This window comes from Pongo abelii, chromosome X (assembly GCF_028885655.2).
Source record: "Pongo abelii isolate AG06213 chromosome X, NHGRI_mPonAbe1-v2.0_pri, whole genome shotgun sequence".
NCBI classification, from domain to species: Eukaryota; Metazoa; Chordata; class Mammalia; order Primates; family Hominidae; genus Pongo; species Pongo abelii.
Window position 1 is genome coordinate 108,021,679 of NC_072008.2, and position 125,337 is coordinate 108,147,015.

The window sequence follows — 125,337 nt, forward strand, 5'->3', positions numbered from 1 at the left end:
TCCTGCCCTCAGCCCTACTGCATAACTGCTGCTGATCTTTGCAAACATGGATTCCATTCATCCTAGTTGTCTGCTCATGAGGCCTTAATGGCATCATTCCATTAATCATCTCAGAATTCCCCTCCATGCAGCACTCCTTATGACCCCACCCTCCTGTTACCCCTGTGCTGGAGAAAGCCAGTGGTTGGATATGAACCCTTCTCCCCTTCAATGGCCACGTCCAAGAGCACGAACCTAGATATTTGGTCCAACATTATTCCAAATACCTTCCATTATGCTAAAAATACCTTCTGTGAAGGTATTTTTAGATGAGATTGCCATTTAGATCTGTAGACTTTGAGTAAAGCAGATTACCCTGCACAATGTGGGTTGGCCTTATCCAATCAGTTGAAGGCCTTCAGGAGTAAAAAGATTTACCTCCCTTGAGGAAGAGGGAATTCTGCCAGCAAAATGCCTTCAGACTTGAACTGCAGCTCTTCATTGGGTGTCCAGCCTGCCAGCCTTCCCTGCATGCTATCCAGGCTCCAGGTTCACGGGAGCCAATTTCTAAAAAAGTGCACACACACACACACACACACACACACACACACACACACACGAGACACACACACACACACACACACACCTTGTTGGTTCTGTTTCTTGGTAGATCCCTAATATACCAGGTAATGCTGAAGCTACTATTTCATGGATCACACTTTGAGTAGCAAGAAACTAGAGAATATCTGGCATGTCCGTACATGGCCTCATCTGTAATCGTGGTACCTTCAGCATTGTCTGTGAGAGCAAAGCTGTAGGAAAAACAAAAATGTTCACTACCATTAGTCCAAAAAAATACATTGTGGCTCATTCTTATATTGGAATATTCTATAACCATGAAAATAAATACCCTAGACCTACAAGAATCAGACCATATATTCATATGAAAAACGTAATTTCAGATCATGATTATAAGGAGAATAAAGACACCTACAGTATGAAAATATATGCATACAACATATATGTAATACTTTAAGAATGCTTTTATTCACGATAAAATTATGAAACAATTTATGGAGAATATGAACACCACATTCTGGTTATGAGTTACATCTGAGGAGTAAAAGAAGGACAAGTGAAATGAGGGGATGGGCTCAAACATTCATCAAGTTTGTTGCTTAAGCTGGTTAGTGGATACACAAGTGTTCATTTTATAGCTCTCTATAACATTTTGCATATTTGATATGTTGGATTAGTAACAAAAATTTTAGAAGCTGAAGGTTTATTCTACCATAAACGTATACTCATTTTACCAAATGATTAAAATACAGTTAATTATAGAGATGAAAATATCAATAACCAACAATCCCATCATCGCTGGAAAAAGAACTGTTAACATTTTCCTGAACTTCATTCCCTTGTTTTTTGTTTGCTTGCCCATGTGCAAATGTATTGCATTGACATTTCATAGAACCGTGATATAGACGCAGTTTTATGCTGTATTGTTTTGTTGATGTTTTAATTAATATTAAATAATTTGCTATGGGGAAAGTATTGAACTTCGATTTCTATCAAACCGTATATAGATGCGCCTGTCTCATTTCTAGAACCATGCATCTGAATGTACGGATTGGAAATGCCAAATCTGTCTTATACTAAATAATGTTACATATCTGAGACTGCTCCTGAGCTTTTTATAGTCTTCCTTTAAACTGTATGTCAACCAGTTTGTTCCCAACAAAGATGAAGTTGCAGCACCACAGAACAATTACATTGCCTAGCAATGCAAACCCCATTCACACGACTCTCCTTTTGGATGGTTGGGAGGAGTAACAATAAATACGATGAATGATGCAAACGTGTATTCATCACTAGAAGATGCTGGTCATTTGATATGGTTTGTCTCTGTGTCCCCCCACACAAATCTCATGTTAAATTATAATCCCCAAGTTTCAGGGGAGGGGCCTGGTGGGAGGTGATTGAATCAAGGTAGCAGATTTCCCCCTTGCTGTTCTCATGATAGTGGGTTCTCATAAGATCTGATGGTTTAAAAGTGTGGCACTTTCCTCCCTCTCTCTCTCTCTCTCTCTCTCTCTCTCTCTCCCTCCTGCCACTATGTAAGTTGTGCCTTACTTCCCCTTTGCCTTCTGCTATAATTGTAAGTTTTCTGAGGCCTCCTCAGCCATGCATCCCGTACAGCCTACAGAACTGTGAGTCGATTAAACCTCTTTTCTTTATAAATTGCCCAGTCTCGCGTAGTTCTTTATAGCAATGTGAAAATGGACCAATATATCATTGCTCTGCTTGCTTTCAATGCAGTGATCCATTTAATCTTCATGTCAACTCTAAGGGGCAAGTATCATCCCAATTCCCATATAGCCCAAGAAGAAAGGTGAAATCCGGAGAAAGAAATTGCTTCCTCGAGATTAAGTGCCTCTCAACTAAAGGACAAATCCACATGTATCTCACTCTACAAACTCCACACCCACAACCACTGTTTCTGTATTGTGTCTTCTTCTCTGTTAGAGCTGAGGCCAGCACAGGACGAGGGACTCACCCAAGGTCCTCTGGTTCACCATGGGTGCCAATATTGCTTTATTCTCATTTATGCTCTTTTTTAAAGACTTGGTGGGAAATGCTCCTCTGGTATCAAACTAGAAAGGAAATAAGAAGATTGGAAATCACCTGAAATAAAAGCAAATTATTTTCTTCTCCTTCTTAAAATTCCTTGCTTTTCCCAAGACACGGAAATGACACCCAAAACTCATACATTAGGTAAATATCTGTGTATTTCTCTTTTCTGGCTATTATTTCCAGGTGTTCTCTAAGATAGATAACGCTCTATAGCTTATTTGAAAGACATCTCTCTTATGGGAGGAAGTGAAATGGACAGTATTTATGTTTTTCCAAGTCTTACAATGTGCCAGGCATTTCTATAGGGTTTCTCCTTTTTTCCCCACCAGAGCTCTCTGAGGAAGGTAACATTCCCATTTTACAGATGATCAAGGATAGACCCACAGAACACTGTACTTTTTCAGGGTCACACATCAAGTCATGAGCAGGAATGGGCTTCTCTCTCTTGCCTGCCTCACAATACGCCCATTAGCCTCCCTTTCAGATGATGGGCTTCCAAAGCTTAAGGAGTGATTATTTTAAGCTGTCCTAGAATTGTATCCACATGGGCACTCCCTCAACATGATATTCAGTATAGGAATAAAAACCTTGTGCCAGAAACCTGGGTGTAGGAGCCACATGGTTGAGCTGGTCCCTGAGGTGTTAAGCAAGGCTCACATGAAAACAGAGTTGTTGCTCTCTCTGGAAGGTGGCCTGAAAAAGATTACTCACGTTTGCACAAGGATTTTAATCCACAGGTAATTTATCTAATTTAGTTCTTACAGCTATTCAAGTTACTGTTCATTGTTGATATTATTCAGATCAGGGTACAGGGGTTATGGGAAGTTAAGCAACTTTACCTAGAGAAATAAACTTGTAAATTAATGTCCAGGAACTCAAAACCTATAATTACACAGAGTACCATTATTTTTCTGCTCCGTTATCTGGGAAGACAATCAATGAACCTAAGTGTGTTGTTTAGGGTTTCTCGTTAACAATGAGCATTACTGCTTCTCTCTCTCTCTCTCTCTCTCTCTCTCTCTCTCTCTCTCTCTCCCCACAATGTTTCAGTTAACGATGGACCACATATATGACAGTGGTTCTATCAGATTATCATAGAGCTGCCCTATACAGGTGACTATTTTGTATCTTTTATACCATATTTTTATTGAACCTCTTCTATGTTTAGATACACAAATACTTAGCATTGTGTTACCATTGCTTAAAGTATTCAGTACAGTAACATGCTGTACAGGTTTGTAGCCTAGGAGGAATAGGCTATAGCATATAGCCTAGGTGTGTAGTAGGCTATACCATCTAGTTTTGTGCAAGTACACTCTATGATGTTCATACTTTTACGGGATCTTTGGGGTGTCACTTTTCTGGCCGGAAACCTCTGTGGTCTGTGGCACCTTTGCTTGAGTTTTTCTTGGGCCCACTGGGCTCATTCCACCCACTCGACCTGGCAGACTGCGCTCAGCTCATGCTACCGGCCTGGATCACACGCCTGCCACGGGAGACTGCACAGAGCAGCGAGGGGTGTGTGAGCAAGTGTGTTGTCCAACCACTGCACAGTCAGAAATGTCGGCTGCTGCAGCGGGTGGGGAGCTCCAGGTGCCAGCCCGGGTGCCAGCTCTCCACTGGGCTGCCGCTTGACCAGGTGCGCCATGGCTTCCACAGTTGGCACGAGGGAACGCTGTGGTGCCTGGAAGCTTGGAGACGCCAGGAACTGCAGTGCCTCAAAGACAGAGTCACAGCCCTGGCTCAGTGAGCTCCTCAGTCTGGGCTCCCAAACGGCCGCAGGTCTTCTTTCCTTCTCTTCGCCTGCAACATGATGAGCAAGGGGCATGTCTCAGCCCTGTTTGTGTTACAGATCCTTTAGCCTCATTCAGTGGGTCCTGAGTTCTTATCCTGTGCCCAGGAAGAATAAGGTATGCAGACAAGTGGAGGGTGGGCAAGACGAAGAGGAGCGTTATTGAGCAATAGAACAGCTCAGAGGATACCCGAAGGGGGCAGCTCCTTTCTGCACCCAGGGTGTCTCAATGACTGTTCAGCTGCTAGCATAGAGGGTAGCTTCTCTCTGCTAGGCAAGTCAACCCGACAAGTGTTCAGCTATCAGCAGAGAGGGTAGCTCCTCTCTGCAGCTGGTCATCCCATCATCTGCACAGCTCTCAGCAGAGAGGAGGCCCTAGAGAGTGGGTGGCTCCTCTCTGCAGGCAGGTCATCCCATCATCTCCCCATTGTCTCTTCATCGTCTCTGCAGCTCTCAGCAGAGAGGAGGCCCTAGAGTGGGTTGCTCCTCTCCGCAGCTGTTCGACCCAACGTCTGCTCAGCTCTGGCTTATCCCAGGGCTTTTATGGGCCTCGGAGGGGAGGAAGTGCATGCCAATTGCTCCATGGGTGGCCATGGGCGGGCCCAGAAAGGGCACCACAAGTTCCCACTCCAGTCCGAAGGACTGGCAGCCCAACCCCAGCCCAAGTCTGGTCCCGCTCTGGTCCATGGGACTGGCAGCCCAGACTTTGGGCACCGATGAGCATAGGAGGGAAGCCAAGGGGTGGCTGAGGGCAGATCAGTGCTGGCCTGCAGGGTGCCCCTTGGCACCTACAGCCTGGGCAACATGAACGGCAGCAGGAGGCAGACAGGTTCCTGGGCAGAAAGGGGTGGGTCCCCGGTCAGGGACTACAGATTTATCCGAGTTTTAGCCACTCCGCATGTAACCAGGCAAAAAGCCATAAAAGCAGGCGCCCAGAAACATTTCCTCTTCCAAATGTCAACTTCTCTCCAACCTCTGCTGCTTTCAATCTTTCTCCAGTGCTTTAAAATAATGAACAATAGATGTTCATTATTCTGTGACACAGTTACAGCAAGTAAGCACCACTAAATCTTAGCATGAAGCAACAAGAACGCAGAAATGTCATTATTAAGGTATCAAAATGTATACATCATACAGTACTCTAAGCAAACCATGATATAAAAATATGTACTATGATAATCTCATAAATATTCTAAGGAGACAAATAGGTACTAATGGGAAATTGTTTTTAAAAAAAGCTTTATTGACACATAATGATTACACACATTTATGGGGTACATGTGATATTTTGGTGCATAGGTATAATGTGTAATGATCTAATTAGGGTATTTAAAATATCCATTGCCTTGAACATTTATAATTTCTGTGTGTTGGGAGTATTTCAAATCTTCTAGCTATTTTGAAATATACAATAAATTGTTAACTATAGTCAGCCTACTGTGCTATCAAAACAGCATGGAGGTTTCTCAAACAACGAAACATAGAACTACCGTATGATCCAGCAATCACACTACTGGGCATTTATCCAAAGGAAAGGAAATTGGTATATCAAAGGGATACCTGCACCCCTGTGTTTATTGCAGCACTATTCACAATAGCCAAGATAGGGAATCAACTTAAGTGCCCATCAACTGACGAATGGATAAACAAAATATGGCATATATGCACAATGGAATACCATTGGTTAAAGGGTACAAACACACAGTTAGATACAGGGAATAAGTTCTAGTGTCCTCAAGTGCTTTTAGGTAGTTATTTAAGTTGTTTCCCAGGGTTTATCATTGCTAGCTATGGGAGGTTTGGTTCAATGTGACTTACTTTGCCATTACTGGAAGTAAAACATGTACTCTGCGTTTAATTATGAAAAGAATGAGCCATTGACTTTCTTGCCTGAAGAGGTTGAATGCAATTTGATTGTGAAAGTGAGGGATGTCTACCTCAGTTGAAATGGAGAATGCAAATAGGGATGAATTCCTTAGTTACCATAGGCAAAAAAGTTTTCATATGTAGATCTATATATTTAGAAAAGTGAAACATTAATTTAAATAAATCATGTTCTTACCAGAATGCCTTAATTCGAAATATGTGAGCTCTTATAACAAATTATTGGAATTGACTTTCCTCCATAGCATACAGTGTCTTAAACCATAGCATGTTCCCTTCAGCTACACTCTCAGCTGAAATAACTTTGCATTTGTGTGTATACACACGTACGTATGTGTCAGGTATGAACATATAATAAATATATAGAGATATATTTTCAAAGGAAAATGTAATCTTATCATAACATCTCTTGGCAACATGCCTTTTTCACGTAACAGCATATTTTCCAAGTAATGGAACACATTTCTAACATGTTATTTTTTTGGTTTGCTTCACAAACAGGCTTATCCTGTGTTTTCAAAAATATTATTTTGTTTACTTTACCTGATTATAAAATTAATGTAAATTTTCTGCCCAAAACAAGTAATTGTTTTGTATTTTCCTCTTCCTCTATCTATGTTATGGTATTCATTCAGTTATGTAAATTATAAATCAACATATACATTGTGTGTGTGTGTGTGTGTGTGTGTGTATATATACATATATGTATATATATGTATACATACACACACAAGGAAAGAAAATGTTTCTAAATTTTAACTTTGTTTATCAGTAGGTGTCATCAACCCTAAACAACAGCTAATGTCCTTTCTGTCTCTATGGCTATGCTTATTGTGGACGTGTCATACAAATGGAATCATACAGTATGTGACCTTTTGCGTCTGACTTATTTTAGTTAGCATAATGTTTTTAAGGTATGTGCCAGTAATTTTTTAATGGCTAAATAATATTCCATTGTGTAGATGTACCACATTTCACTTGTACATTTATCAGTTGATGGGCACTGGATTGTTTCCATCTTTTGACTACTATTTATAATGTTGCTGTAAATATTCATGTACAAGTTTTTGCTTGAACACCTGTTTTCAGTTCTCTTATGTAAAGACCTAGGAGTGGAATTGCAGGCCGTGTGTTCATTTTTAAACAAAGCTGATTTTACCTGTGCAAAATTGATTAAAACAAATAGACAAATAAATAAACAAACCTGTTTTTATGGTATTACCAAATGGCTGCCTGGGAGCAAAGAGACCATCAGGGAATATGGACAAATAAAATACTTGAAACTTTGAGAGAGGGTATTTACCAGGTAATGGTTTTCTACGGTTACACATAAATATTAAAAATGCAGAAGGCAGCAGGAGTTGCTTCTGTTACTGGAAACCCAAATCCATTAAATTCACTCTCTAGGCTTTTAGGCACTTAGGGTTATGTTGAGTATTTGTGACACAATTCTTACAAAGGCATAAAGCATACCATTCCGTAAACAGGCAAAGACTGTTCAGACAAATATCTATGTCTAATGTGAGCCGATTCAATTGAAATGCTGTCCCCACATCACCCATTGGGTCAGAGGAAAATATCATGGCCAGAGATAACCTGGCACAGAACTGAATTTATCCAAGATGTATTATCTTTGAATACCCCATTGTGACCTGCCAGCTGGAGGTCACACAAGAAAATATGACAGCACTAAATATGGCAAACAAAAGTTCATTCTATCCCATCAAACATTTTTCTAATGTGGTATTTAAAAGTTTTTTCAAATATGAATTTCCTTTATTTGTTTAAAAATGGAAAAATGTGCTTATTTATCATATTCACCTCAGAAAGTCTATGTGGCACATCAGTGATGTGACGTAGAAAACTTTTAACTCCAGGAAAGCCAAACTCAAAGGCCTATGGGGTCAAGTTGATAATGTAGATAATATAAGCAGGGCTATACAAAAATAACAAGAACTTTTGCTACCACAAGTTAGTACCCTCTCTCCAGTTTTACGGAAATGAACAGTAGTCTTCGTCTTTTTTTCACCCACTTTTCACAAATTTTATTTTTTAGCCGGGCATGAGGGCATGTGCCTATAGTCCCACCTTACTTCAGGAGGCTGAAGTGGGAGAATTCCTTGATCCCAGGAGTTTGAGACTACCCTAGGCAACATAGTGAGACCCCCGTCTCTAAAACAATAAATAAATAAAATGTTATTTTGAACAGAGAAGTAATAATTGTATTATTTATTAGGTACAATGTGATGCTTTGAGATACATAGATAGATAGGTAGCTAGATAGATAGATACACACAGACTGTGGAATGATGAAATCAAATGAATTAACATAGCCATCACCTCACCTATTTATCATTTATTTTTAGTCAGAATGTTTAAAATCTACTCTTTTAACAACAAATATTTTACTTTTTACTGTAAGAAAAACAACAGCAATAATAGTACAATAAAAACTAATATTCTGTGCATGTGTGGGGATAGGAAGTGACAGGAACCACAGTGACTGGGGATAAAGAAGCTGCTACTCAGCTCCAGCCAGTTGTTTCCTTAAGGGCATGCAGGAATGTAGGCCCTGTGTGGCAAAACCGTCTCATTTTTCAAGATAAGCCAAGAAGCCTTATTTACGTATGAAATCTTCCAATTTTTAGATGTTGGCAACTGTTTAAAATGAAATGTTATGTGGACAAAATTGTGTTCCCCAAATCATCAATTTTTACCCTCTGTTGTAAATTAATATTAATTGAAGGAATATGACATCTAAAACCAGATAAGCTAAAATCAAAAGATTAAAGACAGACATGATTAATATTTTACAATTATTTTTATATAAACAAAAAAAGTCCAATTAAAGAATTAGGAAAAGAAAGGGAATGAAATTAGGAGCAGACACACAAAGAAGCTTACATTAAGTGCTTTGTCCAGACATAAGGAGTTGAGAAGAGTTTTCTTTTTATTGCCGGGGTTATTACGGAGGTTAATGAAAATGTTTACCCAAAAGTTGGAACTATCAAGGATGAACATAATATTCATAAGAAAAATGAGGACAATATGATCAGTTCCCAAGAGCTTTTCTAAAATAAGGACGGCTCTCGTTTTTGGCCTGCCATGCTAATATCACTGCCTTGTGTTTTACAAGGATTTTCGGTTTATATGGACTCTTGTTTGGATGGCCACACTCCCCCTTTTAGCAGAGTGATGATCTGCATTTCATAGATCAGGAAATCAAGGGCATAAAACATGTTGCTGAGAAAAGACTAGGAATAAATAACCTTTTATTCGTGCAAATCTCAGTTGCAAGTTCACATAGTGGAGGCGGAAATGTCAACCAGATGTCTAGAATACAGAAAGAACTAGTCTTTGCTGAGCCTTGAATACTATTTTTAAAGTCTTATTAATGTGAAAGACTGAGGACTCCTTGTAACCTCATTTAAAAGTTTTATCTGCTAATACATGGACAGTGTTTACAGACAGAAACATATTTGTCATTTGACTTTAAAAAATATCCATCTACGCAAAAATCTCATTGTCAAAAGTAGGCAGAGAGCATAAAGACAACATAATTTTCCACTGAATGATTTTTCTTGAAATTAAACATTTTTATTTGAATGCAATCATCAACATAAGACTGAATGACAATATATTTGCTTATGAGTAATATAAATTGAAGCCACACAAATTGAGAACAAAATTAAGTTGCCTTGATAACTATTCAAACAGTGCTTGACCGAAACAAACTCCTGTCCCAGTATAAATACTCTCTATTAAATTCTCAAAATAAATATCGCTGAATACAAAGAAATCCTTATTATGCTGTCGAGATGACCCATTTTCATGCTCTGGAAAAGAAACGATTTGGCAGAAGACATGAGGATGGTGTGTTATTTTAAAGTGAAGACGTGAATGTCTATATGGAAAGGCAAGATTAATTAAATATTAAACAATAAACTGAGAATTCCAATTGGGTTCCCTTTTAGCACAGTGCTGCCAAAGCACTGCCAAGTGCATCATGCGCTTGGATGTGCAAATGTATCTCTGCATAACGGGTCTGATCATCCTCATGGCTCCATCTACACCTGCACTTTCTGTGTGTCCTTTTGAGAATACTCACAATCTCTCAGGTTGGCCTTGCCCTATGCCCAGCCATTTTTCCTCATGAGGTTTTGGGCACATGGGTGGTTGTGGGATGGGGAGGCAAGGGACAGTGGTAGCTTGCTTGTCCCTGTGGCACCAAGTTGTTCTCGGCACTGGGGACAGTTAACGTGTGATGAACCTTGGCCATGACCTTTTTGCTTTGTTCTCAGCCCTTTCATTAGCAGCGTGTTTTTATAGATAGTCAATAAATTAATCTTTATCATCATATATGCATGTATGTTATCATACATACAAATAAACGGAAAATAATATAGAAAGAATTAGATTATTGCAAAGTAGCAAAATTCCTGCCAAACAGGATTTTTAAAAGGAGAATATCAGGTAAACTGTAGACAGTGTCTGGTGATATGACTGTATACCTGGAAAACCCCATAGTCTCTGCCCAAAAGCTCCTTTATCTGATAAACAACTTCAGCAAAGTTTCAGGATACCAAATCAATGCCCACAAATCAGTAGCATTCAGTAGCATTTCTATGTACTAATAACATCCAAACTGAGAGCCAAATCAAGAACACAATCCCATTCAGAATAGCCAAAAAAAGAGCAAAATACCTAGAATAATACCTGAATAATATTCCATTGTATGGATGTACCACATTTCACTTGTACATTTATAAATTGATGGCCAACCAGCGTGGGGTCCACCCACTGTGCAGTCTGATATGCCGGCTGCTGCAGCGCAGCCGGCAACTCCAGGTTCCAGCATGGGTGTCGGCTCTCTGCAAGGCTGCAGCTGGACCAGGCACATTGCAAGCAGCTTCCACAGCTGGCACTTGGGAACACGGTGGCATCCAGAAGCTTGTAGATACCAGGAACTACAGGGCCCAAAGAGGGAGTCATAGCCCTGCCTTGGGGAACTCCCAGGTCTGGGCTCCCTGAAGAGCCACAGGTGTTCTTTCCTTCTTTTGGGCCACAACGTGGTGAGCAAGGGATATAATATATTTTGTCTGTGTCCCCACCCAAATCTCATCTTCAATCCCTACGTGTTGTGGGAGGGACCCGGTGGGAGGTAATTGAGTCACGAGGACAGGTCTATCCCATGCTGTTCTCACAATAGTGAATAAGTCTCATGAGATCAAATGGTTTTAAAAATGGGAGTTTCCCTACATAAGCTCTCTCTTTGCCTGCCACCATCCATGTAAGACATGACTTGCTCCTCCTTGCCTTCCACCATGATTGTGAGGCCTCTCCAGCCGTGGGGAACTGTAAAACCTCTTTTTCTTCCCAGTCTCAGGCATGTCTTTATCACCAGCATGAAACGGACTGATACAGAGCATGTCTGAGCCCTGTTTGTGTTACAGCTCTTTTAGTCTCATTTGGCAGGTCCTGAGTTCTTATCTTGTGCCGAGGAAGAATGAGATATGCAGGCAAGTGGAGGGTGAGCAAGATGAAGAGGAGCTTTATTGAGCAATAGAACAGCTCAGAGGAAATCCACAGGGGACAGCTCCTTTCCACAGGCAGGATGTCCCAATGAGTGTTCATCTCCTAGCAGAGAGGATAGCTCCTCTCTGCTAGGCAAGTTGTCCTGACAAGTGTTCAGCTATCAACAGAGAGTGTAGCTCCTCTCTGTACCTGATTGTCCTGTTGTCTGTGCAGCTATCAGCAGACAGGAGGCCCTAGAGTGGGTGGCTCATCTCTGCAGGCAGGTCATCCTGTCCTCTCTGCAGCTCTCAGCAGAGAGGAGGCCTTAGAATGGGTTTTTCCTCTCTGCAGCTGGTCAGCCTGATGACTGCTCAGCTCTAGCTGAGCCCAAGCCTTTTATGGGACTCAGAGGGGAGGAATTGTGAGCTGATTGGTCCATGGGCAGCCATGGGCAGGCCCAGAAAAGGCACCACAAGTTCTCACTCTGGTCCATGGGACTGGCAGCTCAACCCTCAGCCTTCTGGCCTTCCCTGGCCTGAAGGTGGGGCCTCACCAGGGACCCATCCCCTTCTGCCTAGAAACCTGTCTGCCTCCTGCTGCCAATCATAGCACCCAGACTGTAGGTGCTAAGAGGAGCCTGCAGGCCAGCCTCAGCTGCCCTCAGCCTCCCCTCGGCTTCCTGTCAGTGCCCAAAGAACGGAAAGGGCCAGGGCGGCAAGGGGCTTTCATGTCAGCACTGCACCGAGCCTGTGCAAACCCGGCCGGGCTGCAACAGTGCCTGGGCCTGGCTCCAACTTTGCTCTGAGATTAGAGTGGGCACAAACAGCAGGGAGAAACCAGGCAGCTGGAGCAGGCACTGCGATGGCATGGAGGGCCTTCCTGGGCCCCCGAGTGCAGAGATGCCTGCGTCCACAGCTGTGTGGGGTGGGGGGTGGGGCTCTTGCCTGCTCCCTGGAGTGGGAGGCCCAGGTCTGCAGCTGTGGTTTGGGTGGCTGCAGCTGTGCTCTGGAGGGCGGGGCTCCCGCCTGCTCCCACGCCCAAGAGCACAGGGATGTCTAGGTTTACAGCCATGGCTTGGGTGGCTGCAGGGGCACACAGGGAGTTCCCACCCGAACTTTGAAGGGGCCGGGCTCCCACTTGTCCCCGCTTCCACTGGCTCCATGGAGGGTGCAGCCCTGGCCACACCTCGCTGCTGCAGCCAGCATGATGGCAGCGGCCACTCCAGACAACCTGCCGCTGCCATCAATACAACAACAAAAATCACCTAACTAACCATGCCTTTCTCAGAAGGTATCACCATTGTTAAGTGACACATGATTGTATATATTTAAATACAATCTGTATTGCAAAATTTAAGAGCACAATCTATATAAAAAGCTGGAAGAAAATAGTTGCAACCTGTATTGCAGATATATGGTTAATATCCTTGATACCTTAACCAACAGAGAAATGAGCCAAAGATTACAACAGAGAAATTACATGAAAGTAGCGTAAATACCCAGTGAACATTTGAAAATATGCCCAACGATATAAGTGACGAAAAGTGAAACAAGCTCTCATACTACATGAAACAGATAAATATAAACACAGTATATAGAGAACAATCACAAGTTTATAAAAGAGTATACTTTTATATTTGGATAAATATCTGTGCATTTTATTAAGACATATACATAAATCACAGAATATACATCAAATTATTAATAATGAATATCTTCTGGTTGGGGAGTGAGTGCAGACTGGACAGTTAATATACTGATATATTAATTTGGGAAAATGAATAAACCTCAAAATGCTACTTTCCATGCTGGTTATGAAACCTCCCTTTTGATAAATAATAATTATCCTTACCTTGAAATAGCCGTTTACTTCTTTCTTTCTTATTTTAGAATATATAATTCATACTAAGAGTTATTCTATTTAAGTGGCTATGACTCTGTGCTGAGAGAGCTGATGGACAAAACTGCCTAGGGTCAGAGTAAAGAGGTCACAATGTGCACAGATGTAATGCTCCTAGGGCAGTGACCAGGACTTCACAAATAAACAATGGGTGCCAGTACTGTCACCTCCCTGAAGGTAGAAGAGACCATTCAGCTGGGCAATGATAAATCCAGCATGGATGCCACACCACCCCTTCCCAGGAGAGCATCCATAAAGTGTCTGCTCATATTAGGACACCAGAGGGAGGGCTCTGCATTGGACACAACATATTTGTACTATAATTTATAGACATAATTAATATACCTGACATATAATGAAATCTAACTAGCTAAAACAGTTGTGTACATGTCTACCAACAGGTAATTTAAAGAAAAAAATGAATGGCAATGGCAATCAACATATTTAAAATTTCTTAACCCCACCAAAAATTAAATCTAATAAAAAGCACTGAGATATATAAACATATAAGCAAGATACAGAACATAATATGCAACATGATCTGATTTTTGAAGAATATATATTTCCATAAGGATATACACATGACGTATTTTAAAATATAAATGAGCCCACAGAAACAAATCTGGATAATATTCACAAATTGATTAAGTGATTATCTTGAGAAAGGACATAGTAACAGGGGAAACACAAGATAATGCCTCTTATAATTGTATATTTCTCCAGTGTTTTCAAGAGCTGGGAAACACATACAGCACACTGATTTTTAATTAGCAGAATAACCAAGATACAATTATGACAGCATAGAATAAACCCAGTTGTGGTTTGATTTACAAAACTAATGTTGAAAAATATATTTCTGGACATTAAAAGATGTTAAATATCCTGTAACATAAAAAGGAGGTCACATACCACATTATATTTATAACCACACACATACAAATTCAATCAACTGGGTTTAATTTGAGAGAGGGATCAAAGGAAACATCCTGTCACATGAATTAATACCCACGGGCTCTGTCTCCATCTCTGCTTAGTGCTTTCTCTGCCGTATAACTTCCAGAAAGTTTATTCTGGTGGGCTTACACAGCCCTCCTTTCCTTCCTTCCTTCTTTCCTTCCTAGATCTCTTGCTAAAGTGATATCCAAGCTGCAGTTCTGGATTGGGTCAACAGATGGCATTGACTGATCTTCAATTTCAATTTTATTTTTCAATAAAAAAATAACTCATTTCACAAAATGAACAAATTGTACTTTGAATGGAGATTTTGAAAAAGTATGGAAATAAAATCAAGATTCGTTCCTTAACTCAGCAATTAACACTTTTCATTTACTACTTTAAATTTTGTAGAATATGGTTCTCAAACTTCAGCTTGTATCAGAATAACTTGGGGAGCTTGTGACAGACTGGGGAGTACATGTACCCCATAAATTTGTACAAACAACAAAGAAAGAAAATATTGCTAGAACCAACCCCAAGAGTTTCTGATTCAGTAGGTCTAGGGTGGAGCCTATGAATTAGCACGTTCTAGCAAGTTCCCAGGTGATACTGACACTGCTAACAAACACAAACAAATCAAAACAGCGCCTTATCCTTTATAGAATACCTGGAGAATCACACTGTGCTGAGAATGCTGGTAGAGGTATATAATTTGGGATCAAGGAAATGAGGTTATAGTGTGCAGTGGGACCACAGACTCAAGCAGTGGACGCCACAACGTTGCTCTCTAAAGCATGAAGGGACCAGTCACTAATCAATACAACAGCATAGAGCCCGTATGTGGACAACGTGGTGATTTCATCACATCTCCCACCCCGGGGAGCCCTGTGGGTGAAGAATTAAGCTCCGGGCTCCCTGAGGCTCAGGGATCTGAAGTAACTGCCCAGATCTCACCTGGCCAAGCCCTGTTCCTTCCACTGCATCTCCAGACCTAGTGCTCTTTATTAGTTAAAAATAAAGTACATTTTTAAGGCCCTGCTTATTCTTATAAAGGTAATCCGCAGTCATTTTGGACCATGTGGAAAATACTGTCAAATACAGACAAGAAAATATATCCAGCACTCCTGCCCCTTCATGGTAAACACAATTAATGTTTTGGTGTATTTTGTTATAGTATTTTTTCTCTACTTTGATATATGCCCACAAAGATAGATACTAGCATTTCTGGAGAAGAGGCTTCTGTTTTGGGGGAAGTGACAGGATTGCTATCAGGACACAGTTCCTTTGACTGCAGCCTTCTGTACAGCAGTTCTGTTATAAGGATTGGTTCCTCTGCACTGTCTCTTCATTCCAAGACTCAAAGGAAATCTCTTATCTTGCACCTCTTAGAGTCTTTCTTCCCTTACAGCATAAAAGACAAAGTACTAAGGATAGGAAAGCATGTATGGTGGTAGGAAATGGCATGAGGATTTTTTTGTTCCCTTCCAAAGTCCCTCAGGTAACTCATCCTACAATACTGGACAGTCACCATGGCTAATATATCAAGAAAGTCTGCACACATTTCCCTCCATACACTTAGGATCCCAACTGTTCTCTCTTAGGGTTACGAATTTAGTTTCTATCACAGACATCTCTTCTGCAGAGAAGGCAAGGTGAGGCTAAGACAGTAACCACTAAAGCCTCCCATGGATTTCTCATTTCCTTAAAACCTCATTATTTTCATTTTACTGATGATCAGCTCCAGGCTTGCCAAGGATAAACCACATATCCTGATAAGTGGCAACAATGAAAATCAGCCATTGGACCTGCCCAGAGTATACCCAGCAGCTTCTATTGTAGATGTGGGCTTCCAGGGGTAAGAATTGGTAGTTGTAAACTTTTTTGGTATTGTGCCTGAGCTTTGTCATGCCCATATTGTAACATACTAGACAACTCCCCTTAGTGATGATGTTTGTGGAGAGGAAATCCTGTCCTAGGATAGGAGGCATGTTGATTGGCAGTTCCTGAAGTGGCGAATAATTCAGATGAAAGTACAGGTTTTAGACCTTGGGAATGTGACATGGAGGAAGGATATTCTTGTTTATCAAAGCTTGAGTTATGACTAAGGAATTTTATATTGTATCTTTTCTAAATATGATAATAAATTCAAAGTAGGTAATAAGGATCTCTTATGAGAAATGAGAAAAGCCAAGACTTAAGAGGCTAAGCAAGTTACCCTTAGTGCCAACTCTGTAAAACACAGGCCAGGGACTTTAAAACTCAAGCCTTTCCCTCTGTGATGTCTTCCTGAGCTTTGAAAGGCTTCTATCTAAAATCTTGTCATAAAGTGGCAATCTCTGCACTCCTGTGATTCTTCAAAACTTTTATAATGACTGTATTGATTTCTTCATCATTAAAATCAATGAGATTTTAACATTTAAAATTGCATTAAAAATTGGAGGGGATATTATCCACATATACCTCAGAAACCACTTTATATGCCAGGAACTCTCTTTAACCAGAGAGAAACAAATGAAAATTTAAAATCTCATAGAAAATTAGAGGAATGCAATTAAACTTATGAGAAGATATCCAATAGCAATGAACACACAACTAAAAGCTCAGGTACCCTTATTCTCAGTTAAGGAAGGTAAATTGCATGACAAAGTTTGCAGTCATCCCATTTTCATGAAGAATATGTGTATATACATGCTGTCTGTTCAGGCTGCTATAACAAAATGCCACAGACTGGATGACTTAAATGACAGACATATATTTCTGATAGTTCTGGAGGCTGGGAAGTCCAAGACCAAGTGTCAGTAGATTCAGTATCTGGTGATGGCTCTCTTCATGGCTGGTAGACAGCCACTTTCTTGCTGTTTGCTCACATTACCCTTGGTGCATACTTGTGAAGAAAGAGATCTGTCTCTCTATTCCTCTGCTTATAAGGGCATCAATCCCATTATGAGGGTCCCACTCTCGTGGTCTAATCTAAACTTAATTAAACCCCAAAGGCCCCACCTCCAAATACTATCACCTTGGAAGCTAGGGCTTCAATGCGTAAATTTGGGAGGATAGAAACATTCATCTCATAACACATGTTCATACACATTGTACACCTTTATGTATTTTGTACATATATATTTCCATATATATTCTCATGAACATTTTCTTTCTATGGAGAAAAAAAATCATCTGTTGAATATGCTCCACACCATTAACAAAGGATACCTCAGCAGAGTGAAGGAGGTAGATATGGGATCATTTCATTTTCCACATAAGCATGTCTTTTGCTCAGTTCCTATCAATTACAAACATACATTAGTTTTGTGATTTAAGAAAGTAATTGTGATAAATTTGTGAAAAAAATAAAAACGTTATAATAATCTAATCTCAGTAATTTATTTTGTGTAAGTCTACTGGACTGGAAAGCAATTTGCACTAAGTAATATAAATAATGTAGTATAAAAAACAAGGAGATCCTGCCATTTGCCACAACATGGATGGATCTGGAGATCATTATACTAAATGAAATAAGCCAGAAACAGAAAGACAAATATTGCACAGTCCCACTTATGTGTCAAATATTTTTAAAAGGTCAAATATATAAAGAGAGACAAGACAATAGTGATTATAAGGGTTAGGGTGGGAGAAGGAAATGGGGAGATGTACAGATCAAAGATACAAAGCACAAACATGTAGGATGAACAAAACAAAAGATCTAACACAATATGAGGACTATAGTAAATAATAGTGTATTGTATTCGAAATTTTTGCTAAATGAGTTGATTACAGCTGTTCTTGCCACAAGGAGGAAAACAGGAAACTCTGTGAGATGATGGATGTGTTAATCTGTTCCACTATAGTAACCATTTTACTATATATATGTATGTATCTTATAACATCATGTTGTACATCTTACAATTTACAATATAATTAATTTTTCAAAAGGAATTCATAGTTAATTGTGAGATTTCTTTTAAAGAGGAAATTTCACATTGTATTTACAATATGATTGGTCCCCCTTATTGTTGATAATACTCCCGTGTGAATAAGTACATGTTATAAATCAAATGTGTTTAAAAGGATATAACCCAAAATACAAAATATCGACACACGCACACACATGCGCTGATATACCGTTTCTCAGAGACACACTGATGGCTTTCTCTTCATTTGAGACAGGGGTGGAACTTCCTGCCAGGAGCTCAGAGAGCCAGGCAGCAATAGATTAAGCAGGAAGGGCTGCCTGTGCCATTCAAGCCTCCAGCATACCCTGTTTGGTGGGTCAGGCCAGAGGCCCCTTCCTCTCCAAATCCTTAGAGAGCCTCCTCCCTGACATTCGGAGATGTAGTTCTGGCTTTGACCAGCAGGTGGCAATTATCTCAATATTCCACCTCTGCTGCGATGGAAAAGTAACAATTTTTGCAAAGAGAGACAAAGACAATATGAAATGAATAGTACTAAATATATTCGAAAAATTCATGTGGAGAGAAAAAAATTGAATGTGTATTGCTGTTTTATTTTTTGATAATGACTTCCAAAGCTGGGTCTCTCGCAATTATTCTTTCATTCTGTACATATTTTTGTGGGGGGTGTGGGCACTGCCAACTCAAGTCCATTTGTCCATCCCACTCTTTTCTCTGAAGCCCAGACTCTCATTTTCAACTCACTGCAGGACATATTCATTTGGAGAAAGACGACTGCAATTTGTTTCTACATGTGTGGAGTGAGTGTGTTTCTTTAATGTTAAACTGAAGAGTAAATAGGCAGGATAACTCATTAAATAATAAAAAGAAATGGCACAAATATCTTTTCCTCTTCCAAACTCCAAAGGAAAGCATATGCTAAAAAAACACCAAAGCTCACAAGTTACATAAATATGTTACATTGCATGTTTTGTGTGTATATTTTCAAATAATCCTTAATTTATTCATGCCATTCATTTTACATCAAAATCCCCCCATTGATGGAATGAAGAACTCTGGAACTAACATTTCCAATATCAATTAAGGGAGTGGCATGCTCCAGACCCTTTCTTTTTATTGTTTTTAACGTTTATTTTTGGTTCGGGGTACATGTATAGGTTTCTTATATAGGTAAATTGCATGTCACTGTGGTTTGGTGTACAGATTATTTCATCATCCAGATAATAAGCATAGTACCCTGTATTAGTCCATTTTCACACTGCTATAAAGAACTTCTCTGAGACTGTGTAATTTATAAAGGAAAGAGGTTTAATTGACTCACAGTTACACATGGCTGGTGAGGAGGGCCTCAGGAAACTGAAAATCATGGTGGAAAGTGAAGGAGAAGCAAGTACCTTCATCACAAGGTGGCAGGAAAAGAGAGAACATGAAAGAGAAATTTCCAAACACTTATAAAACCATCAGATCTCGTGAGAACTCACTCACTATGATGAGAACAGCATGGGGGAAACCACCCCCATGATCCAATCACCTTCCACCAGGTTCCTCCCTCAACACATGGGGATTACAATTCAAGATGAGATTTGGGTGGGGACACAGAGCCAAACCATATCATACCCGATAGGTAGTATTTTGATCCTCACCCTCTCCACACCCTGTGACCTCAAGTAGACCCTGGTGTCTGTTGTTCCTTTCTTTCTATCCATATGTACTCGATGTATAGCTCCCATTTATAAGTGAGAACATGTGGTATTTGGTTTTCTGTTCCTACATTAGTTTGCTTAGGATAATGAACTCCGGCCCCATCCATGTTGCTGCAAAAGACATGATCTCATTCTTTATGGTTGTGTAGTATTCCATGGTGTATATGTACCACATTTTCTTTATCCAATCTACCATTGATGGGCATTTAAGTTGATTGCATGTCTTTGTTACTTTGAATAGTGCTTTGCAATTGTGCATATGTCTTTATGGTAAAACGATTTATAGTCCTTTGGGTATATACCCAATAATGGAATTGCTGGGTCAAATGCTCATTCCATTTTAAGTTCTTTGAGAAATCGCCAAGATTTCTACAGTGGTTGAATTAATTTACATTTCCACTAGCAGTGTTCGAGCTCATTTTTCTCTACAACCCTGCCAGCACTTGTTATTTTTTGACTTTTTAATAATAGTCATTCTGACTGGTGTGTTATGGTATGTCATTGTGGTTTTGACTTGCATTTCTCTAATGATCAATGATGTTGAGCTTTTTTTCATATGCTTGTTGGCTGTGGGTATGTCTTCTTTGGAAAAGTGCTTGTTCATTTTACTATATGTCCTTTGCCAATTTTTGAATGGGGTTATTTGGTTTTTGCTTGTTGATTTAAGTTCTTTATAGATTCTGCATATTAGTTCTTTATGAGATGCATAGTTTGCAAATATTTTCTCTCATTCTGTGAGTTGTCTGTTTACTCTGTTGATAGTTTATTTTGCTGCGCAGAAGCTCTTTAATCAGGTCCCATTTGTCAGTGTTTGTTTTTGTTGAAATTGCTTTTGGCATCTTCATCATGAAATATTTTCCAGGACCTATGTCCACATTGGTATTTCCTAGGCCGTCTTCCAGGGCTTTTATAGTTTTAGGTTTTACATTTAAGCCTTTAATCTATTTTGAGTTGATTTTTCTATATGGGGTAAAAGGGGGGTCCAGTTTCAGTCTTCTGTGTATGGCTAGCCAGTTATCTCAGCATCATTTATTTAATAGGGAGTTCTTTCCCTGTTATCTGTTTTTGTCAATTTTGTTGAAGATCAGATGGTTGTTGGTGTGTGGCATTATTTCTGGGCTCTCGATTCTGTTCCCTTGGTCTATGTGTCTGTTTTTGTACTAGCACCATGCTGTTTCGGTTACTGTAGTTTTGTAGTATAGTTTGAAGTCAGGTAATGTGATGTTTCCAGCTTTGTTCTTTTTCCTTAGGATTGCCTTGGCTATTCAGGCTCTTTTATGGTTCCATTTGAATTTTAAAATAGTTTTTGTTTCTAATTCTGTGACGAATGGCATCCATAGCTTGATAGGAATAGCATTGAACCTGTAAATTGCTTAGGGCAGTATGGACATTTTAACAATATTGATTCTTCCTCTCCATGAGCATGGAATGTTTTTCCATTTATTTGTGTCATCTCTGAATTATTTGAGGAGCATTTTGTAATTCTCATTATAAAGATCTTTCATCTACCTGGTTAGCTGTATTCTAGGTATTTTGCTCTTTTTTTGGCTATTCTGAATGGGATTGTGTTCTTGATTTGGCTCTCAGTTTGGATGTTATTAGTACATAGAAATGCTACTGAATGCTACTGATTTGTGGGCATTGATTTGGTATCCTGAAACTTTGCTGAAGTTGTTTATCAGATAAAGGAGCTTTTGGGCAGAGACTATGGGGTTTTCCAGGTATACAGTCATATCACCAGACACTGTCTACAGTTTACCTGATATTCTCCTTTTAAAAATCCTGTTTGGCAGGAATTTTGCTACTTTGCAATAATCTAATTCTTTCTATATTATTTTCCGTTTATTTGTATGTATGATAACATACATGCATATATGATGATAAAGATTAATTTATTGACTATCTATAAAAACACGCTGCTAATGAAAGGGCTGAGAACAAAGCAAAAAGGTCATGGCCAAGGTTCATCACACGTTAACTGTCCCCAGTGCCGAGAACAACTTGGTGCCACAGGGACAAGCAAGCTACCACTGTCCCTTGCCTCCCCATCCCACAACCACCCATGTGCCCAAAACCTCATGAGGAAAAATGGCTGGGCATAGGGCAAGGCCAACCTGAGAGATTGTGAGTATTCTCAAAAGGACACACAGAAAGTGCAGGTGTAGATGGAGCCATGAGGATGATCAGACCCGTTATGCAGAGATACATTTGCACATCCAAGCGCATGATGCACTTGGCAGTGCTTTGGCAGCACTGTGCTAAAAGGGAACCCAATTGGAATTCTCAGTTTATTGTTTAATATTTAATTAATCTTGCCTTTCCATATAGACATTCACGTCTTCACTTTAAAATAACACACCATCCTCATGTCTTCTGCCAAATCGTTTCTTTTCCAGAGCATGAAAATGGGTCATCTCGACAGCATAATAAGGATTTCTTTGTATTCAGCGATATTTATTTTGAGAATTTAATAGAGAGTATTTATACTGGGACAGGAGTTTGTTTCGGTCAAGCACTGTTTGAATAGTTATCAAGGCAACTTAATTTTGTTCTCAATTTGTGTGGCTTCAATTTATATTACTCATAAGCAAATATATTGTCATTCAGTCTTATGTTGATGATTGCATTCAAATAAAAATGTTTAATTTCAAGAAAAATCATTCAGTGGAAAATTATGTTGTCTTTATGCTCTCTGCCTACTTTTGACAATGAGATTTTTGCGTAGATGGATATTTTTTAAAGTCAAATGACAAATATGTTTCTGTCTGTAAACACTGTCCATGTATTAGCAGATAAAACTTTTAAATGAGGTTACAAGGAGTCCTCAGTCTTTCACATTAATAAGACTTTAAAAATAGTATTCAAGGCTCAGCAAAGACTAGTTCTTTCTGTATTCTAGACATCTGGTTGACATTTCCGCCTCCACTATGTGAACTTGCAACTGAGATTTGCACGAATAAAAGGTTATTTATTCCTAGTCTTTTCTCAGCAACATGTTTTATGCCCTTGATTTCCTGATCTATGAAATGCAGATCATCACTCTGCTAAAAGGGGGAGTGTGGCCATCCAAACAAGAGTCCATATAAACCGAAAATCCTTGTAAAACACAAGGCAGTGATATTAGCATGGCAGGCCAAAAACGAGAGCCGTCCTTATTTTAGAAAAGCTCTTGGGAACTGATCATATTGTCCTCATTTTTCTTATGAATATTATGTTCATCCTTGATAGTTCCAACTTTTGGGTAAACATTTTCATTAACCTCCGTAATAACCCCGGCAATAAAAAGAAAACTCTTCTCAACTCCTTATGTCTGGACAAAGCACTTAATGTAAGCTTCTTTGTGTGTCTGCTCCTAATTTCATTCCCTTTCTTTTCCTAATTCTTTAATTGGACTTTTTTTGTTTATATAAAAATAATTGTAAAATATTAATCATGTCTGTCTTTAATCTTTTGATTTTAGCTTATCTGGTTTTAGATGTCATATTCCTTCAATTAATATTAATTTACAACAGAGGGTAAAAATTGATGATTTGGGGAACACAATTTTGTCCACATAACATTTCATTTTAAACAGTTGCCAACATCTAAAAATTGGAAGATTTCATACGTAAATAAGGCTTCTTGGCTTATCTTGAAAAATGAGACGGTTTTGCCACACAGGGCCTACATTCCTGCATGCCCTTAAGGAAACAACTGGCTGGAGCTGAGTAGCAGCTTCTTTATCCCCAGTCACTGTGGTTCCTGTCACTTCCTATCCCCACACATGCACAGAATATTAGTTTTTATTGTACTATTATTGCTGTTGTTTTTCTTACAGTAAAAAGTAAAATATTTGTTGTTAAAAGAGTAGATTTTAAACATTCTGACTAAAAATAAATGATAAATAGGTGAGGTGATGGCTATGTTAATTCATTTGATTTCATCATTCCACAGTCTGTGTGTATCTATCTATCTAGCTACCTATCTATCTATGTATCTCAAAGCATCACATTGTACCTAATAAATAATACAATTATTACTTCTCTGTTCAAAATAACATTTTATTTATTTATTGTTTTAGAGACGGGGGTCTCACTATGTTGCCTAGGGTAGTCTCAAACTCCTGGGATCAAGGAATTCTCCCACTTCAGCCTCCTGAAGTAAGGTGGGACTATAGGCACATGCCCTCATGCCCGGCTAAAAAATAAAATTTGTGAAAAGTGGGTGAAAAAAAGACGAAGACTACTGTTCATTTCCGTAAAACTGGAGAGAGGGTACTAACTTGTGGTAGCAAAAGTTCTTGTTATTTTTGTATAGCCCTGCTTATATTATCTACATTATCAACTTGACCCCATAGGCCTTTGAGTTTGGCTTTCCTGGAGTTAAAAGTTTTCTACGTCACATCACTGATGTGCCACATAGACTTTCTGAGGTGAATATGATAAATAAGCACATTTTTCCATTTTTAAACAAATAAAGGAAATTCATATTTGAAAAAACTTTTAAATACCACATTAGAAAAATGTTTGATGGGATAGAATGAACTTTTGTTTGCCATATTTAGTGCTGTCATATTTTCTTGTGTGACCTCCAGCTGGCAGGTCACAATGGGGTATTCAAAGATAATACATCTTGGATAAATTCAGTTCTGTGCCAGGTTATCTCTGGCCATGATATTTTCCTCTGACCCAATGGGTGATGTGGGGACAGCATTTCAATTGAATCGGCTCACATTAGACATAGATATTTGTCTGAACAGTCTTTGCCTGTTTACGGAATGGTATGCTTTATGCCTTTGTAAGAATTGTGTCACAAATACTCAACATAACCCTAAGTGCCTAAAAGCCTAGAGAGTGAATTTAATGGATTTGGGTTTCCAGTAACAGAAGCAACTCCTGCTGCCTTCTGCATTTTTAATATTTATGTGTAACCGTAGAAAACCATTACCTGGTAAATACCCTCTCTCAAAGTTTCAAGTATTTTATTTGTCCATATTCCCTGATGGTCTCTTTGCTCCCAGGCAGCCATTTGGTAATACCATAAAAACAGGTTTGTTTATTTATTTGTCTATTTGTTTTAATCAATTTTGCACAGGTAAAATCAGCTTTGTTTAAAAATGAACACACGGCCTGCAATTCCACTCCTAGGTCTTTACATAAGAGAACTGAAAACAGGTGTTCAAGCAAAAACTTGTACATGAATATTTACAGCAACATTATAAATAGTAGTCAAAAGATGGAAACAATCCAGTGCCCATCAACTGATAAATGTACAAGTGAAATGTGGTACATCTACACAATGGAATATTATTTAGCCATTAAAAAATTACTGGCACATACCTTAAAAACATTATGCTAACTAAAATAAGTCAGACGCAAAAGGTCACATACTGTATGATTCCATTTGTATGACACGTCCACAATAAGCATAGCCATAGAGACAGAAAGGACATTAGCTGTTGTTTAGGGTTGATGACACCTACTGATAAACAAAGTTAAAATTTAGAAACATTTTCTTTCCTTGTGTGTGTATGTATACATATATATACATATATGTATATATACACACACACACACACACACACACAATGTATATGTTGATTTATAATTTACATAACTGAATGAATACCATAACATAGATAGAGGAAGAGGAAAATACAAAACAATTACTTGTTTTGGGCAGAAAATTTACATTAATTTTATAATCAGGTAAAGTAAACAAAATAATATTTTTGAAAACACAGGATAAGCCTGTTTGTGAAGCAAACCAAAAAAATAACATGTTAGAAATGTGTTCCATTACTTGGAAAATATGCTGTTACGTGAAAAAGGCATGTTGCCAAGAGATGTTATGATAAGATTACATTTTCCTTTGAAAATATATCTCTATATATTTATTATATGTTCATACCTGACACATACGTACGTGTGTATACACACAAATGCAAAGTTATTTCAGCTGAGAGTGTAGCTGAAGGGAACATGCTATGGTTTAAGACACTGTATGCTATGGAGGAAAGTCAATTCCAATAATTTGTTATAAGAGCTCACATATTTCGAATTAAGGCATTCTGGTAAGAACATGATTTATTTAAATTAATGTTTCACTTTTCTAAATATATAGATCTACATATGAAAACTTTTTTGCCTATGGTAACTAAGGAATTCATCCCTATTTGCATTCTCCATTTCAACTGAGGTAGACATCCCTCACTTTCACAATCAAATTGCATTCAACCTCTTCAGGCAAGAAAGTCAATGGCTCATTCTTTTCATAATTAAACGCAGAGTACATGTTTTACTTCCAGTAATGGCAAAGTAAGTCACATTGAACCAAACCTCCCATAGCTAGCAATGATAAACCCTGGGAAACAACTTAAATAACTACCTAAAAGCACTTGAGGACACTAGAACTTATTCCCTGTATCTAACTGTGTGTTTGTACCCTTTAACCAATGGTATTCCATTGTGCATATATGCCACATTTTGTTTATCCATTCGTCAGTTGATGGGCACTTAAGTTGATTCCCTATCTTGGCTATTGTGAATAGTGCTGCAATAAACACAGGGGTGCAGGTATCCCTTTGATATACCAATTTCCTTTCCTTTGGATAAATGCCCAGTAGTGTGATTGCTGGATCATACGGTAGTTCTATGTTTCGTTGTTTGAGAAACCTCCATGCTGTTTTGATAGCACAGTAGGCTGACTATAGTTAACAATTTATTGTATATTTCAAAATAGCTAGAAGATTTGAAATACTCCCAACACACAGAAATTATAAATGTTCAAGGCAATGGATATTTTAAATACCCTAATTAGATCATTACACATTATACCTATGCACCAAAATATCACATGTACCCCATAAATGTGTGTAATCATTATGTGTCAATAAAGCTTTTTTTAAAAACAATTTCCCATTAGTACCTATTTGTCTCCTTAGAATATTTATGAGATTATCATAGTACATATTTTTATATCATGGTTTGCTTAGAGTACTGTATGATGTATACATTTTGATACCTTAATAATGACATTTCTGCGTTCTTGTTGCTTCATGCTAAGATTTAGTGGTGCTTACTTGCTGTAACTGTGTCACAGAATAATGAACATCTATTGTTCATTATTTTAAAGCACTGGAGAAAGATTGAAAGCAGCAGAGGTTGGAGAGAAGTTGACATTTGGAAGAGGAAATGTTTCTGGGCGCCTGCTTTTATGGCTTTTTGCCTGGTTACATGCGGAGTGGCTAAAACTCGGATAAATCTGTAGTCCCTGACCGGGGACCCACCCCTTTCTGCCCAGGAACCTGTCTGCCTCCTGCTGCCGTTCATGTTGCCCAGGCTGTAGGTGCCAAGGGGCACCCTGCAGGCCAGCACTGATCTGCCCTCAGCCACCCCTTGGCTTCCCTCCTATGCTCATCGGTGCCCAAAGTCTGGGCTGCCAGTCCCATGGACCAGAGCGGGACCAGACTTGGGCTGGGGTTGGGCTGCCAGTCCTTCGGACTGGAGTGGGAACTTGTGGTGCCCTTTCTGGGCCCGCCCATGGCCACCCATGGAGCAATTGGCATGCACTTCCTCCCCTCCGAGGCCCATAAAAGCCCTGGGATAAGCCAGAGCTGAGCAGACGTTGGGTCGAACAGCTGCGGAGAGGAGCAACCCACTCTAGGGCCTCCTCTCTGCTGAGAGCTGCAGAGACGATGAAGAGACAATGGGGAGATGATGGGATGACCTGCCTGCAGAGAGGAGCCACCCACTCTCTAGGGCCTCCTCTCTGCTGAGAGCTGTGCAGATGATGGGATGACCAGCTGCAGAGAGGAGCTACCCTCTCTGCTGATAGCTGAACACTTGTCGGGTTGACTTGCCTAGCAGAGAGAAGCTACCCTCTATGCTAGCAGCTGAACAGTCATTGAGACACCCTGGGTGCAGAAAGGAGCTGCCCCCTTCGGGTATCCTCTGAGCTGTTCTATTGCTCAATAACGCTCCTCTTCGTCTTGCCCACCCTCCACTTGTCTGCATACCTTATTCTTCCTGGGCACAGGATAAGAACTCAGGACCCACTGAATGAGGCTAAAGGATCTGTAACACAAACAGGGCTGAGACATGCCCCTTGCTCATCATGTTGCAGGCGAAGAGAAGGAAAGAAGACCTGCGGCCGTTTGGGAGCCCAGACTGAGGAGCTCACTGAGCCAGGGCTGTGACTCTGTCTTTGAGGCACTGCAGTTCCTGGCGTCTCCAAGCTTCCAGGCACCACAGCGTTCCCTCGTGCCAACTGTGGAAGCCATGGCGCACCTGGTCAAGCGGCAGCCCAGTGGAGAGCTGGCACCCGGGCTGGCACCTGGAGCTCCCCACCCGCTGCAGCAGCCGACATTTCTGACTGTGCAGTGGTTGGACAACACACTTGCTCACACACCCCTCGCTGCTCTGTGCAGTCTCCCGTGGCAGGCGTGTGATCCAGGCCGGTAGCATGAGCTGAGCGCAGTCTGCCAGGTCGAGTGGGTGGAATGAGCCCAGTGGGCCCAAGAAAAACTCAAGCAAAGGTGCCACAGACCACAGAGGTTTCCGGCCAGAAAAGTGACACCCCAAAGATCCCGTAAAAGTATGAACATCATAGAGTGTACTTGCACAAAACTAGATGGTATAGCCTACTACACACCTAGGCTATATGCTATAGCCTATTCCTCCTAGGCTACAAACCTGTACAGCATGTTACTGTACTGAATACTTTAAGCAATGGTAACACAATGCTAAGTATTTGTGTATCTAAACATAGAAGAGGTTCAATAAAAATATGGTATAAAAGATACAAAATAGTCACCTGTATAGGGCAGCTCTATGATAATCTGATAGAACCACTGTCATATATGTGGTCCATCGTTAACTGAAACATTGTGGGGAGAGAGAGAGAGAGAGAGAGAGAGAGAGAGAGAGAGAGAGAGAGAGAGAGAGAAGCAGTAATGCTCATTGTTAACGAGAAACCCTAAACAACACACTTAGGTTCATTGATTGTCTTCCCAGATAACGGAGCAGAAAAATAATGGTACTCTGTGTAATTATAGGTTTTGAGTTCCTGGACATTAATTTACAAGTTTATTTCTCTAGGTAAAGTTGCTTAACTTCCCATAACCCCTGTACCCTGATCTGAATAATATCAACAATGAACAGTAACTTGAATAGCTGTAAGAACTAAATTAGATAAATTACCTGTGGATTAAAATCCTTGTGCAAACGTGAGTAATCTTTTTCAGGCCACCTTCCAGAGAGAGCAACAACTCTGTTTTCATGTGAGCCTTGCTTAACACCTCAGGGACCAGCTCAACCATGTGGCTCCTACACCCAGGTTTCTGGCACAAGGTTTTTATTCCTATACTGAATATCATGTTGAGGGAGTGCCCATGTGGATACAATTCTAGGACAGCTTAAAATAATCACTCCTTAAGCTTTGGAAGCCCATCATCTGAAAGGGAGGCTAATGGGCGTATTGTGAGGCAGGCAAGAGAGAGAAGCCCATTCCTGCTCATGACTTGATGTGTGACCCTGAAAAAGTACAGTGTTCTGTGGGTCTATCCTTGATCATCTGTAAAATGGGAATGTTACCTTCCTCAGAGAGCTCTGGTGGGGAAAAAAGGAGAAACCCTATAGAAATGCCTGGCACATTGTAAGACTTGGAAAAACATAAATACTGTCCATTTCACTTCCTCCCATAAGAGAGATGTCTTTCAAATAAGCTATAGAGCGTTATCTATCTTAGAGAACACCTGGAAATAATAGCCAGAAAAGAGAAATACACAGATATTTACCTAATGTATGAGTTTTGGGTGTCATTTCCGTGTCTTGGGAAAAGCAAGGAATTTTAAGAAGGAGAAGAAAATAATTTGCTTTTATTTCAGGTGATTTCCAATCTTCTTATTTCCTTTCTAGTTTGATACCAGAGGAGCATTTCCCACCAAGTCTTTAAAAAAGAGCATAAATGAGAATAAAGCAATATTGGCACCCATGGTGAACCAGAGGACCTTGGGTGAGTCCCTCGTCCTGTGCTGGCCTCAGCTCTAACAGAGAAGAAGACACAATACAGAAACAGTGGTTGTGGGTGTGGAGTTTGTAGAGTGAGATACATGTGGATTTGTCCTTTAGTTGAGAGGCACTTAATCTCGAGGAAGCAATTTCTTTCTCCGGATTTCACCTTTCTTCTTGGGCTATATGGGAATTGGGATGATACTTGCCCCTTAGAGTTGACATGAAGATTAAATGGATCACTGCATTGAAAGCAAGCAGAGCAATGATATATTGGTCCATTTTCACATTGCTATAAAGAACTACGCGAGACTGGGCAATTTATAAAGAAAAGAGGTTTAATCGACTCACAGTTCTGTAGGCTGTACGGGATGCATGGCTGAGGAGGCCTCAGAAAACTTACAATTATAGCAGAAGGCAAAGGGGAAGTAAGGCACAACTTACATAGTGGCAGGAGGGAGAGAGAGAGAGAGAGAGAGAGAGAGAGAGAGAGAGGGAGGAAAGTGCCACACTTTTAAACCATCAGATCTTATGAGAACCCACTATCATGAGAACAGCAAGGGGGAAATCTGCTACCTTGATTCAATCACCTCCCACCAGGCCCCTCCCCTGAAACTTGGGGATTATAATTTAACATGAGATTTGTGTGGGGGGACACAGAGACAAACCATATCAAATGACCAGCATCTTCTAGTGATGAATACACGTTTGCATCATTCATCGTATTTATTGTTACTCCTCCCAACCATCCAAAAGGAGAGTCGTGTGAATGGGGTTTGCATTGCTAGGCAATGTAATTGTTCTGTGGTGCTGCAACTTCATCTTTGTTGGGAACAAACTGGTTGACATACAGTTTAAAGGAAGACTATAAAAAGCTCAGGAGCAGTCTCAGATATGTAACATTATTTAGTATAAGACAGATTTGGCATTTCCAATCCGTACATTCAGATGCATGGTTCTAGAAATGAGACAGGCGCATCTATATACGGTTTGATAGAAATCGAAGTTCAATACTTTCCCCATAGCAAATTATTTAATATTAATTAAAACATCAACAAAACAATACAGCATAAAACTGCGTCTATATCACGGTTCTATGAAATGTCAATGCAATACATTTGCACATGGGCAAGCAAACAAAAAACAAGGGAATGAAGTTCAGGAAAATGTTAACAGTTCTTTTTCCAGCGATGATGGGATTGTTGGTTATTGATATTTTCATCTCTATAATTAACTGTATTTTAATCATTTGGTAAAATGAGTATACGTTTATGGTAGAATAAACCTTCAGCTTCTAAAATTTTTGTTACTAATCCAACATATCAAATATGCAAAATGTTATAGAGAGCTATAAAATGAACACTTGTGTATCCACTAACCAGCTTAAGCAACAAACTTGATGAATGTTTGAGCCCATCCCCTCATTTCACTTGTCCTTCTTTTACTCCTCAGATGTAACTCATAACCAGAATGTGGTGTTCATATTCTCCATAAATTGTTTCATAATTTTATCGTGAATAAAAGCATTCTTAAAGTATTACATATATGTTGTATGCATATATTTTCATACTGTAGGTGTCTTTATTCTCCTTATAATCATGATCTGAAATTACGTTTTTCATATGAATATATGGTCTGATTCTTGTAGGTCTAGGGTATTTATTTTCATGGTTATAGAATATTCCAATATAAGAATGAGCCACAATGTATTTTTTTGGACTAATGGTAGTGAACATTTTTGTTTTTCCTACAGCTTTGCTCTCACAGACAATGCTGAAGGTACCACGATTACAGATGAGGCCATGTACGGACATGCCAGATATTCTCTAGTTTCTTGCTACTCAAAGTGTGATCCATGAAATAGTAGCTTCAGCATTACCTGGTATATTAGGGATCTACCAAGAAACAGAACCAACAAGGTGTGTGTGTGTGTGTGTGTGTGTCTCGTGTGTGTGTGTGTGTGTGTGTGTGTGTGTGTGTGTGTGTGTGCACTTTTTTAGAAATTGGCTCCCGTGAACCTGGAGCCTGGATAGCATGCAGGGAAGGCTGGCAGGCTGGACACCCAATGAAGAGCTGCAGTTCAAGTCTGAAGGCATTTTGCTGGCAGAATTCCCTCTTCCTCAAGGGAGGTAAATCTTTTTACTCCTGAAGGCCTTCAACTGATTGGATAAGGCCAACCCACATTGTGCAGGGTAATCTGCTTTACTCAAAGTCTACAGATCTAAATGGCAATCTCATCTAAAAATACCTTCACAGAAGGTATTTTTAGCATAATGGAAGGTATTTGGAATAATGTTGGACCAAATATCTAGGTTCGTGCTCTTGGACGTGGCCATTGAAGGGGAGAAGGGTTCATATCCAACCACTGGCTTTCTCCAGCACAGGGGTAACAGGAGGGTGGGGTCATAAGGAGTGCTGCATGGAGGGGAATTCTGAGATGATTAATGGAATGATGCCATTAAGGCCTCATGAGCAGACAACTAGGATGAATGGAATCCATGTTTGCAAAGATCAGCAGCAGTTATGCAGTAGGGCTGAGGGCAGGAGCTATAGGCAGGAACCCCGGGGCAAGGGAATCAGTTGGAGGCAAGTTCTGGGACAAACTGTTAGGAGTGCAGACTAATACACAGGAGCCAGAGGTATTCTCAGGGAAGGCACAAAATTTACTTGGAGATGAGGGATAGAAAAGGGCATCATCGAGGCCACTCACCCTGGTGTTCGTGCAGTTGCTTCTGGACTCCTTCCACACGGAGGTTCCTGTGCTCTGATGAAGACAGGGAGGGGTCCACCACCCGCCCACACCAGCAACCTTTGTAAGAAGTGCAACTTTGCCGGGTGACTGTAATCCCAGCTACTCTTGAGGCTGAGGCTGAAGGACTGCTTGAGCCCAAGAGTTTGCACCCAGGAGTTAGAGTCCAGCCTGGGCAACATAATGAGACCCCAACTCTAAAAAAAAGTACACCCTGTTGGAGGTGTCTATAAACTTGATGCCATCATATGCAATGGGCAGGAAAACATGTGACATACGGGAAATAATGCCTCTTCTCAGGGATGAGCCCTTATGAATTCCACAGCCCCGGCCTCCCTGCCACCCTATCCCTAAGGAGAGTGTGCCAAGGCCCAAGGAAAAGAACAGAGCAGCTGTGGATGGACTCTCCCGGCTGTGGCTGCCATATGCTCCTTTCTGTCCTAATCAAAGTTTCCCTTCCACACTCCGCACAATTAGCACATAAATGGAAAATGTCAAGAACAAAAGAAAGTCATCGCTGCAGATCTACATAAAATTATAGCATGATGACATGAATAGCTTTATGTTAATGACTTTGTTAACTAAAATGAAATGGATATTAAACTGTATCTGCATTATGATTTTTATATAAAAAGTGTGCATATATATTTATGTGCATATATATATTAATTCAATTATTTATGACTGAATTGTTCTCAATGATTCTAAAAAATGGCTATGTCAATTTACATGCTCGGAAGCAATGTATGTGAGTACCCTTATCTCCTCCCTCCAACTTCAGAAATAATCTTGGGAAGCATACACTTTGCCTCACCATTTAAACTTCCAAGATTGTGTCCTAATGGACCATTTGCAGAGAGATGTGCGTGTGTGTGTGTGTGTGTGTGTGTGTGTGTGTGTGTGTGTGTGTATAGAGGTAGAGCGCAGGAGAGATGAGAGAGTGAGTTCAGGTGTCAGAGTTAGCATGTGCTGGGAGGATAGGACCACAGGAAATCGTGGGAATTGGCAGGAGGATGAGTGACTGGAAGACCAGGATGTCAGAGCTGGCTAGGGAAGGAGGTCCAAGCTGTGGAAGCCTGATGATGTAGAGAGAGGAAGCAGAGGGGCCATGTGATGGGTTCCATGGTTCCTGTCCACAAAGGAGCCCTGGCAGCTCTGAGAGCCTGAGCTGAACAGACACTGTGGTTGATGGGTAACATGTGAGGCCATCTCTAGTCCCCACGATGAGACTGAGAAGCACACATTGTAGTCTCTGCTCCCTGGGTGAGAGGACCAAGGCTTAGAGAGGTATAGGAGCTTGTCTTTGACTATTGAGGCACTACAGGGAAGAACAAGGTTGGCATTATTCTTTTTGTAATGGCAACTATCCCCTTAGTTCCTAGTTTTATGAAATCCACACTCCAACATATGGATCCCTAATGTACATGTACATAAAGAACTGAAAAGTGGCAAGTGGTAGGAAGGTGGCAAGTGGTAGGAAATAACGTATGCCAAACACGAAAGTGGAGGCATAATTTGTAAACTGGTGGTACTTCTCCTGTGTCACCATTTGTAGGACTGTGACTTGAAAACGTCACACTGCTATTATTTTAATTCCGAAAAGTATGCCAGCTGATTGTCTAACGTGCAAGCATCACAGGAGTGTGCACAATAAATTGTGCAAATGTTCCGTTCAACTCTTGCCTGCAATTCGCAACTGCTAAATGCCAGTTGTTGAGAACTGACCATAAGGTGAGATTCTGTGCTACCGCTGTTTGTTTAGAAGTGAAAATAAATGGCTGAACCCCTTCAAGAACACAGACATGGAGCACCCGGTGTCAGCTCTCTGAGGAGTGCGCCGGGTAGATGGGCTGAGTCTCCCCCCTCCCCAACCCCCGCCGCAGGTGCTACCCTGAGACTCCTCTCAAAAAGTGCACCTTTGGGAAAGGGAGGGGTCGGGACGGTGGATGGAAGCCCCTGGTGTGCCAAGGTAACATGCCTGCTTCTGTGGGCCTCCAGGTCGAGCATCTGACAGAGTCCCACTGTCTCTCAAGGCCAGTCTCTGGAAGGAGCGTGTGTCCTTTCTCATGAGGATTTACTGACAAAATTACCTACGACGGCAAGCCAGATTCATGTATCTACTAAGGCCAGCCAGGGATGAACAGGGATGCAGTGCTTTCAGTCCTGGCCCCGCTGGCTCACGGTTGGGGCAGGGGAAGAGCAATCCAGGGCACACAATGTACAACGTGTAACGTCACTCTTTATTATGAAAATAAAATGGTGATCATGAGTGGGGCGAATACACAGAGCAACTGGCTCTTTGGGTGGTTATGTCATGTGGCCTGCAAGTTAACGTTGGCTTCCTGGTCAGCCAGGCCTTAGGCTGGTGAAAAGAGGAAACAAAAAGGATGTGAACGAAGACAAAGAAGACATCGAAGGGCTCCTTTTAGGAGATTTGCTTGAAGGCCTCCGCGGGGATCTTGCCCTCGGTCTAGAGAAAGTAAAGAAAAGGAGTTGGGATGTTAGTAGAGCCAGGTGCCCTGGGTTCCATCCCCACACTACCTGACCTCCATCTTCTTGGCCCTCCTGACGACCCAGAGACAGGTGTCTTTTACCCACTTGATTCCCAGACCTCACCTGGAGCATAGTGAAGGCCTGGCCAGCTCTAGCATAGTTCCACTCATTGTCCTGAAGGCACCTGGGGTGGGAGAAGAACAGGTGCTCTGCATTACTACCCCAGGACAGACACGCTGACTATGCGATGCCACCCTTAATCTATGTTACCTTTTTGCTGGGTCACATGTACCAATATGAGCACTATTGTAACAATGAAAAAAGGCCTAGGGAAAACCAAAACGCCTATCTCTGACATTAATGCCCACTAGAATTCAAATCAGAAACACAGGGGTATTCAAATGAACAAGGGCGCTTAATACATATTAATAAAGAAAGATGTTCAAGAAATAACAAGTGGAAATTCAATAATACGTTTCTTTTTTATTGATATATAATGTACATACTGTAGCAGTCACCATTTTAAGGTGTACAATTCAGTGCTTTTAAGTCTATTCACAAGATTGTGCAACCATCACAACTATCTAATTCCAAACTATTTTTATCACCTCAAGAAGAAACTCCTTAACTGTTAGAGATCACTCCCTGTTCTCCCTCTTCCCCAGATCTTGGCAACCACTACTCTGCTTTCGGTCTCTACGGATCTGGCTATTCTGAACACTTCGTATGAATGGAATCATATAATTATGTGGCTTTTTGTGACTGGGTGCTCTCACTTAGCACATAATGTTTTCAGGGTTCATCCACGTCATAGCATATATCACAACTACATCCTTTTTGGTGGATGAATAATATTCTAATAATATTCCACCGTATGGGTGTACCACATTATCCATTCATCAGCTGAAGGTCAATCCGTGTGTTTCCATTTTTTTGGCTATTTGGAATAATGCCACTACGGAAATTCATGTGCAAGTTGTTGAATGGGCATATATTTTCATTTCTTTTGGTATACACTTAGGAGTGGGATTACTGGATCATGTGGTAACTCCATGTTTGAGATTTTGAGGAACTGCCAAAATCTTTTCCCCAGCAACTGCTCCACTTCATGTTCCCAGTAGTAACATGAGATTTCCAATTTCTCTGCATTCTCACCGACATTTGTAATGTTTCCTTTTATGGACTAAAGCCATCGTAGTGGGTATGAAGTGGTAACTCACTGTGGTTTCGATATGCCTTTCCCTAATGACTAATGATGTCGAGAAGATTTTCACGCGCTTCTTGGTCATTTGTATATCTTCTTCGGAGAAACATCTATTCAAATCATTTCCCCATTTTTTAATTGGGTGGCTTGTCTGTTTGTTGTTGAGTTGTAAGGGTTCTTCTTGTCAGCGATGTGATTTGCAAATATTTTCCCTTGTTCCCATCAGTCAGTTTTCCGCTTTCTTGTTAGTGTCTGCTGATGCACAAAAGCTTTTAATTTAGATGAAGTCCAATTTACCTATTTTTTCTTTGGTTGCTTGTGCTTTTGGTTTCATATGTAAGAAATGGTTGCCTAATTCAAGGTAATGAAGCTGTACACTTACAGTGTTTTACAGTTCTAGCTCTTATTTTAGGTCACTGATCCATTTTCTGCCAGTGTTTGCACATGATGTGAGTTAGGGGTCAAAATTAATTGTTTTCCAAGTGGATATCCACTTCTCCCAGCACCATTTGTTAAGAAGACTATTTTTTTTCTCCACTGGATTTTTTCAGCACCCTGAAAGATAATCAACTGGACGCAAATACGTGAGATTATCTGTGGACTCTCAATTATATTCCATTGATTCCCACGTCTGTTCCTATGTCGGTACCATACAGTCTTGATTAATGTAGTTTTGTAGCAAGTTCTGAAATCGGGAAGTGTGAGTCTTCTAACGTTGTTCTTCTCTTTCAAGATGGTTTTGGCTGTTTGGGGTCCACTGCATTTCCACATGAATTTTGGGATTACCTTGTCAATTTCTGCAAAGAAGTCAGTTGGGATTCTGTCGGGGACTGCAATGAATCTGCAGATTGTTCTGGGTGGTACTGCCATCGTAATGATATTAAGTCTTCCAATCTATGAACGTGGGATGCCTTTCCACGTATTTAGGTCTTCTTTAATTTTTTTCAGCAATGTTTTGCAGATTTCAGAGTATAAGATTTGCGCTTCTTCTCTTAAATTTGTTCCTACATACTTTATTCTTTTCAGTGCTACTGCAGATGGACTTATTTTCTTAATTTCATTTTTTTGGATTGTCCATTGCAACTACATAGAAGTACAAATGATTTTTGTATATTGTGTCTTTCAACCTTGCTGACCTGGTTTATCAGTAGTTTGTTGTGGTTGATTCTTTCAGATTTTACAAATGGAAGGTAATGTCATTTGGGCATTATGCCATTTAAAAAAATATTTACATATACCAGTATAAAAGCATGATACCTTTTTCATAGGCCCACGTTTTTTGGAAGCAAAATACCCAGATAGTTATTTTTCCAAATTGCATGTGAGTTTCCATTACTCATTCCTCTGATGTCCCAACGCCCCCCATCCCCATGTACTCCCAGCACTCACTTCTGAGACCACTCCAGTTTCATCCCAGACTGGGCAGAGAAAGCCTGCACCATTTCCTGCTGCTCCTGGGAGAGGGAGGGCTCAGAGCTGGAGGAGAGTGTGGACACTGGGATGGAGAAGGCACTCTGAGTCTCTTGGGGGCTGGCATCCCTCACAAACAGCTCGTCATTCACGATGCACAGACTGGAGGAAAGAAAAATGCTCCCTCAAACTGGACAAGTAGATAACTCCACACCCCCAACAACAGGATCCTTCTTAACCACCGCCACTCAACAACCAAATTCCTTCCATATCCCTAACTGTGCCTGCCTCCCAGATTTTTTGGCTGGTACCCTCTAACCCTCCCACAGAGTCCACCTTTGGAGAGACTGCCTACCAGCTTCACTAGATTTTTAGATCCAACCCCAACGCATTTACCCTATACAACAGCCCAAGGAAGTGGATAGTCTTATTCCGATTTTCAGAAAAAGGCACTGAATCACAGAGTGGTCGAATAAGTTGATCAAGGTCACACAGTTTGTGAGTATTGGGGTGAGGAACAGAATCTGTATTCTGACTCCAGGGCCCACACTCTTAAACACTAGGCTAGACTGCTCCTTGGATCTTCCTGTCGGCCTTCCACAATATTGAGAACACCCGGAGGACTGCACCCACTACATTTCCACAACACTGGCCCCAAGCTTGGATGGGTGCTCCCACCCACAACACAGCACTAACCTGGAACTGCTGCCAGGGGTAGCAATGAAGGTCCGGGTGAAGGCGAGAACAGAACCCTGAGACTGTCCTTCCACTTCAAAGACAACAAACACCACCACCTTAGAGTTGCACAGGCTTTAACATGCTCACACGGTGATCCCCAGTCAGAGTCTTGCTTGACACTCACACAGAAGGCGGGGGGGCGGGGGGGGGCGGGGGGCGGGCAGACCAGGACAATTGTTCACTTGGAGCCAGGCGGATGTGGCAGGAATGGGGAGGGCAGCAACAGGAACAATCCGCTCCCAGTGACAGGGCCCCTATCATGTGTGGGGCCCTGTGAAAACCACAAGTTCACTTAATTCCTATTTCACAGTAGCCCAAGAGATAGATTATTAGCCCCATTTTGCAAATGAGGAAACTGAAGGGTTAAGTAACCAGCACAAGTTCACAGAGTAAGGACCTGGGATGAGAGCTGTCAAACTCCACAGTCTGTGTCCTTAACGCACGCCTGAGCTGTGCAGGGCAGACAGGCATGGGCCTAGGTCAGATCAGGGTGGTTTGAGGGCAGAGTGGGTGTGGGAAAACACGGAAGAAAGAAGAGGAAGGAAGGGAAAGGAACGAAAGCAGGGAAGCTGGGGGAGTTCTGAGAGGGAGCCCAGCCAGGGGGAGGGAGCAGTGGGGGATCTGGGGAGGGGACTATACAGACACTCACCTTCCTTGAAAACCCCATTGACAGAAAAGCAGAGCATCCTTTCCTGAAAAGGAAGCGCTCAGGTGCTCAGGATCCTCCTTAACCTCCTACCCACCTCTGGCTCTCTGGGCCTGCCCAAGGGAGGAAGCAGGTGCTCACCGTCTGGCACCACATGTCCACCAGGATGGAGCTGAGGTCATGCTGAGTTTTGGGCAACGCACTGAGGGAGTCCACAATGTCACGTTTTGTGCGCCTCAGCAGTTCCCCCTTCAGGTCTGTAGAGGAGAAGAGAAGCAAGGAATGGCAGGGTGGGCGGGGCAGGGCGGGGGGCTACCACATCCTGGTCCTTGGCCCCTGTGATTGTTCCCATCACACCCCCTCACTTTGCCCACTCTTCCCCATCACACACTTACAGGGGTCCTTGAGTGTTTTCATATTCCTGCTATCCTCAAAGTACTTGCACAAGCTGTTCCTAGGAGAAAAAGAGGAGCAGGAGTGGGTGGTCCGGCCAGTGCGGGCATTTCCAGGAGTTGGCCTGTGTCTGCTGGGGAGACACACAGCCCCAGAGCAGGGTCTGAGCCGTGATACTCACGGGGCTGAGTCCTTGGGGTCGAAGGGAATAGCCAAGGAGAAGCAGGCCTCATCGTGGTAAGCACCAAGGAGACCCTGTCGATCTCCAGAGTCATAGATCGAGTAATACCTGTGGGGAAGCAGTGAGGATAGGCTATCTCTGTGGCCTGGGCCCCAGATGAGACTTGAAAACTCCCATGAGCTGACCTGTGCACGGGTGGCCCAGCCTGTCTCAGCCCTCCCCTTCCTCATGGTCCCAGGGATACTCACTGCTGCAGGAATTGCAGGACTAAATGCTTTAGGGTCTCAGATCCAGTAAAGTTTTCCTGAAATCAAAAGACAATTTGGATCTATGCGGTGGACAAAGCCTCCCTTACAGCAACCCCAATCTTGCTTGGTCCTTCTTCCTCACCTTGCAGGGTTTCATTGTCTCAGAGCTGTCAATGTCAACAATCATTGGTGCGGATAACTCTTGGCCGTCCTGGAGAAGGAAAGAGGAAGTCAGCAGTGGAGACCAAGGAGGTGGAGCTGGATGACCGATAAGATGAACATGCCCAGGGAGACAAGCATCAGAGGCCAGGTGGGAAATGGCCCTGGAAATTCCAGTGGGTGGCTTTCTCATGGGGTGCTGGACATCTCTACTATTACATGCAAATGTGTGTGGGGGGGGGGCGGTGGCGGCGGGGGGACACATTTTCCAGGGAGAATATTCTTGTCTTTTTCAGGAATCCACGCCTATAAAATGGATGAGGGTCTGATACAAGCATGTAATCTAGGCAAGACCCAAAGGACTTGAGGGCAGGCGTGGAGGTCATTTTCTTGAGTAAGAGGAGACAATGATGACAGTATTATACATACTTACCAGGCGTAACAACTTGGGGAAACAATCCCGGATGGCACTGTCCAAAACCAAAAATTGAATGAAGTGACTGACAGTTCAGGGTTGCACAGTCTCTCTCCCACTCCCTCTCACACTCCTCCCTCTCCTTCCTCCTGGTTAGCTTCCATCTAGACTGTCCTGACTCCCTTTTCTCCAGTGCCACAAGAAGCAGCATTGGGAGCCCAGGCTCCAGGGCTTTCTTCCCCTCCCTCCTTCCCTCCCTCCCCTTTGCCCAAGTCACCATGGAAGGCTCCGCAGGGAGCAGGAAATGGGGTGGGAGCCCAGGGCTCTGCTACCTCACTGGCTGTCCATCAACCTGCCTGACCAGGCCCTGGCCAAGATCAGGTCAGCCCTTAGGGATGGCCCAGGATGCTGGGACACGGAGGTGAGTGAGGCCGGACTCAGGAGGCAGGAAGGGGAAGGCAGAGGGGACGACAACAGAAACGGGGTGAAGGTAGGGGAGGGACGGATGGGTGAGACATAGGAGAGGAGAGACGAGGGAGAAACAGGATGCAGTGCAAAGGGAAGGGAAAGACTCTCTACTGCGGAGGTGGAGTTCAGGGAGGAATAGAGGAGAAAAGGGCTCCCCTGCTGCAGCCCTTTCCCTCACTGCTCCCTGGCTGGCCCTGGGGACCGAGGCAGGAAAGGAAAACATGCGCCTGTTGGGCTGGGGCCCACTGGATGCAGCTAGAGCCTTCCTTACCTGTGTGAGCTCAGTCTGAGCTGGGCATGGGAAACAGAGCAGCCACGGGGACAGGAGACCTTCTCCCGGGAGGAGTGAAGAGTCAAGCCCCAGCTCAGCATGGGGTTCAGAGTCTGGGGACCCCCTCTCCAGACCACTGCATTCTCTTCTGATGGTCCCTGACTCCTGTGCCCCTCCGTGCTGATGCCTTGACCGAGGAATGCTACCCATCTCGGGCTACCCAGGGCTCCTCTGAGGGCCCAGGCAGGACGATGTGAGGTGTGGAGGGAAGGTGGGGAAGTGCCCTGAGAGGCCTGTCCTTCTGTCTTCTCAACCTCCTCTGCCCTCTGCCTTCCACTCCTGCCTCAGGAACGTGGCCCGCTTCTGGCCCCTTGACTCAGGAAACCCAGGTTTCTCCCCAAGGAGGGCCCAGCTCCTGGCATTGGGCCAGAGGAAGAGATGGCATGACAGCAGCCACCCAGGGCCCCAGCCCTCAGTATGGGGCAGGGAAGCCCCCATGCCAGCCCAGGACAGGTGGGGGGACCTTTTTGGAGCAAGAGAAGGAGAACCCCTCTCGGGACAGGGGAGGGAAGCCCCACATCAGCATGGAGGCAGGAAGGCCTGTCTCAGCATGAGGCCCCGGACTAAAGGACTCTTCTCGGTCCAGGGCACCAGCATCTGAATACTGCTGGTCCTGGGGAGGTGGGGGAGCCACACTTCCTGGAGCACACTCACAGAGGGCACACTGGAGGAGGCTTGGTGGAGACAGGCGGGAAACACACCCCAGAGCAGGTGAAAAGGGGGCCATGTCAGAGGAAGGAAAGGAGACCTCTAAGCACAGATGAGTGAGTGACACAGAGAGAGGAGTGTGTGTGTGTGTGTGTGTGTGTGTGTGTGTATGTGTAAGAGGAGAGGTTTGTGGTCCTCCCAGAGGACCAAAGCTGCTTCTTCCTGCAGAAGGGCACCTTCAGACACAGCTCAGTCACCCAGGGAGCAAAGGTGCCCAGGAAGGGTGACAGGGGTTGCCACTGACCTTACATAGGCGGACTGGTCCGAGAAGGTGCTGCACAACGGGTTCCCTTCTAGCCATAGCTCTTCGAGCTTCAGCCCTTTCACCTTGCCCAACTCCCACACCGACTCCAGCTAAGAAAGATGGGGAGGAAACTGGAGAAGGAGGGCCAGGGAAAGAGAGACACCTGGAACCCTGGGTCCCGAATTCCCCCAGTCCTCACAGTCACCCACAGGTGCCACTGCCTGCCTGTTGCCATTATCCTGCTGTGTCCTGCCCTCCACCCAAAGCTGATCTGGTTCCCCCTTCTCACCTTATTTTTGGAGAGGTTCAGGGTCTTGACTTTGGGAGCCTTCTCTATAATGTCAGAAAGGCCATCCAGCTGGTACAGTTTGTTGTTGCACAAGTTCAAAGACAACAGCTTTGGGTCAAGAAGAGTTAGAGTGGCGGCCACTATCTTGGGCCTCAGAGACAAATCTGCCCTCCACCTTATCCCTTCCACCCCTCTAACTAAATACCAGCACTGAGCCTAAGGCTTCACCTCAGGGAAATTTCTTTCAATGATCTTCAGGGTGGCAGCCATGCAGTTTCTTCGATTCAGGATTATATCAATGTCACGGCCCACCAAGTCTTGAAGAAGCCAAGAGAAGGGAATTGGAAGGCTGGGAGGGCCCTGGCTGGACCAGAGCCAGCACCAACCCCTCTCTTAATTGCCATTCCTAAGTCTCCCTCCCAGGCAGACCTCTCTGCCCCCGCTTGTCTTAGAATTGCTGCTGTCAGCCTTACCTGGGTCAAAGCGGAGATTCTGGAGATCAAGAGCTTGCTGGGAGACACTGTACCGTTTGTTCATGGTCAGCTGCAGAGATAGAGATGAAGACAGAGGCTCTGGGGCTCTGGGGCTCTGGGGCTCTGGTGGTGGTGGTGGTGGTGACAGGGAAAGAGGGGGCCAGGGGAAGAAGAGATGGGTCCAGGAAGTGGACATACAATGATCCTTGAGTCTGTATTACCTTTAGCATCTCCATTTGGCCTGGCTTCAACTTATTCTTCACAGAGTAGGGCGCAGTAGAATGATTGACAAATATACATATCTGCAGGGAGGCAGGGTGGTAAGTACCAGGACCTCTAATCCCAAAGAGGATGACCAGCCCCCTGGCCTGTCCTCCTGCCCAGAGACTAAGTACAGGGCATGCCCTCAGCACACACCTTTTGGTTCTCGTCATCGCAAATCTTATAACTGACATCCTTCAACGCGGAGGCAGCACTAGCATCCTCGACAAAGAAGCATGCCCGATTTCGGACGTAGTGGAACTACAGGGAGTGAAGGCAAGAGCAACAGCGTCAGAGGCCAATGGCCCCTGCTGAGCCAGGCCTCTCCCTGTCCCCCATGCCCACTCATCTGGCTTCACCATCCTCTCTTACATCAACCGGAGTGAAGGGGTCACTGCAATGGCTCTGGATTGAATTCATTAGCCACGCCTTGTCATACTTTATCCCATAAGGAATCTAAGGGTAAAAAGAAGAAATAGGAGGGAAGGGAGAGACAACATGGAACTAAGGATGGAGAACAGAACCAACCAGCTGGGTTTTTTTTTTTTTCTTTTTTTCCAACCTTCTACTTAGCTTAGACTTCTAAAGAAAGGACCGCTGACATGATTTCTTATTTTTGTGCCAAATATAGATGCCCTAAACCCCCTTTCCCCCATTCCGAAGCTCTCCTCCAAATAATCAACTTAGGGTGTTTTAAGTGGTCTTCCTTCTATCAGGTTCCAGAATAGTCTACCTAATGCAGACCCCACCAAGATACTCACCGTGACCTTAAACCAGTTCCTTGTGTAGCCATCCTGTGTGTTCTGACTCATTTTTCTCTCTGGAGGTTTTCTATTTCTCCACGTGGTAACACAGATTTCGTCTTCACCATGCCATTTCACTCTTCTTTCGCATCGGATGCTATAAGGAGTGCTGTGGGGAAGAGGAGAGAAGGCGGGTATCCATTAAATCTAAGAAAGTCTTCTATACATGTTCCACTCACTGACGCCAGGGCTACAATTAGGATTGCTCAGCCACTATTCCACTTCCAGCGTTCTTCAGTTCTCTAATGACAGAAGAAAAGGAAGACCACAGAGAATGAAAGGGTTGCACAGTCCCGGGGGCTGCTACGTGCAAACCAGGCTGCCTGGTCACTTACTGTCTTAGTTGTTGGTCCTTGTGGACATCCCTCATCTCCACGCTTCCATCATTCTCCTGGCAGTGAGAAGGCGGGCGCTCATACCCACCATGTTCATAATGACAGTTCCTCTTGTCAAAATTATCCCGGAAAGAACTCCCACCTTTCTTTCTTCCTTGAAAAGTGCTACCATGGTCATGGCATTCTGCAACTGAGAACAAAAAGACAAGTTTGAGACACATCAATGGTCCACTTACCATGTACCACGTCGTGAGCTAACTCCATGGTAGGGCTGGCAAAGTGCCAACCCGCCACATAAGCCCCAGAAAACAAACTCCTCTGCCTGTCCAGATACAAGAGCCTTATCTCACAAGGTGGCACAATCAGGGCAGGAATCTTGGGAGAGGAAGCAACTGTGTTGAACCTCCTAAGAAATGGAGCAGGAATTATAAAGAACAGAGGTGCGTGTGTCCATGGGTTAGACTAGACACCAGCCACACACCTGGAAGGGGTCCTAATCTTGCCTTCTCTCAGGCTTCTCTAATCTAACAACCACACCAACACCTGGGAGACAAGCTCTCTCGCACCTCCCACATCCAATCCCCAAATGCATTCTGTGAACAATCAGCAAGCTATACTTCTTTGCCGGTGCAGTACAAGCTTTAATGACAGGTGGGTCTGATGTAACAGCTTCCCAAGCTGCCCTCCTGCCTCCAGCCTTGCCCTCAACAATACTCAGTTTGAAATATCCAGAGCAAGCTTTCTTTTTGCCCAGCCCGAAATGCTTTCAGCCCAAGAGACAACTCTTCCTAAGCAAGTGACAGAATTACTGGAAAGAAAATCAGCAGATACTGAAAACCACTACAGTAACAGGATGTAAATGACATAAATAAAACACCGTACCCAACACACTGTACCCAACAACAAAAACAAGAGCATGTATGTTTTTTCCCCCTCTACTGTCTTGTAGCATTCACGAAGGTAGACCATCTCCCAGACCATCAAACAGACCTCAACCAATTTCAAAATGTACACCTTGTCTCAGGGCACTCTTACGAATAAAATTTCGGTCACTGCTGACCTCTGTGCAATGTACCGATTATGGCCAGGCCTCAGATGAACTTCTGTAGGGGGCGTCATTGCTTTCACTGTGTGTGACCCACTGTCAGGACAGTCCTGCTCCTCTTGACTGCTGGGACTTTCCCTGTGTGCCATTAGAAGTGAAATTAAATGTGGGCAGAGCATCAGACCTAGACATTCCTGATGCTTGGTCCCTACAACTTGGAAGTAGGGCTGGAGTGCTCTCTTTCTCTCACACTCTACATCCAACCGATCAGGATGGATGTATCTTCTCTTGGCTCTACCTTTAAATATATATCCAGAGTCTGGCCACTTCTCACCCCCTCCATTGCTACCTACCCTGGCCAGGTCACCAACATCTGTCTCCTGGATTATGCTGCCTTCCAAGTTGTCCTTCTGCTTTTGCCCTTGACTCCCCTACCATCTATTTTCAACACAGGAGGCAGAGTGATTTTTTAAGGCATAAGTCAAATCTTGTCATTCCTTTACTCAAAATCCTTTAACCAGGGTTTGGAGCCCATCAGTATGTTAAAAAGTTATGAGTCCATAACAATATTCAACAACAACAACAACAACAACAAAGACCCCTATTGGTGACATTTGGAGGATGTCCAGAAACCAACTCATTTTCATGGAAGTCCATAAATGAAAGGGAAAACAATCAAAGATTAAAGTGAGGGTTAAGGGCACACGGTCAATATATGGAGCACAGGAAGAGTCAGAGTCATTTTTGAGAACACACATTACTTCAGAAATAACGTCACTGAGGGGAAGAAGGTGTAAAAGTGTAAGCTAGCCAACAGCTACAGCTACAGCCTCAGGCAAGGCCTTGTGTTGGAAGAGAGCACATGTGATAAAAAGCCACAGAGGGAACGGACAGAGAGAGATGCCGAAGACAAAACACACACAGGCGCACATCCACTTGCTGAACTCTGGCATCTCAGCACAATCCCTGTCTCGCAGTTGTGCTGCCAGAATTACGGGCGATCTCAAGAGTGTTATAAAGCAGCTAGTACTTCTCACCCAGACCGCCTGGGTTTCCCCTCAAGCCCCACCATGTACTGGCTGATCCCCCCACACAGACATAGTAGTGAGTAACCTTTATGACATCACGTGCGTTCCTACTCATACTTCCTGTGTTAGTTTGGAATTCTGCCTACATCACTGCCATGCCACTGAGTACATGGCATCAGCATCCCTGCTACGGCAGGGAAAGAACGGGATAAGAAGAAAACCAACCCTTGCCCAGTGGCAACCAACATCTCCTCAGTGTTGGGCAGACTCACTAGGTTTCTCTTGACCTCCTCACAGAAATCCCATGAGAATTCCATCCACAGTCCCTTTTCAGATCATGAATATTGGGTTCACAGATGTTGAGTACATTTCCCAGCCAGGTAAGTGGCAGAACAGGAATTATGTCCTCACGTATATTGGTCTGCCTCTATACCCTGAGTGCTCCTCCAGAGACTGCACTGGTTCTCCCTTAAATGGCAAGCTTTCAGGTCTCATCGACAGATTTTTTGTGAGCAGGCCAGGGATGATGTTTTGTGCTAGTCACTCCTGTTGGGGTGGGAACCAGGTGTCTTGGATAAGGTAGAGATCTCTGTCTTGGACCAGATGGGTGTAGTCTGTTTGGGTCACGGGTTTTCAGATTACGAGTCACTTTGGGCTGGTAGTGTCTGGCATAGAATAAGGGCCTAATTAATATTTGTTAAATGAATGCATTTGATGTAGGTTTGGGATCATCGACACAACCACTTTTGAGAATACATCCATCTGAACCATTTCTACCGACCTCTATTTATATTTATTCCAGAGCTATTCGGGCTGCAGAACTATTTCATAACCCGACTGCAAAACTAGAACAAATTAATTTTTTCTTCTGCAACATTAATATTTTTTCATTAATGTATCCTTAGAAATAGAACTGAGTACCTCCCTGCAGACTGTGGCTAGAACTGCAGCTTTGAAGATCTCAGAGAAGGAGGCTTTTGCAAATAGTGCTGACAGAAATGAGGAGAGGCGTTCCCTGAATCCAGCAGACAGAGCTTTCTGGACACCTGGTCTCTGTAGGAAGAATGTTCTGGACCTACAGGCATGTTGTGTTCACTCAGCCTTGTGACAGACAGGAAGCATCATCCCTGTCTCAGAGAAAGGGAAGAATGTGTGGTCTGTGTGTCCGTGTTGCCCACGCGAGCAAGTATTAGTGTTTTGTATTACGTGCTTCTACAATTAGGTTACAGATACATGTACTCCAAATCATGTTGGTAAACACATTGCCACACAACACTGGATCCCACTGCACATTTCTTTTCCTGTGTTATGTATTATATATGGCCAAATTTTGTTTCTTGTTCAGAATATGCCTTTTAGTGCTTTTTTTCTTTTTTACCTCTCGGTGTTTTAATATTTCAACTGATAGTTTTAAAATAAGAAAGTAAGAGAGTTCCCTGTACACAAAAGTAATGGAACAATATCCACAGGTTGACCAGGGTTACAGAGCACCCCCAGCAGGGGTGGCCAAAAAACCCAGTGGTACACAGCCAGGGCTTCAAAGTGGGTTTAAGATTTTGAGTCCCTGCTCTACAGTTTCCCAGGAGAAGCACACCAGTACTTTTAAGCATAAAGTGATATTTTCGTAAGGATTTTCAATGATATTTACACCAATACCTACTTCCACTAACCGTGTGTGAGTCTAATTTTCTGCAATATGCCTAACCATTCAGAAGTCATTCTTACACTTTGATCCAGACATTTCACTTTTCGAATTTATTACATAAATCACTCTGTCTAAATATATACATATAATTATACGGCTGAGGTTCTTTGGGACAGAAGGATGACGGGACCAGAGAGTGGCTGATATTGTCAAAGGGAGAAGTAGAAATGACTGCCCTTGCAATGAAGTAGACATGGCAAGGAAAGGGCATGAGTACCTGACATACAGGGTGAAAAGGCCAAGGGATGGCTGTGTGGGTCAGAAAGAAGAGGGTGAGTACACAGAAGACAAAGAAACACACATTGAAAACACCTCCAGGGAACTGAATTCATCCTGGTGATATGCTCCCCTCTGAAAACCCTCCTTCCTTCCTGTCCATGTACATCTTGTCTGTCCCTGTTACTTCACTTCAAGTTGAACACCAGAGAAACGGTTCCTACACAGTCCGAGAAAAGGAGAGATGGTATAGGGCAACAGTGTGCAATGATGAGTCTCTTGGACAGAAGGCTGGAGTCGGGACACTGGTTCCAGAAACCACACCCATCATTGCCCAGCAGACTTCGAGTGGGCCCTGTCGTACTGCTCATTTCAGCCTTGACACAGAGTCGCACATTATTGGTTATGGGCCTAGGATTTGAGGTCAGATCCATCAGGATTTCAATCCTGGTGCTAAATTCTATGATCCAAGGCAACTAACTGACCTCGCTGCGACTCAAGTTCTTTTTGCTTGTTTTCCCCCTAACTCAAAGATAGTAACAGTTTCTACCTCATGGGCTACTGTAAAAATTAAGTGAGTTAACACATGGAAACACGTGAAAAGCACCTGGAGAAATGCCCGTGACCTAACAAGCACTATAAATAAGTTGTCTATTACTATGTCGAGAACGTAGTACAACATCTGGCGTTTACTGAGGGAGAAATACGTGTTAGTTGCATTCGTTGTTATTGGTCCTCCTGGAAATGACAAGGAAAAGAGATGAGTGAGTGGCATCCGGTTGCCATGTCAGCTATTAATGTATTTTACAAAGCGGCAGTAGTAAAACAGGGCAGCCCCGGCTCCAGTGGGGAATCATCTGACATATGGGTTAAGGGAACCAAAATAGAAAGCTCAGAGCATGAAACAGGTTATGTGGAAGGATTCAGTAGGGAGCTTAAGTTCCCGTTTCCGATCTTTCAGGAAAAAAAAATGTATTATTATGCAAGAAATGTTTCAGGTTTAAGTGGCAGACTATAAGCAACAAGGGAGAATACTCGTCACACCACATGATACAAAGGGAAAGAAAAACAAAGTCAGGTTATAAAACTGTATATTACAGTATGATTCCTCAGGAGAAAATATTAATGAGAAGTTGTTTTCATTTGTAAATATAAACACAAACAAGTCAGGGTAAAGGGACACGTGAGAATGTCAACCACGTGTAGAAGTAGGTGGCTGGAATGCAGAATGGTTATACTTTCACACCTACGCTTTATACTTGTATAAGAGGATGTTTATGGCTGGGTCAGGGTTTTGTCAAGTGCTTGGGGAGAAACACTTTTCCTATCGACCCATATACAGCATAATGGAAACCGTTTATTACTGATAATCAGGTGTGAATATCTTCTCTCTGATTAATAAGCTAACCTCACTTTTGACGACTCATTCAACTTCTCCTGATCCCAGGTTCCTTATATGTAAAAATCAGAGATTAGGGCTAGCTACCACCTCAGTCAAGATATAGAACATATAACACAACCCAAAAGGTTTCCAGTCGATCTCCTCTTCATCCCTTGGCTCCGTGCAAACATTGATATACTTTCAGTTACTATATATTCGTCTTCCTGTTCTAGGATTTCACACAAATGGACTCGTACATGCTGCACCCCTTTGGGTCTGGCTTCTTTAACTCAGCGTAATGCTTCTGAGACCCATCCGTGTTCTTGACCTTTCCTTGCTGAGTAAAAGCCCCTTGATGGATATACCATAATTCGTTCACCTTTGATGTTGTTTTAATGAAGTTTCAGGAGGAAGTGAAAGGAGATCCTTGCCTTCAAAAAGCCATCTTTCTTGGGCAGTCTTCTGTTCTTTTATAATAGACACAATTTCATCCTTTATCACTCCTTTGTCTCTCTGGGGAAATATTATCTTAATGTCTGTTTCAGCCTCTTCCATTTTTTCTGTTCCCTCAGTGCCAATTATTGGATTTGTTGAGTTTGTGCCATCCCTTCCTTGCTCATCCTGGGTTGTGGCTGTCTTCTGCAGAGGAAGCTCCACTGCTGAATCAGCCCTGGGCTCACAGACACTTAGCTTTGATCCATACCTTGCTCTGGCCTTGCCGGCAGTTTAGCTTCAAGCCGGACACAACCTGTGGTGGCCCCGGCTTTACCACTGTGTTTTCCCATTTCCTTTCTCTTTGAAAAAGACAATCTTCTCTATGTCTTACATGGGAATCTTTATTTCATATTTTCCAGTGTAACTATGTATTTATTATTACTGTAATATTATCATTCTGAAACCACAATTATAAAATTTTAAAATTAAATATTGTAAAAGGTTTGCATTCTTATCATTTAAATTGTTCAAGCAGTTCTCAACCACGATTACACATTAGAGCCACTTGGGGACACTGAGACAATTCACTAGCACCAGGACACACCCAGAACAATCAAAGCAGAACCGTGGTTAGATCCAGGCAACCACATTTTTAAACTCTCCATGTGAATTGCAGTGTGCAACCAAGGTTGAAAACAACTGTGTTAAAGCCTCAGTTTCTGGCTTATGCTTGCCAGAGGATCCTACCAATAGCTGCCTCCTCATTTTGCTGACTTCCCACTCAGCACCATTTTGGGGACCTAGTGAGTCTATTAGCTTAGAGGTCAGCAACTTATTAGCTTAGAGGTCAGCAACTATGCCCTGTGGGCCAAATCTATCCCAGATCCCCATTTCCTTCAAGGTCTTTTGCTTGCAACCAATTTTGCTGCCAAGTACTCTGTTAATCAAGGTCCCAACTTGCCTATGCCAGAATTCACTCTAGTTCTTTTATACAAACAAGATATCTCTAATAAAATATATTACATAGCTTACAAAAACTCTGTGAGGGCCAGAAAAGCAGGCCTGGATGCTGCACAGCCAGGAGAAGTCCACCCACGTGATGGAACTGCTACAGCTGAAATACCACTGCTGCCTGCCCGTTAATTGACATGCATGACAGAGACTGAATTCTAGAAACTCTGCAATGGCTGCCGCATGAAAACTGGAGACCTCCCTCATCACAGGTATTCCACCCCACATATGGCTCCCATGTTATTCAGTTCCACCTCTGAGTCTCATGTTGGCACATACGCTTGATGCGACAGATATCCCATTTGGGACCCTAACTGCAAGGGACTCTGGTAACTTGTATGTGTGTGAGAGTGTATTTGTGTGTGTGTGTGTGTGTGTGTGTGTGTGAGAGAGAGAGAGAGAGTGTGCGCACATGCGTGTGGTCATGTGCACGTGTGTTTCCTTTCATGTTCCAACTTTCTAGTCTCCACAGTACAGGAAAGTATATAAGAATGTTTAAGAGTGTTAGAATAGTTGCCAAGTAAGCAGATTCATCGTATATTTCTCGAGACATGTTTTCTGTTGTAAATGGTATATTTACAATAATGATGGTATTTTCTTTGTTACAATGGTTTGTGTATATTCGTCTTATATCCAACAAACTTGTTAATCTCCATTATTAATTTTAATTTTCTGTAGCTTCTCTTGAGTTTCATATGAAGGTAGTCACGTTGACAGCTTTATTTTCACTTTTATACACGTATTAATTTATGTATGTAGGCATGCATGTATCACAGCTTACCGCACTGCCTAGTATGACATATGGCTTACTGCACTAGACTCAGTACGACATTGAACAGAATTCGTCATACCAGTCATCTTTATCCCTTTTCTGATTGTAGGGAGAATACTTCTAATGTTTTACTATTAGGGGTGGTGTCTGATGGGGTCTATTGTTTTGATACCCATTGTCAGTTTAAAGAGATAGCTTTCTATATTACCGATCTGCTGAGAATTATTGGTATTGTTGTTGTTCAATCCCGGTTGGTTAATTTATTGCACACTTTTTTTTTTTTAACTGTATCTTTTGTGGTATTTGTCCTGTCCTCCTCCCTTTATTCAGCTAATGTGTTAGATTACATTATGGATCTCTTAAAATGTTAAACTCAGCTTGCATGCTTGGGATTAAACACAACCTTGTCATGCTGTATTATCTGCTTTACCCATTGTTGGGTTTAGTTTGCTATTAATTGATTTATATTATTTGTGTTCATGTAACTAATTCGGCTTGGCTAGTAATTTTGCCTTTGCAAGTATTCCTTGTCAAGAATACATTGAATAAACCAAGGTTTTCTATTCCTTCAGTTTGGAAAGTTACATATATTTTTTCCCCTGGAATTCACCTATTTAATCTAAATTTTCAAATTTTCACATCCTTTTCATAATGTGATCTTTTTCAATCTTTTCTGTCACTGTAAGTGTGACACTATCTTCATTCCAAAAGTGGCTGACCCGCACCATCTCGCTAATTTTCTCTGCCCATGTGGCCAGAGATTTTATCATTATCCTGCGCTTCTGAAACACTGACATCTAGCAATTTTGTTCGACTCTCTCACATCTGTTTTCACTTTCGTCAAGGTAGGCTCTATTTTTTTTTATCATTTTTCCTTAACATAGCGGAAAGACATGGGGATTATTCCATATTAAGTAAATGATCAATGAAAAGTCCTTTCATCTACCACCTGGTTTTATTTTTATAATTGAATACAATGGATATTCAAATATCCAATACATTCCCTCATTTGGAAAAGACCTCTGGCTTATCAATGCTGGTCTTTTTAACCAGTGCCATCGTGTCTATTCAATTAAACTATCAGATGATTAAGGAAGAGGGCATTGCATCATTGATGTAAAAGAATTTTTACTATAAGCTTCCTTTAAGAGAAGAGCAGGCAGCGTAGAAAGAAGCAGAAAGGACATCGACTTTGAAATCACGCCTGGATGGATTCAAATCCTGATTCTGTCACTTACGGCCGATGTGATGTTAGGCAAGTACTTAATCCCTCCCAGCTTTGATTCCTTCATGCAGTAGTCAGTGCTGCCATTTACCAAGTGTTTACATTCTCCCCTGTACCAGGCACCTGGTAGGACTGCCCAACCCGACTGCCTTCCTTGGGGCAGGGCCGTGCATGTGACTAGCTCTGGCCAATGGGTTGTGAGTGACAAGTGACATGGGTTATTTCTGGGTCAGAACCTTTGGTTGTTGGTTTGAGACCCTCTACGGCTCTCTCCCACTCTGACGCAGTGAGTAACCCTTTTCTAGATGGTGGCTGCTCCGTTAGTTTGGGTCTCTGAGTCATTCCAGTAAGAATCGCTCAAACCCAACATCCACCATCCCGTGAAGGATATGCACCTGGCATAAACATGCAGCAGGAGTGAGAAATAAGTCACTGAGGTTTGGGGGTTGCCTATAAGCACAGCGTTACACACTGAGCCTCTCCTGACTCATATATCTCATCTGTCAATTAAAATAGCACCCCCTCAGGATTTTCCTGAGGGTTAAATGCAGTAACTTGCATGACAGCCGAGGTTATCACAGTGCTTGACATATGACAGGGGCTCAAACTACGGCAGCTGTAATTATTAAGTAATAATAAAATGGTTCTGAAGAAGTGTGGTTTTTTGTTGTGTAAAATGAGCGGTACTGCATCTGCTTGTCCTGACAGGTAAGTTGTATCTTGTTTTCAAGAGTGGGACACTTTATTTGCTGCCACAGGTAACGCTTCCTAATGACTTGCATTTATGCACATATTGTTTGCCACCACCATGGTATCAGACTCATGCTTGGCAGTATCTCTGAAGAGTAAAAAGGTAGCAAGATTCCAGCAGGAGAGACCGACTGACGACATAAGATAAAATGAATTAAAGAACAATAATCAATGTCTTAATGAGCAGAACAGATTACAACGATTATAAACCCACATTCCATTGTTCTGAGTAAACAAAGGCACAAGGTTTTAAAGTGTTAGAAGATGTAGTCTGAACAGGGTTTCCCCAAATATTTTCTGAAGAACACTGGTACCTCAAATGCTCTGTGGAAAAAAATGTTCCATTCCCATACAAGTTGGGGAAAGTAGCCCTCCCTTTGAGACTCGTGTTGTTTATTAGCATATCATCTAAAAAATTCCTACAGTATTCGTTTACCTTCAGTTCTGTATGTCCCACACTTCTTTAGAGTAGAGCACATTTTGTTGTTGCTTTGTCCTGACGCTAGAGTCTCATAGAACGAACTCGGAAATGCTGAAATGAGAGAAAAATAGATTATTCAAGCTACATGTAATATCAAATATCACAAGTGACAATATTCTCTAACCATCTGCCAAGCAATATTTGAAACCCCGTAAGTTTAAGCACAATCTTGCTATTTGCTCAACTTCATTCACCCAGTACCGCTTTCATGATGTACCAAACGTTATCACCCACGATTGTACCTTAAATCCATTCACTATACTTTTCCACAGGAAGAAAAGGAGAGAGTTTTCAGGAAGGAATCTAAGAAGCAATCATTAGAAAATCAGGGGTTGATGGGGGGAGAATCAGAAACAAAAGAGTGTGAAGCTATACTACTGTAAGCTACTGAGAGATCCTAAGTGCGCGCGCACACACACAAAAATTGTCACCCACTCCCAAATGTATTTTTTAAAGCCAATGAAGTTCAAATAAAGTATAACAAGTAAATTCTGAATCTTCACATCATGACGACTTGGACACTTTTATTGAAATATCAAATTCTCTTTTAAAAAAAATTCCCGATTCCCCTCTCTCCCTTTCGCTCACCCCCCTGAGCCCATGTTTAGAAGGTTTAGTAGAAAAATAAATCATGGAAACAAAGAGAATCTTTACATAATCAAATAAGAGACAGAAATTAAGATTGGGTCTGGAATCGTCTATACAAACTGGGATCTAGGCAGTCTCGAGTGTCCTTAATAACAACGTGGTCTGAGGAGCGGCAGAGGACAGAATCACCTGGCACAGACGGTGAATCGGGCAGAGTGACAGGCAAGGGTAGGGCTTTTAGTGTGGGGGCGGGAAGGGGGGCGGATCCCACCAGGCTTCCACAGCCCTGCCCCTGAGAAACGACTTACAAGTTTATGAATCCCTGCCGCCCCACTACCAACCCTACCCCTATCCCCCTAGCCCCACATTCTGCCCCAGTGTTTTCTCCTCCTTCACTTCACTCTCTACCAACAACAGCTCCTGTGAGTCCAGGATCAAGGCGGATGGCAGACATAGATGCATGGGTGCGCACACACACACACGCACGCACACACAGTTTCTCTGCCAGGTGTTCACAAGTTCGGCCACATTAGGAAAGTCCTCCGCTACCTCCACCCAAACCCCCCATACCCCCCGACCCTCTCGCACCCCCCGCCCTCCCCCACCCCCCCACCCTCCCCCACCCCCCCACCCTCCCCCACCCCCCACCCTCCCCCACCCCCCCACCCCACATCCCCACCCCTCCACCCCCCTCACCCCCCCACCCCACCCCCTCAGAGCCTCTGCTATTTGGAGATTGCTCAGCCACGCCTTAAAGCCCAATTCTCAGTAAACTTCTAGTACCGGCTGCTTCCACTCGTACCAGACTTCCTTCCAGCGCGGCAGGATATGAAAGTTGCCGAAAGGCTGGAGATCTGAGCGGGAGTCCAGTAAAACTTCCGCCTGAGTCAGGGTGTGGAGCCGGAAGCACCTCTCTGACAGGATTCGGAGCACTCAATCTTCACGTGAATGGGAGGGTGCGGAATCTCACGTGACCATAAGAGCCACATGTACAACAGCCATTGGTTGGCTGCGGTGCTCACAGGACCGCAAAGGCTTTGCCTGCCACGAGATGACAGGAGCCACTTGGCTGCCCACACACGCATCTGCAGAGTTTGGCAGCTCACAGTCTTCACGTGACAGAGAGGAATGAGCCTGACGCTGTGGCCGTGGGGAGGGGTGAGTGGGAGCAGTCCACATGACCCTAAACAGTAGGTCATCTATATGACTTTGAGGGCTGAGACTTCCACATGCTGGTAGCCAGTAATGGCCAGGTGAGGGAAGAATCCATGTGAGCAACAGGGTTCAGGAGTCCACCATACTGTAGTGACTGGAAGATCTGGGCCCATCACATGACCATAGGAGCAACATGACAAGAGAGGCCACATGACCTCAAAGTTTTAGAGCCCTTGGTGCTGATATGACCAGTAGGGCCCTATCAGTAGGGCTCATAATTGTAGTGTTCACATGATGGTGGCATCCACGTGGCTTGCAGCCTTAGGATCCTGCAAGACTCAAGTACCCAGGATAGGTGGGTGAGCTTGGGTCAACTTCCTGACAGTAGAATCCACCCACTGTAGAGTTCTCCTGATCTGCATGTTTCAGGAGACCGTTCTGTTCATGAGGCCTGGAGCTCTGAGACTGCCCATATTACTGAGATGGTGGTCCTCCAGATAACCTTCCACAGCACACAAACTTGAGCTTTTGCTACTCTCATCTCACTTTTTTTTTTTTTTTTTTTTTGAGACGGAGTTTTGCTCTTGTTGCCCAGGCTGGAGTGCAACGGCATGATGTCGGCTCACACTGCAACCTCCGCCTCCTGGTTCAAGCGATTCTCCTGCCTCAGCCTCCCAAGTAGCTGGGATTGCAGGCGCCCACCACCACGCCCAGCTAATTTTTGTATTTTTTTAGTAGAGAAGGGGTTTCACCACGTTGGCCAGGCTGATCTCGAACTCCCGACCTCAGGTGATCTGCCCGCCTTGGCCCCCCAAAGGGCTGGGATTACAGCATGAGCCACCGCTCCCGGCCCCCCATCCCTCTTTAATATATTTTATGTGTTTCATTTCTAACAACACGTGAAATTTAATACTTCACAATGAAAAAGGTCCTCACTAAAACCATAATCGTAGACACTACTGCAAGAGCCTAAGCAGTCCGCACAGGTAAGCACTGTTTACTTAATTTCATACAGGGCCAAAGGAAATTAGGGCAAACCTAATAAATTTTAGCTGTTCATTTGAAAAAGAAAATGTGTATAGTGATTAGTATGTGCCACACACTCCAAAAGGTTAACGCATTTAAGAGTGCTAACTCTATGGAGTAGGTAGGATAACAGAATTTTACAGACGAGGAAATTGAAGCACAGAGGCGTTAAAGCACTTGCCTAAGAGGTCACAGACATTGCAGGTGGCAAACCAGCTGTCTCCCCCAGGCAGTATGGTGCTAGACTGTTCTGAGCACCCCCGGGTTTTCCAAAGGAAATTAATTTTAGTTCAGCCTTATTAATTCACACAAACTGGAAGCCAGACCCAGTTACTGAAGAGTTGAGGTCTTGGATGTTCTCTTTGAAATACCAACTAAGAAATTTCAAGTACTATCAGTAATTAGCATCAGTCAATGCTGAATCTAATTAAGGACCTCAGGAGATTCATTTAAATGTATACATATAAACCTACCATTAATATATAAAATATGCATATATGAAAGTCAGTATAAAATGTTTGAGGTTAGCTGAAAACATTTCCTTCTTTAAAAAAATTACTGAAAAGAGAAAGATTAGCACTTTTAAAACATCATACCTGGCTCTGGCCTGAACTGCAACAATTTTGTATGAATGGAATCTGAATTATAATTAGATTTTACTGTATTTTTATTCTGCCTGTGTCTCCCCAGAAAGGATAGAGAAAAGAGAAGGAGCGTACACATTGCAGTTGTTGTTAATCGCAATTTCACGACCACCTGTTTTGCTGGTTTGTGTGGGAAACTGCAGCTTCATCTGCATGTCCAAAATAAATTTGGTGGAGTGGAGTCTTTCTGGTTTGCTTGCAGAGGCAAACAATGCTATACAAGCGTTGGGATTACTTTGCTAGGTTCCCGCACTGTGGCCTGGCTACATAAATAAGCAGAAGAAAACTCAACAGACCAAATTTTCCACCACAGTTAAAGTTGAATGTACTAGTGAGGACAACAGGCTGTGTTTGTGGCTCTAAGGTTATCAAAGGAAGTCATGATATTTGGACGATATCGGGCGCGTTCAGGGTGGTATGGCCATAGACTGAAGTCATGATATTTGGAATGGAAGACTAGGAAGTGCCAATCGGTGGGTCTCGGATAATTCTGGAGAATTATTTATGGGACACATGTAAATAGAGGATATAAAATGGGGCTACATATTTATGAAACGGCCTATTATGAAATTTCAAGTTGGATTTAGGAAGTATCTACACAAAGTCACAGGATGGAAGCCTACTTCAAGACCTGGTACCTGCCCTGGCCCCAGTTTCTATCATTACATACAGATGAACAGATCACCAGTAAAAGGCACAGCAGAATTTTATCTAGCCCACCTATGCTCAACTGGAACTTACACGGTATTGATGATGGTCAAATTCTTTCACCAAAAGACAAATCCTAATTATAACTCTTACTTTAAGTCATAGTTTGCTCCTGTCAGACCTGATACTCATAGCATTCACTCTTTCTCTGAGATGATTATCAGGACTTTGTTAGGATTTTTTTTTTTTTTAAGTTACACCAATGGAAGTCTGTCGGTGCTCTAATATACACAAACAGTGGGGGGAGGTAACTCTGTGGACAAAGATTCATATGTCCGGGGTCCAGTTTAGGCACTGAATTTATTAGGCGCTGTGTTCACTGGGGTGAGGCAGGTTGATAAGCCATTTCTCTTGCATGTGATATGGTAGGATTTAACGGGAACAACTTCTCCTTCTTTTACCTTTTCGTTCTGTGGTGGACATTTTGGGGATCCATGCTAGTGGCTTTAGGAGGAGTGGCTTTACCTAACACAGAAAAGAGAGAAAGGGGAGTACTGGAACTCGCCTTTCTAGAACTTACTTACTCAGAACTCCCCTAAGTATCAGAACGGTTGCGACGTTGTTAAATTAAACATAAATACTCTAATGCTTTTGGTTTGAACAGATACATACACCTGAACTAGGTGTCCTATGTAAATTAACTTTCAGAAAGTAAAAATGACTGACCTAGCAACAGCATACAAGGGAAAGCATAAGATGGGACTCTATCATTACGGGCATTACATCCAAGACCTATTTTTCTGTGTTCCTTTGTGAAATTCATTAACGTAGCTAGAAGTAACTTTATGTCAGTGCCAAGCAATAGGAAAAAAAGAGAAGCAGTTGCAGATAGTGCTCCTTGGCAAATTGCTCAATATGCCAACCCCTCAATGCGAGGTAAAATTCAACAGCTCTAGGTAATAGGCTCACTCTTTGAGGACTACCACAACATACAAATACAAAATTACATCTACAATGAAAACTTCCTTCAGGCAAAGGATGGAGAGGAGTGAAAAGGTAGGGATTCCATAGAGGGTGTTTACTCAAGAGCAGTGCCATTTGTGAAGATGCAGCTCTCTGGTCCAAACCCCCTCCACTGTGAAGACCATTTAAAACAATGAGCAATTACGATTCAAAGATTTCTAATGTATTAAAAGTAGAGAATTTTAAATTTCCCAGATTGCTTCTTGTTATCTGCTCAAGGCAACTGTATTTTGCAATTCAAGAAATAGTTCTAGATACTCTGTTGGAAAATACTGTCAGATAATTTTTAAAACATAGTCAGCCACATTGTTTTTTTTTTAGTGTTTGAAGCATTTATACCTTGTTTTTTGTGATCAGCTTATCACTGATAAATTATTATCAGTGATTAGAACCTGTGAAAAAATGCAAGATACATAATGTTTGGGTTTTCTTTTAATCCTTGGATTTAAAACATCACGTAGTTTATCAACAGTTATAGAATGACTCACTGGCTGGACTGCTCAATTGGCTAAGTCAATCAAGGAGTTAGCAAATAATGAACCAGTGAACACGATTAAGCTCATTTGACAGTGTAGATGCAGACTAAGGCAAAACATGAGCAACAACACATTACATATCTTGTCTATGTGATACTACAACGTCTTTATTAAGAGCTTCCATTTATATATTGATAATTAATTTTCAAATCTGCATATTCGCAGATTGGGTGATTATCTTATTTTTAATTTTCTTTTCATATGCATATTTGGTATCGTTATGGAAACATATTCTTTTCAAAGCGTGAATAAATGTGTGCATTAGAGGAAAAGGTTGTTCTTTAATTTTGGTACATTATAGGAGTCTGACTCTCTTCTTTTTTCTTTGAGATGGAGTCTCGCTCTGTTGCCCAGGCTGGAGTGCAGTGGTGCGATCTCGGCTCACTGCAACCTCCGCCTCCCGGGTTCAAGTGATTCTCCTGCCTCAGCCTCCTGAGCAGCTGGGACTACAAGCGTGTGCCACCAAGCCCTAATTTTTTTGTATTTTTAGTAGAGATAGGGTTTCACTGTGTTAGCCAGGATGGTCTCGATCTCCTGACCTCGTGATCACCCCGCCTTGGCCTCCCAAAGTGTTGGGATTACAGGCGTGAGCCACCGCGCCCGGCTGAGTCTGACTTTCTTCTAAAGACCCAGGGCTTTTAAGGTTGTTCCATACTGAAATCTGAGGATCTTTGTTATCTTTGTGCAATCTGTGTCGCGTGTTTACAGAAAGACAAAACTTAACAGTAAATATGAAGAATTCATTTACCTCTGGTCAAATAATCCTGACACAACATCACCTCAGGACAAGAGCGAATAGAAAACTTTGCCGACGAATTGAAAAAGAATGAAAATGGGATTTAAGCATCCCACAGTGGATGCCTGTTGAGGTTCTTCCAAAACATATACTGCACAGGGGAGAGCTCTCATGCTTTGTAACTGCCTATTCATGAATTCAATATAGGTAGCTCCTGAATAAAATATCCGTCTTTGTTACCCGAAGAGTCACTCTATTAGGAAACAAGAAGGACTTGAATATTGTGGTTACTATGCTCGTAGCAGTATATATAATTTGAGTCTGTACCTGCAGGTGACATTTTTGTTTACCTACACAATATACATTCCTCACCTTCCTGGCTGGGCTCAGGCCTCCATCAGTGTATCTCCTCCCAATAGAGTCATGTGCTTGAGGATATATGGCCACTTTCTTAGCTCCAAGAGTGGGCCCAGAATTAGTCTAATCTAATCCAATAATCCAATGCCCAATCCAGCAGTGGTTGGGTCAAGATTTAGCCTGGATCTTTAAATCTTTCAGTTACCGGCTCAGTTAACCATGAAACTCACTCTGCCTCTGAACTCTCAGTTATATAAGCAAGTGTCTTTACTTATTGGATAAGCCAGCGAGACTTGCACTTTCTGTTAGTTGTAGTTTAAATATCCCTGACCAATACACATTCAATTTTATGGCCATCCTGGGCATCTTACAAAGATGGCTTTCTAAAATAAAGCCAACGTGTTGGTCTTTTGGTCAAAGATTTTTATGTCTCATTCAGAGTTTCTACACCTAATCTTGTCACGGTCCTGGGTGATTTCAATGTCCATGTAGAAAACCAGTCTGATTCCAAGCCTCATGGTCGCAAGACCTCTTATTTGACTGCCATGCTCATGGGCACTCCCTGGATCTTGCTACTTCTTGGAACTGCCCCAACTCTAAAATAGTGCACTTTTATATTTTATTGTGGCAACCTTCTTGTAACTCTGAACATCGTGCTTTATATATTTCTTGGCCATGTTTTTGAGTGCATGTAAGTTCAGACTTTTTAGCTCTTTGATAAATGTTCTATCATGACTACATGGTGGCCTTCTTTATTCCAAATAATTATTGTTGTCTTAACGTCTATTTTGTCTGTTACTAATACAAAAGTAACAGTTTTAAATGGTTTGACTTGTGACTGGTATTGTGGGTTTTTTATTTTTTAATTTTTTTTTTTTCCATCACTTTATTTGCTTCATTTCTGTGACAGGCCGGAAGAGTTATGTTCATGATGCCCGATACTGAGATGACATTGCTATGAGAGACAAGAGAGCCAAGGTGAGAGAAGGGTCAATGAGCAGGCAAGTGTATGACATGCTGGGCTTTCATAATCCTGCAGCTTCTCAAGTTCAGAAGACTCTCTACAGGCAAAGAGGTTCTGGTGGATGGCAGGAAAGATCTGGGACAACTAAGCCCCAGGTAAGACTACACTAAGACTACTTTATTAATCAAGAGTGGTTTCACTGAGGAGAGACAGGGGCATTTACTGCTGAGGATTTGGGACTGGCGCACAGTTAGACAGGAGGAATATGTTTTGGTGATCAATTGCACAGCATAGTGAGCAGAGTTAATAATAACGTATCATATATTTCGATATTGCTTTAAAAGTAGATTTTAGATATTCTTACCACAAAATGTGATAGTAGGTGAGATGATGGATATATTAATTAGCTTGAGTTAGTCTTTCTAAATGTATACACTTATCAAAATATCACATTGTACCCCGTAAATATATACAATTTTGTCGAATTAAAAAATAAATAAAATTTAAAAACAAATGAAAGCAACACAGTGCTTGAAGTCTAACTTTTTGCTATTACTAATAGAACCTCTCTTTTACTTCATGATACTTGACCTTTCTTAGTTTCAGCTTTCTATTTAGCTATAGACAAAATTTTTCATCATGACCCCCAATTTGGCGTGAGAATTAAATGAAACTTAGATATAGCTCTGCATAGAATAAGGGCTAAGTGGTTTAGCACTGTGGGAGCAGCTGAGTGCCAAACGCTCCTCCTCCACCACGCTCTTTATTTAATCATCGGTTCCTGGGACACCGGCTGCCATGGCTAAGCACATGAATACGCTTGAGGGTAAGGAGAATGCATGCTACGGCAGCAACTGTGGTACCCATGCCTGAAAAACAATGACTGTTAGGCAACTTGATGCCATGCTTAAGTCTCCCTGGGGTGCTGGGGTCCTTCCTTTTTTTTTTTTTTTTGCATAACTCACAAGGGCTCATCCCCAGGCCCATCTCAGGGATGCACAATCACAAATAATGTCCATATGGCTGCCCCAAGCAGCCACTGATGTTCACCGGGCTAGACACAGTGACCAAAGAGCTGTAGCTTGATCCTTGCTAAACAGGACTCAAGTGCTGTGTTCGTTTCTTCAGGCTGCTATAACAAATTTCCGTAAACAGGTGGCTTGAAACAACAGAATTTTAAACTCTCACATTTCTATTGGCCAAATGTTTGCAATCAAGGTGTCAGCAAGATTGGTACCTTGTGGTGAGGGTGGTAGTTAAAGGGAGAAACTGTACCACACATCTCTCTTAGCTTCTGGTGGTTGCTGGCAATCCTTGGCATTCCTTGGCTTGTGGCAGCTTAACCCTAATCTCTGCCTCGGTTGTCACATGGCATTCTCCCTGTGTGTCTGTCTCTTTGTCCCAGTTTTCCTCTTCTGATAAAGATACCAGTCATTGGATTAGGGCACACCCTAATCCAGTGTGACTTTATCGTCACTTGATTACATCTACAGAGACCTTACTTCCAATTAAAATCACCTTCACAGATTCCAGGTAGACATAAATTTGGGGAGGGGGATGCACGCACTATTCAACCCAATAGAGTCTGCCCTCTGGCTCCCCAATATTTACAATCTTACCGTGAGTAAACTATATTCACCCCATCTCCAAATCCTCCAGATCTTCACCTATTCCAGCATTAACCCTAAATCCAAAATCTCATCTAAAATTGTCAGGACCTTACCGAGTAGACTTTGGGTAAGGCCCACCCTGGGGCAATGTTCCTCTCTGTCTGCAGACCTATGAAGCTAGAAAACAAGTTATCTACTTCCAGAATACTACAGTGGGAGGGACGTAGGTTAGACGTCCCCTTCACAAAAGGGAGAAGGTGGAAAGATTAAAGGGGTTGTCGCTCTGGGGCAAGTTCACAACCCAGCAGGAAAAAAGTCCATTAAGTTTCCGGCCGAGAGTAAACTTCCATGGCTCAATCTTCTGTCTCACGGGCCCTTCAGGGAGGCAGCCCCAAACTTTAGGACCCTCCAGGGAGGCAGCCCCATCTTCCTGGCTTTCTGGGTCAGGGACTCAGTCCATCCAGCCCTCCAGGGTAATGACAATGCCATTTCTGGTCTGGTCTTCCATGTTTCTGCCTTCAGAGACATTCTGCTTTCATTTTTGTCCCATCTCTGGCCATTTCAGTCCAGGCTGGCAGCATTTCTGCTAGTATAAAACTCTCAAAATCCTTGCCATGTTTTTGCGGATGCCAAGGGGATCCACATAACTAGATATGTAGGCTCTGTGTGGATCCTTCCTGGATTAACCTATCTGGTTTCCTGGCTTAGGGCCAAGGTGGTGGGTTGGGTCCACATGCCTAGCTAGTCTCATTAGCAAATGGCTGTTCAGCCACACCTTTGGCCCTGTTTCCATAGTGCACTATCTGGGTAGACTGTGAATTTTCTAAATCATCAAGCGTGCTTCCTTTTGGCTTAACAGTTCCTTCCTCAACTTATCTCTTTACTCTCACATTTTACTGTAAAGAGACAAGGCCACGCCTTCCAGAGTTTGCATGGAAATCTCCTAGCTAAATATCCAAGTTCATCGCTTACAAGACCTGCTTTCTACACAATTCATTCAAGTTTTCTGACACTCTATCACAAGGGTCACCTTTCCTCCAGTGCTCATTAACATGTGTCTAATTTCCATCTCAGATCGCGTCATAAGCAGCTAGAATATTCATATTTCTAGCATCATTCTGTTCATAATGATACACGTGTTCTCTAAGATGATAAGCACTTCCTCTACAACTCTTCTCACTTCCTTCTGGAGCTCTCACAAGAATCACCTTTAGCATTCATATTTTTACCAACGGTCTCTTCAAGGCAATCTAGGGTTTTCATATCATGTGCCTCAAGTCTTCCAGCCTCTAGTCATTACCCAATTACAAAGCCACTTCCATATTTTTAGGCATTTGTGACAGGAACAACCCACGTCTTAGCACTAAAATCTGCATTAGTTTCTTAGGGCTGCCATAACAAAATACCCAAACTGGGTGGCTAAAAGCAAGATAAATTTATTCTCACACAGTTCTGGGGGCTAGAAGTACAAAATCAAGATGTCAGCAGGGCCATGCTCCATCTGACGGAAGAAGCCTTTCTTAGCTCTCCTAGTTCCTGGTAGATGCTGGTACTCCTTGGCACTCCTTGGTTTGTAATGCCTTACTCCAGTCTCCGTCTCTGTCTCCACGCGACTCCCCTATGTGTCTGTGTCTCCTTGTCCAAATTTACCTCTATTTATAAGGACAGCAGTCGTATTGGAGTTAGGGCCTACCCTGGTTCAATATGATCTCATCTTAATGTGACTGCGTCTGAAAAAACACTGTTTCCAAATACAGCCACATTTACAGGTTCAGGGTGGACAGGAATTTGGCGGGGGCCACTATATGACTCAGTATATGCCTCAATTTTTAAAAACCGTAGAAGAGTATCCTACTTTCCATTCATTTCAGTGCATTTCATTAACTAATTTTTTCAGGTTCTAGATCCATTATATTTCAGACATAATAAGACATTTGTCAGTAAAGTCAATGAGATTATTTTTAAAGTCTCTATCGTGAGGCTGGTAAAATTAGACACTAAAAGTTCAAAAAGGACAATATGAGCAGTAAAAATTGTAGCATATATAATTACAGATGCAAAACTTCTAAATTAATTATTACTAAACTTAACTAGTGTATGTCTATTAAAAAAGGGTTCGTTCCAGGAATGAAAGGGTAGTGGAACATTAGAGAATCTATCAATTTACTTCTGATTACTTCGGGAATACTGAGTGCAAATGCTTTTTATGCTCCCACCAGAAAACCCCTAATAACGAAGTGGGGGGACGGGGGGTGCAAAGCGGGACAAAAAATCAGAAGGTATCAGACAACGACACCACACCAAGAAAAATATGTTAGCAAAATTTTATAAGCTAGAAAACAGACGAATAAGTCATAAGTCCTTAGAAGACCACAGAAACTAATCCAGCAAGAAACAAACTCCAGAACTCTGGTATTAGAGGTGATAAATATGGTCGAAGTCAGAGACTAGAAGATGTGGATACTTACCGGAGGATTCAAGGAAGGCATCATAGGAACGGCAATCAGCCCTACACTTTCCACCACCCTGAACAGCCAGGATTTCCACCCCAGGCTCAATGTGAACCCCAGTTTTCTTCACATCCTCATTCTTCTCTAGTAGACCCTGTAAGAACCACTGTACCACATCCTACAACAGTTTATTTTTACATTCTGTGGGTGTCGAGGTGGGAGTATATTGGTGAATGTTCCTTTTCACAATTAAACTGCCAAATAAGAACATAATGATCTAGACCTCCTCTCATATTCCCTTCTCTATGACTGAGAAGTGATCCACGTTGGGAGAATCTCAGGACTGGTGGGCAGCTGATCAAAGAAGCAGGACAGAGGTGCATAAACAGGGTAAGAGTGGAAAACACTAGGCACGTGCCAGAACCCACCCAATGTTTTTAAACAGCTAAACGACTCTAAAGAGGACTGGAGAACCTGCTGCATGTGCCTGTGGCGAGTTTGGATCTTCTCTCTTTTCTTCTTTTTCAGAATTGTTCCATTTCTCTGAAGGTAAAGCCCATGTTTAACCACTCAACTTCTGCTGACATAATTTGCAATGACCACAGCTAACGTATTGAAGCAGAGTACTATTAGGGCGCCAAGAGCTACCTTTGCTCTTGCCCCGCTTTGACAGTAGATGCTGAAATTCACCCCCGACCCCCAAACCAATGATAAATCTGATTACCAAAACATTCAATGCGCATTTGTAGACGACTTCATGGGGACAAACGGGGGAGATTCAATGGCACGTGTCCCAGTGAAATGTCACCAGTCTGCGTTAGACAATCTTGCCTCTCTTCCTCATACCCTCATGAGATGAATGGGCATCAGCTCCTGTTCTTCCTGAACAGTATCATTCCCTTCAAATCTCTTTTCTCTGTGGAGCCATTTATCTCTGTGAGATTCTGATGACTGAATCTTCAGACTCATCACCCTGATCAGCACATCAAGGATCTTTACTCTTAAACCCCTTCTTTAGAATATAAAAGAGTTGTACATAACAATTGTTTTTCACTGTCACATTGATTTTTCTCACATCCTACTCAGAGCTTCCTACCGCAGGTCTTTGAGCCCAAGGTCCATAGTGTATCTTTTCAACAGACTTCTTTTTTTTTTTTATACTTTAAGTTTTAGGGTACATGTGCACAACGTGCAGGTTTGTTACATATGTATACATGTGCCATGTTGGTGTGCTGCACCCATTAACTCGTCATTTAACATTAGGTATATCTCCTAATGCTACCTCTCCCCCGCCCCCCGACCCCACAACAGGGAGGTACTTTTCTCTGCACTGTCTTTAAAGGCCACTCCTGGGTGCGGCTGTGTAGAGTCATATCCATGCTTGAAAGAAGAGCAAAAGAAAAGCAGAAAAATAAAAAGAAAAAATAATATGAGGAGAGAAAGCAATGAGGTATAAAAGAAAAGTACAATAGAGGCCGGGCATGGTAATCTCAGCACTTTGGGAGGCTGAGGCGGGCGGATCACGGGGTGAGGAGTTCGAGACCAGCCTGACCAACATGGTGAAACTCCGTCTCTAATAAAATACAAAAATTAGCCAGGCGCGGTGTCACGCGCAGGTAATCCCAGGTACTCAGGAAGCTGAGGCAGGAGAATCGCTTGAACCAGGGAGGCGGAGGTTGTAGTGAGCCAAGATGGCGCCACTGCACTCCAGCCTGGGCGACAGAGTGAGTCTCTGTCTCTCAAAAAAAAAAAAAACAAACAAACAAAACTAAATATATATATTCCCTATATATATATTCCCTATATATATATTCCCTATATATATATTCCCTATATATACATATTCCCTATATATACATATTCCCTCTATAAATATTCCCTCTCTATACATATTCCCTATATATATATATTCCCTCTCTATATATATTCCCTCTCTATATATATTCCCTCTCTCTATATATTCCCTCTCTCTATATATTCCCTCTCTCTATATATTCCCTCTCTCTATATATTCCCTCTCTATATATATTCCCTCTCTATATATATTCCCTCTCTCTATATATTCCCTCTCTATATATATTCCCTATATATATATATATTCCCTATATATATATTCCCTATATATATATATTCCCTATATATATATATTCCCTATATATATATTCCCTATATATATATTCCCTATATATATATTGCCTATATATATATATTCCCTATATATATATTCCCTATATACATATTCCCTATATATATATATTCCCTATATATATATATTCCCTATATATATATTCCCTATATATGTATATTCCATATACATACATATTCCATATATATACATATTCCATATATATATATATATATGTGGAAAGAAAGAGAGAAAGAAAAGTACAATAGAGAGAATCAACAAAATCAACCAAACCAAAAGTTGGTTTCTGAAAAGACTGACGAAACAGCCAACGTTGGCAATATTGGTGAAGGGAGAAAGATGGAGAGCAGTGGACAGGAGGAGAGAGAGAGAGAACACAAAGGAACAATATTAAAAATTAAAAAGCAGAACATGATTAGACATAAACAATAAACAAGATAATACCAAAAACAATTTCATACTGATATAAATGAATGCCTAGACAATGTAGAAATTTTGAAAGAGAAACATATCCTGCCTAAACTAACTATAGAAGAAATAGAAAACTTGACTAGACTTAACAATGATTAAAGAAATTACTGTGGACTACTTGAGGGGGCAGGGAGGGGATATGGGTTGAAAACCTCCTTATTGGATACTATGCTCACAACCTGGGTGATGGGATCCACACCCCAAACCTCAGCATCACACAATATTCCCATGTAACAAACCTGTATGTGTAACCATTCTATCTAAAAATAAAAGTTGACATTAAAAAAAAAATAGATCTTTAGTTCAAAAAACAAAACAAAACAACGTCAAGAAAACTACCAGGAACACGGGGAAAATTCCACTAAACGTTCAAGGAGCAGATAATTCCAAGTTCATACAAACTTCACCAAAGACCAAGATAAAAGCATATGCTCCCAAGCATATTTTATGAGGATAATCTTGACTCTAAAATGAGTATAATAGGAGAAAGGAAATTTATAATTCAAGCTAAATGCTAAATTAAATACTGCAGACTTAAGTAACGCACAGAAATGATAATAAACCAGAACAAGTTTGGTTTATCACAGCAGTGTAAAAATGCCTTAACATTAGAAAGGAATGTTAATGTAAATCATCCCATTAATGGAAAGAAACAAGATTGGGCTATCATTTTAATAGACGGGGTAAAATCATTTAATAAAATCCAGTGCCTGTTCATGGAACACACAAAAACAAACCAAAACACAATTCTTGCCAAACTGGGAAACAATGGATGGAAAACACATATCTACAAAATAGTCTGCACCAACAGCTGTGCACACTGGTGAAGATTTACATGGATTGTCCTTAAAAATCAAGAACAGGACAAGATTGCTCAATATTGTCATTTCTGCTCAACAGTGGCGATTCTAGCCAGTGCAATAAATAAAAGATATAATGATTGGAATTAAAAACACCCAAACGATCATATCTATATAGACAATATATTATTTACCTGTATGGAAAAACCTGAGATAATCTACAAACTCTCAGCACTAATTACAGCTAAGAAGAAAATCAATTGTATTCCTACAAACCAGCAACAACCACTTAGAGGAAAAACAACTCTTCAATGAACACCAATTATAACTGCCACAAAATAGTAAGGTACATAGAAATAAGTCTAACAAAGATGCTTCAGACTTTAAATGAGAAAATTATCAAATGTTATCGAGAGCTATTAGTTCCAAATTAGGCAGATACAAAGCATGCTCATGGAAGAATCCCTGTGATAAAGATGACGGTTTTCTCCACTTAACCTGTATATTTGATGTGATTCCAATAAAAAATCCAACACAGCTTTCTATGGAACAATAGACTCTATGACTCTAGAATGCATACTGAAGGACCAAGGGCACATAATATCCAAGAATATTAAAAGAAAGTAGAGGGGATCAGAAGGGACATGGCTTACAAGATACCAAGTTTTAATAATTAAGATAGTTAAGATAGTTCACTTACATGACATCTAGGCCAATACAATTGATAGGATAGAGAGCCCATTAAATATAGGAAAACTTGGCATGAGAGGTTTGCCATTGAAGGTTAGCTGAAGAAAAGACAGGCTATTCAATATATAGTGCTGGATCCATTGGTTATACCCATTTTTTAGAGAGGAGATTGCTATCTCACTCCATACACAAATATAAATTCCAGAAATTAAAAAAAAAAAAGAAACCTTAGTGGAAAAAGAAGGAGGTGAAAGATCTCTAAATGAAAAACAACAAAACACTGCTGAAAGAAATCATCGATGACAAAAACAAATGGAAACACATCCCATGCTCATGGATGGGTGGAATCAATATGGTGAAAATGACCATACTGCCCAAAGCGATCTACAAATTCAATGCAATTCCAATCAAAGTACCATGATCATTCTTCACAGAACTAGAAAAAAAATATATCCTCAAATTCACGTGGAACCAAAAGAGAGCCCGCATAACCAACACAATACTAAGCAAAAAGAACAAATCAGGAGGCATCCCATTACCCGGCTTCAAATTATACCACAAGGCTATAGTTACCAAAGCAGCATGGTACTGGCATAAAAATAGGTATGTAGACCAATGGAGCAGAATAAAGAACTCAGAAATGAAGCCAAATACTTACAGCCAGCCGATCTTTGACAAAGCATACAAAAACATAAAGTGAGGAAAGGACACCCTATTCAATAAATGGTGCTGGTAAAACGGGCAAGCCACATGTAGAAGAATGAAACTGGATCCTCATCTCTCACCTTATTACAAAAATCAACTCTCAAGATAGATCAAAGACTTAAATCTAAGACCTGAAACCACAAAAGTTCTAGAAGATACCATGGAAAAACTCTTGCAGACATTGGCTTCGGTAATGAATTCATTCCTTTTTTTTTTTATATACTTTAAGTTTTAGGGTACATGTGCACAACGTGCAGGATTGTTACATATGTATACATGTGCCATGTTAGTGTGCTGCACCCATTAACTCGTCATTTAACATTAGGTATATCTCCTAATGCTATCCCTCCCCCGTCCCCCCACCACACAACAGGCCCCAGTGTGTGATGTTCCCCTTCCTGTGTCCATGTGTTCTCATTGTTGAGTTCCCACCTATGAGTGAGAACATGCGGTGTTTGGTTTTTTGTCCTTGTGATAGTTGGCTGAGAATGATGGTTTCCAGCTTCATCCATGTCCCTACAAAGAACATGAACTCATCCTTTTTTATGGCTGCATAGTATTCCATGGTGTATATGTGCCACATTTTCTTAATCCAGTCTATCATTGCTGGACGTTTGGGTTGGTTCCAAGTCTTTGCTATTGTGAATAGTGCCGCAATAAACATACATGTGCATGTGTCTTTATAGCAGCATGATTTATGATCCTTTGGGTATATACCCAGTAATGGGATGGCTGGGTCAAATGGTATTTCTAGTTCTAGATCCCTGAGGAATCGCCACACTGATTTCCACAATGGTTGAACTAGTTTACAGTCCCACCAACAGTGTAAAAGTGTTCCTATGTCTCCACATCCTCTCCAGCACCTGTTATTCCTGACTTTTTAATGATCGCCATTCTAACTGGTGTGAGATGGTATCTCATTGTGGTTTTGATTTGCATTTCTCTGATGGCCAGCGATGATGAGCATTTTTTCATGTGTCTTTTGGCTGCATATATGTCTTCTTTTGAGAAGTGTCTGTTCATATCCTTCGCCCACTTGTTGATGAGGTTGTTTTGGCCATACTGCCCAAGGTAATTTATAGATTCAATGCCATCCCCATCAAGCTACCAATGGCTTTCTTCACAGAATTGGAAAAAACTTCTGTAAAGTTCATGTGGAACCAAAAGAGCCCGCATTGCCAAGTCAATCCTAAGCCAAAAGAACAAAGCTGGAGGCATCACGCTACCTGGCTTCAAACTATACTACAAGGCTACAGTAACCAAAACAGCATGGTACTGGTACCAAAACAGAGATATAGACCAACGGAACACAACAGAGCCGTCAGAAATAATGCCACATATCTACAACTATCTGATCTTTGACAAACCTGAGAAAAACAAGAAATGGGGAAAGGATTCCGTATTTTGGAAATGGTGCTGGGAAAACTGGCTAGCCATATGTAGAAAGCTGAAACTGGGTCCCTTCCTTACACCTTATACAAAAATTAATCCAAGATGGATTGAAGACTTAAATGTTGGACCTAAAACCATAAAAACCCTAGAAGAAAACCTAGGCAATACCATTCAGGACATAGGCATGGGCAAGGACTTCATGTCTAAAACACCAAAAGCAATGGCAACAAAAGCCAAAATTGACAAATGGGATCTAATTAAACTAAAGAGCTTCTGCACAGCAAAAGAAACTACCATCAGAGTGAACAGGCAGCCTACAGAATGGGAGAAAATTTTTGCAATCTACTCATCTGACAAAGGGCTAATATCCAGAATCTACAATGAACTCAAACAAATTTACAAGAATTCCTTCCTAAGAACCCAAAAGCAAATGCACCAAAAACAAAAGTAAGCAAGTGGGACCTAATTAAACTAAAAAGCTTCTGCACGGCAAAAGAAATACTCAGAAGAGTAAACAGACAACCCACAGAGTCGGAGAAAACATTCACAAACCCTGCATCCAACAAAGGACTAATATCCAGAATCTACAAGAAACTCAACAAAAATCGGCAAGAAAAAAGAAAAATCCCATCCAAAAGTGGGCAAAGGACATGAATAGACAATTCTCAAAAAAAAAAAAAAAAAGATATACAACCAGCCAACAAACATATGAAAAAAAATGCTCACCATCACTAATTATCAGGGAAATGCTCACTAAAACCACAATGAGATACCACCTTACTCCTGCAAGAATGGCCGTAATTAAAAAGTCAAAAAATAATAGATGTTGGAGTGGATGTGGTGAAAAGGGAACACTTTTACACTGCTGGTGGGAATGCAAACTAGTACAACCATTCTGGAAAACGGTATGGAGATTCCTTAGAGAACTAAAAGTAAAACTACCATTCGATCCAGCAATCCCCCTACCGGGTATCTACCCAAAAGAAAAGAAGTCATTATATCAAAAAGACTCAAGCACATGCATGTTTATAGCAGCATATTTCACAACTGCAAAAATATGGAAGCAACCTTATTGCCCATCAATCAACGAGTGGATAAAGAAGATGTGGCATATATACACCACAGAATACTACTCAGCCATAAAGTGGAACGAAATAATGGCCTCTGCAGCAACTTGGATGGAGCTGAAAGCCATTATTGTAAGTGAAGTAACTCAGGAATGGAAATCCTAATATCGTATGCTCTCACTTATAAGTGGGAGCTAACCTATGAGGGTGCAAAGGCATAGGAATGACATGATGGACTTAGGCGACTCGGAGGGAAAGGTGGAAAGAGGGTGAGGGGTAAAAGAAGACTATCTATTGGGTACAGTGTACACTGCTCAGGTTACGGGTGCACCAAAATCTCAGGAATCACCACGAAAGAACTTATCCACGTAATCAAAATCCACCTGTATGCCCCCAAACTATTGAAGTTTAAAAAAATGTTAGAACAATTACGAGAGTGACTAAGTTTATGTCCTCAGAGCAGGAAAGACTTTTTCGCAAAAGTAACCACAACCCATGAACACAGGACATCTTTCCACTTATTTATGTCTTCTTTAATTTCTTCAAGCAAAGTGTTGTAGTTCTCAGGGTAAGTGTCTTGATTACGTCTACTCCTGAGTATTCTTTTCTTTTCGTGCTATTGTAAATGTAATTATTTTCTTAATTATTCTTGGACTGTTGATTGTCAGTGCACACAAATGCAACTGGTTATGGTGTGTTGATTTTCTATCTTGCAACTTTGACAAATTCATTTATTAGCCCTAACAGCTTTTTTTGTGGAATCTCTAGGGTTTTCTACATAGAAGATCATGTCAGCTGTGACAGGGGATAACTTCTTCTTTTCCATCTTAGATGCCTTTTATTTCTTACCCTTGCCTAATTACTCTTGTCTAGAGCTTTCAATAGTATGTTGAGTTAGAAGTGACAAAAGCAGGCATCCTTGTCCTGCTCCCGATCTTAGGGAAAAAGCTTTCAGTCTTTTCCATTGAGTATGACGTTAGCTATGCGTATTTCCATACATGGTTTATGTCACGCTAAGGAAGTATCCTTCTCTTCCTAATCTGTTGAGGGTTTTTTATTATAAAACCATGTTGGATTTTGTTAGGTGCTTTTTCTGCATCAGTTGACATGGTGATGCGGTCTTTTATCATCAGTCTGTTAATATAGTGCATGGATTTATTTTCATGTGTTGAATCATCTTTGCATTTCAGCAATTATTCCCATTCAGTCATGGTGTGTAATCCTTTCAATATACTGCAGGGTTGTGCCTGCTAGCATTTCATCTACGATTCTGAACATTGGTATTCATAAGGGATATTGTTTTGTAGCTTTCTTGTTGTGGCTTTGGCAGACTTTGGTATCATGGTAACATTGGCCTTATGGAATGAGTTAGGAAGTGTTCCCTCTTCTTCAATTTTTTGGAAGAGAGTTAGAAGGAATGGTGGTAATTCTTCTTTAAATGTTTGGTAGAATTCACCAATGAAGCCATCTGGCCCAAGACTTGACTTTGTTGGAACGTTTTGATTACTGATAATTCCTATTACTGATAACTCCTTACTATAACTAGTAAGGAGACTGTATGTCATAAGAGATATGTAGTCCTCAAGCAGTAGACGATATATTCAAAGTTCTAAAAAAGGAGAAACCTGTCAATCAGGAATTACATATCCAGCAAAACCATCCTTCAAAAATGAAGGGGAAAATTAACACATTCTCAGATTTAAAAATTACTGAAGGCTTTGGGGCAAAGATGGCTGACCAGATGCAGACAGGAAGAGCTCCTCCCAATAAGAGACCTGATCATCAAGAAGACCAGCACATTCCAAACAGATCTTTGGAAAGAAGGCATTGAAAATGGATGGAGGAAGGACACAGACCCTGAGCTGAAAGGGGAGGAAGCTGGGAACCCTGCATCAGGTTGCTGAAGACCAGGACTCATTTTGGGGCCTGAGTGACTCCTGGGGAAGGGGCGAGTAAAACAAGCATAGAGTGGCTCATTCTTACCCTGGACCTCTGGAATCCAAGCTGCAGGAGACCCCATGACCCCCACAGACATTGGAGATTGCAGGGAGAATTGCCGGGAGAGCTGGCAGAGATAGAATTCTTGCCTGCATGGAGTCCAGAGGGTTTAGCATGGGAAAAGCTGCACTGAAGCACGGCCATGGGCACCCAACCCCAAGCCTCACCATACTCCTCTCTGTGGCTTTAGTGTTTGCTGGCTGCTGGACCTGGACGCAGCAGGGCAATCTTGGCCATGGGATAGGGCCAGTCTGATCTGAGTGTCCCGCTGTCTGCTGGCCTATCCCAGCGTCCCTCCCTGCCCACACCTGCTTGCAGCGCAGCCTCAGCTTCCCAGATGAGGCATTTGCCAGCAGCCACCACCATAGCTCTTTCACTGGCAGACATTGCCTAGCAGTTGGGGATCTTCTGCAGGCGGTCCCCTGCAGACAAGTGCGCCCTCCGGCAGCCGTCCTCCACCGATGCACTCTCACCCGTAGCCTTCCTGCACTGCTTCACTGGTGAGCCCATGCATTTGGGGGCCCTTGCTGCCCTACCGCTGCCCCACGGAAGTACTTTGGCTGGCACATCCCATCAGAGTGCTGTTGCCAGCGGAATGGGAACACCTCAGCCCCTCCAGAAGAGCAGGTAGTAAACCTTGAGAGTCCAGGAAAAAAAAAAAAACGTGGACACGTCCCAGCCCCCAGGGGTAGAGCATGCAGCCCAGGAGCGCTGAGCTGTGTCTTGGCTCCCCAAAATCATCCAGAAATGAAGCCAATTGACTAAATTGACTTATACCACATCAAAACCTCAAGTTCATCAAAGAATATAAAAGCAAAAAGGCCCATCCACAGGACAGCAACTTCAAACATTAAAGGAACGTCAGCCCACACAGATGAGGAAGAACCAGCCCAAGAACTCTGTTAATGCTAAAAGCCAGAGTGTCTTCTTGTCTCCAAATGGCCACACTAGCTCTGCAGTAATGGTTCTTAACCAGACCTATGTGGCTGAAACGATAGACATAAAATTTAGAATCTGGATGGCAACAAAGATCATTGAGATTCACGAGAAAGTTGACATGGTAGCCAAGGAATCTAAGGAATCCAATAAAACAATACAAGAGGTGAAAGATTAAATGGCCATTTTAAGAAAGAACCAAACTGACTTGCTTGCGCTAAAAAACTCATTACAAGAATTTCATAATACAATCAGAAGTATTAACAGCAGGCTAGAACAAGCTGAGGAAATCATCTCAGATCCTGATGTCCAGTTGTTTGAATCAGATCAATCAGACAAAAACAAGGAAAAAAAGAATTAACAAAAATGAACAAAACCTCCGAGAAATATGGCATTATGTGAAGAGACCAAACCTATGACTCACTGGTGTCCCACAAAGAGAGGGAGAGAGCAAGCAACTTGGAAAACATATTTGAGGCTATTGTCCACAGACATTTCCCCAACCTCACTAGACAGGTAGAGAGGCAAATTCAGGAGAGTCAGAGAACCCCAGTGAGATGCTACAGAAGATGACCATCCCCAAGATGCATAGTCATAAGATTCTCCAAGGTCAAGGTGAAAGGAAAACTACTAAAAGCAGCCAGAGAGAAGGGGCAGGTCACATACAAAGGGAACCCCATCAGGCTAACAGCGAACCTTTCAGCAGAACTCTTACAAGTCAGAAGAGATTGGGAGCCAATAGTCAGCATCCTTAAAGAAAAGAAATTCCAACTGGGAATTTCATATCCAACCAAACTAGGCTTCATAAGAAAAGCAGAAATAAAATCCTTCTCAGACAAGCAAATGCTAAGGGAACTCATTGCCCCTAGATCTGCATTACCAGAGGTCCTTAAGGGAGTGCTAAACATGGAAACAAAAGATCGTTGCCTGTCACCACAGAAACACACTTAAGTACACAGCCCACTGACACTACCAAGCAACTATATAATCACGTCTACATAACAACATGCTAACGGCACAGTGACAGGATCAAGTCCTCACATATCAATATTAACCTTGAATGTAAGTGGGCTAAACGCCCCACTTAAAAGGCAGAGAGTGGCAAGGTGGATAAAGAAGCAAGACCCAACTGCATGCTGTCTTTAAGAGACCCATCTCACATGCAATGACACCCATCACGGGCTCAAAGTAAAGGGATGGAGAAAGATCTATCAAGCAAATGGGAAACAGAAAAGAGCAGAGGTTGCTGTTCTTACTTCAGACGAAACAGACTTTAAACCCACAATGATCAGAAAGGACAAAGAAGGGCACTGCATAATGATAAAGGGTTCAATTCAACAAGAAGACTTAACTATCCTTAATATATATGCACCCAACACTGGAGCACCCAGATTCACAAAACAATCACTTAGAGACCTACAAAGAAACTTAAATAACCACACAATCATAGTGGGAGGCTTCAACACCCCACTGACAGTGCTAGATCACTGGGGCAGAAAACTAACAAAGATATTCGGGACATAAACTCAGCACTTGACAAAATTGACCTAACAGATATCCACAGAACATCGCACGGAACAACAACACAATATACATTCTTCTCATCTGCACAGGGCACATACTCTAAGGTCGACCACATGCTCAGCCATAAAGCAATTCTCAAAAAATTCAGAAACAAACCCGGAATCATACCAGCCACACTCTCAGACCACAGTGCAATAAAATTAGACATCCGTAACAGGAAGATCTCTCAGAGGCAAACAATTATATATAGATCTTTCAAAACCAATCAATTATATTATAAGGTCAACTACATGTTCGGCCGTAAAGCAATTCTCAAAAAAGTCAAAAACAAACCTGAAATCATTACCAGCCACGCTCTCGGACCACAGTGCAATGAAAATAGAGATTAACACCAAGAAGATGTCTCAAAACCAAACCAATGTATGGAAATTAAACAACCTGCTCCTGAATGACTTTTGAGTAAAGAGCAAAATTTGGGCAGAATTCAAAAGAATTATTTGAAGCTATTGAAAACAAAGGTACAACATACCAGAATCTCTGGGGGCACAGCTAAAACAGTGTTAAGAGGAAAGTTTATGGTGCTAAGTGCCTACATGGAAAAAGTCAGACAGATCTCACATTAGCAATCTAACATCGCACCTAGAGGAACTAGAGAAACAAGAGCAAAGTGACCCCAGAGCTAGCAGAGGAAAAGAAATAACCAATATTAGAGCTGAACTGAAAGAAGCTGAGATGTGAACCACCCTACAAAAGGTCAAAGAAACCAAAAGTTGGTCCTTTGAAAAAATAAATAAGCTCGACAAACTGCTAGCTAGACAAACAAGGAAAAGAAAGAGAGAGAAGGCCCAAATAAACACAATCAGAAATGACAAAGGTGACATTACTGCGGACCCCACAGAAATGCAGCAACAACAACAAAAATCCTCAGCGACTATTATGAACACCTGTATGCACATAATCTAGAAAACCTAGAAGAAATCGATAAATTCCTGGGAGCATACAACCTCCCAAGATTGAACCAGGATGAAACTGAATCCCTGAACAGACCAATAACCAGTTTCAAACTTGAATCAGTAATAAAAAAGACCTACCAACCAAAAGCCTGGACCAGACGGATTCACAGTCCATTTCTATCAGACATAGAAAGAAGAGCTGCAACCAATCCCTAATGAAACTATTCCAAAAAATTGAGGAACTACGACTCCTCTCTAACTCGCTGTACGAGGCCAGCATCATTCTGATTCCCAAACCTGACGGAGACACAGTGAAAATACAACACTTTAGGCCAATATTCCTGACGAACCTAGATGCAAAAATCCTCACCAAAATACCAGCAAATTGATTCCAGCAGTACATCAAAAAACTAATCCATCACGATCAAGTAGGCCCTACTCCTGGGATGCAAGGTTGGTTCAACATGTGCAAATCAATAAATGTGATTCATCACATAAACGGAACTAAAAACGAAAACCACATATCATCTCAATAGATGCAGAAGAGGTTTTCAACGAAATTCAACATCCCTTCGTGTCAAAAACCCTCAACAAACTGGGCATCAGAGGAGCATACCTCAAAATAATAAGAGTCATCTAGGACAAACCCACAGCCAACATCCTACTCAAAGGCCAAAACCTGGAAGCATTCTCCCTGAGAACCAAAAAATAGTCCTGAATTACCAACGCCACCCCTCCCCCACCCCTGGCCACAGCAGCGTGGTGCGGAGAGCATCTCTGGGTGCAGCGGGAGGGAGACCACAGCATTTGTGAAGCAATGACCTCAGTGCTATCCTGTTAGAGCAGAAAGGAAAACCGGACCAAACTCAGCTGATGCCCCCCCCCCCCCCCACCCAGAGGGAGCATTTAAAGCAGCCCTAGCCAGAGGGGAATCACTGATCCCAGTGATCAGAACTTGAGTTCCCACAAACCTCACCATGGCAGGCTATAGCACTCTGCGTCTCCAAGTAAATTTGAAAGGCAGACTGGGCCATAAGAACTGCAACTCTGGCCGGGCGTGGTGGCTCACGGCTGTAATCCCAGCACTCTGGGAGGCTGAGGCGGGTGGATCACGAGGTCAGGAGATCGAGACCATCCTGGCTAACAGGGTGAAACCCCATCTCTACTAAAAATACAAAAAAAAAAAAAAAAAAAAATTAGCCGGGTGTGGTGGCAGGCGCCTGTAGTCCCAGCTACTCGGGAGGCTGAGGCAGGAGAATGGCGTGCACCCGGGAGGCAAAACTTGCAGTAAGCCGAGATCGCGCCACTGCACTCCAGCCTGGGCAACAGAGCGAGACTCCGTCTCAAAAAACAAACAAACAAAAATGAACTGCAACTCTTAGGTGAGTCCTAGTGTTGAATTAGGCCCAGAGACAGTGGACCAGGGGTGGGGGCGGGGGGGTGGTCACACGACATACTGAGATACCAGCTGGGGCAGCCAAGGGAGTGCTGGCATCACCCGTCCCCTAACCCCAGGCTGCACACCTTGTGGCTCCAAAAGAGACCCCTTCCTTCCACTTGAGGAGGGGAGAAAGAAAAGAGTGGTGAAGACTGTGTCTTGCATCTGGGATACCAGCCCAGCCATAGCAAGGGGTGAATCATTACTGTGTCCACAGGCTGTGGTGCTGCACAGACCTTCTCTGCCTGGGTACCCAACCTCCTTTTCAGTCAAAAAGTTCCAGATGTAAAAAATTGATTCAGGTCCAGAAATTGAACAAAGGATCCCGAGTTTCCTGTGGCAGGGGTTGGAAGGGCTGCGAAACTCTTCAGTCTACTTGTCGTCAGTCTTGATTTCTTCTGATGGCACATGTTGAGAAGTACCCCGTTTTACTCAAGAGTAAGGTGGCAACACATTCTGTTAACAATTTCCATAGCTCTCTGTTGTCAGGTTTCCTTGGGGCTCATTACAGTAATTCAATCCACCTGGCTGCTGACAGTCAAATGCTGACACCTGCCTTCTATAGTTTCAGGGTCTTGTCATCTCCATTTCTATCTGGGGGCCTACTTCTGTACTTTCTTCTCTTACTGTGATTTAACCCTACTTATGGCCTATGGCAAGGGGATGTTTGGGAGGTACATCCTGAAGGGGTGATATGTTGACTTGAGAGAGAAACCTGTGCATTTTCTTCAAGCAAGAAGAAATGCTAGCTCATGATAAGATGGAGTAGCTCACTTCTGCAGTTCAGGAGATTCCTCAGATTTGCGGAAATTCAGGTTTCTAGAGGTCTCACTCCAAACTACACTATGGGTCTCAATTTTGCCCAGTGCGAGCCCTGAACCTGGAGAAACAGTCCTACTTTGGGTGGAAATTTAACCTTCTTTGGAGGTTTACTTCTATGATTATCAAATCACAAGCTTTCTCTGCCATCCTGTGCCAGGAGATGAAAGTCTCCCTATAATCCCAAGGAAGCCCTATGGCTTTCGCAGTCGGCTTTCAAGTGCATAATAATTTCTCTCTGATTTCTTTGTCTTTTTCTAGAGTGTCAGTTGAGCTTAGCAGTAGCCATAGAATCTTATTTATCCATTACAATCTCCACCATATTTTTCAAATGCTTGAAGCACTGCAACAGATAGTCTGTGTGACTGATTTTATTGTGCAGGATGTTTATGTGAGAGTACACATGGGATGAGTACCTGTGGAGAGCAGAGTCAGAACACAGAATTTGGAAAAGGAAGGAAATGAGCTACTATGAGGTCTCATTACCCTCAGCCAGCTCCACGGGGTACTCTGAAGCTAAAAATGACCCTTGGGGTTTTCTTACGTTGATTAAAAATGTCTGATTTTATACTCCTGCCTCCACCAGTCACTGAATGTGGGCCACTCTGGAAAAACAAGGAGGCTCTCCGGAGCCAAGGTGCTCTCCAAGGAAGCTGGTAGCTCAAGGCTGTCTGCGGACAGCACTCCCAGCAGAGTGAGGAAAACATCCTAAAGGGGAATCTGAGAGTGTTTTAAAATAGAGTGGATTAGTAGAACATTTGAAACAGATCAGGAAATGACTGCCTTGGAGAGACAGATTGTTAGTCACAGTTCCGAAGAGAAGACAGGATGCCCAGACATGGGAAATCTCATGGCGAAGCACCATGGTTGGTCCGGGCCAGAGAGAACTGCAAGAGAACAGGGAGAACTGCAAGCCAGAGCATTTGTTGTTGTCTCTGCCTCTGTGGGAAGGAACAGGCAAGGCAGAGTAACCAGTTTAGGATTGGCTAGTTTGAATAATTTAAGCAGCCTTGGGGCATAGGGGCTGTCCCTAGTTGCCTGGTACCTGGCCTTGGGGTGATTAGGGCAGGTGGATAGTGACCCAGGGTGTGAGAGCCCTATAAAGGACACAGTTGGGAGGTACTGTATCCGCGTTGATGTGTTTGCATGTGAAAAGCACGCTCCAGGGCAAGGTGTTTACTATTTCTAAGAATTGCCTTACCAGGCCTGGAAGGAGCAAGCCTTCCAGGGTCAGCAAGGCCCAGGATGTCAAAGCATCATGATACAGAAAATAAAAGACATGCTTAATAGATCTTTATGTCCACCACGGAGGGCATGTGAGGCTAGAGATGACAAAGAGGGTCTTTTCAAATTTATCTGTCTTTCTGGTGCCAGGCACAGGGCTTAGAACATCATATGTGCTCCAGAAGTGTTTGTTAACTGGACATCGTGAACATCTGGTTCTGGGTTAGGCAGTGGAGAATAAACAGGAAATGATGACAGAATCCACCGCATATGGAAAATATTCAACACGTATTTGGTGAAAGAATGAATCTATGCATGAAGCCCAGGGACTCCTAGTCAACACATCTCAGAAGAATCATGGAAAAGCCAGAAACTGACAACCACCTTCTGTGCAGCTGTGGATCCCTCCTTTGCATTGCACTGAGTGAGTTTCAGAAGGCTCTGAGTAAGGTTAATGAGTAAGAGTGGCAGAGGGTCTGAGAAAGCATATCTTCCAAATCAGAGGCAAACCAGGTCAGAATCAGGAATACAGGGGTGACAGTCTGTCAGAGTTGGGGATTACAGCAGGAATCACACCCTAGAACCGATAGAGTTTTTGCTGATTCAGGACACAGTGGGGAGAAAGGCAGGTTACAAAATAACAATCAAGGTGCCGAGTTTTGAGACATAGTATAACATTCTCCCCTTTTCAGTCCACCATTCTGTGCATTTTGACAAAAGCACGCAACCATGTGATCAACCCAAGAATGAAGATCTAGGACATGTCCAAACCTCCATAAAGTGCCCTCGTGCCCTTTTAAAGTTGATCTTCTATAGCCCAAGAGAACCACTGATTGATTTGTTCTCTCTCTCTAGTTTTCCCTTTTCTATAAAGCCAAAGAAATGGCATTGTATGTAGTCTTTTGAGTATGTCTTCTTTCACTTAGCATAATGTATTTGAGAGTCATCCATTCTGTGGCACGCATATTATGTTATCAGTACTTAGACCTGTCTTGTTGTCGAGTAGTCTTCCAGTGTAGGTACATACCACAATTTGTTTATCCATTCCCCAGTTGACGGGCATTTGAGATATTTCCAGTTTTTAGCAATTAAGAACGTTTTGCTGGAAGGTTTCCTGGGAAGAAGGATTTCACTTCTCTTGGGTAAATACCCTGGAGTGCGATTGCTGTATAAGTGTATCTTTAACTTCATGAAAACCTGCCAAATTGTTTTTCAAAGTGTCTGGGCCATTTTATACTTCCATCGACAATGAGAGACAGTTCCTTTTGTTCTTTTTCCAGCACTTGACAGTGAAACAGCATGGTACCGGTACAAAAACAGACATATAGACCAATGGAACAGAATAGAGATCTCATAAATAAGACCGCACATCTACAGCCATCTGACCCTTGACAAACCTAACAGAAAGAAGCAATGAGGTAAGGATTCCCTATTTGATAAATGGTGCTTGGAGAACTGGCTAGCCATACGTAGTAAATTGAAACCAGACCCCTTCCTTACACTTTATACAAAAATTAACTCAAGATGGATTAAAGACTTAAATGTAAAACCCAAAACTATAAAAATCCTAGAAGAAAATCTAAGCAATACCATTCAGGACATAGGCACGGGCAAAGACTTCATGACAAAAACATCAAAAGCAATTGCAACAAAAGCAAAAATTGACAAAGGGGATCTAATGAAACTAAAGAGCTTCTGCAGAGCAAAAGAAACTATCTTCAGAGTGAACAGACAACCTACAGAGTGTCTGTTGCAGTCTATCCATCTGACAAAGGTCTAATATCCAGAATCTACAAGGAACTTAAACAAATTTACAAGAAAAAACAAACAACCCCATTAAAAAGTGGGCAAAGAACATGAACAGACACTTTTCAAAAGAAGATATTTATGCGGCCAACAAACATATATAAAAAAAGCTCAACATCACTGATCATTAGACAAATGAAAGTCAAAACCACTGTGAGGTACTATCTCACACCAGTCAGAATGGCGATTTTTATAAAGTCACGAAACAAAAGATGCTGGCAAGGCTGTGGAGAAATAGGATTGCTTTTAAACTGTTGGTGGGAGTGTGAGTTAGCTCAACCATTGTGGAAGACAGTGTGGTGATTCCTCAAAGACCTAGAAACAGAAATATCATTTGACCCAGCAATCCCATTACTGGGTATATACCCAAAGGAATATAAATCATACCATTATAAATATATATGCATGCGTATGTTCATTGCTGCCCTATTCACAATACCAAAGGCAATGAATCAACCCAAATGGCCATCAATAATAGACTGGATACAGAAAATGCAGTACATATACACCATGGAATACTATGTAGCCACAAAAAGGAACAAGATCATTTCCTTTGCAGGGACATGGATGGAGCTGGAAACCATTATCCTCAGCAAACTGATGCAGGAACAGAAAACCAAACACCACATGTTCTCACTTAAAAGGGGTAGCTGAACAACGAGAACACATGGACACAGGGAGGGGAACAACACACAGTGGGGCCTGGTCGGGGGCACCGGGGGAGGGAGAACATCAGAATAAATAGCTAATGCATGCGGGGCTTAATTCCTAGATGATGGGCTGATAGGTGCAGCAAACCACGACACGCGTTTGCCTATATAACAAACCTGCACGTCATGCACATGTATCCTGGAACTTAAAATAAAATGAAATAAAATTTAAAAACACCTGAAGATTTTTTTTGAAAAGAAAAAGTTTTAGGCCTAAAAATGACATTAACTTCATGAAAGTAGAAATCCATCCAACAGGTCATTTTTTTTTTATTATACTTTAAGTTTTAGGGTACATGTGCACAACATACAGGTGTGTTACATATGTATACATGTGCCATGTTGGTGTGCTGCACCCATTAACTCGTCATTTAACATTAGGTATATCCTAATGCTATCCCTCCCCCGTCCCCCCACCCCACAACAGGCCCCAGTGTGTGATGTTCTCCTTCCTGTGTCCATGTGTTCTCGTTGTTCAATTCCCACCTATGAGTGAGAACATGCAGTGTTTGGTTCTTTGTGCTTGCGATAGTTTGCTGAGAATGATGGTTTCCAGCTTCATCCATGTCCCTACAAAGGACATGAACTCATCATTTTTTATGGCTGCACAGTATTCCACGGTGTATATGTGCCACATTTTCTTAATCCAGTCTATCATTCTTGGACGTTTGGGTTAGTTCCAAGTCTTTGCTATTGTGAATAGTGCCGCAATAAACATACGTGTGCATGTGTCTTTATAGCAGCATGATTTATAGTCCTTTGGGTATATACCCAGTAATGGGACGGCTGGGTCAGATGGTATTTCTAGTTCTAGATCCCTGAGGAATCGCCACACTGACTTCCACAACGGTTGAACTAGTTTACAGTCCCACCAACCGTGTAAAGTGTTCCTATTTCTCCACATCCTCTCCAGCACCTGTTGTTTCCTGACTTTTTAATGATCGCCATTCTCACTGCTGTGAGACGGTATCTCACTGTGGTTTTGATTTGCATTTCTCTGATGGCCAGTGATGATGAGCATTTTTTCATGTGTCTTTTGGCTGCATAAATGTCTTCTTCTGAGAAATGTCTGTTCGTATCCTTTGCCCACTTTTTGATCGGGTTTTTTTTTTCTTGTAAATTTGTTTGAGTTCATTGTAGATTCTGGATATTAGCCCTTTGTCAGATGAGTAGATTGCAAAAATTTTCTCCCATTCTGTAGGTTGCCTGTTCACTCTGATGGTAGTTTCTTTTGCTGTGCAGAAGCTCTTTAGTTTAATTAGATCCCATTTGTCAATTTTGGCTTTTGTTGCCATTGCTTTTGGTGTTTTAGACATGAAGTCCTTGCCCATGCCTATGTCCTGAATGGTATTGCCTAGGTTTTCTTCTAGGGTTTTTATGGTTTTAGGTTTGACATGTAAGTCTCTAATCCATCTTGAATTAATTTTTGTATAAGGTGTAAGGAAGGGATCCAGTTTCAGCTTTCTACGTATGGCTAGCCAGTTTTCCCAGCACCATTTCCAAAATACGGAATCCTTTCCCCATTTCTTGTTTTTCTCAGGTTTGTCAAAGATCAGACAGTTGTAGACATGTGGCATTATATCTGAGGGCTCTGTTGTGTTCCGTTCGTCTATATCTCTGTTTTGGTACCAGTACCATGCTGTTTTGGTTACTGTAGCCTTGTAGTATAGTTTGAAGTCAGGTAGCGTGATGCCTCCAGCTTTGTTCTTTTGGCTTAGGATTGACTTGGCAATGCAGGCTCTTTTTTGGTTCCATATGAACTTTACAGAAGTTTTTTCCAATTCTGTGAAGAAAGCCATTGGTAGCTTGATGGGGATGGCATTGAATCTATAAATTACCTTGGGCAGTATGGCCATTTTCACGATATTGATTCTTCCTACCCATGAGCATGGAATGTTCTTCCATTTGTTTGTATCCTCTTTTATTTCACTGAGCAGTGGTTTGTAGTTCTTGAAGAGGTCCTTTACGTTCCTTGTAAATTGGATTCCTAGGTATTTTATTCTCTTTGAAGCAACTGTGAGTGGGAGTTCACTCACGATTTGGCTCTCCGTTTGTCTGTTATTGGGGTATAGGAATGCTTGTGATTTTTGCACATCGATTTTGTATCCTGACACTTTGCTGCAGTTGCTTATCAGCATAAGGAGATTTGGGGCTGAGACGATGGGGTTTTCTAGATATACAATCATGTCGTCTGCAAACAGGGACAGTTTGACTTCCTCTTTTCCTAATTGAATACCCTTGATTTCCTTCTCTTGCCTAATTGCCCTGGCCAGAACTTCCAACACTGTGTCGGATAGGAGTGGTGAGAGAGGGTATCCCTGTCTTGTGACAGATTTCAAAGGGAATGCTTCTAGTTTTTGCCCATTCAGTATGATATTGGCTGTGGGTTTGTCATAGATAGCTCTTATTATTTCGAGATACGTCCCATGAATACCTAATTTATTCAGAGTTTTTAGCTTGAAGGGTTGTTGAATTTTGTCAAAGGCCTTTTCTGCATCTATTGAGATAATCATATGGTTTTTGTCGTTGGTTCTGTTTATATGCTGGATTACATTTATTGATTCGGGTATGTTGATCCAGCCTTGCATCCCAGGGATGAAGCCCCCTTGATCACGGTGGATAAGCTTTTTGATGTGTTGCTGGATTTGGTTTGCCAGTATTTTATTGAGGATTTTTGCATCAATGTTCATCAGGGATATTGGTCTAAAATTCTCTTTTTTTGTTGTGTCTCTGCCAGGCTTTGGTATCAGGATGATGCTGGCCTCATAAAATGAGTTAGGGAGGATTCCCTCTTTTTCTATTGATTGGAATAGTTTCAGAAGGAATGGTACCAGCTCCTTCTTGTACCTCTGATAGAATTCGGCTGTGAATCCGTCTGGTCCTGGACTTTTTTTGGTTGGTAAGCTATTAATTATTGCCTCAATTTCAGAGCCTGTTATTGGTCTATTCAGAGATTCAACTTCTTCCTGGTTTATTCTTGGGAGGGTGTATGTGTCGAGGAATTTATCCATTTCTTCTAGATTTTCTAGTTTATTTGCATAGAGGTGTTTACAGTATTCTCTGATGGTAGTTTGTATTTCTGTGGGATCAGTAGTGATATCCCCTTTATCATTTTTTATTGCATCTATTTGATTCTTCTCTCTTTTCTTCCTTATTAGTCTTGCTAGCGGTCTATCAATTTTGTTGATCTTTTCAAAAAACCAGCTCCTGGATTCATTGATTTTTTGAAGGGTTTTTTGTGTCTCTATTTCCTTCAGTTCTGCTCTGATCTTAGTTATTTCTTGCCTTCTGCTAGCTTTTGAATGGAATTTCTCTTGCTTCTCTAGTTCTTTTAATTGTGATGTTAGGGTGTCAATTTTAGATCTTTCCTGCTTTCTCTTGTGGGCATTTAGTGCTATAAATTTCCCTCTACACACTGCTTTGAATGTGTCCCAGAGATCCTGGTATGTTGTGTCTTTGTTCTCGTTGGTTTCAAAGAACATCTTTATTTCTGCCTTCATTTCGTTATGTACCCAATAGTCATGCAGGAGCAGGTTGTTCAGTTTCCACGTAGTTGAGCGGTTTTGAGTGAGTTTCTTAATCCTGAGTTCTAGTTTGATTGCACTGTGGTCTGAGAGATAGTTTGTTATAATTTCTGTTCTTTTACATTTGCTGAGGAGTGCTTTACTTCCAAGTATGTGGTCAATTTTGGAATAGGTGTGGTGTGGTGCTGAAAAGAATGTATGTTCTGTTGATTTGGGGTGGAGAGTTCTGTAGATGTCTATTAGGTCCACTTGGTGCAGAGCTGAGTTCAATTCCTGGATATCCTTGTGAACTTTCTGTCTCATTGATCTGTCTAATGTTGACAGTGGGGTGTTAAGGTCTCCCATTATTAATGTGTGGGAGTCTAAGTCTCTTTGTAGGTCTCTAAGGGCTTGCTTTATGAATCTGGGTGCTCCTGTGTTCGGTGCATATATATTTAGGATAGTTAGCTCTTCTTGTTGAATTAATCCCTTTACCATTACGTAAAGGCCTTCTTTGTCTCTTTTGATCTTTGTTGGTTTAAAGTCTGTTTTATCAGAGACTAGGATTGCAACCCCTGCCTTTTTTTGTTTTCCATTTGCTTGGTAGATCTTCCTCCATCCCTTTATTTTGAGCCTATGTGTGCCTCTGCACATGAGATGGGTTTCCTGAATACAGCCCAGTGATGGGTCTTGACTCTGTCCAATTTGCCAGTCTGTGTCTTTTAACTGGAGCATTTAGCCCATTTACATTTAAGGTTAATATCGTTATGTGTGAATTTCATCCTGTCATTATGATGTTAGCTGGTTATTTTGCTCGTTAGTTGATGCAGTTTCTTCCTAGCCTCGATGGTCTTTACAGTTTGGCATGTTTTTGCAGTGGCTGGTACCAGTTGTTCCTTTCCATGTTTAGCGCTTCCTTCAGGAGCTCTTTTAGGGCAGGTCTGGTGGTGACAAAATCTCCCAGCATTTGCTTGTCTGTAAAGTGTTTTATTTCTCCTTCACTTATGAAGCTTAGTTTGGCTGGATATGAAATTCTGGGTTGAAAATTCTTTTCTTTAAGAATGTTGAATATTGGCCCCCACTCTCTTCTGGCTTGTAGAGTTTCTGCCCAGAGATCAGCTGTTAGTCTGATGGGCTTCCCTTTGTGGGTAACCCGACCTTTCTCTCTGGCTGCCCTTAACATTTTTTCCTTCATTTCAACTTTAGTGACTCTGACAATTATGTGTCCTGGAGTTGCTCTTCTCGAAGAGTATCTTTGTGGTGTTCTCTGTATTTCCTGAGTCTGAATGTTGGCCTGCCTATTTTTAAAGTACTGTGAAGTGAAAGTAGAAATGTCAATGAAAGTGAAATTAACAATAACTAGCCACATACAATTTTTTTTTTTGAGACACAGTCTCACTCTGTTGCCCAGGTTGTGGTGCAATGGCACGATCTCGGCTCACTGCAACCTCCACCTACCGGGTTTCAAGCAATTGTCCTGCCTCAGCCTCCTGAGTAGCTGAGACTACAGGCGCCCACCACCACAACTGACTAATTTGTTTTTTGTTTTTTGTTTTGTTTTTTTCTTTTTTAGTAGAGACAAGGTTTCACCATGTTAGCCAGGCTGGTCTCGAACTCCTGATCTCAAGTGATCCGCCTGCCTCAGCTTTCCAAAGTGCTGGGATTACAGGCGTGAGCCACCATGCCTGGCCGCCACATACAAATTTGACTTAAGATCAATGTAAATAACTATTGGATTGATAAGAAAATTCAAATTAAGAATATTTTACAAAGTCACAATAATTTAGAGAAAGTCTCGTGACTGGAGTCAAGGGACTTGAATTTATCTAACTGCTTCTACCAATACTAGCTTAATGTTACAGAAAAACATCGATTCTGGCCTTGTCCACTACTATTCACTAAAACAGAAGCTATTGTTTCAGAAAAGTGCTCAAAACATAAAAATGTCTCCAGATATTAATAATCACATTCTAAAAGTAATTATACCATATATTATGCCAGAGAAGTTGGTGACATTCCAAATAAAACTAAATCCAGAATTTCTCATGGAAAAAAAAAGAGTAGTATGAACAGTTCTTGCCTTCTTCTCATCTTATTAATTGTGATATGGAGTAGACATTTTTTCCCGTGACTTGGCAAATTTTGTTTCTCAGTTTTGAGTGTTCATCAGCTTCCATAACTTTATTCTTTGTTCTTTCTATGTCATGAATATCTTCAAGGAATCCTGTAGTGTAAAGTTTTTTGCAAGTGTCACTTTCACTGGGATATCTTAATCCTTTCCATCAAAACCGTTTTTGCAATTTCCACTTCCAGCATTATCTCTTGTCATTTGTTTGCATGTTTCTGTCTTTGTTGGCCAATTACCTTTTTAAACTATCCAGTTCTTTGGTAAAATGTCATATGAGTAGTTCACTGGGAGACAAGGAGGAAACTCAGCTTCATTCTTGGCTGTTGATGCATGAAATAAATAATAGATACTCAGTGACCAAACATGATTAGATTTTAAAAGAAAAGTGACATGACTGGTCACTGATCCTGATGCTCACCTATTATTTAAATAGTGATTTGTGGAGCGACACAAACAGAATTTGAAAGAAGTGACATGACTGGCCACTGATCATGATTCTCATCTGTTATTTCAGTAGCGATTTGTGGACTGAAGAGCCAGCAGCAATGTTTGGTCTTTATGTAGTTACTGACAGTTAGTTTACCATGGTAACTGAAGTTTGACCCATACTGTGAAGGGACTAGTGTTATTTAACTAAATCACGGTAAATGACCTTAGTGCATATCAGAACTGTGCAAAGGGAGGACTGTATATAAAAATAGAGTTGACCTACTTTTAATATTGACCTGGTATATGACAACCTAGGTACACTCACTCATTAGTTCTAGGAGGTTTTTCACAAATTCCTAGAAGTTTTATACATAGCCATCATGTCAGTAAATAGGGACACTTTTTCATGACTTCATTTCCAATCTGTGTGCCTTTTAGTGCTTTCCTTTGCTTTATTGTACCGGTTGGGTCTTCCAAGGAGGTATTCAATAGGAATGCTGAGAGTGATTGTCTTTGCCGCAGTGCTATCATTTCAACTTGTTGAACGATATAAACACATTAGTACTCTGTCTTTTTTTTACTATGTCTTTGATCTGCAGTAACTTATCATTTCAACACGTAAACAATGCAAATAAGTTATTAGTTAGTTATTCTACATTTTTTGTTTCTCACTAAGTCTTGAATATACCGTGTGCGTTTTACAGTTATCGTACATCACATTTTGGAGTAACCAAATTTCTAGTGCTCAGTAGCCACATGTGGCTAGTGTTTACTATACTGAATAGTGCAACTCTAGGGGAGGAGCAGAGGGAGCAAATACATATGGAATGATGTGTACCACGAAGGAAATGTACATGGTACATTTAAAAACAGCATGGCGAAGTAAGGGAAGTAATGGGAGAGAAGTGGGGTAAGTAAGGAGGGGGAAGTAAGAGAAAAACGTCTCGGAGGACGTAACATCTAAGCTACGGCCTGAGACTTGATGAGCTATCCAACAGCATAAAGAGGCCAATGTGGATTCAGCAGAGTATGCAAGGGGCAAAGCAAAAAAAAAAAAAAAAAAAAATCTGGGCTATAGATGGGCAAAATAACTTTCCCAAATCCCCTAAGAAAAGAGCGGGGAAACAGACAAATCATAGGAAGATCTGTACTGTGAGTGACTTGGTGTAGGGTCTTGTTTGCCTATTCATCCTTAGCACCAGGAACAGTACCTAGCTAATAACAGATCTTTGGTGAATCTGTGTGAAATAAGGGCAAACTGAACCCCAGGCTTCTGACACCTAGGAAAGGAGATAGCAATATACTGATAAAGACACCAGTAGGTAGTGGGGATAGTTTGTTTCTTCTTGTTGTTGTTTTTCATTTTAATTGCCAATGGTTTGTCATAAGCAACCTAAGGCAATCATGAATACAAGAAGATTAAAGGACCTCGGTGAGTAATATTATTGGCTTCAGTAACCAGCACCTACTCCAGAAAAACATTCAGGAAAGGTTTCAACTGTCCTGACTTGCGTCAAGTACCCATAAGTGAACCGATCAGTGTGGACAGGGAAATGGTGTGCCACGACTGGGTCAGCCCATGTCACGTACCCAACACTGTGGTCAGTAACAAGAAGGAGGACGTAGAGGACAATGGGCAAGAGACCCACAGGACTTCGTAAAGTCTGCTGTTTCCTTCTTAGAGTTTTTCTTTTATAGAGGTCAGTTACATATCCAATCTTCCTAACACCAGTTTCCTGGAATAGCAGAATGGTACATTATGTGTCTTTACTAATTGGGCTTCAGGCAAGAACACTCAGTGTTTTAGTGGCCACACATCAGTGATGAAACAACTCCTTGTCCTGTGAAAATCACTCAGAATGGGTGGTCTAGTTCATGTCGTTCTGTGGTACTTGCCTGCAGCATCACCTTCAATGAGGCCTGCACTTTAGCAAGCTTGTATGTCCAAACTGCCATGTGAATGCCATTCTTCATAGCAATGGACAGGGACAGGATAAATCACATGCTTCAGCTCCATCAACGCTGTTAAGTGCTGCAGAAGACTCATGAGCATAGGCATTGTAATGGGGTTGAAGACAAAGCTAGGGACACAGAGGTGGGAACAGAGGCTCAGGGCTGGGATGACAACAGAGAAAGTAGAATCAGTTATCAGGCAGTTGTCTATCTCCAGATGCTGCAGGTTCCCTGAGACCGTCTCCAGCAGAGCCTGGAATGGCTCAGAAACTTCCCAGGATAGCTGATTGTTACTCAGACTCAACAGTCTTAGGTGGGTAACCTCAGAGCTCTGGGATAGGACAGTGATGTCTCTCTGGTAGAAAGTCCACAGAAAGACACATACAGTGTATACAACTGAGATGGCAGGGCTCTGTAGAGAGAAAAAAGGAAGGCATTTCTGAAGAATGAGGGTTGGATTAGAGCAAGCAGTCCCGAATTATAGATACTTATGACTCTAGAATAAAGTAATCTGTATGTCCATTGCAACAGCAGTTAACACTGTGGACTTTACAGTCAGACTTAATAGATTTGTGACCCTAAGAAAGTTACTTTTCCACGCTGAGATACAGTTTTTTAATCTTTCAAATGTGCACAATAGCAATTATTATAGAGGGTTGTGGGACAGATTAAGGGAAAAAGAGTTTAACTTAGTGCCTACAGTATAATTAGCAGTGTATCTAGTTCAGTTATTTGATGGGGATGCGTCTGGGAAAGCAGCCGACTGAGAATTCCCTTTGACGAATTTCCAAATGACAAGTTCTCCATTCAGGTCCTAAGCCTCGGGAAAACTACAGGAACAAAACGATCTGGCGGTATTACCTATTGTGACCAGCCCATGGGGATGTGCATCAGTGCTACAGCGTCAGTTATTTCTCCAACTGAATGCCTCCCCTTCCTCTCTAGAAGGCTACACACTCCAATAAGAGAAGGACTGTTGTCTTTTTCGCCAATATGTCGACAGACTTATCTTAGTGTCTGCACATGGTTGGTTGACTGACTGACTGACTGACTGACTGACTGGGCACAGCTGACTTTTCTAATCCTGTCTTTCTCCTCAGCATGAGGGACCACACTCTCTAGCTTGGCTCGTTTAAAACACCCAGCAGTGCCCGTGCTGATGTGGAAGGAGAAATAGGTTACAAAGTGTTTAAGAGTATCTAAGGATAGTCGCACTCCTTTGTTCGTAATGGGGCATTCAGGGAACCCAGGTCCCTCCCTAACCTCTCACCCGGAAATTTTGTCCAGCTGATCTGTGGGGCAGAAGCAAGACAAGCTGAATTCCTGGAGGTTGTTCATCTGCTCATGATGAGTGAGAAAAGTTGAGAAGTTTCTCCCTTTACAGGATTTTAAAAGGATTTTAGATAGACTAAGTCTGTCCTGCTGGATCATCTGTGCCAAAAGGGTGCTGACTTCACTCAAATAAGCCTGACCTACTTCCAGGTGATCAGTGCATCCCAGATCCAGAAACTACAGGACACTTTTGTGGGCAGACACTTGACAGGAACATTAACAAGTCCTGAGAAGATTTTCACAGTCTCTTGCCTGCCACCAAAGATAGCAATAAATGAAATATGTATTGAACAAATATATGGTGAATCAAACAACCACTTCAAGAGACCTCTACTATAGACATGGAATAGAAATAGACTTGTATGTGTGTATAAATGTCTGTGTTTGTGTGTGTGTGTGTGTGTGTGTGTGTCTGTCTGTCTGTCTGTAGAGAATTTGCAAATCTCTACAGCAGAGATGCAAGGACCCAAGGCTCTGCTCAACTTTACTCGAAAGAAAAGAAAAGAGTTGCCTTGTTCTCAAGGTGCCATCAAGGGAAATGTCCGCTAACAATCCCATGCGTTCCCTGGATGGGCCGAGACTGAGACTCTAAATGTACAATTTCCAGGCACCTAACACTTCTCTTGGCTTCTTCTATTTTCAGGATAGAGTGCTGAGAGTAAACACAAGACTGAAAACAAAATGGGAATGTGCTCCTGATCTCAGAGCATGTGGTTCTGCTGTCTGGGTCCTGCTTTAAATCCAGGACCCTCCGTTTTGGCCGTCTGCAGGAAGAGGAAGAGACAGAATATGAAAGGTGGCTGATTTTAATATAACCCAGCAACACCAATGAGGGGAAGGAGGGACAAACCCTTTATCTTTGCTCTTCACTCTGTAAACAATCTACCAACAAATATTTTTCCGTACAAACTCAACATCTTTTATTGTTTTTCCCATCCTTCCTTCTCCTCCGATCCTCCCCAGTCTGGTGTCCATGTTGTTCTTCTATGTAATCATACCCAGTAGGTGAATCCATCAATAGTATTCTCAATCACCTCTATTCCATAATCACCTCTGTAAGACATTAGAGTCCTTAAGGTGACCCCAAGTGTTGGACCAACAACCTCACAGAGATCCTCAGCATTCACCATCAACTACCTTTGGGAGACTGTTAGGCCACCCCCTGCCTCAGGCTGCAGCATACCCTCCTGATGACTCACTATGTCTCTAGTGTACATAGGGTTACCAAGGAGAAGAGCTCTGGGCAGGGAAGATCTGCAGACCATCAGTCGTGGCTCCCAAGATTTCGTAGTGTGACTCCCTTACGCTCAACGGTCCAACATGGAGACAACAGGAGGGCCAAATCCTCACCATGGCCTTTAGTTTCATCTTCTGCCCACCCAAGAAGGCAGTGATGAACAATGGAACAAAGAGGTCTCATGGGAGCTCCTCAAGAGCATGGATAGCTGCAGGCTCATCACTCAGCAGACTCCATGCAGCAAGCTCTAGCAGTGTGGCTGGCACCTTTTTGCCCATCGACATGAACCTGCTTTAGGGTGAGGAACATTAACAAGTCCTGAGAAGATTTTCACAGTCTCTTGCCTGCCACCAAAGATAGCAATAAATGAAATATGTATTGAACAAATATATGGTGAATCAAACAACCACTTCAAGAGACCTCTACTATAGACATGGAATAGAAATAGACTTGTATGTGTGTATAAATGTCTGTGTTTGTGTGTGTGTGTGTGTGTCTGTGTGTGTATACACACACATATATATTTAGATAAGATAAAATGCCATTTGAAATCAGCTGTAAGTCAGCATAAGGCAATGTCAACCACCCAGGCACCTGCCTCCCAATGTTTCGTGTCAAAAGGCTATAAACCAATCAGAAAGGAAGATGTAAATCTATACAGAAGCCACATCCTCATCGTTACTTAGAAACAGATAATGCCAAATCTTTAGTAGTGAGTAAAAGGAGAAAAGGCATGAAATCCCAGCACAGGATCTGTCATGCTCTCATCACCAGGCTTTGTGGCAAGCAAAGACAGACCAAGAAAAGCTGCAAGAGACACAGAGAAAGGAAGAGGCAAGGGGCTTAAAGTTGGTCTGAAGCTACAGTTAAAATGACTGAGCCCAGACTAAGTCTAAAAAATACCAAGAAGGTGTCCCAGATAATAAGAGCAGGGACTATAGGGAAGGACCTCTAAAATATGTGTAATTTAAAGAGGTAGAGATGATCTTAGAATGTAGTCTTTGGGTTGGGTGCAGTGGCTCACGCCTGTAATCCCATCACTTTGGGAGGCCCGAGGCAGGAGGACCACTGAGCCCCAGGAGTTTCAGACCAGCCTAGGCAATATAGTGAGACCTCGTCTCTACGAAAACTTAAAACAGTGGCCAAGTGTGGTGGTGTGCGCCTGTGGTCCCAGCTACTCGGGAGGCTGAGGTGGGAGGATCGCTGGAGCCCAGGAGGCAGAAGTTGCAGTAAGCCGAGATCACACCCCTGCACTCTGGCCTGGGAGACGGAGCGAGACTCTATCTCAAAATAAAATAAAATAAAATAAAAGTAGCCTTTGAAATCCACAGCTTCTGGGTAAGAGTAAGGGCAAACAGAAAGGGAGAAGCATGCTTTGCCACTTTGGTAATGATGGGGAAAAGAAACAAAAGGAGAAAATGAAGAATCTTGCAAGACATAAGAGAACCACAGAATCAGAGCGCTCATAACTTCTTTGTCTGCTACCAAAACAAGCAAACGAAATCAGTAAATTTCAGGCCTGAATTTTTCTACACTGACAGAAAATAGCACCATTAAAATAGGAATCTGGTAAAACAATCCAATATCATAAAAATGAACAAAAGGAAGGATAATTCCTTACAAAAACATTCCAGACAGAGAAAAAGAGCAGAAGACAAAATTTCACACATATTAAACAACCATGAAACAGAAGGAAACTGTACGTCAACCCTGCAAACAGAATTAATTCCATTCAAACAAGCATTTGAGGATATAAAACCTGCCTTGAATTAGAATATCATTTAAAACTCTAAACTCAGAAATGGGCTTAGAAAAATGTCTGAAGTAATGATTTGATATCCAGCCCAGCCGATCCTTCACTAATATCACAGCTTATAGAAAAACAGACAGGAACTTAGGAAATTATGTACCCATCAGCCCTTCCTGAGGACTCCACTAGAGCAAGGGTCTGCAAACTATGGCCCACTGGTTGGAATATTTACTATATGGCTCTTTACAGAAAACATTTGCTAACTTATATGCTAAAGGGTAAACTGGGATTGTGATTCCACAGGTAATGACAGGAAAATCTTCCCTACAACATCTGATGGCAAGCATTTGGTATCTAATACTAAAATGAAGGTGAAGCAAGGAAAACGACTAACGTGCATTTATTTTATATTGTGGAAAAAAAATAGTGCAAGTAAAATAAGAGAAGTGAGAGAGATAGAAAAAAAGAGAATAAACTTTTTTTTTTCATAAGGCGGTAGATGAGTGTTAAAAGGAGACTGGGGGTTAAAAACAAACTAGTGGACCAGAGAGTAAAATGTTCAATAAGCAAGCAGGTGCTAAAAGTAATTTTTTTAATGACAAAGTTTACATGCTAACATTAAAAATTGAAAATTCACAGTGAAGATATAATACTTAGGAATACTTATGCACCAAATAACATAGCAACCACCTTTGTAATGCCAAAAGGTATGGAGACATCGAAGCACAATAATAATAGGAGATTTAATATATGGCAAGTCTCAGTACAAGGCAAATCCAGTGGTACAATAAAGAGACCTATACCGAAAATGTAAACAACACAATTAATAAGATACATTGAGTGTGTGTATACACACATAGGCATACATACACACACATAAATCTACACCTTGGAAATAAAGAATATACCACCTTGTCAAAAGCTGATGGCACGTTAACAAAACGTGATCATGATTACCTCACAGTGAAGGCCTCGCTAATTTCCATAAAGTGGAAATATTACAACCAACCCTCTGCAATCACGATGCAACAAAAGTAGAACTTACTAACACAAACTGAAAGCACAAAGGCTCTTCTACCTGGAAAAAATGTTAAGCCTTCTATTAAGCAAATGTCGAGATAAAGAGGAGATACAAACTGAAGTTACAGAAATATTTAAGAGGAGTGATAATGAGAGCTTACATATGAGAATCTGTAGAAGATATTTAAAGCAGTGATTGGAAGCAGATTCAGAGCACTAAATACTCTCATCAATGAAAATGAACGAATAAAATTAAACAAATTAAAGCATTGCCTCAAAAATCTAATAAAAGAACAACCCGGGAAACCAAAAGAAACACAAATAAAGAAATAACATAAAAGCAGAAATTGCCGGGCTTGGTGGCTCACACCTGTAATCCAACCACTTTGAGAGGCTGAGGCGGGAGGATCACTTGAGGCCAGGAGTTTGAGACCAGCCTGGGCAACATAAGGAGACCCTGCCTCTACAGTAATAATAATAATAATAATGATTCTTTAGCAGAGCGTGATGGAACATGCCTGTAGTCCTACTTACTGAGGAGGCGGAGGTGGGAAGATTGCTTGAGCCCAGGAGCTCAAGGCTGCAGTGAGCTATGATCACAACGCTGCACTCCAGACTGAGTGATCCAGGGAGACTCGGTCACTAAAATGAATGAATGAATGAATGAATAAATAAATAAATACATAAGCAGATGTTAATAAGATACATAGTAGAAAAACAATGTGTGTATATTTATTAAATCAAAATCCTGGGTTTTTTTTTTAATGGACAAACTCACTAGGTAGATTAATGAAGGAAGAAAGGGAGAGAGCACAAATATACAAAATAACAAATGACAAATGATAATCATTTAAACAGAAAAAATTAGGTTACTTTTCAAACCTGTGTATAAAGAAATTAAAAATACACATGAAATAAATAATTTCCTAGGAAAATACAGATTATCAAGATTTTTACTCTAATGCTGGAAGGCTTAAATTGGCCAATTTTCACAGAAAAAAATGGAAAAAGTTATTAAGGAATAACTCCCAAGAAGCACCTGGCTCAGATGCTATTACAGGTCAATTCCACTAAACCTTCAAAGATCAGATAGTACCAGAGTGCCAATGCTCTATAAATTATTCAACAGCACTATAAAGGAAATCTTCATAACTTCCTTTATGAAGCAAGTGTGACATGGATAGATAAGTGTAGATGCAAAAATGCTAGATAAAATATTAGCAAACAACATCCAACAACATATTTTAAAAAATCATAATATACTTTGGCAAAGTGGGATTTATCCCATCAATACAGATTGGTTCAATATTAGAAAGTACCTTGATATCATCCACCATATTAATACACTTAAAGACAAATATCATATGGTTATCACCACAGATGTTGAAAAAGCCTTTGGAAAAATTCAACACCTCTTTATGTTAAAAAATAGAAAAGCCTTAAGAAAATAGGCACCACGGGATGCTTTCTTAACATGATAAAACATCTATACCTAAGTCCTAATGCTAGTAACTTATTTAATGGGGTTGGGGGGGGGGCACTCAAAGTTTTCGCTTGGGATCAGGAACAAGGAAAGCATGCCTACTACCTCACACCTATTCAATCTTGCATTACAAGTATTAGTCAACTGACCAGAGAAATCGATCATTTTCCTAGGAATGAATAAGAAGAACTAAAAAGCACAGCAAAGGAAACAATCAACAAAATGAAATGGCAACTTACACATTGGGAGCAAATACTTGCGAAACATATATACGAATAAGGGGTTAACATCCAAATTTTGTAAGGAAATCATACAACTCCATAGCAGAAAAACAATCAAATTTAAACAATGGGCAAAGGACCTGAATAGACATTTCTCCAAAGAAGACATACACACTGACTAACAGGTATATGAAAAAGTGCTCAACATCATTTAATCATCAGGAAAATGCAGATAAAAGCTACTATGAGGCAACACCATACAACCATTAGGATAGCTATTATCAAAAAGCCAAGAGATGGCAAACATTGCCAAGTGTGTGGAGAAAAGGGAACCCTTGTACACTGTTGATGGGAATGTAGATAGGGACAACCATTATGGAAAACAGTATGGAGGTACCTAAAGAAATAGATTTTTTTTTTCTGTTTTAGAAATAAAATGGTAGTTCTACATTTTTCTATTTTAGAAAAAAATATGGTAGTGAAAAACAGAACTATCATATGACCCAGCAACTCCTTTTCTGGGTATCTACTTAAAGGAAATAAAATCACCACCTTTTAAAAGCAGCTGATCTTTGAAAAGTATCTGAACTCCCATGTTCACTGCAGCATTAATCACAATAGCCAAGATATGGAAACAACCTAGGTGTCCATCAAGGGACAGATGGATACAGAAAATGTGTTGTATGTATACACTTTAAAAAGGAGATCTTGCCATTTGCCAAAACATGGATGAATCTGGAGGACATTATGCTATAATAGTGAAATAATAGTGAAATAATCCAGATACAGAAAGAGAACTATTGCATGATCTCACTTATATGTGGAATCTTAAAAAATAAAAGTAAAACAAAACTCAAATATACAGAGATACAGAATAAAGCAGTGGTTATCAGGGTCGGGGTGGTGAGGAGGGGATGGGAGGAGGAAAGGGGGAGATGTAGGTCAGAGGATGCAAAGTAGCAGTCATGTAGGATGAAAGAGACTAGAGATCTAGTGCACAACATGCTGGAATACAGTTTGTACAATTGTACTATTAAATATGATGTGGGATTTCTGCTAAATGAATAGATTTTAGATACGATGTGGGATTTCTGCTAAATGAATAGATTTTAGCGCCTCCTGCTACCAAAACCAAAAATGGGTCACTATGTGACATAATGGGCATGTTAATTTGTTCCACTATAGTAACTATTTTACTATCCATACGTGTCCCATAACACCGTGTTGTATACCTTAGATATACACAATAAAACTTACTTTTTACAAAGAGAAGTAAAGCCATCTCTATGTGCAGATGATGTTATAGTATACCTGAAAAACCCTATAGAAACAATGATAAATCAACTGAACCAGTAAAAGAAGTCATTAAGGTAGCAAAATATAAAATTAACATACAAAAAATCAGCAGTCTTTTAATACACACACAAAAAAATAAGCAGCTGGAGGACACACTCACAGACAAAGCCCCACATACACTAGCAACAAGGATTAAAGTTTAGGAATAAACTTGATAACAACATTTATACAAGAAAAATTTTTAAATATGCCTGAATGACACCACAGGAGACTTCAACAGATGGAAACACATACGCTATCCGAGATGGTCTGAATGTTTGTGTACCCCCAAAATTACTATCTTGAAATTTTACCCGCAAGGTGATGCCATCAGGAGGTGGGGCCTTTTGAGAGGCGACTAGGTCATAAGGGTGGAGCCCTTATGAATGGGATTAGTTCTCTCATAAAAGAGGCTTCCGAGAGCTGCCTTGTCCCTTCCACCATGTTGAGGATACAATTAGAAAGTACCATCGATGAGGAAGAGGGCCCTCACCAGACACCAAATCAGCCAGCATCTTTATCTTGGACTTGTCAGTCTCCAGAGCTGCAAGAAATAAATTTCTGTTGTTTATAAACTACCTAGTCTATGGTATTTTGTAATAGCAGCCCAAACAGACTAAGTCACTGTCCTAGATGGAATAATCCAGCATTAAAAAGATGTCGGTTCTCCTAAGTTGGTGTATAAATTTAATTCAGTCTCAAAAACGCCAGCACACATTTTTATGCATTTAGGCAAATTGATAATAAAGTTAATATATTTTTGAAAACATGCAAGTATAGCCAGGAAACGCGTGAAAAAGAAAATCTATGAGAGGGGACTTATGATATCAGCCAGAAAAGCACACTATAAAGCCTCTGTAATTACGACATAGTGGCACTGGTGCAAGAATAGACTAATAGCCCAGTGGACTAGAATAGAAAACTCAGAAATACAACCAAATCATATGAAAGTTAGTACATGATAAAGATGGCACATAAACTCTCTAGGGCAAAGATGGACATTTAATAAATGGTCCTGGAACAACTGAGACGTCTGGGAAAATAAAGGTAGATCCATATAACACAGCATGCACAAGAATAAACTGCAAATGGGTTAGTGATCTAAACATAACAAATGAAACCATGTAAGTTCTTGAAGAAAACATGGCAGTGGCCGGGGGAGGGGGGTGGCTCACGCCTATAATCCCAGCACTTTGGGAGGCTGAGGCAGGTGGATCGCCTGAGGTCCGGAGTTTGAGACCAGCCTGGCCAAAATGGTGAAACCCCGTCTCTACTAAAAATACGAAAATTAGCCGGGCAAGGTGACGGGCGGCTGTAATCCCAGCTACTCGAGAGGCTGAGACAGGAGAATTGCTTGAACCTGGGAGGCAGAGGTTGCAGTGAGCCGAGATCGCGCCACTGCACTCCAGCCTGGACAACAGAGCGAGACTCCATGTCAACCAAAGAAAAGAAAGAAAAAGAAAAGAAAAGAAAACATGGCAGAATCCCACTGTAGGGAAAGGCTTTCTAACTAGGATTCAAATTCCGGAGGCAATGAAAGAAAGAAATAATCAATCGATTTGACCACATAAGGATAAACGAAAGAAAGTGATGCAAATGCATCATAAATAAATCAAAAGGCAACTGACAAATTGGTATAAAGTACTTGCAGCATATATCGCAGACAACTGGATAATATTCCAAATATATAGAGAACTCTTAAATATTGAGGGATGAAGGACCACAACAGCAATAGAAATATGGGGGAAAGATACGAACAGATAATTCCAACAAAGAGTATAAAAACAGTCCTCAAATATATGATAAGTGTCAAAACTTGCTCATAGATAGACAAAGGTATATTACAGAAACAGCGAGACACCTAACCCGTAGAAAAAAGTTTCAAAAGTAAGGCAACATGTTCTGTTAGTGAGGCTGTGGGGAAATTGTCATTCTCATATGTTGCTAATGGAAATGAAAACCAGTACAATCCTTCTGGAGAGAAACTTGGAAACACCTAAGAAAACTACATGTGCACTTAAATTTTGGCCCAATAATCCTACTAGTGGGAATATACCTTGAAGGTACATTTCTACCAATACAAAAAAAAAAAAAAAAAATCATGTCCAGGGTTATTCACGGGAGTAATGTCTGTAACTGCAAAATCTTGGAAAGAATTTAAAAGCCCATACAGGCCAGGCACCATGGCTCATGCCTGTAATCTCAGCACTTTGGAGACCAAGGCGGGAGGATCACTGGAGGCCAGGAGATCCAACCAGTCTGGGCAACATAGAGAGGCCCCGTATCGAAAAAAAAAAAAATTGTCTTTAATTAGCCAGGCATGGTGGCACACACCTGTAGTCCTAGCCACTTGGGAGGCTGAGGCAGTTGTGAATTGCTTGAGCCCAGGAGTTTGAGGTTACCATGAGCTATGATTGTGCCACTGCACTTCAGTCAGCCTGGGTTATAGAGCGAGACCTGGTTTCTGTATTAAAAACAAAATGCCCAAACATAGGCGAGTGGTTGAACAAACTATGTGTGGCACAGCCACACAATGGAGTACAATGCAGCCGTAAAAAGGAACGATGAAGATCTCTGTGAAACAATATGGAGTGATTTCCAAGAATGCTGTTAAGTAGGAAAGGCAAAGTGCAAAGGAACATGTATAGTATGCTATCCTTCGTGTAAGAAGGGAATATGAGAAAACATGTATGTATCTGCTCATTTGGGCAAAGTAAATACAGGAAAGGTTAAACCAGAAACCAAAGGGACTGATTACCCTACAGGGAGGGCCAGGGAAAGAAGTGGAAAGAAATGGGGAATGGGAACAGGGTAGAAGGGATGACGAAGGAGTGACACTTCCCCGAGTATAGGCTTTTGTATAACCCTGACTCTTTGGATCATAGTAATGTTGCACATACCCAAAATATAAATAAAAAATTGAAATCAACCAGGATATTGGGGTGAGGGTACCCCAAATCAAACAGAAACAGGTTCAACTAACAATATTACAAATGAGTGTCTTAACCACGCTGAAGGAGAGAGGAAGAAAAGATCTAAGATACATAACTTTGGAGAGCAGTATTTTGACTATATCCTCTAAGGCCAAAGACAAAAACAACTGTACAAAAATATAACTTATTAATATGTTTGCAACAGGGGCATTTATTTGTTAGCAATTCAGACGCTACTTTATGTATCTACTGACCAGAAATAAACAGGTATGTAAACTATTTGATAATGAAAGCCAGGTCGGAGAACGAATCTACAAATAAGTCTAGAATGATTGGAATTGAAAGTATCAATACAAGCTCCTGGCTTTTAATAGCTATGCATACAGATAGATACCAAAATAAATGTAGATGTGTCTATAGGCATGGGTGTATACATACGTTATTTCCTAACCCTCTCCATAGAGAGAGCCTTAGCAGCAATGAAACGCCATTAATAATGAACACACACCGAGATACTGGTTGGTAAATGTCATTCCCCAAGAAAGGGAACCGGGGCCCCTTGTAGAAGTTGTTTTAATCCAGGGCTATAAGGGGTGTGTGTGTGTGAGGGTAGGTGGGCACACACATGATGAATCTGAACATCTTATTGTGCCAGAAAAAGGTACCAAAAAACGATAGGGTCATATCAAAAGACCACAGAACCAACCAAAATGACTTCCCAATGGCCAAGGCTAGAACAGTTCAAAGAACAAAATAATGATATAATTAGATTAAATTTTTATTTTATTTTATTGCAAGTTCTGGGATACATGTGCAGGATGTGCAGGTTCATTACATAGGTAAACCTGCGCCCTGGTGGTTTGCTGCACCCATCAACCCATCACCTAGGTATTAAGCCTGGCATGTATAACATAATTATTCAAGAGCCCATACTGAGATAAATAAATTGAAGAAATAAACAAATGAGGGAGTAAAGATAGCTCTTCCTTACAGAGGAATTCCAATTAATAAATGTAGCAGAAATTAGGAAAACAGAAAATCACCATTAGGTAATATTTGCTGTAGGCAAGATCCCTAGACAGATTTTAACAGTAGTGGGTCAAAGTCTGCGAAGAAACAGGAATATAAGAGGACCTATTGTGTTTCTTCTTAAAGAACTTTTCACACTATGTTTATTACTAACAAAGAAGAAAATAGTAGCATTACACTGGGGCAGCATAACTCCCACCACTTTAACCAAGTGATCAAGGTGAGGACCACCAGTAATACAACTTATGGATGTCATGTACCCCTGACATGATCCACGTAGAAGGGAACGAAATCACGTTTGCGGTAATGTCGCATAAGACCTAAAATTAGAGGCCCAATTATATGGATGCCTTGACATCTGGGGTAGAACAGGAGGACACTGACTGGCCTCACCACAAGTTATCTTCCCTATTGGGTTCCCAGGGAGAAAGACCCCCTGGCCAAAGTACCCTCCTTATTATCATGTTGAACAGACACAGTGCCTGCTTATCTCTGGGTAGCATGTTTCAGGTCCCCACCAGCCTGCAGAATTATTCAAACAAGCCAATCGTCCTCCCCTGAAACAACGGTCACTTCATCCTCTGGTTACTACAAAGACTTCCCCCTGAAAGCCCCTGCTTGTTCACTCTCTTCCAGAGTGTGACACTGTGTGGCTCTACCTGGCGTGAGGTGCCCTCCTCTCTCTGGTTGTGAGTAAATGTTACTAATAAATTGCTGTGGATTCCGTCTGTCCAGTATAGGGTACCATGTGTTCAGCCGCCCCCATAACACTAGGGTGGGAATCCGTCCCTCACCACTGGGAAAGGGAGGAGAATAAAACAGGTGTGCTTGCTACAAATGCACAACTTCAATCTAATCATAAGAAAACATGAGACAAAGACAAATTGAGAGACATTCCACAAAACACCTGACTGGTATCTCCAAAAGTGTCAGGGCTGTGGAAGACCAATAAAGATTGAGGAAATGTCAGCCTGGAGGAGACTAAGGAGAAATGAAGACCAAATGCAATGAAGTGTCCTGGATAAGATCCTAGAATAGAAGAAGGACATCAGTGAGATAACTGGTGAAATTCACATAAAATCTGTAGATTAGTTAATAGTACCACATCAATGTTAACTGTTGGTAATTAACATCGATGTAGTAATGTTAATTAGTACATCAATGTAATGTAGTAGTTAGTTTTGGTAATTTTTCTATGGTTATATAAGATGTTAACATTAGGGAAATCCAGGCAAGGGCTCTCTGTATAATCATTTTTGTAACTTTTCTGTAAGTCCAAAGTTATTTCAGAGTAAAGAATTTTAAAAGACAAAATCAGTGGCTAAAGGGCTGGCAACCTATAAACCACACTGCTTAACGATAACCAATTGAAACATAGTTAGAAGGATGCATACATGCTCATACCACATCATTCATTAAAAAGACTATAAGAGATGAAAGCCCAGTCATCTCCAACACATAGGTGAATATGTATTTACTCTTCAGATGAGGAAAGCATTTTTAAGCATAAAAGGAATGAAATACAATAGAAAGAAAAATATCTATACAATCCAATATTTACAATTTAAAGCCCACCATATCAAAATTAACTATAAACAAAACTAAGATGCAAAAGAGAAATATAACTTTTTGACGAAGAAGAGAAAACCTGCCTGAGGAATTGCAAAGAGAGAGCATGAAGTGATTAGCCATACAATTGAAGCTAATCACACGTGAAGATAAGGGATACATAGAGAGTGGAGTGGAGAGTGGACCACCGAGCAATCCAGCTGGATTTGCCTTTCCTATGAATCCCTAAACCTTGACCCTAGGTAATGTAGGCCAAAAAAGGCCTAGTTTATATAAAATTTATAGAAGGGCCGGGCGCGGTGGCTCACGCCTGTAATCCCAGCACTTTGGAAGGCCGAGGCGGGTGGATCACCTGAGGTCGGGAGTTGGAGACCAGCCTAACCAATATGGAGAAACCCCCTCTCTACTAAAAATACAAAAATTAGCCTGGCATGATGGCGCATACCTGTAATCCCAGGTACTTGGGAGGCTGAGGCAGGAGAATCACTTGAACCCGGGAGGTGGAGGTTGTGGTGAGCCGAGATCGCGACATTACGCTCCAGCCTGGGCAACAAGAGCCAAACTCCGTCTCAAAAAAAAAAAAAAAAAAAAAAGGCAAAAAAGAAAAGAAAGGAAATTCATGGAAAAGATATTGTTGTAATTTACCTAATTGGAAGAAGACTTGGAACCAACCTGGGAGCTACACTTCCCCTCAGAATCTTGCCACAAACAAGACGCAATCTTGCGGGTGGGGCCCAGCGTCTTAAGGGTTCCGTCTCAAAGCAGCGGGGAGAGGACTTCAATTGGCTCAGCTTGGTCAGGTGACCTCCTTTGGCCAATCATCTCCATACTGGGAGGCGGAGCCAGATTCCTGTCCCTCCCCCTCCTGGAGCTGGCAGGACAGGGAGCAGGGAAGGAGAAGGGGTTTCGAGAAACCAAGGGTGGGAGAGCGGGAGGGGCAGGAAGAGGAGCCAGATTCCTGCCCCTCCCCCTCCTGGAGCTGGGGGGACAGGGAGCAGGGAAGGAGAAGGGGTTTCGAGAAACCAAGGGTGGGAGAGCGGGAGGGGCAGGAAGGATTGTGGGACAGGCGGGTGGGAGTGTGTGAGGTGGAAAGGGAGGGGTGTTCTGATTATAAGCCTGCCCCACCTGCTGATTTCGTCTAGGTGAAAAGTGAGGCACAATGCCATTTGTGTATGGCCTGGGCACTGGCCAGTCAGGGTTTCTTTGCTTTCTTTCTTTTTCTTTTTTTCTTTTCTTTTTTTTTTCTTTTTTTTTTTTTTTTTTTTTGAGACGGGAGTCTCACTCTGTTGCCCAGGCTGGAGTGCACTGGCGGGATCCCATCTCACGCAACCTCTGCCTCCCGGGTTCAAGCGATTCTCCTACCTCAGCCTCCCGAGTAGCTGGCATTACAGGCGCCTGCCACCACGCCCGGCTAGTTTTCCTATTTTCAGTGGAGACGGGGTTTTACCATGTTAGCCAGGATGGTCTCCCTCTCTTGACCTCGTAATCCGCCCGACTCGGCCTCACAAAGTGCTGGGATTACAGGCGTGAGCCACCGCGCCTGGCCCCAGCGAGGGTTTCTACCAGGCCACGTCTAAACACAGACAGTTAAAAGCTCAAATTTAGTGGACGTGTAGCAGGGGATGCTTGCTTAAAAAACGCGTGGCCACTTGATGGCAAAAGGCTGTCAGATATTAGTGTCTCTGGTTCTCTGATATATTAAAGAAGGAAATGAGTCCTGACCAAAGATAGGAAAAATGTGTTGTCCTCTGCAGTGAAGCCAATAGAGCATTTACACTGATGCCTGGCAAAGGCAGCACAAAGGAGAAAACTTCCACCCATCTAATAATACTATCAATTGCAAAGCAGGCGATATTTGTTTGAATGTCCAACCCTCAGCCCACACTCCTGATTCCACTTCTTCCCTATTTGATTTTTCCCCCCACAGTCATCTTCTGGAATACAATATATTTCACTCATATGCTGTTTTTGTTTTTTATTGTCTGTCTCCCATGGTGGAAAAATACAAATTCCAGAAGGGCGAATATCTTTGTCTATTGCTCATTAATGTATCCTAAGTGCCTATAACAATGCCTGCTTCAGTGGATACTTTGAATGAATAAATGGATTTTTCTCCAGCCACACTAGCCTCCTTTTTGTTGCTCTAACACTAGCTCAGCAAGCACACTCCCATACCGTTAAGTGTTTTTCTGTAACAGCCTGGCCTTAGATATCCCTATAGCTACCTTCCTTACTTAGTGTACATCTCTGATCACCTTATCAGACATGTGGTACTTTTCTTCATGACAGTTAGCATGTCACTGTGTTGTTTTTATGTTTTGCTTTGTTGTTTTCTTTTACTCTAATTACAGGTAAAGAAGCAGATCAGCTATGCCTGTTTTAATTTTTGCAGTACGGTGTCATCTTTCAGTAGATGGGGTAATGGGCATCAGGTATCTTAGGATTGAATCCGTGGCATTACCACTTTGTAGCTAAATAACCTTGGCCAGGTAAACTCTTCCAAGCTTTTATTATCCATCTTTAAACTTGGAATAGTAATAAATTTAACCTCATAAGGCTGTGATGACATTTCATTAAGACAGTCCATATTCAGTCATGCACCACATAATGACTTTTTGTTCAACGATAGACCACATATATGATGGTGGTCCCATCATATCATAAGGTGATATGTGCAGATTCCTGTTCTGATACCATCCTAGCAAACTAGATTGCTGGTTCACCTTGCCTCTTCACAGATGGCTGGGGGTGGGACCTGAACTTCTACCCTAGCCCCCCTGAGAACATTTCCAATAAAAAAGGGGGCACCAATTCACAACACTTTGTTACCTCAGAGGTGGGGTCGGGGAGTATAGGCACAGTTCTTTGCTAGGCTTCAGGGAAAGGGGAACTGGACGGCTGACTCAATGTTTTGTTGCAGCAGTGTGGTGGGGCAGAAGCCTAGGTCCCCACTGGTCTCTGAGAACATCAGGAGAAGGAGGGGGAAAGGAGACTGCCAACAAACCCTGCCTCCCACCACCTGATTCCATCTTGATGATGGGTGGACAAGGAGGCACAGCTCTCCATAGGGCCTAGCTTACACAGAATGCCTGAGGGGGAAAGCAGAGTGTCGATTAGCCCCACCTCACACCGCTTCATTGAGTTTGGATGAGTGTAAAGGTTCAACTTTCCACTGGGCATCACTGACACCAGAGATGGGGATAAACGGAATGCTTCCTAGTCCCAACTTGGACTGCCTTGTTCAGTGTTATTGATGTCAGGTGAAGGTGAAGGCTCATCTTGCTGCTGGACACCACTGACACTACCCTGACAGGTGAATTGGATCATCACCATCTGCCTCAGAGAGGCAGGATAGAAGACAAGTTTCCTTCTTGTTCCCTGAAACCTCGGGGGGTGGGGGAGGTAAGGTTTTTCCATTGTTGTTTGTCTAGTGTAGGGGAGGGGAATTTGTCACAAAGGTTTTTCAGTTTTTAGATCACGTTTTTTCTGGTCTTTTGGCAGAGGGAATAGGCTTTTCTTGGAGCTTTGTGTCTGCCACTGTTGGTGGTTCTGGACTGGGGGCTTCTGCGGTGCCCTGTCTGGGATATTGGGTGGAAATAGAAAAACCAAGGGAATGCACTGCCTGTGTTCTTGCTCGAGTCCTGAGAGCACGAGTCAGTCTGCTTTCCCCTTTCCACGTTTCAGAGTTTTCTTTGCTGGTTTGCTGTTATATTCAGGGTGTTCTGATGTAGAGGGACCATCTGGGAGGAAAGGGCAAACTCCAGCTTGGCCAGAACTGGAGGTCTCTAGGATGTTTATTTCTGAGAATTTTATTTTGACGTCTCTTGTGGGCCTACCAAGATCTGACCATCTCTTGATCATCTATTGGTTGCAGAGCAAGCAGTTCCTCGATTAGTAGATGTAATCATAAACTTGCCTTTGTGATCTTTTTCTTCTTCCTGAACTTCCTGATTTCTGAACTCCTATGACTCATGATGCATTCTCAATAAAATCTGCCATATTAAATTCATTTTCTAAGCTTTCGTGTTTCCAAGTATGCCCATTTAACTCTCTGAGACGTATTTATTTATCTTTTAATATTTGTTTCTCTCAGCAGTGACCAAACACTAGTTGCAAGCTGGTAAGTTTTCCTTACACAAGACTTTTTTACAAGTCAGAGTCTGAAAGATCTGGCCTGACTTGCGGATGGAATCTATATGAATGAAAAGGACATCTCTATGGAAGATACTGGTAAACTTTTTTGTCAGCTTAGAGCCTGTTGTCCTGGCTTTGCTCACAAGGTTTGATGCTGAAAGACTGTGAAATCTTCTGAATGTGAAATAGTGTATTGGAAATGTTTCTTTGTTTAATTAATTCCGTAGGTTGGGGGTCATGACATTCTAAAGTAAATAAGAAAAGAGACTATTTTCTGAAGACTAGAAAAGGCGCATATTAAAATCATTACACTGACCAAGTATCCACTCTCAGGCATCTTCTTACAGTGACTTCTTAATACAGGCCAATATCTCTGATCAATATCGATGCAAAAATCCTCAACTAAATGCTAGCAAACCCAATTCAACAATACATCAGAAAGATCGTTCGTCATGACCAAGTGGGATTTATCCCTGGGATGCGAGGATGGTTCAACATATGCAACTCAATCAATGTGACACATCACATCAACAGAATCAAAGATAAAAACCATATGATTATTTCAATTGATGCTGAAAAAGCATTTGATAAAAATCCAACATTCCTTCCTGATAAAATTCTCAACAAACTGGGTATGGAAGGAACATACCTCAACATAATAAAAGTCATATACAACAGACTGACAGCTAGTATCATACTGAATGGGGAAAAAGTGAAAGCCTTTCCTCTAAGATCTGAAACATGACAAGGATGCCCACATTCACCACTGGTAGTCAACATAGTACGGGAAGTCTTTGCTCAAGCAATCAGGTAAGAGAAAGAAGTAAAGAGCATCCACACTGGAAAGGAAGAAGCCAAATTACCTTTGTTTGCTGATGATATGATCTTATATTTAGAAAAACCTTAAGACTCCACCAGAAAACTATTAGAACTGATCAACCAATCTAGTAAAGTTGCAGGATACAAAATCAACCTACAAAAATCACTAGCATTTATATATGCCAATAGCGAACACCCTGAAAAAGAAATCAGAATTAATCTCACTTACAATAGACACAAATAAAATTAAATACCTCGGAATTAACCAAAGAAGTGAAAGATCTCCACAACGAAAACTATAAGACATTCATGAAAGAAATCGAAGAGGACACAATAATGGAAAGTTATTCCATGTTCATGCATTGGAAGAATCAATATTGTTTAAATGTCCATCATACCCAAAGCAATCCACAGATTCGATGCAATCCCTACAAAAACACCAGTGACATTCTTTACAGAAATAGGAAAAGCAATCCTAAAATGTATATAGTACCACAAAAGACCCAGAATAGCCAAAGCTATCCTGAGCAAAAAAGAACAACACTGGAGGAGTCACATTACCTGACTTCAAATTATACTACAGAGCTATAGTAACCAAATCAGCAAGGTACTGACATTAAAACAGACCCATAGACCAATGGGACAGAATAGGCAACCCAGGAACAAATCCACACACCCACAGTGAACTCATTTTTGACAAAGGTGCCAAGAACATACATTGGGAAAAGGACAGTCTCTTCAATAAATGGCGCCGGTGCTGGGAAAACTGGGTATCCCTATGGAGAAGAATGAAACTTGACCCTTATCTCTCATCTTATATAAAAATCAAATCAGAATGGATTAAAGACGTAAATCTGAGATGTCAGCCTATGAAACTTCTACAAGAAAACACCGGGCAAACGTCCAGGATACTGTTCTGGGCAAAAATTTCTCGAGTAATACCCGAGAAGCACTGGCATCCAAAGCAAAAATGGACAAACGGGATCAAGCATGACTAGTTAAAAAGCTTCTGCACAGCAAAGGAAACAAACACTAAAGTGAAGACACAACCCACAAAATGGGAAAGAATATTTGCAAGCTACCTATCTGAGAAGGGATTAATAACCAGTATAATATACAAGGAGCTCAAACAACTGTATTGGAGAAAATTCAATAATCCAGTTAGAGAATGGGCAAAAGATTTGAATACACATTTCTCAAAAGAAGACGTACAAATGGCAAACAGGCAGATGAAGAGGTGCTCAATATCACTGATCTTCAGAGCAATGCAAATCACAGCCACAATGAGATATCTTCTCACCCCAGTTAAAATGGCTTATATCCAAAAGACAGGCAATAACAAATGCTGATGAGGGTGTGGAGAAAAGGGAACCCGCGTACACTGTTGGTGGGAATGAAATTAGTACAACGACTATGGGGAACAGTTTGCAGGTTCCTCAAAAAACTAAAATTTGAGCTACCATATGATCCACCAATCCAACTGCTGAGTATATACCCGAAAGAAAGGAAATCAGTATATGGAAGAGATATCTGCACTCCTGTTTGTTGCAGCGCTGTTTACAATAGCAACATGTGGAAGCAACCTAAGTGTCCATCAACAGATGAGTGGATAAAGAAAATGTGCTACATATACCCAATGGAGTACTATTCAGTCATAAAAAGAATGAGATCCGGTCATCTGCAACAACGTGGATGGAACTGGAGATCTTTATGTTGAGTGAGATAGACTTTATGTTGAGGCACAGATAGACAAACATCGCATGTTCTCACTTATTTGTAGGACCTGAAAAATCAAAATGATTGATCTCGTGGACACAGAGGGTAGAAGGATGGTTACCAGAGGCTGGGAAGGGTAGTGTGGAGGCAGGGGGTAGGTGGGGATGGTTAATGGATACAAAAAAATACGAAAAGAATGAATAAGGTGGGATATCACAGCATGTTGCCTAAAGTCAGTAATAGTTGAATTGCACATTTTAAAGTACCTAAGAGGATGCAGATTGTTTGTAACACACATAACAAATGCTTGAGGGGATGTGATGTGATTAGTACACATTGCATGCCTGTTCCAACATATCTCATATACCCCATAAATATATACACCTACTATGTACCCACAAAAATGTAAAAATGAAAAAAAATTAAAAGAACTTCAGGGTAATGAACTAGGATATCTGGCAGTGAAAATAACTAAACAGCAAAACATTCAAGGTACTGCGTGACTTTGTTCGGCCACTTAGACAAAAATGAGAGAAGAGAGAAATGCTTTAAAGACGGAATTTGTAAATTAAAAGATAGGAAGAAGGTAAATATGTTGAAAAATTTCACCCTAGCCATGTAAAGAATGAAAAAGCGTGTTTAAGAGTGCAAACTACAGACATGGCCAAGTGACCACTTTGCTAATGAGATTACCACGGATAGAAGGGAAACAGGTGCTATTCAGTAAGACAAAGACCACTGGAGAAAGGCCCTGATAGCATTTCAGAGTTTTCCAGGCTGCTCCTCCAGTCACATGCCCAGTGCACAATGCGAAGGCAAAGTTTCCAGAGAGACGCCCACGGGACCTCAACATCTGCTGCCCCCTGCTGCTTTAAGTGTCTGCTGCCCGCACCTTCGTGCAGCACTCCTCGGCTGTCCCAGCCATAGTTCAAGGGGGGCCGGGTGCTGAACAGGCTGCCGGTCTGGAAGGCTCAAGCGGTGGACCTTGGCGGCATCCAAATGGTGCTAATTCTGCAGGTGCACAGCATTCACGAGCTATGGGTCTGTGACGGCCTGCACCTAGATTTCGCAGAATGTTGCAGACAGCCTGAGGACCCATGTAGAGACCTGCCACAGGGGCAGAGCTGTCAGAGAGAGTCCCCATCAGGCCAGCACCTGATGGGGCTGTGGGAACAAGTCAGTTGCAGAGAGTCCCAATTCGGGTAATGTCTAGTAGAGGCGTGGGAGCTGGACTGCTACTAAGATTCCAGAATTTCAGAGCTACTGGCATTTAATGATACCCTGGGAGAGCTGGAGGAACAAGATTCCAACCTGTGAGAGCTGCTGGATGGACTGAGCCTAGCAAAGCCATAGAAGCATGGCTGCCTGAGAATCTGGGGGCCCAATCCCTGCCTCAGAAGGCAGAACTTGAACATTATTCTCAAGCCTCAAAATTTAATGTTGTTTGCTCTGATGGGTTTTGGACTTTCTCAGGATCAGTTATGTCTTTTCTGTTGCCTGTCTCTCCCTCCTGGAATGAGAATGTCCATCCTACGCCTGTCCCGCCACTGTATTTTGGGAATAGACAACTTGTTTTGATTTCACAGACTCAGAGCTAGAGGAAATTTGCCTCAGTCTGGATCCTGCCTTGAGTCTCACCCATCTCTAATTTAGATGAGACTCTGGACTTTGGGTGCTGGAGTGAGTTAAGACTTTGGGGCTACTGGGATGGAATTAATGTATTTTGCATGTGAGAAGGACATAAATTTGGGGGCCAGGGGCAGGATGCAATGGTTGGTTTGAATGTGTCCCCAAAAAAGCATGTGTTGGAAACTTAATCCCCAGTGCAACACTGTTGGGAGGTTGGGCCTAATGGGAGGTGTTTAGGTCATGAGGGTTGCACCTTGATGAATGGATTAATACCAATTATAAAAGGGCTTGAGTCTATGAGTTTGATCTCTTGCTTTCTCTCACTTGTGCACTCTAGCCCTCCCACCTTCTGCCATTGGATGACACAGCAAGAAGGCTCTCGTCAGATGCAAGCCCCCCCACCTTGCACTTCCCAGCCTCCAGAACTGTAAGATATAAATTGCTGTTCTTTATAAACCACTCAGTGATGCAGTTTGGCTCTGTGTCTCCACCCAAGTCGTCATGTTGAATTGTAATCCCCACGTGTGGAGGGAGGGACCCGATGGGAGGTGACTGGATCATGGGGGCGGTTTTCCCCGTGCCGTTCTCATGATAGTGATGGAGTTCCCGCGAGAGCTGATGGTTTTAAAGTGTGGCGCTTCCTCGCTCTCTCTCTCACCTGCCATCATATAAGACAAGCCTTGCTTCCCCTTCGCCTTCTCCCATGATTGTAAGTTTCCTGAGCCCTCCCCAGCCATGTGGAACTGTGAGTCAACTGAACCTTTTCTGTTTATAAATTACCGAGTCTCAGGTAGTATTTTTACAGCAGTGTGAGAACAGACTAACATACCCAGTGTTGGGTGTTCTCTTATAATAGCACAAAATGGACTAAGACAGGTATCTCAGGGTTCACTTCGCCCTCATCCTCAGGACAATGGAAAACACTCAGCCTGGGCCCTTGCCACCTACCAGCTCTAACTGAAAGTGAGTCTGCTGGGTGTCCTGTGGGTTGGAGTGGGAGAGGGGGCCCAGAACCCTTCATGCCCTGTGAGATCCTGAGGCCAAGGATTGGCACTGACCAATTCACCCATGGTGTGGCATGTGGGAAGTGACCTGTCACCACTGTCTTCACATGGTGTTTGTGAGGAGAATCTGTGAGATCTGGAGCTGGGGTTCAGAGAAAATTGAGGGGATCTGTCAAACAAGGCAAGAGTAGGCCTCAGACCATTTTGTCAGGCTCACGTGAGCAAGGTGGAGTTTTCAAAATAAGTCCTTTCCCGAAGGGCATAGTGAGGAGAGCCCTGGGAGCCAGAAGAGGCTCTACTTCCTGTTCTTAGTGCCCCCTGAGTTTGCCACCAACACCCAGGAAGCTGTTTCCAATTGAGTCACCCCTGCAGAGCAAGCTAACTATAGTCGGGAGACCCGGAACCCAGGTACTTGTAGCTACGGACATGGGGGAACTCTGAGGGCCTGCTGCATGCCATGCTCTGTGCTTGCTGCATTACATTACATTACATTTTCTTCCTCCATGTGTTCCTCATAACAGGATTCTGGTAGGCAGAATTACCAGCTTCTTGGCCTGTCTTAGGTTGCTGAGACTTAATGAGTTGTAGAAGCTTGTCAGGGTTCATTCAGATGCTACATGAAATTGCCAGCATTAGAACTGAGCTCTATTAGATGGGCATGATTTCACCACACATAGTTTCAATAAACTCTTGCATATCACATATTCTTAAGGAAGGACAAAGTTATAAAAATATCTGAAAATAACTGAATGACAGAAAAAAAAGTTCAGTCCATCTCAGAGAGGGCATATTAGAGACAGACATGGAAAGTATAAAGGAAATAGGAAAGATAATTTAGTGGCCACTGGAATGAGAGTAGAAAAAAAGAATCACACCTTTTCCCTTTAAAGTATTGAATGTACATAGATGCTATCTGTTTGTCAGAGTCAGACTTATAACCCCAAAAGTCTCGGGACAGATCAGTTTGCAAGGGGAAGGGAGTGATAAAAGGGACTGATATGCAGTGCATCAACCAGAAATTTCTATAATTGTCCATCCTTTAACAGCAATCCCTTCTTGTGTCTCTATGCCCCGAGAGACATCCAACCCCTGAGAGAGCAGAAGATAAGTCTGCACACTGAGAGTTTGAACATTCTAAACGATGGAATTGTGATATACAAATCACACATCTACATAGATAGGGGTAACTCTCAAGTCAAGAGTTATTATAATCTTTCTTTAAAAAAAAACAGCATAGCATGAACACTTCTTAAAAGAAAAATATTTATCTGCTTTTTTGTTAATTTGCTGTTACATATTTTCAACTGTTTCTCTCAAGAAATTTTCCTAATCAAAAAATACTAAACATTATAAATGTATATTTAGCAGATGAAATCATTCTACATCTTCCATCTATATGATCCCATCACTGTGACCCATACATATTCAATGTAAAAAGATTGGTGTATATTTTTCAGATGTGTTTCTCTTTGGGTAATATGTCTACCTACCTGTCATAGTCTGTTTTCTACTGCTATAACAGAATGCACAGGCTAGGCAATTTATAAAGAAGACGATTTTGTTTGGCTCACTGTTCTGATGGCTGGGAAGTCTCAAGAGCATGGCACCAGTATCTGGCAGGGGACACTGAAGGTGTCACATGGTGATAGAGTGTGTGAGACAAAGAGAAAATGGGGTTTGGACTTAGCCTTTTATCAGGAGCCCACTGCCATGATAACTAACACAGTCTCACAATAACGGCATTAATCCATTCATGAGGGCAGAGCCCTCACGACCTAGTCTGTTCTGAAAGGTCCTACCTCTCAACATTGTTACAACAGCAATTAAGTATCCAACACATGAACTTTGAAGGACATATTCAAAGCATAGCACTACCTTAAATATTTTTTTAAGTATTCATTTGTAGGTTCCTTTTAAAATTTGCAATCATATAAATAACTTTATTCAAATTGGCTTCATTACTTACTTGGACAACAGATTTTCATTTCTTCAATTAGTGTGGTTTTGTGGCAAGCCAAAGTCTCACTAACACAGGCCTCCATATCAACTGTTTCAGTTCTGACTCAGTGGTGAAGTTAAATATTAAAAACTGGGTGGGGCCAAGATGGCCGAATAGGAACAGCTCCAGTCTACAGCTCCCAGTGTGAGCGACGCAGAAGACAGGTGATTTCTGCATTTCCAACTGAGGTACCAGGTTCATCTCACAGGGGAGTGCCGGACAGTGGGTGCAGGACAGTGGGTGCCGCGCACCGTGCGTGAGCCGAAGCCGGGAGAAGCATCGCCTCACCCAGGAAGCGCAAGGGGTCAGGGAATTCCCTTTCCTAGTCAAAGAAAGGGGTGACAGAGGGCACCTGGAAAATCGGGTCACTCCCACCCTAATACTGCGCTTTTCCAACGGGCTTCACAAACAGCACACCAGGAGATTATATCCCGCACATGGCTCAGAGGGTCCTACGCCCACGGAGCCTCGCTCATTGCTAGCACAGCAGTCTGAGATCAAGCTGCAAGGCAGCAGCGAGGCTGGGGGAGGGGTGCCCGCCATTGCTCAGGCTTGAGTAGGTAAACAAAGCGGCCAGGAAGCTCGAACTGGGTGGAGCCCACCACAGCTCCAGGAGGCCTGCTGCCTCTGTAGACTCCACCTCTGGGGGCAGGGCACAGACAAACAAAAGACAGCAATAACCTCTGCAGTCTTAAATGTCCCTGTCTGACAGCTTTGAAGAGAGCAGTGGTTCTCCCAGCACGCAGCTTGAGATCTGAGAAGAGGCAGACTGCCTCCTCAAGTGGGTCCCTGACCCCCAAGTAGCCTAACTGGGAGGCACCCCCCAGTAGGGGTGGACTGACACCTCACACGGCCAGGTACTCCTCTGAGACAAAACTTCCAGAGGAACGATCAGGCAGCAGCATTTGCGGTTCACCAATATCTGCTGTTCTGCAGCCACCGCTGCTGATACCCAGGCAAACAGCATCTGGAGTGGACCTCCAGTAAACTCCAACAGACCTGCAGCTGAGGGTCCTGGCTGTTAGAAGGAAAACTAACAAACAGAAAGGACATCCACACCAAAAACCCATCTGTATGTCACCATCATCAAAGACCAAAGGTAGATAAAACCACAAAGATGGGAAAAAAACAGAGCAGAAAAACTGGAAACTCTAAAAATCAGAGTGCCTCTCCTCCTCCAAAGGAACACAGCTCCTCACCAGCAACAGAACAAAGCTGGACAGAAAATGACTTTGACAAGTTGAGAGAGGAAGGCTTCAGAAGATCAAACTAAGTTTGAACCAATGGTAAAGAAGTTAAAAACTTTGAAAAAAAATTAGATGAATGGATAACTACAATAATCAATGCAGAGAAGTCCTTCAAGGACCTGATGGAGCTGAAAACCACGGCACAAGAACTACGTGATGAATGCACAAGCCTCAGTAACCGATGCAATCAACTGGAAGAAAGGGTATCAGCAACGGAAGATGAAATGAATGATATAAAGCGTGAAGAGAAGTTTAGAGAAAAAAGAATGAAAAGAAACAAACAAAGCCTCCAAGAAATATGGAACTATGTGAAAAGACCAAATCTACGTCTCATTGGTGTACCTGAAAGTGATGGGGAGAATGGAACCAAGTCGGAAAACACTCTGCAGGATATTATCCAGGAGAACTTCCCCAATCTAGCAAGGCAGACCAACATTCAAATTCAGGAAATACAGAGAAAGCCACAAAGATGCTCCTCAAGAAGAGCAACTCCAAGACACATAATTGTCAGATTCACCAAAGTTGAAATGAAGGAAAAAATGTTAAGGGCAGCCAGAGAGAAAGGTCAAGTTACCCACAAAGGGAAGCCCATCAGACTAACAGCTGATCTCTCGGCAGAAACCCTACAAGCCAGAAGAGAGTGGGGGCTAATATTCAACATTCTTAAAGAAAAGAATTTTCAACCCAGAATGTCATATCCAGCCAAACTAAGCTTCATAAGTGAAGGAGAAATAAAATACTTTACAGACAAGCAAATGCTGAGAGATTTTGTCACCACCAGGCCTGCCCTAAAAGAGCTCCTGAAGGAAGCACTAAACATGGAAAGGAACAACCAGTACCAGCCACTGCAAAAACATGCCAAATTGTAAAGACCATCCAGGCTAGGAAGAAACTGCATCAACTAATGAGCAAAATAACCAGCTAACATCATAATGACAGGATCACATTCACACATAACAATACTAACCTTAAATGTAAATGGGCTAAATGCTCCAATTAAAAGGCACAGACTGGCAAATTAGATAAAGAGTCAAGACCCATCAGTGTGCTGTATTCAGGAAACCCATCTCACGTGCAGAGACACACATAGGCTCGAAATAAAGGGATGGAGGAAGATCTACCAAGCAAATGGAAAACAAAAAAAGGCAGGGGTTGCAATCCTAGTCTCTGATAAAACAGACTTTAAACCAACAAAGATCAAAAGAGACAAGGTCATTACATAATGGTAAAGGGATCAATTCAACAAGAAGAACTAACTATCCTAAATATATATGCACCCAATACAAGAGCACCCAGATTCATAAATCCAGTCCTTAGTGACCTACAAAGAGACTTAGACTCCTACACAATAATAATGGGAGACTTTAACACCCTACTGTCAACATTAGACAGATCAACAAGACAGAAAGATAACAAGGATACCCAGGAACTGAATTCAGCTCTGCAGCAAGTGGACCTAATCGACATCTACAGAACTCTCCACCCCAAATCAACAGAATATACATTCTTCTCAGCACCACACCACACCTATTCCAAAATTGACCACATACTTGGAAGTAAAGCACTCCTCAGCAAATGTAAAAGAACAGAAATTATAACAAACTGTCTCTCAGACCACAGTGCAATCAAACTAGAACTCAGGATTAAGAAACTCACTCAAAATCGCTCAACTACTTGGAAACTGAACAACCTGCTCCTGAATGACTACTAGGTACATAACGAAACGAAGGCAGAAATAAAGATGTTCTTTGAAACCAACGAGAACAAAGACACAACATACCAGAATCTCTGGGATACATTCAAAGCAGTGTGTAGAGGGAAATTTATAGCACTAAATGCCCACAAGAGAAAGCAGGAAAGATCTAAAATTGACACCCTAACATCACAATTAAAAGAACTAGAGAAGCAAGAGAAATTCCATTCAAAAGCTAGCAGAAGGCAAGAAATAACTAAGATCAGAGGAGAACTGAAGGAAATAGAGACACAAAAACCCTTCAAAAAATCAATGAATCCAGGAGCTGGTTTTTTGAAAAGATCAACAAAATTGATAGACCGCTAGCAAGACTAATAAAGAAGAAAAGAGAGAAGAATCAAATAGACACAATAAATAATGATAAAGGGGATATCACCACCGATCCCACAGAAATACAAACTACCATCAGAGAATACTATGAACACCTCTACACAAATAAGCTAGAAAATCTATAAGAAATGGATAAATTCCTGGACACATACACTCTCCCAAGACTAAGCCAGGAAGAAGTTGAATCTCTGAAGACACCAATAACAGGCTCTGAAATTGAGGCAATAATTAATAGCTTACCAACCAAAAAAAGTCCAGGACCAGATGGATTCACAGCCGAATTCTACCAGAGGTACAAGGAGGAGCTGGTACCATTCCTTCTGAAACTACTCCAATCAATAGAAAAAGAGGGAATCCTCCCTAACTCATTTTATGAGGCCAGCATCATCCTGATACCAAAGCCTGGCAGAGACACAACAAAAAAAGAGAATTTTAGACAAATATCCTTGATGAACATTGATGCAAAAATCCTCAATAAAATACTGGCAAACCGAATCCAGCAACACATCGAAAAGCTTATCCACCATGATCAAGGGGGCTTCATCCCTGGGATGCAAGGCTGGATCAACATACGCAAATCAATAAACGTAATCCAGCATATAAACAGAACCAAAGACAAAAACCACATGATTATCTCAATAGATGCAAAGGGTTGTTGCAAAATTCAACAACCCTTTAAGCTAAAAACTCTCAATAAAGTAGGTATTCGTGGGACGTATCTCAAAAAAATAAGAGCTATCTATGACAAACCCACAGCCAATATCATACTGAATGGGCAAAAACTGGAAGCATTCCCTTTGAAAACTGGCACAAGACAGGGATGCCCTCTCTCGTCACTCCTATTCAACATAGTGTTGGAAGTTCTGGCCAGGGCAATCAGGCAGGAGAAGGGAATAAAGGGTATTTAATTAGGAAAAGAGGAAGTCAGATTGTCCCTGTTTGCAGACGACATGATTGTATATCTAAAAAACCCCATCGTCTCAGCCCAAAATCGCCTTAAACTGATAAGCAACTTCAGCAAAGTCTCAGGATACAAAATCAATGTGCAAAAATCAGAAGCACTCTTATACACCAATAACAGACAAACAGAGAGCCAAATCATGAGTGAACTCCCATTCACAACTGCTTCAAAGAGAATAAAATACCTAGGAATCCAGCTTCCAAGGGATGTGAAGGACCTCTTCAAGGAGAACTACAAACCACTGCTCAATGAAATAAAAGAGGATACAAACAAATGGAAGAACATTCCATGCTCATGGGTAGGAAGAATCCATATCATGAAAATGGCCATATCGCCCAAGGTAATTTATAGATTCAATGCCATCCCCATCAAGCTACCAATGACTTTCTTCACAGAATTGGAAAAAGCTACTTTAAAGTTCATATGGAACCAAAAAAGAGCCCGCCTTGCCATGTCAGTCCTAAGCCAAAAGAACAAGGCTGGAGGCATCACACTATCTGACTTCAAACTATACTACAAGGCTACAGTAACCAAAACGGCATGGTACTGGTACCAAAACAGAGATATAGACCAACGGAACAGAACAGAGCCCTCAGAAATATTGCCACATATCTACAAGTACCTAATCTTTGACAAACCTGACAAAAAGAAGAAATGGGGAAAGGATTCCCTATTTAATAAATGGTGCTGGGAAAACTGGCTAGCCATATGTAGAAAGCTGAAACTGGATCCCTTCCTTACACCTTATACAAAAATTAATTCAAGATGGATTAGAGACTTACATGTCAAACCTAAAACCATAAAAACCCTAGATGAAAAGCTAGGCAATACCATTCAGGACATAGGCATGGGCAAGGGCTTCATGTCTAAAACACCAAAAGCAATGGCAACAAAAGCCAAAATTGACAAATGGGATCTAATTAAACTAAAGAGCTTCTGCACAGCAAAAGAAACTACCGTCAGAGTGAACAGGCAACCTACAGAATGGGAGAAAATTTTTGCAACCTACTCATCTGACAAAGGGCTAATATCCAGAATCTAAATTGAACTCAAACAAATTTACAAGAAAAAAACAAACAGCCCCATCAAAAAGTGAGCGAAGGATATGAACAGACACTTCTCAAAAGAAGACATTTATGCAGCCAAAAAACACATGAAGAAATGCTCATCATCACTGGCCATCAGATAAATGCAAATCAAAACCACAGTGAGATACCATCTCACACCAGTTAGAATGGCGATCATTAAAAAGTCAGGAAACAACAGGTGCTAGAGAGGATGTGGAGAAATAGGAACGCTTTTACACTGTCGGTGGGACTGTAAACTAGTTCAACCATTGTGGATGTCGGTGTGGCGATTCCTCAGGGATCTAGAACTAGAAATACTATTTGACTCAGCCATCCCATTACTGGGTATATACCCAAAAGATTATAAATTATGCTGCTATAAAGACACATGCACATGTATGTTTATTGCGGCACTATTCACAATAGCAAAGACTTGGAACCAACCCAAATTTCCACCAATGATAGACTGGATTAAGAAAATGTGGCACATATACACCATGGAATACTATGCTGCCATAAAAAACAATGACTTCATGTCCTTTGTAGGGACAAGGATGAAGCTGGAAACCATCATTCTCAGCAAACTATCGCAAGGACAAAAAACCAAACACCGCATGTTCTCACTCATAGGTGGGAATTGAACAATGAGAACACATGGACACAGGAAGGGGAACATCACACACTGGGGACTGTTGTAGGGTGAAGGGAGGGGGGAGGGATAGCATTAGGAGATATACCTAATGCTAAATGACGAGTCAACGGGTGCAGCACACCATCATGGCACATGTATATATATGTAACAAACCTGCACGTTGTGCACATGTACCCTAAAACTTAAAGTATAATAATAAATGAAGAAATAAATAAATAAATAAATAAATATTAAAAACTGAAAGAGCCAGTGCTCTTATCCAAAAGCTGGAATGTAACAAAAGCCCACCAAGAGTTTTGCCTAGGCCTTTCCTGGGCCTTAAAGCATGACAAGATAATGAAGGAATTCTTAACAGGAACCGTTCCGGATTAAACGAGTTTCACTGGGGGTCTGAAGAAACTCCCCAGGTCTCCACAAACGAGCTTTATTGGGGACTCAGGGAACTCTCCATACCTCCATGGCTTATCAAGAGACAAGATAAGGGTAATCACCCCAGCACAGGGACCCATTTAGATTAAGTAAATGTACTGAGGCTGCAGAGGAAGGTCTTCAGGACTCACATCTTAGTTATAGATTAGGAGAAGCTAATCACTTACGTCTTTCGATGAATGCACACTTACACGTAGACATATAGCTTGTAAGGTATATAAGCTCTGGAAAACTTTATAATTCTGAGTTGGTCTGGCGATAATTTCCTGGCCTTCTCCCTGTAACCTGTTGCAGAAATAAAAATTCCCTTCTCTCCCAGTTCGTCGGCATCTCATTATTGGGCCTCAAGAATAAGCAGCCCGACTCTCGTTTGGTTCAGGGACAGTTTAGCATGTGTCCAGAGGTTTACTGGAAAATCATTTTG

The 125,337-nt window shown here is 41.9% G+C and overlaps 1 protein-coding gene across 2 annotated transcripts; it reads right to left on the reverse strand.

The window, feature by feature from the left end:
• Positions 1-35,207: 35,207 nt before the first annotated feature.
• Positions 35,208-107,930, reverse strand: LOC129053001 (nuclear RNA export factor 2). 2 transcript variants are annotated; one of them, XM_054544860.1, is made up of 24 exons: positions 107,819-107,917; positions 107,619-107,716; positions 99,138-99,245; positions 54,791-54,886; positions 44,787-44,976; positions 44,410-44,560; positions 44,021-44,104; positions 43,805-43,909; positions 43,609-43,689; positions 43,388-43,457; positions 43,143-43,231; positions 42,915-43,022; positions 42,626-42,735; positions 40,893-40,929; positions 40,443-40,511; positions 40,301-40,356; positions 40,053-40,160; positions 39,874-39,932; positions 39,620-39,735; positions 39,482-39,524; positions 38,791-38,863; positions 38,074-38,256; positions 35,604-35,664; positions 35,208-35,457 (listed from the first exon to the last, which is right to left on the reverse strand). In XM_054544860.1, exons 4-24 carry the CDS (start codon positions 54,831-54,833, stop codon positions 35,413-35,415), a joined length of 1,881 nt encoding a protein of 626 aa, XP_054400835.1. In that variant the 5' UTR covers positions 54,834-54,886; positions 99,138-99,245; positions 107,619-107,716; positions 107,819-107,917; the 3' UTR covers positions 35,208-35,412. The 2 variants fall into 2 exon arrangements, with proteins under 2 accessions (XP_054400835.1, XP_054400836.1); XM_054544861.1 differs by lacking the exon at positions 107,619-107,716 and having other exon boundaries at positions 107,819-107,930.
• Positions 107,931-125,337: the final 17,407 nt, after the last annotated feature.

Excerpts from the sequence above, each read along its gene's own strand:
- LOC129053001 (XM_054544861.1), bottom strand. The coding sequence starts at position 54,833 with ATGTGCTCTACTCTAAAGAAGTGTGGGACATACAGAACTGAAG. Across the intron at positions 43,458-43,608 it reads GCCAAATGGAGATGCTAAAG|CTGACCATGAACAAACGGTA; the intron begins GTAATACAGACT and ends CTATCTCTGCAG. Across the intron at positions 39,933-40,052 it reads GACCCCAAGGACTCAGCCCC|GAACAGCTTGTGCAAGTACT; the intron begins GTGAGTATCACG and ends TTTTTCTCCTAG.